Source organism: Pseudophryne corroboree, chromosome 11, assembly GCF_028390025.1.
Source record: "Pseudophryne corroboree isolate aPseCor3 chromosome 11, aPseCor3.hap2, whole genome shotgun sequence".
NCBI classification, from domain to species: domain Eukaryota; kingdom Metazoa; phylum Chordata; class Amphibia; order Anura; family Myobatrachidae; genus Pseudophryne; species Pseudophryne corroboree.
In genome coordinates, this window is record NC_086454.1 from 323,791,837 (window position 1) to 323,936,015 (window position 144,179).

At 48.5% G+C, this 144,179-nt stretch overlaps 1 protein-coding gene across 1 annotated transcript; it reads right to left on the reverse strand.

Moving 5' to 3' along the window:
• Positions 1-62,754: 62,754 nt before the first annotated feature.
• Positions 62,755-115,715, reverse strand: LOC134969623 (uncharacterized). The gene is made up of 11 exons (XM_063945692.1): positions 114,767-115,715; positions 112,424-112,558; positions 112,146-112,270; positions 110,301-110,369; positions 108,276-108,389; positions 81,039-81,154; positions 78,413-78,468; positions 69,382-69,434; positions 68,696-68,820; positions 65,973-66,129; positions 62,755-65,363 (listed from the first exon to the last, which is right to left on the reverse strand). Exons 1-11 carry the CDS (start codon positions 115,049-115,051, stop codon positions 65,357-65,359), a joined length of 1,242 nt encoding a protein of 413 aa, XP_063801762.1. The 5' UTR covers positions 115,052-115,715; the 3' UTR covers positions 62,755-65,356.
• Positions 115,716-144,179: the final 28,464 nt, after the last annotated feature.

Sequence of the window (144,179 nt, forward strand, 5' to 3'; positions counted from 1 at the left end):
CAGCTGGGTAGGCGAGCCGGGCGGGTGGAAAGCCAGCAGCAGGGGCAGCATGCCGGATATCAGCAGCCGAGGGTGGGGGCTGTAATGCACATGCGGAGCCCAAAGCCGGAGATCAGCAGCATGCTGACCGGCAATAAGCAGCTTCTGCTTCCGCGTTCAACATGCTGCTGATCTCCGGCTTTGGGCTACGCAGGGTTCGGGGGATGGGTGTCCTCTGCCGGTGTACTGCAGCTCCGGGGGTGCGGGCTCCGGAGGCTTTCAGCACTGTTGAATATCCAGCTGCCTCAAGTATGTACAGCCCGCACCCTCTGCTGCTGATATCCGGCATGCTGCTGGCTGTCCCCCCGCCCGGCTCGGCCACACAGCTGTATGGTGAGAAGGGCATCTCAGTTCCTGAGGTTTAACACATATGCCTCAGAAAATGGCCTCTGCGGTAAACGATACTAATGCTTACCGTGACAGTAACAGCGGGGAGGAAGGCGCACATCGGGATCCTGCAGCATGAAACAAGAACCCCTTCGGAGCGCAGCAGGCCACACTGAAAAGGGTGCATACCCGGTGCGGTGCTCTGCATCCCGGGTGGTGCCGAAGATGTGGAGTGTCGGAGGTGGCAGAAGCGCCGCAGCTTGGGGTGAGAAACCGCTGCAGCCCTTCCGCTGCTAAACTCTGCAATTAGTCTATTAAGGGGGTGGGCTCCCCTCATCATAGTGCCCCACAGGCCATGTTAATTCTGGGGGTAGGATCCCCTAACTCTATAATGGGAATTTTGGCTCATATCATGTGCTGTAACGTGAATTTTGGCTAATACCGTGTGCTATAATGTGAATTTCGGCTCATACTATGTGGGGTAATGTGAATTTTGGCTCATTCCGTGTGCTGTAATGTGAATTTCGGCTCATACCGTGTGCTGTAATGTGAATTTCTGCTCATACCATGTGGGGAAATGTGAATTTTGGCTCATACCATGTGGAGTAATGTGAATTTTGGCTCATACCGTGTGCTATAATGTGAATTTCGGCTCATACCGTGTGCTATAATGTGAATTTTGGCTCATACCATGTGGGGTAATGTGAATTTCGGCTCATACTGTGTGCTATAATGTGAATTTCGGCTCATGCCGTGTGGGGCAATGTGAATTTCGGCTCATACTGTGTGCTATAATGTGAATTTCGGCTCATACCGTGTGCTATAATGTGAAAGGGGCACCAGTACTAGATAGTATAAGGGGTCCTACTACACTGAAGGACACGCCCCTTTTGAGTGACCACACCCCTTTTCCGGAGCGCGCGCGCCTTCGGCGCGCGCATAATTGCTATCTGCACTCTTTCATTCCACCTTCAAAAATTCTACTTCGACCACCGCACCTACATACACATACATACACACACACACCCTGACATCTTTATATGCAGTGACGCCGGTGGTGTCTGCACATACTTTCCTTTTGTTATTTTTTTTTATTATCATTTTATTAATTTATTATTTTTATTAAGAAAAGAAAAAATTTTTTTTTGGGGGGGGGAGGTGGGGGGGGCGCCATTATTGATCTTGCCCTGGGCTCCAAAAACCCTAGTTATGCCTCTGAGTTACGGCCAGCATACAAACTATAGAAAATAATACAAATATGACAAATATGACTGTAACCTATATATGTACTAATGAATGTTGAAGTTTTATTTAGGAGGAGAAGGTGACCTGATCGTTTTCAGCCATTTCTCATGCACCCAGAGGAGTATCCAACCGGTAAAAGAAGAGCAGTAGCCTGTGGGGGAAGTGTCTGAGACCAGTGGAACAGGTAAGTATGGTATCATTTGTGTACATATATAGTAAAACCCAAAAATAAAACAAAAAAAATCAAGAAAGTAACGTCAGAAATGGAAAGAAAAAAACCTGTCCGCACATTAGTATTTACCAGTAGGAAAGCGGGCAGAGACAAGGTAACCCCAGAGTATTTCTTTCAGTTACCATATAAGAAGTATTCATTCCTAGTAATGCCCCTAGTAAAGATGAGCTTGGAAATGTTTGTTGGACCATGTACAGACCCTTAGTACGGGATGAGAAGGATTGAATGAAATACTTCGCATGACCTAGAAGCTTGTTAAACTTTTTTTGTTTTTGTCTCTTGCAGAAATAGAAAACTCTCCATCTGGATAAGATCACTGGTAAACACTAATTTGGCAAATGGGAGGTGTCTGTCTCTGTGCAAATGGATGGGCTCAATAAGGCATTGAGTGTCAGGGTGCAGACTTCTTTGCAAAATTGGAAAGAGGTCACAGTAGCTAATCTTAGATAGTGTGCTATTTTTTTTTGTATAATCTATTTTTATTGAAAAGAGTACAGACTTACATCAACGTATACACACGTATGAACATGTCAACAGTAAACGGCTAAACATAGTGGCGTACAGAAATTTGACGAAAGTGTGGCCGCATGGTCAATATTTCCAAAGTCTGCACTAACAATTTTAAAATAAAGAACATTAGAAGAAAACTGACACAGAACGAGGAAAAGAATATAACAGAGAGAAAGGTGAGCGAGCCGAGAATGCTAAGAAAAGGAGGGAAGGTTATGTGAAAGAACAGAGATATTCAAATATTCCAGCCCAGGGCCCCTGGCCATTAGGCTCCCATCTCAGTTCATGTCATAGAAGAGGTATAGGTCTTGTATGACTCGGAGGTCTTATACTCTATCCAGGGCAACCACGTAGCGACAAACTCAGATCGTCTATCCCCAGCGGTCAGTAATATATCTTCCATATTCATGTAATAGTCCAGTCTGGAGAACCAGGTACAACATGTAGGAGGGCTGGAGGACCTCCACAGAACGGGTATTACTGCCCGGGCGGCATTGCCAAGGTGTCTTAATAGTGATGACCCATAGGTAGAGAGAGGGGTAGTGGAGTGGTTCAGTAGCCAAAAAGCCGGGTCTGAGGGGACAGGAGCATGTATAATAATACCAGAAATGGAAATTACATCCCCCCAAAAAGATTTAATAAGGGGACAGGTCCACCAGATATGCAACAAAGAGCCTAGGTCTTTATGACATCTCCAACAGGCAGGTGAGATAGATGGGGAAATAGTGTGGAGGAGGGTAGGGTGCCTGTACCATCTCATCAGAATCTTATATTGTGTTTCTCTGACCTGTATGCATATAGAACTACTATGGGCTTTAAGAAAGATAGAGTCCCATTCCCTATCTGAGAGTGAGATGTTCAGGTCTCTTTCCCATTTCTGGGTGAAAGGGGGAGGGGCCAAGGAGTCAAATGCACTTAGGAGTCTATACAGGGTGGACACCGTGTGTACGGGGTTCAGGGGCGCAACACACATCTTTTCAAATGGGGTCAGCTCCCGGGATGCTTGCCGGTATATATTATCCGTATATAGGAAGTGCCGAACTTGCAAGAACTTCCAGAAGTCAGTCTGCGGAATCTCCCATTTTGCCCGAATATCCGAGAATTGCTTAACCCCTGATGGTTGAACTAGCTGACCTACTCTAAAAAGTCCCTTCAGCGCCCAGTTTCGATAATAACCCAGGGAGAGTCCAGGTGGGAAAGCCGGGTTGCTCAAAAAGGAAGTAAGGGGGCCAAATACCGAGGAAAGGGCCGGTCGTTGCCTCATCCCCCTCCAGAAGGAGAGCGTAGGGGAAACAGTCGGGTGAGGGAGCGGGAGTTTGGGTAAGGTCGGGAGCCAAGGGAAAATTTCGGGGTACATCTGGACACATAGGCCCTCTAAAACCACCCACTGTTTCACCTCCCGACTCCTGGTCCAGTCCAAGACCCTGTTCAGGAGGATTGCATGATAATAGGTTTTGATATCTGGGAGTAGAAACCCACCCTTTTTAGGCGGGCGAGTCAGAATGGTTCTACCGATTCTAGACCTCTTACGTCGCCAAATAAATTGTTGGATTAAGGATCTTATAGTCTGGAACCAGGAGTCTGGGATCTGAATCGGTAAGGTCTGGAGGAGATAGAGCAACTTGGGTAGTGTGTTCATTTTTACAACATTGATTCTGCCTAGCCATGAAAGATTGTGGTGTTGCCATCTGCAGTAGTCGTTTCTAATGACCTGGACAATAGGGAGGAAGTTTGGAGACATCAGACGCAATAGGTCGCTGGAAAGTTGGACTCCTAGATACGTGATGTGGGAATCTCTCCATATAAATGGGAAAGTGGATTTCAAGACAGTTAAAATCGGTGGAGGGATTGAAATATGGAGGGCCTAGGATTTGGACGTGTTGACTTTAAAACCTGAAAGTGAGCTGAAAATGTCCAGCTCACACATCAGGTGGGGGAGTGAGTGTGTGGGTTGTGTGACAACTGTCAGCAGATCATCTGCGAACAGAGCAAGTTTATATTCCATGTTGCCTACTTGAAGCCCCTTAATACAGTCATTCGCTCTAACAGCTCTGGCCAAGGCTTCGATACATAGAACGAAGATCAGGGGGGACAAAGGGCAGCCCTGTCTCGTTCCATTGCTTATAGAGAAATTATCAGAAAGGATCCCATTAACCTGCACTCTAGCCGATGGCTGTGTGTAGAGTGATAATATTCTATGGAGAGCTTGTGGACCCAACCCAATGTGCTCCAGCACCGCCCTCATGAATTCCCAATTGACTCTATCGAAGGCCTTTTCGGCATCTGTAGACAGCAGAACAGAAGATGTCCTGCTGCTAGAGGCCAGATGTATAAGGTTGAGGATCTTTGTCGTATTATCTTTTGCTTCTCGGCCCGGAACAAAGCCCACCTGGTCACTGTGAATGAGTGATGGGAGAAACTCGTTCAACCTCAGAGCCATCAATTTCGCAAAAAGTTTGAGATCCACATTGAGCAAATAAATGGGCCTGTAGCTGGAGCACACTGAGGGGTCCTTCCCCTGTTTAGGAATCACAGTGATCTGAGCCTCTAGAGCAGTGTTTCCCAACCGCGGTCCTCAAGGCACACTAACAGTCCTGGTTTTAGTGATATCCAAGCTTGAACACAGGTGACTTAATTAGTACCTCAGTTATTTTGATTTAACCATCTGTGCTGAAGCCTGGATATCACTAAAACCTGCACTGTTGGTGTGCCTTGAGGACCGCGGTTGGGAATGCCTGCTCTAGAGACTGACGTGTGAAGTGTGTATTTGCGGTGATGGAATTAAAGGCCTGTAACAATCTGGGGGCTAGAGTCTCCTTAAATGTCTTATAATAGGTGGCAGTAAAACCGTCCGGGCCTGGGCTTTTACGAAGGGGTGTGGAGGAGATAACCTGTTCTACTTCAGTTAGGGTGAAGGGAGCTTCTAGGGAGTCACGGGCGGAGAGTGGCAACTGCGGGAACGCCACCTTAGCTAAGTATTTCCTGGCTCTCAACGTATTAGAAAGGGAATCGTGGGCCGGAGAAGGGTCACCTAGGTTATATAAGGTAGTATAGTAGTTTTTAAAACTCTCTGCTATCTCCGGTGACTTAAAGCAAACGGAGCCCGCACTATTTTTCATAGAGGGAATAAAAGAGGCCATTCTCTGGGATCTAAGTGCCTGTGCTAGCAAGCGTCCTGGCTTATTTCCCCATTTATAGTATTTGCTGTTACATTTACGGAGAGAGGCTTGGGTTTTATTATTGAGGGTTGTCCGGAGGTGTATCCGGGCTTCGGACAGCTCCGCCAAATCGGCGGGAGACAGGGAGGATTTATGGCGGGCTTCCAGAGAGTGGATTTTATGTAACAAAGCGGTGATTAAGGCCAGTCTATTTTTCTTCACGAAGGAGCCCAACAGCATCAATTTACCTCTTATGGCACATTTGTGGGCCTCCCAGACAGTGATTTTGGATAGATCCCCCGTATCGTTAATAACAAAGTACTCTGATAACGCCTTGTCTAGTTCTGATTTGCAATACTCATCGTGTAAGAGGGATTCATTAAGGCGCCAGGTCCAAGGGCCGGGGGATCGGGAGGGGGCCGAGAGAGATAGGAATACCGGGGCATGGTCCGACCAAGTAATGGAGCCAATAGAGGCGTCCACTAGTAAGGGGAGGTGTCTATGGCTCAAAAACAAATAGTCTAGGCGTGAATAGACCTGATGTGGGTGTGAGAAGAATGAGAAATCTCTGTCAGCGGGATGTGTGACTCTCCAAGAGTCAGCTAATTGAAGTTCATGAAAGACCTTCCTAACCTGTCTATGTTTTTGTGCAGAGAATTTAGGGGCTGGCGGGGACGTGTCAATGGTGGGGTCCATGGACCAGTTTAAGTCACCTCGCAAAACAACAATACCCGTCATAAGGGTGTCTAGTCGGGGAATTTGGGACCGGAAGAAGGACAGTTGGCCCTGGTTTGGAGCATAGAGTGCTATGAGAGTGTACGCCTGAGAAAATATATTGCATTGGACCACCAGCAATCTCCCAGGAACTAATTTATGGACAGAGACATCAGTCACTTGTAGAGCTTTAGAGAAAAGTATAGCAACCCCTTTAGACTTACTTTCATGATTATTGGAGTAGAAAGCGAGGGGAAAGCTATGACTTATTAACGTAGGCCTGCGAGCAGAAATCTTAAAGTGCGTCTCCTGAATCAGGGCCACATCTACCCCGTCTGACCGCAGTGTCCGAAACAAATGGGACCTCTTTTCAGGGATGTTAAGACCTTTAGCATTAATTGAGGCAAATTTAAGTGTACCCGGGGCAGACATCAAATCGTTTCACAGCACAGGATAGCAAGAGACTCGGACCGGTCACCAAAAAAAAATAAAAAACAATACAGAAGAGAGAGAAAGGATGAAAAGTAGGACACAAAGAATAGGAACATCATAAACAAATAAACACCCGCAATGGGAGAGCAGGTAAGTATATATACCAGCTTCCCCATAGGGCACAGCGGTCGTGTGCGGGACTGGGGCAAGGGAGTCACCCCCACAGGCACTATATCTAGTATAACCATTTTAAAACCAAGCAAACATTAGTAAGAATCGGCAGCAACATCTAACTAATCACTAATATAGTCACAACCCTCTACTCCAGGTCTGTTGGCAAAACCAGGGGGGGGGGGGGGACAGTGAAGCAGAGCAGTAGTGGCGCGAGGCCATACAGAACGTGTCGCACCCGGCGTGCCACAGCCGGAACGTGCAAGCCTCCTGCATAAAGCAAGGAGGTCTGATTTACAGGGCAGTGACGAACAGTTTATTCAGGTACTGGAAGAGTCCTGGCACGCGGGCAGGGTTTTTGAAGCTTTCTTCTGAGAATTAGTTACAACTTGCCATGGTGCTCCATTCCCCGCAGGTTGGGGTGGGTGTAGATCCGGGAGAATGAAGTCCCAATCCGGGATCTTCAGAGGTGGGAGACCGAGGTCGGAGCAGAAAGTGGGGAGATTAGAGGGAGTAAACAGGGTGTGTATCTTCCCCGAAGCAAATACCTGTAGGCTGAAAGGGAAACCCCATCGGTACTTCAGTTGTCGCTTGCGGAGTTCCTCTGTAAGAGGACAGAGGATCTTTCTTTGTTGAAGCGTATGCCAGGAGAGATCCTGGAAGATGGAGATTGGGTTACCATTAAAGTCCAGGTCATCTATGCGGCGCACTTTGCTCATAATTTCCTCTTTCTGAGCGTAGTAATGCAATCGACATATAACATCCCGGGGCCGGTCAGAGGGGAGCCCCCTCAGTTTGAGTGCGCGGTGAGCCCTGTCAAAGACTATGGCGGGAGCCGGGTCTTTATCCAAAACTGCGTGGAATATTTTCGTATGGGCATCAACTAGGCCTGTCTGGGGGACGTCTTCTGGGATACCTCTCACCAGGACATTGTTCCTCCTACCTCTGTTGTCCAAATCCAACACACGCGTCCACAGCCACCGGATTTCCTCAGATTGAGCTTTAATGACATCCGTTAGGGACACTCTATCTGAAAGCTGCGAGATATCATGTTTGATAGATGCCAGCTCTCTACGCTTGGTGTCTTGGAGGTCCTGTTTAGTTGGAAGCGTTTTCATAAACTGCAGGATGTCTTGAAGAGCGGTGTCGCTGCGGACGCGTGGGGCAGGGTGCTCCATCGCTAATGGGGAGGCAGGAGAGACGGATTGACAGGAGGAAGGGCTTGAGGGGGAGAGATCTCCAGAAAGTGCAGCGGGAGTGGGTTGTAGGAACGATCTCATTTCTGGCTGGGACACGGTCTCCCTAGGTTGTGTCGTATTACTTTTCTTTCTCCCGGATCTGGCCATGCTTAAAGGAGGACAGGTGGTTAAATGATAGCATGTGATGGCGCGGCCATACGCTTAGTGCTGCTCAGTACGCTGCAAATTGCCTACAGCATGGTGACTCCCAGTGGAATGGCACTAGCACGCCATTAATTAATATCAGAGTAAGGTGCCTGTAGATTTGCACAGAACAATACACAGTGAGGCCACTGGTGGTGTAGGGAGAGCCTCCTATATCTGGCCAGCTGGCAGTAAAGGGCAATGAGGAGGGTGAATACTGGCAAGGGGGGTACACACATAGACGACCAGCTACCTTGAGTGGAAACCAGTCATGGGGTGAGAGAAGGGTATGGGTGCTGCAGCATACAATTCCAGCCGCCTATGGGGTGAGAGAAGGGTCTGCAGCAGCCTATATGCCAGCCCTGGCTTCTGTGCCTTTATAACATCTGCGGCGGGGGCGGCCGGGAGATCAGAGCCATGGTGTCAGCAGCAGCTGCGGGCCTCAAGCCGTACAGGTCTAGGCGCAGGGGGAGGTAGCGATCCGGCCGGCGGGAGGTAGGGGAGAGTTCCTCACCGCACTGTGGAGCGGCCGTCCGGTCAGTGCGGCTCCCGTCTCCCTCCGTCCCAAGCTCCGGGCCTCTGTCAGCAGTGGTGCAGTAAGATGGCCGCAGGTTGTTGTGGGCTGCAGGGGGGTGCAGAATGAAGCCCAATCCTCCGGGCTATGGAAGCAGGGCCTTCAGCTGTGAATCCTCCAGGGCCTCCTTCGGGTGGATATGATGCCGAGGCACTGAGCGGTAAGCAGTACAGGTCCGCCCTCAGCTCGCACGTAGGGTCCGGGTGGTCTGGCGGGCCAGCAACAGAAATTTAGGCCCCGACTTCAGACTGGCGAGTAGGCCTCGTCCCGCAGGAGCTTCCCCGGCGTCTCTGATGGAAGTGGGCAGTAGTAGGGGGTAGAGGAAGGAGTGGGGAGGATGAATCAGGCGTAGGGTAAGGTTGAAACAGGCCAGGAGGGTATATTAATTAGATGAAAAGCAGGAGCTGAAGGATGCTACAACTGCTCACCTCCGGTGCCAGGCCACGCCCCCGATAGTGTGCTATTAAACATCACAAGAATAGTGCTAGGCGCAGAGAACAACAGGTGGAGAGGTTGAGGACGGTAAGTATACTGGCACATACAGGAAAGACCCATCAGTCCAAACCCCAGATCCCTAATGGTCAATAATATGTTACACTTGTAGGAAGGAAGGGCATTTTGCCAGAGATTGTAGGAGTAGTAGGACACATAGTCAATATAGATCCCCTAGACAGAAAACACAAGCTACATTATTAAACGCATAGACGGGACCAAGGGACATATAGTAATCATAAGCCATATAGAAAACACAGATTCGGCTAATGGGAAGAACAAAATAAATGCAACATTACCCTTTGACAAAACTTGAAGACTAATGTCGCATTCTGCTGTTCATCACAGGTAGAGGAAATTATCTCACAGATACCGGGTTCCCTATGAACTTAGGATGGACAGGACACTGGATTGATGGCTGGGATAGTCCCAGTAGAGATAAGACACACAGAATTTTTTTTAAGGGGGTAGACCAAGTAGAGAATCACTTCCCCGTAGTGACCAATCCAGTTGTCAAATTTTTATAAAATCTTCTTCACCTCTACAAACTCATCTGTCACCAACCTCTATTCTGTTTCTCTACAGTTTTCCTCTTCATCTTTTGCATTCACACAGGGTGGTACAATACATGGACCCAAGTACAGTTCAAACTCCACATGCCTAGGTCCTTCAGAGTTCAGCCCAAATCCAGTATATCTCAACAGCACGATGACACCAGTATTACTGCAGTGTGCCTTGTCATGCACAAACTGTGGAGAATTGGAATACTGGTGAAGGGAAATTTTGTATAGACACTGATATGCCTGTTGGTGAATGGCAAACCTGACATTTTCTTTTTCATTTTCTTCTTCTTTCTCTCCTCTAGAGATATTTCTTTTTTTCTTTTGAGTTATGCTCATGGTACTCTACATTGCAAACACACGATAGCTAAATTAAGATACAGAAATTTGTGTTCCCTGCAGGAAGAGGCAGTCTGGAGGACAAAGGGGTATGGCCAGGAGTCCTCAGTACTGTGGGCAGGTGGACACGGTAAGCCAGTAGCCCCCAGAGCATGCTTTCCAAGTCTAGCTGAGGTGGCACACGGTCTAACTCATTAAGGCAAAGAGGGTAGGTGCAGGCTGATGAAAGTCTTCTGGTGTGCGCCAGGATTCTATTCTCATGCAGGTAAGAAAGCAATGAACTGTCTTACTTGTTTGAGAAAGAATATTGGTAAAGCAATTAGAGATGAGCGGGTTCGGTTCCTCTGAATCCGAACCCGCCCGAACTTCAGGTTTTTTACACGGGTCCGAGCAGGCTCGGATCTTCCCGCCTTGCTCGGCTAACCCGAGCGCGCCCGAACGTCATCATCACGCTGTCGGATTCTCGCGAGGCTCGGATTCTATCGCGAGACTCGGATTCTATATAAGGAGCCGCGCGTCGCCGCCATTTTCACACGTGCATTGAGAGTCATAGGGAGAGGACGTGGCTGGCGTCCTCTCCGTTTAGAGAAGAGAGAGACACAGTATTTTCGGGGAGCATTATTAGGAGGAGTACTACTGTATATACTACTATACTACTTGCTGAAGTGATATTTATAGATTAGATAGTGTGACTGTAAGTGTATTATCTGACTTGTGGGGGAGACACTGACAGTGGGGAGCAGTTAGAGTCTGAGAGCAGGACTCAGGAGTACATATAACGTACAGTGCACACTTTTGCTGCCAGAGTCAGTGCCACACTGCCATTGTTGTGACCACACTGACCACCAGTATAATAATATATTTTGTGATTGTCTGCTTAGGCCTCGGAGTACTAGTTGCAAGTTGCAACGTGACCTGTCCTGAAGTGACCACCAGTTTAATAATCAATCACCACCAGTTTAATATATATATATATATATATATATATAATTGTATATAATATATATATATATAATATTGTATACCACCTACCCGTGGTTTTTTTTTTTTCATTCTTCTTTATACATACTACTATAGTAGCTTACTGTAGCAGTCTGCGGTGCTGTGCTGACCTGACAGTGTCCAGCAGGTCCGTCATCAGTCATTACATAATAAATATATATAGTACCTGTCCGGCTGCAGTACTAGTGATATTATATTGATTTCATCTCATTATCAATAATTTATCATCCAGTCTAGACTCTATATTAGCAGCAGACACAGTACGTTAGTCCACGGCTGTAGCTACCTCTGTGTCGGCACTCGGCAGTCCATCCATAATTGTATACCACCTACCCGTGGTTTTTTTTTTTTCTTTCTTCTTTGTACATACTACTATAGAGTATAGTAGCTTACTGTAGCAGTCTGCGGTGCTGCTGAGCTGACAGTGTCCAGCAGGTCCGTCATCAGTCATCATTACCTAATAAATATATTATCTACCTGTCCGGCTGCAGTACTAGTGATATTATATATACATACATATATATATTGATTTCATCTCATTATCAATCATCCAGTCTATATTAGCAGCAGACACAGTACGTTAGTCCACGGCTGTAGCTACCTCTGTGTCGGCACTCAGCAGTCCATCCATAATTGTATACCACCTACCCGTGGTTTTTTTTTTTCTTTCTTCTTTGTACATACTACTATAGTATAGTAGCTTACTGTAGCAGTCTGCGGTGCTGCTGAGCTGACAGTGTCCAGCAGGTCCGTCATCAGTCATCATTACCTAATAAATATATTATCTACCTGTCCAGCTGCAGTACTAGTGATATTATATATACATACATATATATATTGATTTCATCTCATTATCAATCATCCAGTCTATATTAGCAGCAGACACAGTACGTTAGTCCACGGCTGTAGCTACCTCTGTGTCGGCACTCGGCAGTCCATCCATAATTGTATACCACCTACCCGTGGTTTTTTTTTTTCTTTCTTCTTTGTACATACTACTATAGAGTATAGTAGCTTACTGTAGCAGTCTGCGGTGCTGCTGAGCTGACAGTGTCCAGCAGGTCCGTCATCAGTCATCATTACCTAATAAATATATTATCTACCTGTCCGGCTGCAGTACTAGTGTCAAAGTCAGAAAAATATCTCTATGCACACTACCATATTTGCACCTCACACAGGTCCGTGCTGCGCATGCGTACGCTCTCCCGTACGTGCGCATACTCACAGTCGCGGGCACCTGCAGGCGCACGGTATGCGTATTTACGGTAGAGTTTATGTGATCGTAGCGTGCGACTCAATCGTTACATATTTTCACTATATAATGTATTTTGTAGATCATGGTCCCTTTGATAGATTCTGAAAGTTTGGTTAATATAGAATGTTCGTGAACAGAGAAATCCCTCTTTGTTTGATACGAAGGGTCAGACAGGAGTAATACAGTGGTGTTTAGTACCCATCGGAAGAGTATTTAATTAGCAATATTCCGGTGTTGGTTTGAAGCGGATTAATCGCTCGTGCGAATAGTTATGGACATAAGAAGTTTATGAACATTTACTGTATTTGCACTTACTTATCCATGCGGCGGGAAACCCAGTTTCCCTCCCACCTGAGCTGTTGGAAATAGTCACGGCCCACCTGTATGAATCAACCTATGACCTTTTGTTATAATGCGAGGAGGAATTCCTGTGTCCAATGAACAATGAGATTGTAGGGACCATTGAATTGCATTGTGTGTGGGGCATAAATAGACAGGCCGATCACATCCAGCTCTCACTCTTCAACGGTTATCATTGCTGAAAATCGGGAGCTGGATGTCCAGAGGCGCATGCGATCGTTTCCCCTTGTGCGTAAGTGTTTCTCCGCAACTATATTGATCTTCTTGTTATTGTGGGCCAATCTCTCTCTCTCTCTCTCTCTCTCTCTCTCTCTTCTCCTCTTTCTCTCTTATTTTCCTTTAAATAGTAATTGTATTATATTTCCTGTGTAGTTATCTGGTTAGGTAATCTATGTTATATTGTAGTGTATGATTTGTATTTGTATTAATTCTTTTGCAAGTATATCATTCATAATATATATATATATTAGGCGTTGGACCCTAAGCCCAGGTATCTGTGTATTTCTTATAGTGTTAAGTATTCTCAGAGCGTCGGTGACGCTCAAACAGCTTTTGAGTTAATAAGGTTACACTGTGTTGCATCTACACCCTATCTCTACACTAAGGTTTTACAGCATATTACATTGTTTATGGTTTAGATTAAAAGGTTTAACATTGTGAGCGTCAGCGCCGCTGGTGATCTCCTCGTGGTCCCGAGCGTCCGCTACGCTATAGCGAATCATTACGTTAGTCGGCAGCCAATAGCGTGCCTGCCTGTGATCTCTTGGCCGTGAGCGAACGTGACGCTTGAGCGTCTCGACCACGGCTAAGCGATCGTTACGCAACGAGCGTACCCTTACGGTACTCCATACGTAAATAGCGTAAAGTGTTCTTAGACCTCACAAAGGGTTTTATATACGATAAATATTCTGCTTCAGCAATTGGCGGCTCGCCCGTCCTTCACATATCTGCACTAGGTAATTTCAGCAGACATTATCCAGCAGCAAAGGGCGGGAGATCATATTCCTCGTAGTGCTGTTTGGATAAGCGTCTGCTTCGCTTAGTAAAGGGTGCTGAAGGAATCCGGGACCGGAGGTAAGAACAAAACGATAGTGTCCTTTTAAAACTGTTTATTTCTGTCTTGCGTACACACGCACGCATATCTGCATTTCTTTTCATTCGTGTATTTTCATATATCACTCTCCTGTTTGCCATTGTATAATTGATAAACGTACTAAGAGAGATTTGTCGCTATTTCATAGTTAAAGTGTAAAAGTAAAGGTAATACAGTTAAGGTATAGAAATACACGCAACTCTACCTAAAGGTATAAGGAGAGATTGGTGTGGTGCTTGGTAGATGATCGAGGATCATCTACATTGATAAAACGTGTTAGTTGTGTTACGGTAGACAAAGACTGGTGTACACGTGTCTCTAACAAAGGGAGAGACTCGTGTACGCAAAGGCCGACGCACGCAGCGTAAATTACGCAACGGAGCGTCTGGGTATGCCCACGTAACTCAAGTCACACGATAGTGTTGATTTTTAAGTAGCGCAACAGGCGATAAGTAGCGCATTAGGCGATAAATAGCGAAAATTTATTTTAACATTCAAAATTTAAATTAATAGATCCTTCTCCTAATTTGTAACGCATCTGGTCTAAACAGAAATTTCTGCGCAGAAATAGAAATAGAAACAAAAGTGTACATGTGGTGAGTGAGTGTTTTTACATACAATTTTGAGGTTGAACCAAAAGAAATCATCGAGTTCTCGTGAGGTACATACGTGTAAGTGACATGCACGGTGGCTAGGGAGGCATCCTTGGTTAAACATAAAATTTGAGCATTAGAGTATAGCAGACCAGGAGGTCATACTGTAACAGACCAGGAGGTCATAGCAGACCAGCAGGTTCAGGTACAGCAGACAAGGAAGTCCGCTATACAGTCCACAGGCACAACACCTAAAAGGGTTGGTGCAACACCCATATAGGCCATACAAGCTCTTGCTGAAGGAATTCGCAGCCGCAATTTTCGATTCCACTGGTCGCTCCGTACATAAGATTAGTTGCTTATGTGCTGAACGATTGTACCGCACGTAATTGTGTGCATTAGTAAACCTGACCGGTACTATTTGTGTACGAAGGTCATAAACGCTATTTGTACATTCTGACGTGATTTGTGTAATTTTTTATTTTTACAAAGGGAAGTTCGCTGGTCACTCAGGAATTGTCCAACAACCTCACCTTTACTGGAAAGAGTAAGTGTTCTGCGGATATCCCTCGCATGTTCCAGTAAACAAAGGTTAAATAGGTGCCCTGGGTCGAGTACGCCAGCACCATATCGGTGTGATCAGGTCGTATTGGTCGGCGTGGGCAGAGTGAGTAAGGTGCTCGGTAAACCTTACCGTCAACCTATCGTGAATATCTTGGTTTTTTGTAAGGGTCCGTAACACCTGCAAATTATGGGGGCCAGTTGTTCAGGAAGGGGGCGATCAACCTCGGTTCGGGTTGATTCCATAAACCGTCCAGTTGGGTCGGCAAGGTACGTAATGTGTGAAAAGTACGGAAGTCACACAGAAGCTTTATGTGATGAATGGGAGAGAATGACAGTACATGACGGGGAGAAATACCCAAGAGTAGGTAGCTTCAGCACAGAAGTGTTAACGAATTTAAGGAGAAGGATATGTCTCATTAAATCAGCAAAGAGATGAATCAAGCATTATGATTATTTGCAGTTGTGGCAACAGGAGGGTGACATACAGAGAGGATTGGCTCAGGCGGCGGGATCTGGCTCGATCAGAAAACTGATAGCCACGGCCCCACCACCACCATACATATCAGGAGAGAAATTGGTTGCGGAGAATGACGCACTAAGGTGTAACACACAAACACTTAGCAACTGTATTAATGTTAAAGATAATGTTAACCAATTAACCAATGCAAGTATTAACCCGTGCAAGTTGTACCCTGTTTTGAACTTTCCTCAGGAGTGTGATCAAGAGGACGAATCGGCAACAATTTCAGCGCTCTCTCTAGCAGCCACCATAGCAGAGACCACAGTAGGCACAGCTCCACCCCCGAGATTAGTAACAAAGGCCCCTAGCGGAGGGATAGGTGAGGTCGTATCAACGGGTAAGTACGGCACCATACACTATGCTGAAACTATTTCACCACAGCCTGTAGAATGTACACAGAATGAGGTTGTTAGAGTTAATCCTGTTAAGGTAATAGTAGTTCCAAATGGGAAAACAGACACTTCAGGAGTCACTCCTGTTAGGAACATTGCCATGTATAGCCCATTTTCCCGAATGGAATTAAGGACCATAGTGTCTGAATTCCCTGAACCTAGAAAAGACTTAGTTGCCAGCCAAAAATACATCAGAGACCTAGGTAACACGGTAGAGCCCAACAACAAAGACTGGCAGATATTGCTGAGAGCATGTTTACCCTCCAATGTTGACGCAACTCAATTTTTAGCTGACTGTGGATTAGATCAGGACGTACCTCTTACAGATGTGTACAACAAAGACAATGTAAAAAGAATAAGCTTACAGTTAAAAGAGTATTTACCAGCGGTAGTTAAATGGAACAAGATTTTCTCCATTAGACAGAAAGAGTCAGAAACTGCTGCAGAATATTTTCACAGAGCATTATTAGAAATGGCAAAATACACAGGCATAGAGGACATTAAAACAAACATAAACCATCGAGAAGTAGCAGTATCGGTACTGATGGATGGTTTAAAAGAATCATTAAAGACTAGGGTACAGACCACACAACCATGTTGGCGAGGTCTGTCTGTGGCTACTTTGAGAGAGGCTGCTATTGATCACGACCGGAATATCACCAGACACAGGGAACAACAAGGTGATAAGTTAATGGCAGTAAGTATACAGGCCTTGACCACAAAACAGCCTGTGTTAACATCACCAAACCCTGTGGGTAAGTCAAATGTGGTAACATGTTATTCTTGTCACAAACAGGGACACTTTGCACGAGACTGTAGATCGAGAAATATACAAACATCTTATCAACCCGCTAGACAACGACACGACACACGACGTTGGGATCAGGGTCCGCAGAAACGGAGTTATGAGCCACATGCAGGGGAAACAAAAAGATATCCCCCGAACAGAGACTGGCAAGCCTCTGGTAGCTCCCAATTAACTCCATCACAAGTAGTTGCTGCCAGCGGGATTCAGGGAGGTCACCATACCCAATAGGGGTGTGGCCATACCTGTAATCTGCAGCCAGTAAAATTGATTGCAAGTCTTGGAAGTGAACCAGAAATTGCAATCAATGTAGCTGGTAAATTATTAAACTTTCTTGTAGACACAGGGGCGGCCAAATCAGTGATAAATTCGACAGTGGGCATGAGAACCACTGGTAAGACAATTCCAGCCATAGGGGTAACGGGAGTAGTCCAGCACTACCCTGTTAGCAAACCAGTCGAGATTACAGTAGGGCCTTTACATACCAAGCATTCCTTTTTGCTGGCTGCATCGGCACCGACTAATCTCCTGGGAAGAGACTTACTGTGTAAAATGGGGTGCGTCATTTATTGTACTCCTGAAGGTGTATTCTTGGACATACCTGAGAATCACGCTCAGGAAGTGCGAGACATGTTAGACTCCCCATCAAAATTAATGACACATACCATTATGACAAATAGGACTCCCTCCCAAGTAGAAGAAATGACATCTCAGATACCAGAGTCACTTTGGACTAAAGATGGACAGGACACTGGATTAATGGCAAACGTAGCTCCGGTAGTTGTACAAGTAAAAGATGGTAGGATAGCTCCAAAAATCCCACAGTACCCTCTGAAGCCAGAGGTGGAGTTAGGAGTGTACCCAGTAATAGAGCGCTTGCTACAACAGGGCATTCTGGTAAGAACGTCCAGCACTGCCAATAGTCCCATCTTCCCTGTTAAAAAGAGTGGGGGGAGGGGTTACCGGCTAGTGCAGGATCTAAGGGGGATTAACAAAATAGTTGAGAGTCAGTTCCCCGTAGTGCCAAATCCAGCTGTCATCCTAATGCAAATCCCTCCCACTGCGAAATTTTTCACTGTTATTGACCTCTGCTCCGCTTTCTTTTCGGTACCTCTGCACCCTGACAGTCAATATTTGTTTGCATTTACATACAGAGGAGTCCAATACACATGGACTCGATTACCACAAGGATTCATAGACAGCCCAAGTATATTTTCCCAGGCTTTGCATGATTGTTTACAGTCTTTCCAACCAGTGAGTGGATCAGTATTAATACAGTACGTGGATGATCTACTACTGTGTTCTGATTCATTGGAAGCATCTCTGAAGGATACGAAACAGCTCCTGTTTCATCTTTCAGACACAGGACACAAGGTTTCCAAAGACAAGTTGCAATTATGCCAAACTAAGGTAAAATATTTGGGACACTGTCTAACACAAGGACTGAGACACCTGACCGCTGATAGAATTCAAGCAATTAGAGACATGACTCTGCCACAAACCCAGCAACAGATCAGAACATTTTTAGGAATGTGTGGGTATTGCCGTAACTGGATCCCAGGGTTTTCCATTCTAGCGTTACCCTTGCAGGAGATGGTCTCCTCAAACAAACCTGATCGGATTTCGCATACAGACGAGTCTGAGACAGCATTTGAGAGACTTAAACAGTGCCTAACGCAGGCACCAGCATTAGGTATGCCAGACTATGGGAAACCCTTTGAACTATACGGAACAGAAAGTGCTGGTTGCGCGGCAGGCGTACTAACCCAAAAGCACGGTGATGCCAGCAGGGCAGTAGCATATTACAGCGCTCAGCTAGATACGGTAGCGCGATCCCTCCCCACATGCTTGCGAAGCGTTGCTGCGATAGCATTGCTAGTAACGAAAAGCGAAGACGTCGTGCTAGGTCACAACCTCACAATTCACACACCACATGCAGTGTCAGCCTTGTTAAATTCTGCCCAAACCAGACACGTCTCATCAGCGCGGTTTACAAGATGGGAATTGGCACTAATGGCCCCCGTAAACATCACCATAAGGAGATGCAGTGCATTAAATCCTGCAACATATCTCCCAGGTGTGCCTGGACAGGCACAAAGGGTGGAGGATGAGAGTGGTGGGGAAGGAGAATTTAATACAAAGGAAGACACACATGATTGTATGGAATATTTGACCCAAAATTTTACCGCAAGGCCTGACATCAGTGACAACCCACTGGAAGATGTAGAACTTACGTTCTACACGGACGGTAGTTGTCATAGACAGTCAGACTCGGGAGACTTGTGTACTGGATACGCAGTCGTAGATGACCAAGGCACCATAGAAGCGGAACCGCTAGGCCCACCTCACTCAGCCCAGGTTGCTGAACTGGTCGCCCTAACCAGAGCATGTGAATTGGCTAAGGGCAAATCAGCCAATATCTACACCGATTCTAGATACGCATTCGGGGTAGTCCATGATTTCGGAGCCCTATGGCGCCTCAGAAATTTCATGACGGCAGCTGGTACACCGGTAGCGCATGCAGCTCACATAAAAAGGCTTCTAACAGCGATACAGGAACCCGACAGAGTGGCTGTTATCAAATGTAAAGCACACACATATAGCCAAGACCCAGTATCACTTGGTAACAGCCGAGCAGACGAAGCTGCTAAATTAGCAGCTGCTACCCCCAGACAGACAGACACCACACAACTGATGGTATTTAATACCATCAACACACAGAAGTTGTGTGAGATGCAAAATTTGTGTTCCACACAGGAAAAGGCAGTCTGGAAGGCAAAAGGATATGGCCAGGAGTCCTCAGGACTCTGGACGGATGGACACGGTAAACCAGTGGCCCCCAGAGCATACCTTCCATGTTTAGCTGAGGCAGCTCACGGGCTGACTCATCTGGGCAAGGAAGGGATGTGCAAGTTGGTAAGAGCATATTGGTGTGCCCCAGGATTTTCATCTCATGCGAGTAAAAGAGCAATGTCATGCCTTACCTGTCTGAGAAAGAACATCGGAAAGGCAATACCTACAGAACCATCTCATATCCCACCTGCCGGCGGCCCTTTCCAGGTAATACAGATTGACTTTATTCAATTACCCCCTTGTCGAAATTTGAAATATGTACTTGTTTGTATAGATGTTTTTTCAAATTGGGTCGAAGCATTTCCTGCGGCCACAAATACCGCTATGTTTACTGCTAAGAAAATTGTGCAGGAATTTGTATGTAGATATGGTATCCCTAGAATTATCGAAAGTGATAGGGGTACCCATTTTACAGGTGATGTCTTTCAAGGAATGTGTAAATTGATGGGAATTGATAGCAAGCTGCACACTCCATACCGTCCACAGGCGAGTGCGAAAGTGGAAAGAGTGAACAGCACTATTAAAAATAAACTGAGTAAAGTGATGGCAGAGACAGGATTGACATGGCCAGAAGCTTTACCCATTGTACTGTACAGCATCAGAACCACTCCCAGGTCCCCTCTTAATCTGTCTCCCTTTGAAATCTTGTTTGGTCGACAACTGCATGTTATGATTAACCCTCAGGATGATTTGAAGTGTAACAATGAAGTGACTGTAAAATACTTGATTAACATGAGTAAACAGTTAAGGAATCAAAATGATAATCTGAAGTTAGTGATTCCTGATTTACCAGATAGTAATTGTCATGACATTGAACCTGGGGATTATGTAATGATACGGAATTTTCTACGCTCAGGTTGCCTTATTGACAGATGGGAAGGACCATACCAGGTCTTATTGACTAGCACTACAGCATTGAAGGTTGCTGAGAGAGAGACTTGGGTTCATTCGTCCCACTGTAAAAAGGTTGCTGATCCAGAGAGGCCCCGTGATAAGGAACAGACGGTAGAGGTTGTATCACTGGAGTGTCTGTTCCAGGAGGATTGAGGCGGCGCCTGAGCATTGAAAATCACAAGACCAAAAGCAGTTGTCGATCCCCTGTTCCCTTTTATTGTTTTTCTCCAACTTCCCATCCCCTCTCCCTCAAATTATTTTTTCCCCCTTCTCATTCTTCTCCGTTTCCTCCTACAAGATGGACTTGCCCCAAGAGACTGTGATCCGGATTTTCCTGTTGACCATGATGTTGACCAGAGCAGTCTGTTCCGGCGAGAGTACCATGGAGGTCGAGAGAGGTTCTGGAATGGGTTCTGATGACAGAGATGGAGGCGTAGTTTTCCAAGAACAACTTAACCAACAAGTAAAGGCGAGTATCAGAAAACGATCCGATAGCATTGACCATAGAAGGAATTGTGAAGGATTGTTAGCTGAAGAAAACTGTATCTGTCGGCTCTGTAACAATGTCATTGAGGATGGGTGCATAAAGAAATGCCAATCCAGTTTTAATATCCATATGGACCGGCATCCATTGAGTGACTATCACTCCTTAGTGGGTAGTGTGTTAAATAAAACAGATTGTTGGGTATGCTCTCAAGTACCTCAAGGTCATAGCAAATCAGGGCTAGTACCATTTCCTTTAACGTTAGGGGAAGTACTTGAGTTAAGTGGTGGGAGACCGGTGGACAGGAGATTTAATATCTCCAGCCCTCCTAGTTTGAAGCTCCACCAATACCATGTGGATAGGTCCCTATTATGTTTTAACATCTCCAATCCCCGAAAGCCGGGAAATTGGGAAGTGTCATGGAGTAATCAAACCATGACCTTTTCGCATAGAGCAGATAGAATGCCTACAGATACAGAGCTTATACGCCACATAGCCAGTAGAGGAAAATCTTTCCGGTATAGGTATACCTTAGGAAATAGGATTACGAGAGTTGGAGAGGTATCACCAGGATACTGTGCACATATCGTACAACCTGATACGTGTACTAAGCAGATGGAAGAATTAGGGTTAGGAGATTTCACATGGAAGGTGTGTAATATGGTTATGTCCTACTCCGTCCCATATGTCCTCCCCGATGATGCATATTTCATATGCGGGAGAAAGGCGTATAAGTGGCTTGCCCCAAACTCTGAAGGATTGTGTTATATTGGAAAAGTACTGCCTGAAGTAATGACTGTATCACATGACAAAATGAAAGACATACACCGTGTTGCCCAAACTCCTTATACTCACACCCATTACGAGCACGTAGTTAAACGGCACCTGATAGAAAGAACAGAGCATCCGGCCTCTGACATGATCCATGAATCCACCGGGATTCAGTTTCTAATCGCGTTAGACATCACTCGCACCGCCAGAGGAGTGTTGAATTATAAATACATATCTGCGCTTGCAAATTTGTTAGATAATATCACTGAAATGTATGATGACACGTTTAGGTATACTGGAAGGGAACTTCAAGCTTATAAAACAGAACTGGTACAGCATAGAATGGTTCTTAATTACCTCACAGCAGTGACAGGCGGATATTGTGTCACACTGGCAACACAATACGGCGTGAAATGTTGCACATATATTACAAATAGCACCGAGGACCCGGTCGAGGTCATAGACCAAAAGATGGACGATATTCTCCAACTGAAGTGGGAATTTCGCAGGAGACACAATCTCACTCTTGCTGCTGTAGGTAATGAGCTGACTGGTTGGGTGTCATGGTTGAACCCACGAAATTGGTTCTCTGGTTTAGGAGACTGGGCTCAAGGAGTCATAATGGATGTTGGGAAGTTTCTCCTATGTATCTTAGGTGTTATCATAACGATTGGCTTGATATTTAGATGCGGTCAGGCTTTAATGAAGTGCAATCGTCGTACTAGGGTAATGAGTTTAAGGAGTGAGGAAACTGTAATTCCAATGGACTTGATTTATGACCCAAATGTAGAAACAATGATGTGATGAAAATGCGATTTCTACGGTCCGTTTCTTTCACCTGTTTTTCCGTTTTCTCCAAGGTAAAAAGACCCACTTGGACGAGGAATTTGATGAGCCGATATACAGACAACAGATGGATTAAAGAAGAAGTTTTGACAACCTGATACACAGATTTTTGATGAACTATGCCATGGATCCCCAGTTTCCCTAGAAATTTTAAAATTACGCTAGCCCAACACTTTTGTAAATCTATGGACATTGACAGCTTTTGCTCGCACCTTATGGGCAAAAGCACAAAGAAGACTGCATTCAACAGACACCAAACAAGACCTCAATCGACGAATGTACATTTACCTGACATAGAATACCACCGCATTTACCGTAATTATGTCTTTTCTTCATTTCTACAACCCTCAGGTAATGACACACATAGTCGATAGGGAATACAGGCACAGATATCAGCAATCACATATCTCCCCCATTCATGTATCATCAACTAAAATGTGCTCCCCCATTTTGTTACAACCAAAGCCGAAAAGAGCTCGGTAAAGTTTGACAGCCCATCCACAGACCCGTACCACGGGATAAGAAGGAATTCAAATGTATACTTCGCAATACCTCGAAGCTTGATTTAAAACACGTACGGCACGATGATACATGACCCCCAAGCACGGATTCATACACACATGCTTCTGCTATCTCACTAGGTCATACCCTTTTCCTACCTTCTCCTCTTCTCCCCTACCCAACCATGTAAATGTATTAACCCCTGACATATATTTTTCTCTTTTTGAAATGTTTTAGAAGGTGGCAGTTATTGTTGACTGCCAAAGGGTGGACTGTCAAAGTCAGAAAAATATCTTTATGCACACTACCATATTTGCACCTCACACAGGTCCGTGCTGCGCATGCGTACGCTCTCCCGTACGTGCGCATACTCACAGTCGCGGGCACCCGCAGGCGCACGGTATGCGTATTTACGGTAGAGTTTATGTGATCGTAGCGTGCGACTCAATCGTTACATATTTTCACTATATAATGTATTTTGTAGATCATGGTCCCTTTGATAGATTCTGAAAGTTTGGTTAATATAGAATGTTCGTGAACAGAGAAATCCCTCTTTGTTTGATACGAAGGGTCAGACAGGAGTAATACAGTGGTGTTTAGTACCCATCGGAAGAGTATTTAATTAGCAATATTTCGGTGTTGGTTTGAAGCGGATTAATCGCTTGTGCGAATAGTTATGGACATAAGAAGTTTATGAACATTTACTGTATTTGCACTTACTTATCCATGCGGCGGGAAACCCAGTTTCCCTCCCACCTGAGCTGTTGGAAATAGTCACGGCCCACCTGTATGAATCAACCTATGACCTTTTGTTATAATGCGAGGAGGAATTCCTGTGTCCAATGAACAATGAGATTGTAGGGACCATTGAATTGCATTGTGTGTGGGGCATAAATAGACAGGCCGATCACATCCAGCTCTCACTCTTCAACGGTTATCATTGCTGAAAATCGGGAGCTGGATGTCCAGAGGCGCATGCGATCGTTTCCCCTTGTGCGTAAGTGTTTCTCCGCAACTATATTGATCTTCTTGTTATTGTGGGCCAATCTCTCTCTCTCTCTCTCTCTCTCTCTTCTCCTCTTTCTCTCTTATTTTCCTTTAAATAGTAATTTTATTATATTTCCTGTGTAGTTATCTGGTTAGGTAGTCTATGTTATATTGTAGTGTATGATTTGTATTTGTATTAATTCTTTTGCAAGTATATCATTCATAATATATATATATTAGGCGTTGGACCCTAAGCCCAGGTATCTGTGTATTTCTTATAGTGTTAAGTATTCTCAGAGCGTCGGTGACGCTCAAACAGCTTTTGAGTTAATAAGGTTACACTGTGTTGCATCTACACCCTATCTCTACACTAAGGTTTTACAGCATATTACATTGTTTATGGTTTAGATTAAAAGGTTTAACATTGTGAGCGTCAGCGCCGCTGGTGATCTCCTCGTGGTCCCGAGCGTCCGCTACGCTATAGCGAATCATTACGTTAGTCGGCAGCCAATAGCGTGCCTGCCTGTGATCTCTTGGCCGTGAGCGAACGTGACGCTTGAGCGTCTCGACCACGGCTAAGCGATCGTTACGCAACGAGCGTACCCTTACGGTACTCCATACGTAAATAGCGTAAAGTGTTCTTAGACCTCACAAAGGGTTTTATATACGATAAATATTCTGCTTTATCACTAGTGATATTATATATACATACATATATATATTGATTTCATCTCATTATCAATCATCCAGTCTATATTAGCAGCAGACACAGTACGTTAGTCCACGGCTGTAGCTACCTCTGTGTCGGCACTCAGCAGTCCATCCATAATTGTATACCACCTACCCGTGGTTTTTTTTTTTCTTTCTTCTTTGTACATACTACTATAGTATAGTAGCTTACTGTAGCAGTCTGCGGTGCTGCTGAGCTGACAGTGTCCAGCAGGTCCGTCATCAGTCATCATTACCTAATAAATATATTATCTACCTGTCCGGCTGCAGTACTAGTGATATTATATATACATACATATATATATTGATTTCATCTCATTATCAATCATCCAGTCTATATTAGCAGCAGACACAGTACGTTAGTCCACGGCTGTAGCTACCTCTGTGTCGGCACTCGGCAGTCCATCCATAATTGTATACCACCTACCCGTGGTTTTTTTTTTCTTTCTTCTTTGTACATACTACTATAGTATAGTAGCTTACTGTAGCAGTCTGCGGTGCTGCTGAGCTGACAGTGTCCAGCAGGTCCGTCATCAGTCATCATTACCTAATAAATATATTATCTACCTGTCCGGCTGCAGTACTAGTGATATTATATATACATACATATATATATTGATTTCATCTCATTATCAATCATCCAGTCTATATTAGCAGCAGACACAGTACGTTAGTCCACGGCTGTAGCTACCTCTGTGTCGGCACTCGGCAGTCCATCTATAATTGTATACCACCTACCCGTGTTTTTTTTTTTTCTTTCTTCTTTGTACATACTACTATAGAGTATAGTAGCTTACTGTAGCAGTCTGCGGTGCTGCTGAGCTGACAGTGTCCAGCAGGTCCGTCATCAGTCATCATTACCTAATAAATATATTATCTACCTGTCCGGCTGCAGTACTAGTGATATTATATATACATACATATATATATTGATTTCATCTCATTATCAATCATCCAGTCTATATTAGCAGCAGACACAGTACGTTAGTCCACGGCTGTAGCTACCTCTGTGTCGGCACTCGGCAGTCCATCTATAATTGTATACCACCTACCCGTGGTTTTTTTTTTCTTTCTTCTTTGTACATACTACTATAGAGTATAGTAGCTTACTGTAGCAGTCTGCGGTGCTGCTGAGCTGACAGTGTCCAGCAGGTCCGTCATCAGTCATCATTACCTAATAAATATATTATCTACCTGTCCGGCTGCAGTACTAGTGATATTATATATACATACATATATATATTGATTTCATCTCATTATCAATCATCCAGTCTATATTAGCAGCAGACACAGTACGTTAGTCCACGGCTGTAGCTACCTCTGTGTCGGCACTCAGCAGTCCATCCATAATTGTATACCACCTACCCGTGGTTTTTTTTTTTCTTTCTTCTTTGTACATACTACTATAGTATAGCAGCTTACTGTAGCAGTCTGCGGTGCTGCTGAGCTGACAGTGTCCAGCAGGTCCGTCATCAGTCATCATTACCTAATAAATATATTATCTACCTGTCCGGCTGCAGTACTAGTGATATTATATATACATACATATATATATTGATTTCATCTCATTATCAATCATCCAGTCTATTTTAGCAGCAGACACAGTACGTTAGTCCACGGCTGTAGCTACCTCTGTGTCGGCACTCGGCAGTCCATCCATAAGTATACTAGTATCCATCCATCTCCATTGTTTACCTGAGGTGCCTTTTAGTTGTGCCTATTAAAATATGGAGAACAAAAATGTTGAGGTTCCAAAATTAGGGAAAGATCAAGATCCACTTCCACCTCGTGCTGAAGCTGCTGCCACTAGTCATGGCCGAGACGATGAAATGCCAGCAACGTCGTCTGCCAAGGCCGATGCCCAATGTCATAGTACAGAGCATGTCAAATCCAAAACACCAAATATCAGTAAAAAAAGGACTCCAAAACCTAAAATAAAATTGTCGGAGGAGAAGCGTAAACTTGCCAATATGCCATTTACCACACGGAGTGGCAAGGAACGGCTGAGGCCCTGGCCTATGTTTATGGCTAGTGGTTCAGCTTCACATGAGGATGGAAGCACTCAGCCTCTCGCTAGAAAACTGAAAAGACTCAAGCTGGCAAAAGCACCGCAAAGAACTGTGCATTCTTCGAAATCCCAAATCCACAAGGAGAGTCCAATTGTGTCGGTTGCGATGCCTGACCTTCCCAACACTGGACGTGAAGAGCATGCGCCTTCCACCATTTGCACGCCCCCTGCAAGTGCTGGAAGGAGCACCCGCAGTCCAGTTCCTGATAGTCAGATTGAAGATGTCAGTGTTGAAGTACACCAGGATGAGGAGGATATGGGTGTTGCTGGCGCTGGGGAGGAAATTGACCAGGAGGATTCTGATGGTGAGGTGGTTTGTTTAAGTCAGGCACCCGGGGAGACACCTGTTGTCCGTGGGAGGAATATGGCCGTTGACATGCCTGGTGAAAATACCAAAAAAATCAGCTCTTCAGTGTGGAGGTATTTCAACAGAAAAGCGGACAACAGGTGTCAAGCCGTGTGTTGCCTTTGTCAAGCTGTAATAAGTAGGGGTAAGGACGTTAACCACCTCGGAACATCCTCCCTTATACGTCACCTGCAGCGCATTCATAATAAGTCAGTGACAAGTTCAAAAACTTTGGGCGACAGCGGAAGCAGTCCACTGACCAGTAAATCCCTTCCTCTTGTAACCAAGCTCACGCAAACCACCCCACCAACTCCCTCAGTGTCAATTTCCTCCTTCCCCAGGAATGCCAATAGTCCTGCAGGCCATGTCACTGGCAATTCTGACGAGTCCTCTCCTGCCTGGGATTCCTCCGATGCATCCTTGCGTGTAACGCCTACTGCTGCTGGCGCTGCTGTTGTTGCTGCTGGGACTCGATGGTCATCCCAGAGGGGAAGTCGTAAGCCCACTTGTACTACTTCCAGTAAGCAATTGACTGTCCAACAGTCCTTTGCGAGGAAGATGAAATATCACAGCAGTCATCCTGCTGCAAAGCGGATAACTGAGGCCTTGACAACTATGTTGGTGTTAGACGTGCGTCCGGTATCCGCCGTTAGTTCACAGGGAACTAGACAATTTATTGAGGCAGTGTGCCCCCGTTACCAAATACCATCTAGGTTCCACTTCTCTAGGCAAGCGATACCGAGAATGTACACGGACGTCAGAAAAAGACTCACCAGTGTCCTAAGAAATGCAGTTGTACCCAATGTCCACTTAACCACGGACATGTGGACAAGTGGAGCAGGGCAGGGTCAGGACTATATGACTGTGACAGCCCACTGGGTAGATGTATGGACTCCCTCCGCAAGAACAGCAGCGGCGGCACCAGTAGCAGCATCTCGCAAACGTCAACTCTTTCCTAGGCAGGCTACGCTTTGTATCACCGCTTTCCAGAATACGCACACAGCTGAAAACCTCTTACGGCAACTGAGGAAGATCATCGCGGAATGGCTTACCCCAATTGGACTCTCCTGTGGATTTGTGGCATCGGACAACGCCAGCAATATTGTGTGTGCATTAAATATGGGCAAATTCCAGCACGTCCCATGTTTTGCACATACCTTGAATTTGGTGGTGCAGAATTTTTTAAAAAACGACAGGGGCATGCAAGAGATGCTGTCGGTGGCCAGAAGAATTGCGGGACACTTTCGGCGTACAGGCACCACGTACAGAAGACTGGAGCACCACCAAAAACTACTGAACCTGCCCTGCCATCATCTGAAGCAAGAAGTGGTAACGAGGTGGAATTCAACCCTCTATATGCTTCAGAGGTTGGAGGAGCAGCAAAAGGCCATTCAAGCCTATACAATTGAGCACGATATAGGAGGTGGAATGCACCTGTCTCAAGCGCAGTGGAGAATGATTTCAACGTTGTGCAAGGTTCTGATGCCCTTTGAACTTGCCACACGTGAAGTCAGTTCAGACACTGCCAGCCTGAGTCAGGTCATTCCCCTCATCAGGCTTTTGCAGAAGAAGCTGGAGACATTGAAGGAGGAGCTAACACGGAGCGATTCCGCTAGGCATGTGGGACTTGTGGATGGAGCCCTTAATTGGCTTAACAAGGATTCACGGGTGGTCAATCTGTTGAAATCAGAGCACTACATTTTGGCCACCGTGCTCGATCCTAGATTTAAAGCCTACCTTGGATCTCTCTTTCCGGCAGACACAAGTCTGCTGGGGTTGAAAGACCTGCTGGTGAGAAAATTGTCAAGTCAAGCGGAACGCGACCTGTCAACATCTCCTCCTTCACATTCTCCCGCAACTGGGGGTGCGAGGAAAAGGCTCAGAATTCCGAGCCCACCCGCTGGCGGTGATGCAGGGCAGTCTGGAGCGACTGCTGATGCTGACATCTGGTCCGGACTGAAGGACCTGACAACGATTACGGACATGTCGTCTACTGTCACTGCATATAATTCTCTCACCATTGAAAGAATGGTGGAGGATTATATGAGTGACCGCATCCAAGTAGGCACGTCACACAGTCCGTACTTATACTGGCAGGAAAAAGAGGCAATTTGGAGGCCCTTGCACAAACTGGCTTTATTCTACCTAAGTTGACCTCCCACAAGTGTGTACTCCGAAAGAGTGTTTAGTGCCGCCGCTCACCTTGTCAGCAATCGGCGTACGAGGTTACATCCAGAAAATGTGGAGAAAATGATGTTCATTAAAATGAATTATAATCAATTCCTCCGTGGAGACATTGACCAGCAGCAATTGCCTCCACAAAGTACACAGGGAGCTGAGATGGTGGATTCCAGTGGGGACGAATTGATAATCTGTGAGGAGGGGGATGTACACGGTGATATATCGGAGGATGATGATGAGGTGGACATCTTGCCTCTGTAGAGCCAGTTTGTGCAAGGAGAGATTAATTGCTTCTTTTTTGGTGGGGGTCCAAACCAACCCGTCATTTCAGTCACAGTCGTGTGGCAGACCCTGTCACTGAAATGATGGGTTGGTTAAAGTGTGCATGTCCTGTTTATACAACATAAGGGTGGGTGGGAGGGCCCAAGGACAATTCCATCTTGCACCTTTTTTTTCTTTAATTTTTCTTTGCGTCATGTGCTGTTTGGGGAGGGTTTTTTGGAAGGGACATCCTGCGTGACACTGCAGTGCCACTCCTAGATGGGCCCGGTGTTTGTGTCGGCCACTAGGGTCGCTTATCTTACTCACACAGCTACCTCATTGCGCCTCTTTTTTTCTTTGCGTCATGTGCTGTTTGGGGAGGGTTTTTTGGAAGGGACATCCTGCGTGACACTGCAGTGACACTCCTAGATGGGCCCGGTGTTTGTGTCGGCCACTAGGGTCGCTTATCTTACTCACACAGCTACCTCATTGCGCCTCTTTTTTTCTTTGCGTCATGTGCTGTTTGGGGAGGGTTTTTTGGAAGGGACATCCTGCGTGACACTGCAGTGACACTCCTAGATGGGCCCGGTGTTTGTGTCGGCCACTAGGGTCGCTTATCTTACTCACACAGCTACCTCATTGCGCCTCTTTTTTTCTTTGCGTCATGTGCTGTTTGGGGAGGGTTTTTTGGAAGGGACATCCTGCGTGACACTGCAGTGCCACTCCTAGATGGGCCCGGTGTTTGTGTCGGCCACTAGGGTCGCTTATCTTACTCACACAGCTACCTCATTGCGCCTCTTTTTTTCTTTGCGTCATGTGCTGTTTGGGGAGGGTTTTTTGGAAGGGACATCCTGCGTGACACTGCAGTGACACTCCTAGATGGGCCCGGTGTTTGTGTCGGCCACTAGGGTCGCTTATCTTACTCACACAGCTACCTCATTGCGCCTCTTTTTTTCTTTGCGTCATGTGCTGTTTGGGGAGGGTTTTTTGGAAGGGACATCCTGCGTGACACTGCAGTGACACTCCTAGATGGGCCCGGTGTTTGTGTCGGCCACTAGGGTCGCTTATCTTACTCACACAGCTACCTCATTGCGCCTCTTTTTTTCTTTGCGTCATGTGCTGTTTGGGGAGGGTTTTTTGGAAGGGACATCCTGCGTGACACTGCAGTGACACTCCTAGATGGGCCCGGTGTTTGTGTCGGCCACTAGGGTCGCTTAGCTTAGTCATCCAGCGACCTAGGTGCAAATTTTAGGACTAAAAATAATATTGTGAGGTGTGAGGTATTCAGAATAGACTGAAAATGAGTGTAAATTATGGTTTTTGAGGTTAATAATACTTTGGGATCAAAATGACCCCCAAATTCTATGATTTAAGCTGTTTTTTAGTGTTTTTTGAAAAAAACACCCGAATCCAAAACACACCCGAATCCGACAAAAAAAATTCGGTGAGGTTTTGCCAAAACGCGGTCGAACCCAAAACACGGCCGCGGAACCGAACCCAAAACCAAAACACAAAACCCGAAAAATTTCCGGCGCTCATCTCTAAAAGCAATACCAACAGAGCCATCCCATATCCCTCCTGCAGACGGATCTTTTCAGGAAATACAAATCGACTTTGTACAGTTAACACCCTTTAGGAATTATCTCCTATATAATAGCCCAGATCTGTGACTTTGTGATTCATTTGCTAACGCTGGGCGGAGTCACAACAGTGGGCGGAGTTAGTCAAATGACTCACAGATCTGGCCAAATCTACAGGAGACTAGGAGCAGAAGCAGATGGTATGGGCATGGCACAGGCAGGGGTGCACACCTCCCAGCTTTCTGCAGGAGCTTTCTTCAGGCAGAAGGAGGGACACACACTCTGCGAAAAGGGGGCGTGGCTTCACGGGAGGGCCCCATTTTCGTCAATGAGGGGGCATGCCCAGCGCTCTGTGAGCTGCTGGCATGCCCCCAGGGGCTGATTATGAGTCCGGGCACTTGAGACAGGGGAGCCCTATCTCATTGCTGTGCCTGCTGTGGGTTGGGGGCGTGGCCTAATCGTGGGACGCGAGGCCACGCCCCCTTACGCAAATTCCTTTTTTTTTTTTTATGGAATTTTGGCCCCTCAGCTAGGGGTAAATCCAGAGGAGGTGGTCGCTTCCACCTACACACCCACACAGGCAGAAGAAAGCAGGGAGACTGCTGCCTCCCTGCAACACCACAGACCTGCCAACACGCAGCAGCGTGTGCTGACAGTAGCACAATGCTGCCGTTGTTGCTGGCAGGACGGGGGGGGGGGGGGGGGCTTCTGAGCTGGGACAGAGCTACTCGAGCCGGGGGCCCCCCTAAAACTGTGGGGCCAACGGTACGTACCTCCTGCCCCCCCCTTAATCCGGCTCTGCTGCTGGAACCCCCCCTTAATCCATACCCCCTGATGCCCCCTCTCCCTCTGTCTCCACTATTCACCGCTGCTCTGCTAAGCAGAACAGCGAGTACAGGAGCTTTCCAACTGACCCCCCCCCCCCCGTTACCGCGGGACACTGCGACCCGCGGGTGGGACAGCGGGACAGACCCAAAAAAATGGGACTGTCCCGCGAAAATCGGGACATTTGGGAGGTATGGGGGTGTGTGAGGGGGTATGCCGTACAGACAGACGGGCACCGGCTCACTGTGTGCTTGACCCCCCCCCTCTCTGGCGCGGAGGAGCATCACTTTCTGGCACACTCCACGCTTCTTAGCTGCAGTTTTGTCGGGCACCTGCCGCTGTGCAGGTTCCGTACTGCCTCTGTTATCTCCAGCCCCGGCAACCCCACCGCTAGCTGCAGCGCTGCCACCCACAGTGAGGTGCGCCCAGCTCATTCACACACTTTAGCCGGCGGGTAACGCTGCAGAAGTCCGAGCTGCTTGCAGGCTCCTACCCCCTCCTCCCTCCAGCCGCAGCATCTCCTGGGGGCTAACCAGTCACTCCCAGTCTCCCCTTACCACAGTGCCCGGCAGCTGCGCGAGGTCTGCGGTGTGTGACTGAGGAGGGGGAGAGGGATGCGGACGGGCAGAGGAAGCAGGACTCCAGCCTGAGAGAGTCAGCCATGCTAAGTCTCCACCAGCAGCAGATCCCAACAGGTTGGAGTGGAACAGCAGCAGCCAGCAGCAGTGACTCCGGTAAGACACATCTGTCTGTCACCACTGTTTTGTCCCTAATACCAATCTCCCCCGTGCCCTGTGTTCTGTCATGTCCCTGTCACCCCTGGCCTTGCCCTGCCACCCTTATTTTGGCCCTTTCACCCTTATCCTGGCCCTGTCACCCTTATCCTGGCCCTGTCACCCTTATCCTGGCCCTTTCACCCTTATCCTGGCCCTTTCACCCTTATGCTGGCCCTGTCACCCTTATGCTGGCCCTGTTACCCTTATGCTGGCCCTGTTACCCCTATCCTGGCCCTGTTACCCCTGTGCTTGCCCTGTCAACCCTATACTGGCCCTGTCACCCCTGTCCTGTTCCTGCCACCCCTACCCTGGCCTGTCACCCCTATCCTGTCCCTGTCATTTCTGTCCTGGCCCCGTCGCCCCTGTCCTGGCCCCGTCACTCCTTTTCTGACCCTGTCACTCCTGTCCTGGCCCCGTCAACCCTGTTCTGACCCTGTCACCCCTGTCCTGGCCCTGTTACTGCATACCCTCCAACTACCTTTTTGGCAGGTACAGTACCCGCAGCGCCTCCAGACCTCTCCCCAATGCACCACACCTCCGCACCTTCCCCTCCACCCCTCCCCCACACGCTGTGCCTCCAGACCCCCTACACCACCCACGGCTCCCACTCCTCCGCCCCTTCACCACCCACAGCACCTCCAGGCCCCCTCCACCATCCACCCGCTTTATATGTCTCCCCCCACACCTGCCCCCCTCCACCCGCAGCATCTGCAGACACCCTCCTCCATCCACGGTCCCCCCCTCACCCACCCCTCCCCCACCAATGGCACCACCGCACCTGCCCCTCCACCACCAGCAGCACCTCCGGACCTCCTTCCCTATGCGCCGCACCACCCGTACCTGCCCCTCCCCTACCCATGGCGCCTGCGGTCCCCTACCCCACCCCCAGCACTCCCGCCCCTTCCCATCCCACAGCACCTCCGGAACCCTTCACCCATCCACAACATCCCCACACCTGCCCCTCTCCCACCCATGGCACCCCTGCCCCTCACCCACCTGCAGTGCCTCCGGACCCCTCCCCAATCTGCATCCCCCACTCCTCTGCCCCTCCCCCACCCGCAGCACCTCCCGACTCTTCCCCATCCGGGCCCCACCCCCACTTCTGCCCCCCCTCCACCTGCAGCATCTACAGACACCATCCGCAGTCCCCCCCGCACCCGCTACATTCTGTACATCGTGCCCTGCAGGTGCTGTTCACGCCGACGCAAGGGGCTGCACCTCCTTCACCATCGCACGCCCTTTCATTGTGCAATATTTAACCACTAACCAAGGAATGCAGGTAATACTTAATATAATACAAATATTGAACCCCAGAAAGGCATGCAAGGGTTAAGGGGGCGTAGCCCCTTGCAACGGTGTGAAGAGCGCCCGTAGGGCGCGATGAAGCACCTAGTTGTTATATATTGGTGTGCACTGATGTTTTCTCAAACTGGGTAGAGGCATTTCCTGCCGCCACGGATGCTGCTGTGTTTACCGCAAAGAAAAATTGTGCAGAAATTTGTGTGTAGATAATGGTACCCCTAGAAGTAGGAGCAAAGCTTGATATTGTACTATTGTGATCATAGATACTGCAACTAGTATTATGTAGCTTCGGAACCACTCCCAGATCTTTACTCAACGAATCACCCTCTTCGAAATTTTTGTTTTTTTTTGTTTTTGTTTTGGTATTTGTGGGGGGGTTTTGGGTTGTTTTTGGAAGACAACCTCATGTCATGATTGATCCGCACAATGATCAGAAATACACCAATGAGGTGACAGTACAGTACCTTGTTGAGATGAGCCAGCATTTGAGAACTTGACAAAAGAACTTGAAACTGTTGATTGCTGGTATGCCAAATGCTAACTGTCTTGATTATGAACCAAGAGACTGTGTGATTGTCCTTACGCTCAGGTTGCCTAATAGACAGGTGGGAAGGACCATACCAAGTTTTGTTGACAGCACTAAAGGTCGCCGAAAGAGAGATTTGGGTCCACTCGTCCCACTGCAAGAAGGTCGCTGACCCGGAGAGAACTCGTGACAAAGTTGTTGTTTATTGCTCACATTCATCGAGTTTGTGAACTGTGTGTTCGAAGTGAACTGTGTGTTCAAAGAGCAAGGTGGAGAGCAAAGTGAACTGTGTGTTCCAAGTGAACTGTGTATTCAAAGAGCAAGGCAAAGAGATCGCAAAAGTATCACCAGAGACTCTGTTCCGTGAAGACTGAGAGGAGGCACTGTTGAACACTACCTGAGCGTACTAAAGGACTGCAGAAAGACCAGTCATTGTAATTGATTTGTTATGAACAAGAGTTGTTTTGTTCTATTTCTCTTTTCTCTCTTTCCCACTGACAAACATTTTCTTTCAGGATATTCTATTTTTGCGAGGTTTTCTTTTATGAGGAGTCGAGTGTGGGACTGGAACTGGTTCTGTAGGAAGGAGTGATCTCCTTATAGGATCCCAGGATTAGCCGATCAGTTTGTTAAAATCAGAGAAAAAAATCAAAGGTCTAGTAGTTATGGAGTTCAGAGGTAATCAGGAAAAATCAGACAATGGCTATTCACACATTGCAGATAAAGAGCTCATTAATATATGTGGAAGAAAGGTTTATGAGTGGCTCTCCCCGAACTCCAAAGGTTTATGTTATTTAGGAAGGACACTACTTATAACCCTTGTTCAATGATTAAACAGACCTAGCATACGTTCCAGAAATGGAAACAATGTTCAGAAAATGATAGGAATATGTAGATCATGAAAATTTTATATGTCACTGTCACGATTTGTTTGTGTCTTTTTCATCTACCCAGCAGAACCTCAATCGAATCCAAACATCAGTGTACAAAGATGTAGGTACATGTATGTGTGAAATGTTCGTCGCAAATCAGACATTATAGGCCAAAACACTGTCCCAGCATACTCTATAGGTTGAATGTTGTCCCACACCCAACCAGTGGTCCTGTGACCGCCGAGTGCATATAGAGGATGTCTTGTCCTCCTCCCTGTCTTCCCCAAATATAGTCAAGTGTGTGATTTGCGAAATGCATACATACTTGTGTCTAGGTCACCGATTATGGTATGAAATATTTTTTTCTTATGTTAATAATTGATGGCAGTTATTGTTTACTGCCAAAGGGTGGACTGTCGAAGTAAAAAATATTACATAAATAGAACATACAAACTACACACATTATAAGTCGCTATACTTGCAAATACGCGCAGCAAGCACAGCAATATATGGTAACACACGCATTTACACGGACATGCGATAGAGACGGATTCAACACTTATCTCATACAGTACATAACTATAACTAGGTGCTTCATCGCGCCCTACGGGCGCTCTTCACACCGTTGCAAGGGGCTACGCCCCCTTAACCCTTGCATGCCTTTCTGGGGTTCAATATTTGTATTATATTAAGTATTACCTGCATTCCTTGGTTAGTGGTTAAATATTGCACAATGAAAGGGCGTGCGATGGTGAAGGAGGCGCAGCCCCTTGCGTCGGCGTGAACAGCACCTGCAGGGCACGATGTACAGAATGTAGCGGGTGCGGAGGGGACTGCGGATGGTGTCTGTAGATGCTGCAGGTGGAGGGGGGGCAGAAGTGGGGGTGGGGCCCGGATGGGGAAGAGTCGGGAGGTGCTGCGGGTGGGGGAGGGGCAGAGGAGTGGGGGATGCAGATTGGGGAGGGGTCCGGAGGCACTGCAGGTGGGTGAGGGGCAGGGGTGCCATGGGTGGGAGAGGGGCAGGTGTGGGGATGTTGTGGATGGGTGAAGGGTTCCGGAGGTGCTGTGGGATGGGAAGGGGCGGGAGTGCTGGGGGTGGGGTAGGGGACCGCAGGCGCCATGGGTAGGGGAGGGGCAGGTACGGGTGGTGCGGCGCATAGGGAAGGAGGTCCGGAGGTGCTGCTGGTGGTGGAGGGGCAGGTGCGGTGGTGCCATTGGTGGGGGAGGGGTGGGTGAGGGGGGGACCGCGGATGGAGGAGGGTGTCTGCAGATGCTGCGGGTGGAGGGGGGCAGGTGTGGGGGGAGATATATAAAGCGGGTGGATGGTGGAGGGGGCCTGGAGGTGCTGTGGGTGGTGAAGGGGCGGAGGAGTGGGAGCCGTGGGTGGTGTAGGGGGTCTGGAGGCACAGCGTGTGGGGGAGGGGTGGAGGGGAAGGTGCGGAGGTGTGGTGCATTGGGGAGAGGTCTGGAGGCGCTGCGGGTACTGTACCTGCCAAAAAGGTAGTTGGAGGGTATGCAGTAACAGGGCCAGGACAGGGGTGACAGGGTCAGAACAGGGTTGACGGGGCCAGGACAGGGGTGACAGGGTCAGAAAAGGGGTGACGGGGCCAGGACAGGGGCGACGGGGCCAGGACAGAAATGACAGGGACAGGATAGGGGTGACAGGCCAGGGTAGGGGTGGCAGGAACAGGACAGGGGTGACAGGGCCAGTATAGGGTTGACAGGGCAAGCACAGGGGTAACAGGGCCAGGATAGGGGTAACAGGGCCAGCATAAGGGTAACAGGGCCAGCATAAGGGTGACAGGGCCAGCATAAGGGTGAAAGGGCCAAGATAAGGGTGAAAGGGCCAGGATAAGGGTGACAGGGCCAGGATAAGGGTGACAGGGCCAGGATAAGGGTGAAAGGGCCAGGATAAGGGTGGCAGGGCAAGGCCAGGGGTGACAGGGACATGACAGAACACAGGGCACGGGGGAGATTGGTATTAGGGACAAAACAGTGGTGACAGACAGATGTGTCTTACCGGAGTCACTGCTGCTGGCTGCTGCTGTTCCACTCCAACCTGTTGGGATCTGCTGCTGGTGGAGACTTAGCATGGCTGACTCTCTCAGGCTGGAGTCCTGCTTCCTCTGCCCGTCCGCATCCCTCTCCCCCTCCTCAGTCACACACCGCAGACCTCGCGCAGCTGCCGGGCACTGTGGTAAGGGGAGACTGGGAGTGACTGGTTAGCCCCCAGGAGATGCTGCGGCTGGAGGGAGGAGGGGGTAGGAGCCTGCAAGCAGCTCGGACTTCTGCAGCGTTACCCGCCGGCTAAAGTGTGTGAATGAGCTGGGCGCACCTCACTGTGGGTGGCAGCGCTGCAGCTAGAGGTGGGGTTGCCGGGGCTGGAGATAACAGAGGCAGTACGGAACCTGCACAGCGGCAGGTGCCCGACAAAACTGCAGCTAAGAAGCGTGGAGTGTGCCAGAAAGTGATGCTCCTCTGCGCCAGAGAGGGGGGGGGGGTCAAGCACACAGTGAGCCGGTGCCCGTCTGTCTGTACGGCATACCCCCTCACACACCCCCATACCTCCCAAATGTCCCGATTTTCGCGGGACAGTCCCATTTTTTTGGGTCTGTCCCGCTGTCCCACCCGCGGGTCGCAGTGTCCCGCGGTAACGGGGGGGGGGGGGTCAGTTGGAAAGCTCCTGTACTCGCTGTTCTGCTTAGCAGAGCAGCGGTGAATAGTGGAGACAGAGGGAGAGGGGGCATCAGGGGGTATGGATTAAGGGGGGGTTCCAGCAGCAGAGCCGGATTAAGGGGGGGGCAGGGGGTACGTACCGTTGGCCCCACAGTTTTAGGGGGCCCCCCGGCTCGAGTAGCTCTGTCCCAGCTCAGAAGCCCCCCCCCCCCGTCCTGCCAGCAACAACGGCAGCATTGTGCTACTGTCAGCACACGCTGCTGCGTGTTGGCAGGTCTGTGGTGTTGCAGGGAGGCAGCAGTCTCCCTGCTTTCTTCTGCCTGTGTGGGTGTGTAGGTGGAAGCGACCACCTCCTCTGGATTTACCCCTAGCTGAGGGGCCAAAATTCCATAAAAAAAAACACGGAATTTGCGTAAGGGGGCGTGGCCTCGCGTCCCACGATTAGGCCACGCCCCCAACCCACAGCAGGCACAGCAATGAGATAGGGCTCCCCTGTCTCAAGTGCCCGGACTCATAATCAGCCCCTGGGGGCATGCCAGCAGCTCACAGAGCGCTGGGCATGCCCCCTCATTGACGAAAATGGGGCCCTCCCGTGAAGCCACGCCCCCTTTTCGCAGAGTGTGTGTCCCTCCTTCTGCCTGAAGAAAGCTCCTGCAGAAAGCTGGGAGGTGTGCACCCCTGCCTGTGCCATGCCCATACCATCTGCTTCTGCTCCTAGTCTCCTGTAGATTTGGCCAGATCTGTGAGTCATTTGACTAACTCCGCCCACTGTTGTGACTCCGCCCAGCGTTAGCAAATGAATCACAAAGTCACAGATCTGGGCTATTATATAGGAGATTGTGGTGGTATATCAAGCGCCAGACATCATGATGATTTAGAATTATAGATAATGAAGTAATGTCATGTATGTGTATTATTTGAACGAACCAGATAGACCGGTCATGTTTACCATTGAAGCAACCAGATTGATGTGTAGATTCATTTGATGCTTGTTGTGAAGTTGTGGGACATTGCAGCGGATAATTATGATTACATGTATAAAAGCTAAAATCACTTTTATTAGAACAATACATAGACCAAACAGGTAGTGGACAGGAAACTCAGGCCATCCCTTTTAGACGTCCCCAAGGCTGAACCTGTTCAGCATATACAAAGAAACTAGTGACTCATCATGAATGAGAGGGAGTCCCCTCCCCCAAACTAGATAACACATTGTTGATCACACTGGAGGTCAGTGGCTGTAAGGTCTGAGACGATGATGGACTTGCTGGCAGATCAGTTCCTGTATTTATTTACAGAGAGAGAGGGACATAAGATGCATTGGAGGGAATGGTAATTGTATCGCTGGCATGTAACTGTATGTAATTGTATGTTTTAACTGCTTACTGTGTGAGTTGTAATCATGTAACTATAGGTATACTGTACTTTGTAATATTGAATCCATATCCTTTTAATAACAAAATAAATACATCAATGAGCTTTGGAACTCAGATAATGTATGGGTGTATTGTTTTCTCTTATGGGATGCAGTGTTTTGCGATGTATAGCGCACATTCATGGGATATGGTAATAAGAGATGCAGGCATTTACAATATACTAGGTGCTTCATCGCGCCCTACGGGCGCTTTTCACACCGTCGCAAGGGGCTACGCCCCCTTAACCCTTGCATGCCTTTCTGGGGTTCAATATTTGTATTATATAAAGTATTACCTGCATTCCTTTGTTAGTGGTTAAATATTGCACAATGAAAGGGCGTGCGATGGTGAAGGAGGCGCAGCCCCTTGCGACGGCGTGAACAGCACCTGCAGGGCACGATGTACAGAATGTAGCGGGTGCGGGGGGGACTGCGGATGGTGTATGTAGATGCTGCAGGTGGAGGGGGGGCAGAAGTGGGGGTGGGGCCCGGATGGGGAAGAGTCGCGAGGTGCTGCGGGTGGGGGAGGGGCAGAGAAGTGGGGGATGCAGATTGGGGAGGGGTCCGGAGGCACTGCAGGTGGGTGAGGGGCAGGGGTGCCATGGGTGGGAGAGGGGCAGGTGTGGGGATGTTGTGGATGGGTGACGGGTTCCGGAGGTGCTGTGGGATGGGAAGGGGCGGGAGTGCTGGGGGCGGGGTAGGGGACCGCAGGCGCCATGGGTAGGGGAGGGGCAGGTACGGGTGGTGCGGCGCATAGGGAAGGAGGTCCGGAGGTGCTGCTGGTGGTGGAGGGGCAGGTGCGGTGGTGCCATTTTTGGGGGAGGAGTGGGTGAGGGGGGGACCGCGGATGGAGGGTGTCTGCAGATGCTGCGGGTGGAGGGGGGGCAGAAGTGGGGGTGGGGCCCGGATGGGGAAGAGTCGCGAGGTGCTGCGGGGGGGGGAGGGGCAGAGAAGTGGGGGATGCAGATTGGGGAGGGGTCCGGAGGCACTGCAGGTGGGTGAGGGGCAGGGGTGCCATGGGTGGGAGAGGGGCAGGTGTGGGGATGTTGTGGATGGGTGACGGGTTCCGGAGGTGCTGTGGGATGGGAAGGGGCGGGAGTGCTGGGGGCGGGGTAGGGGACCGCAGGCGCCATGGGTAGGGGAGGGGCAGGTACGGGTGGTGCGGCGCATAGGGAAGGAGGTCCGGAGGTGCTGCTGGTGGTGGAGGGGCAGGTGCGGTGGTGCCATTGGTGGGGGAGGGGTGGGTGAGGGGGGGACCGCGGATGGAGGAGGGTGTCTGCAGATGCTGCGGGTGGAGGGGGGCAGGTGTGGGGGGAGACATATTAAGTGGGTGGATGGTGGAGGGGGCCTGGAGGTGCTGTGGGTGGTGAAGGGGCGGAGGAGTGGGAGCCGCGGGTGGTGTAGGGGGTCTGGAGGCACAGCGTGTGGGGGAGGGGTGGAGGGGAAGGTGCGGAGGTGTGGTGCATTGGGGAGAGGTCTGGAGGCGCTGCGGGTACTGTACCTGCCAAAAAGGTAGTTGGAGGGTATGCAGTAACAGGGCCAGGACAGGGGTGACAGGGTCAGAACAGGGTTGACGGGGCCAGGACAGGGGTGACAGGGTCAGAAAAGGGGTGATGGGGCCAGGACAGGGGCGACGGGGCCAGGACAGAAATGACAGGGACAGGATAGGGGTGACAGGCCAGGGTAGGGGTGGCAGGAACAGGACAGGGGTGACAGGGCCAGTATAGGGTTGACAGGGCAAGCACAGGGGTAACAGGGCCAGGATAGGGGTAACAGGGCCAGCATAAGGGTAACAGGGCCAGCATAAGGGTGACAGGGCCAGCATAAGGGTGAAAGGGCCAGGATAAGGGTGACAGGGCCAGGACAAGAGTGACAGGGCCAGGATAAGGGTGACAGGGCCAGGATAAGGGTGAAAGGGCCAGGATAAGGGTGACAGGGCAAGGCCAGGGGTGACAGGGACATGACAGAACACAGGGCACGGGAGAGATTGGTATTAGGGACAAAACAGTGGTGACAGACAGATGTGTCTTACCGGAGTCACTGCTGCTGGCTGCTGCTGTTCCACTCCAACCTGTTGGGATCTGCTGCTGGTGGAGACTTAGCATGGCTGACTCTCTCAGGCTGGAGTCCTGCTTCCTCTGCCCGTCCGCATCCCTCCCCCCCTCCTCAGTCACACACCGCAGACCTCGCGCAGCTGCTGGGCACTGTGGTAAGGGGAGACTGGGAGTGACTGGTTAGCCCCCAGGAGATGCTGCGGCTGGAGGGAGGAGGGGGTCGGAGCCTGCAAGCAGCTCGGACTTCTGCAGCGTTACCCGCCGGCTAAAGTGTGTGAATGAGCTGGGCGCACCTCACTGTGGGTGGCAGCGCTGCAGCTAGCGGTGGGGTTGCCGGGGCTGGAGATAACAGAGGCAGTACGGAACCTGCACAGCGGCAGGTGCCCCACAAAACTGCAGCTAAGAAGCGTGGAGTATGCCAGAAAGTGACGCTCCTCCGCGCCACAGAGGGGGGGGGGTCAAGCACACAGTGAGCCGGTGCCCGTCTGTCTGTACGGCATACCCCCTCACACACCCCCATACCTCCCAAATGCCCCGATTTTCGCGGGACAGTACCATTTTTTTGGGCCTGTCCCACTGTCCCACCCGCGGGTCGCAGTGTCCCGCGGTAACGGGGGGGGGGGGTCAGTTGGAAAGCTCCTGTACAGAGCAGAGCCGGATTAAGGGGGGGGCAGGGGGTACGTACCGTTGGCCCCACAGTTTTAGGGGGCCCCCCGGCTCGAGTAGCTCTGTCCCAGCTCAGAAGCCCCCCCCCCCGTCCTGCCAGCAACAACGGCAGCATTGTGCTACAGTCAGCACACGCTGCTGCGTATTGGCAGGTCAGTGGTGTTGCAGGGAGGCAGCAGTCTCCCTGCTTTCTTCTGCCTGTGCGGGTGTGTAGGGGGGAGCGACCACCTCCTCTGGATTTACCCCTAGCTGAGGGGCCAAAATTCCATAAAAAAAAAAACAAAAAAAAAAAAAAAACGGAATTTGCGTAAGGGGGCGTGGCCTCGCGGCCCGCGATTAGGCCACGCCCCCAACCCACAGCAGGCACAGCAATGAGATAGGGCTCCCCTGTCTCAAGTGCCCTGTGCCCCCCGGACTCATAATCAGCCCCTGGGGGCATGCCAGCAGCTCACAGAGCGCTGGGCATGCCCCCTCATTGACGAAAACGGGGCCCTCCCGTGAAGCCACGCCCCCTTTTCGCAGAGTGTGTGTCCCTCCTTCTGCCTGAAGAAAGCTCCTGCAGAAAGCTGGGAGGTATGCACCCCTGCCTGTGCCATGCCCATACTATCTGCTTCTGCTCCTAGTCTCCTGTAGATTTGTCCAGATCTGTGACTCATTTGACTAACTCCGCCCAGTCTTGTGACTCCGCCCAGCGTTAGCAAATGAATCACAAAGTCACAGATCTGGGCTATTATATAGGAGATATTAGAGCGGGCATTTTAAATATTTGTGAGAAATCAATATGGCATTCTTAACCTGCAGGCTGTCCCGGCTTTCGAAATGAAAGCCGCGATGGTCGCGATGTTCCCATGGTCGCGATGTTTCCAATCGATGTTCCGATGTTTGAACAAATATTGTGAAAAAAATCTAAAAAATATATATTTTTTTCCATTTTTTTAATCTAAAATCATTTGGGATAGGGTTAAAGTCATGTTCTTCACCTAATTCACTCATAAAAAACCCGACAATTTTGGAGCGGTTTTCGGCAAAATAAATCATCAGTTAAGTGGTTAAGAAGGGAGTGGAGGCAGCAATAAGTGGGCGAGGAAACAAGTTGTATTACCTTGTATGAACACAATACTGTATAATGTAATGAAGCGTCCTGTACAGAAGACAGAATAGTCTATAACTACGTTATTGATAAATGCAGACATGTTTTCTATATAAAATGTAATTAAATACAAACACCCCCAGATCAATCATTTACCACCTTATAAATCAATGTGAGTCTTCTTGCCTACAGTGTCCAACTGGCCAATAGGATCTCAGAACAGGCGTCCGGCACTGACCACAGCAAATGTCTAACTGTTTATTACCGGTTATGGGCCGTTTCCCCTCCATGTCTATAAATAATCTATAACCGATACAGGGGCTGATTCTTAGACGGACGCAGGCGCGCGTCTGCACGCAGCAGCCACATCCATCTGGCCTGCACACGCGCTCTGGCTGCAGGGCGCATGCGTGACCTTACACATTGCGCCCGCAATGATTGACAGCGGCGGCATTCGCGGGGTGGCGCCGCTGCGTTGTGGTGGTGGTGCAGGCCGAAAGGGGGCGTACCGTCACACGCAGCCACTCCAATTAAAAAATGGTGACCGACCGCCTGACAGCGGAAAGTTGCAGGACCAGCAAAAGTGTGTTACCCACACGGAACAAGCATTATCCTACAACCTCCCCGGCCGCCTCAGCAAGCGCACCATCTTCGTGATACAGTGCCACTGTGTCCGTTTTGCTGTTGGCCAGCGCGGCTTTTTTGTGAAAGTCCGGGGAGCTAGGACGCAGCGCCTGATGTCTGTGACAGTGCGGATGGTCCGTATCAAAGATCTCCAGTGCTTGCCCCTCCAACCTCAGAAAGTAGCAGGGTGGTATTGGAGTCCCCTTAACGCGTTTCTCAGTTGTGGTATAATAACGGTTTCCTCAGGAGGTGCTGCCAGGGGTTAACCTTAGTTTGATGCGTCCGCAATCTGATTGCGGACGCATCACAAGACGGTCTGTCACACATGCTGGGCGGCCTTGCCCTGTGCTGGGCGGCCCCCAGCATGTGAGGAGATGGACGCAGATCTGGCTGTGTATGCATCAATCTGCGACCATCTCTGAATCCGGTCCATGATGCAGATTCTGCTTCCTGCATTTGCTGGGTAACATCCTGTGTCACAACATAAGAGTTTTATTATATACAGTATTGTGTCATGAAGTAAAATTTGAGGCTTATTTGCTAACAGTGAGGGTTTTTCGGATCCCATAGTAACTGCTACGGAATGCACAAAGTACTGATGATTGGTACTTTGCGCATGCGCAGAACGGGCAATGTAGGAAGCAGGACAGCAGCAGACTGTCAGTGATTGACAGTGTGCTGCCGTCTGGGGGGCGGGGAGGGGGCACATGTCGCTGCCATTTAGGTGGAGAGAAGAGGCCAGGGATCTCCATGGTTACACAAAGATTTCATGGCCCTCCATGGGTGCCGCAAGCCGCCCGATGGTGAGTGAGTGATCCGATGCTGCGTCGTAGGACGGAGCTTGGACCACTACTGCAGCAGGAGGCGTCTGCGTGTAATAGACGCCTCCTGCTGCGTTACTATACAGCGCCAGACAAGTAGCTCCCTGCCAGCGCAGCTCCTCTGCGCAGGCAGGTGGCTAACCGCCGCATCCCGGGTTGCAGCTGCTGCGTGTGATGTCACACAGCCACCGCGGCCCGCACCCCCAACGGTCTTGATACACCTCCGTTGTCCGGACCGCAGCCCACCAACGGCGTTCTAATGCCATTTGCACGCCTCATGCCCTGTGACCGCCTCTGCCTGTCAATCAGGCAGAGGTGATCGCAGCCCAGAGATGCTGATAGCATCTCACTGGGCTCCTGGGGTGCGCACGCACAGAGCGGCCGCTGCGCGTGTGCACTCCACAAAGTAATTCAGACTTTGATCGCTGCAGCGATGCAGTCTGATAATTACCTCCTAAGTCTCCATGTGTTGCGTCTGATGGTTGATTTGCAACTCTGGCTTTACCACTGGTGTATGTAATTATTGCTAAACGTAATTATTTGGTTCCAAAATTGTGCTGCAAGCCAGAACACTACAGCTACCAGCTCGTCCTCAGAGTACATTGACAAAGGGAGTATTATAGTAATAATTATTGTATGCGTCCAAGTGAGGACAAACCAGTGTAAATAATATATGGCATGATTCCCAAGATCAGTTTACAGCAGAATAGATTGTGCTACAAAGTTCTTTGCAATCAGCTCCAGGCAGATCTTTATCTAATTGGAATAGGCAAAGGGCCAGATTGAGAAGTGGGCGCAGAGGTGATGTCGGACGCAAGCGGCTGATGGTTTCAGTCTGCACATACATCTAATTACCACGCAACACAGATTGATGCAGTTTTGGTAGGGACTTCTGCCTAATAGTCGTGGGGAGGCTAGCCCATACCTCCCAACATGACCCTCTCCAGGAGGGACAGAATGCTCTGCTCCTGGACTTCCCTCTTACTGTATGATTGCCATCACCTGTAGTGAAACACCTTTCTTATCCATTACCTGTTCAACACAGGTGCCGGAAATCATAAATTAAGAGAAAAGTCCAGAAGCAGAGCATTGTGTCCCTCCTGGAGAGGGTCATGTTGGAAGGTATGGGCTAGCCAGACACAGGCATGTAGCGGTCTTGTCATGGTCAGCGACTGCATCGAAAAACACAGTTGCACTCACACTGGCGGCCATGTTCAGAGAAAAAGAATGTGCCCCTCCATAGACTGGTGCAACGTTTTTAATTATGGTGTGACAGATGGTGCGTCTTAAAACGCACAGTGACGGATATATACGCTGCGGTAAAAGATGCAGTAATGGCTGCAGCTGCGTCCACCTCTGATCAGGCCCAGTCTTGGCTCGGTGTTATTTCTCTCTAATCCACTAGATGGCGCCTCATGTCCTAAGTGAGAGCAAGATAGCAAATCACTTTGAGTACTGCAATTTTATAGTGCTTTATTTTAAACCGTTCCAATGTAACCAAATAGACAATTACATGGCACAAAACAGGAATGCAACAATACATTTACATAATAAATATTGGCTAATCGGCAAAGCACCATGGAGTGGAACTAGCCAGATGATATATAACTTAGGCTGAGGGATGGCTGCTTCTAATCCTCCTCTCCTATGAGTGCTTGTTTGTAGGGTGCTCAATCCAACGCTGCATAAGAAATGGATTTAAGATATTAATAGTGTTTTATTATTACAGGTTGAGTATCCCTTATCCAAAATGCTTGGGACCAGAGGTATTTTGGATATCGGATTTTTCCGTATTTTGGAATAATTGAATACCATAAGGAGATATCATGGTGATGGGACCTAAATCTAAGCACAGAAGGCTTTTATGTTTCATATACACCATATACACACAGCCTGAAGGTAGTTTTAGCCAATATTTTTTATAACTTTGTGCATTAAACAAAATGTGTGTACATTCACACAATTCATTTATGTTTCATATACACCTTATACACACAGCCTGAAGGTCATTTAATACAATATATTTAATAACTTTGTGTATTAAACAAAGTTTGTGTACATTGAGCCATCAAAAAACAAAGGTTTCACTATCTCACTCTCACTCAAAAAAGTCCATATTTCGGAATATTCCGTATTTCGGAATATTTGGATATGGGATACTCAACCTGTATATATACGGCAGCAGCTGCATCTTTTGGTGGTGGCCTGGCTGCAACTTTATGGAAAGCCCTTCCCTGGTGTATATCCGTGCGTGTGACTGTGCACTGAGATGCCCGCTGTGAGCGTCTGTACACCCACTGTAATACCCAGAGCCGTAACTAGGTGTGTGCCGATGGTGCCTTGCCCACAGCGCAAATGCACTGAGGGCGCAGCATCGGGCATCACACCTGCTAGCTCCAAGCCCAGACTGCTGAAGGCGGTGCCGCCTGTGTCCTGCTGATGGCGGCGCCGTCCCGCCCGTGTCCCTCTGAAGCCGCTGCCCGCCTGGACACAACCATGTCGCGCTGAAGCCACCGCCACCCGCCCACCTGTGTTCCGCAACTTCCTCTGAACTTGAAGCTGCCACCCGCCCGCCTGTGTCCAGCTGAAGCCGGCGGCTTCAGCTGGACACAGGCGGGCGGCTTCAAGTTCAGAGGAAGTTTTCAAGCCGCTGCGGGGTCTGTGTGACAGGTAGGCTTCTCAATGGCCCAGCGGAAGCCCGGCCCCCTTCTCCTGCAATTCGGAAGCCGCTGCCGCCCACAAGACTCCTGCTGCTGAAGCCGCCACCCGCCCGCACATGTCCTGGTGAAGCCGCCGCCGCCCGCCCGTCGGCAACAGCACGTAAGTGACTACACTTCACTACACTACACTACACTACACCCTAAGGGTAGGAGGGGGGGTGTAAGGGGGAATCTGCCAGCTGTACTGTGTTAAAGGGCGACTCTGCCTGCCATAATGTGTAAAAGGGGGACTCTGTCTGCTGTAATGTGTAAAAGGGGACGCTGTCTGCCGTAACATGTAAAAGGTGGATGCTCTCTGCCGTAATGTGTAAAAAAGGGGACGCTCTCTGCCGTAATGTGTAAAAAAGGAGACGCTGTCTGCCGTAATGTGTAAAAAGGGGGACACTGTCTGCCGTAATGTGTAAAAAAGGGTGAAGCTGTCTGCCGTAATGTGTAAAAAAGGGGACTCTGTCTGCCGTAATGTGTAAAAAGGGGGACACTGTCTGCCGTAATGTGTAAAAAAGGGGGAAGCTGTCTGCCGTAATGTGTAAAAAAGGGACACTGTCTGCCGTAATGTGTGAAAAAATGGGACTCTGTCTGCCATAATGTGTAAAAAAGGGTACATTCTGCCGTAATGTCTAAAAAAGGGGGACTCTGTCTGCCATAATGTGTAAAAAAGGGGACGCTGTCTGCCATAATGTGTAAAATGAGGACGCTGTCTGCCGTAATGTGTAAAATGAGGACACTGCCTCCTGTAACGTGTAAAAAAGGAGACGCTATTTGCCGTAATGTGTAAAAAAGGGGACGCTGTCTGCCGTAATGTGTAAAAAAGGGGACGCTGTCTGCTGTAATGTGTAAAAAAAAGGGGACTCTGTCTGTCGTAATGTGTAAAAAAAGGGGACGCTGTCTGCTGTAATGTGTAAAAAAGGGGACGCTGTCTGCCGTAATGTGTAAAAAAGGGGACTCTGTCTGCCGTAATGTGTAAAAAGGGGGACACTGTCTGCCGTAATGTGTAAAAAAGGGGGAAGCTGTCTGCCGTAATGTGTAAAAAAGGGACACTGTCTGCCGTAATGTGTGAAAAAATGGGACTCTGTCTGCCATAATGTGTAAAAAAGGGGACGCTGTCTGCCATAATGTGTAAAATGAGGACGCTGTCTGCCGTAATGTGTAAAAAGGGCATGCTGTCTGCCGTAATGTGTAAAAAAAGGGACTCTGTCTGCCGTAATGTGTAAAAAAGGGGACCCTGTCTGCCGTAATGTGTAAAAAGGACACGCTGTCTGCCGTAATGTGTAAAAAAAGGGGACTCTGTCTGCCGTAATGTGTAAAAAAGGGGACTCTGCCATAATGTGCAAAAAAGGGGACGCTGTCTGCCGTAATGTGTAAAAAGAGGACGCTGTCTGCCGTAATGTGTAAAAAGAGGACGCTGTCTGCCGTAATGTGTAAAAAGGGGACGCTGTCTGCCGTAAGGTGTAAAAGGGGCTCTACCTGGTGTAGTGGTGCTACTGTGCAGCGTAATTTGAATAATGGAGACTACTGTGCACCATTATATGAACTGGTATTATTTTGTGGCCACACCCCTTTCCCGTGAAGCTATGCCCCTATATTTTTGACGCGTGTCTATGGCGCGCACTGCCGCCGGTTTGCATTATCGTGTCTCACTACACATGTGTGTGCTCTCTCTGTGGGATTTTCGGACACGCAGAGTAGCATAAATTTGCAAAACTCCACCGACACCAGCAATACGTGCAGCTCAGAGTTAGCCCCTAATACTGTATTTCTTATTATTTAGCAGGATGTTTCTTTCCTATTCTCAGGTTTTTGCATGAGACCGTATAACCACGTACTGTCAGTGAGACAGAGGGCCTGCTTCTGAGTCCGACACAATTGGACGCGTGGATGGATCCGAGGATATCTGCACAGGGAGCATGTGCCATATAGAGACAACTCTGACTGCATATGCCGGATCACGTGCGGACGTCCATTGACAGATCACTGTTTTCATGAGATGGGCATTTCTAGCCAGCAGCTGGCCAGATACACAGAACTGATCCACCCTGCGCAGAGATGGGACGCCTCCAGGGCCGGCCCACCCGTTACGCGGGGTACGCGGCTGAGTAAGGTGCCCAGTGAAGAGGGTTCCGGCAGCTTGGAGTGGATTGACGCCTCCAGCCTACCCGAGAACCCATGCTGCAAACCGCCAGCTCCGGCAGTGCCCGCAGCCACAAGCAGATGGATGTTGCTATGGTGACTGGAGATGCGGTCTAGTTACGCGGGCCGGAACCTGCGCCTGCTGCCACTGGCGGATTCAGGTGGGGGTGGGTGGGCACCAAGGCGCTGCACATTACATCAGCCTGTCAGCTCACCCCTAGGCGTAGCTGAATGATTAGGCCAGCTCCGTCCTCCAGCTTCTGATTCGCGGTTGCTGCACTAGTCTCCTCCTCTTGGAACTCTCTTCTCATGCTGGGATGCACTGCTCTGTACCGCACCGAGAAAAAGTTCCCCAGTACAGGGATCTGGAGTCGCCCGTCCCCGTATCCTGCTGCAACCGCATGATGACAGGCAGAGCAGCAGTACAAAGGACCCTCTCTGCCTCCACCCTCGCTGCTGCTCCAGGGCCAGTTCTGCAGGATATACCACAATTCTACCACTTAACAGAGTGCGGACCCTCGTCTCTGGGTACCATCAGCAGCACACAGGCATTAAACACGAGGTCAGTGAAATGCTGTATGTGCTAGCTAATATACTATAAGGACTTGTGCGTGTGTCCTGCAAAGCAGACAGCTCCCCAACACTCATGTCCCCAAACAGAAACCCCCCCCCCTTAACCCACCCTCTTCCATACACTACCCCACCAACCTACTTTTCCCCTGCTTCCACATACCCTGCCTCCAGGCACTAGCCATCCCTCCACTACCTGGCTACAGACACCCCCTCCCCTCCCTCCCTGCCTCTAGAACAACCATCCTCATCCTCCTGTCGCCAGTACCACTGACAGTACCCCTCCCTGTTTCCAAACACACCTTTCCCTGCTGCCAGTCAGCTCCCATCTTGCTGCTAACCAAACTACTGCCATGCCACACTTCTCTCCCTTACTGACATACACCCTCCCCTTACTGCCATACTCCCCTCCCATCCTGCCATACTTCTCTCCCTTACTGACATACACCCTCCCCTTACTGCCATACTCCCCTCCCATCCTGCCATACTTCTCTCCATTACTGACATACACCCTCCCCTTACTGCCATACTTCTCTCCCTTACTGACATACACCCTCCCCTTACTGCCATACTTCTCTCCCTTACTGACATACACCCTCCCCTTACTGCCATACTTCTCTCCCTTACTGACATACACCCTCCCCTTACTGCCATACTCCCCTCCCCTCCATTGTGCCATACCTCGTACTGCCAGTCCCCACTATGCTGCCATACTGCTCTCCCTTTCTGTCATACTCTCCTCCATGGTGCCCTACTCCCCCCCCCCCACACACACACACACACTTATAATGTAAGAGTTAATTTGAAAAGCAGTGATTTTTGTATGACATTACCTGTGTGATTTAGCTGTCTATGAGTTGGTTATCTGGATGTTATTAAACCTGTGTTGCATAAAAAAATATTTAGTGGAGTGTACATGAGAAAATTGCATTGCCTAATCTGCATTTTCTTATATGAAGATCCCTATTTGTTTTTTTCTAAGGAAATGCTTCTTTCCAGACCAGTGCCCCCCTATAAATCACTGCCTCTCCCTGTCACCACTGCCTTTCACTCTCTACCTGGTGTCACCCACTGCCTCTCCCTCGCATTATCCACTGCCTCTCCCTGTAACCCTCTCCTGTCACACTCTGCCTCTCCCTGTCACCCACTGCCTCTGTCTTCACTATCTCTCCCCTTCACCCACTGACTCACCATCTACTCCCTTGCATCACTATCTCCCCATCATCCTCTTTTTCTTGTCATCCTCTGCCTCTCCCTCGCATTATCCACTGCCTCTCCCTGTAACCCTCTCCATTCACCCCCTGCCTCTCCCTGTCACCCACTGCCTCTCTGTCTTCCACTATCTCTCCCCTTCACCCACTGACTCACCATCTACTTCTCCCTTGCATCACTATCTCCCCATCATCCTCTTTTCCCTGTCATCCTCTGCCTCTCCCTCGCATTATCCACTGCCTCTCCCTGTAACCCTCTCCTGTCACCCCCTGCCTCTCCCTGTCACCCACTGCCTCTCCCTGTCATCCTCTGCCTCTCTAAAGCATCACCCTCTTTCTGTCACTTACTACTTCTCCCATCAGCACTTGCCTGTCACCCTCTCCCTGGTATCTTCCACTGCCTCTCCCTGTCACACTCTTCCCATTGAGGCTACTCCCTTTGTTACGAGGCCTCACCCACTTTTTGTGGAGCGCGTGCCAAAGGCACAGAAGATCTCTTGTCATGGTGCCCGCCCTGTCATTTTGTTCTGGATCCGCCCCTGTTACCAATAACATTTTGGAATCAGAGAACATGAGCCCAGAAAGGCTGCTCCAGTCCGGACGGGAGTATCTGGGTGAGGGCACGGGCTGCTGCATGGGAACCCGCTGTGTGGGTGTGCTGAGGCATGGCGATGGTCGTTGTGCCTGGTGTTACTGTGTAGCTGTCAGCCGGTGCAGCACGTATACTGCTCTGTACCTGCTGGATCATTGTTATCCAGTTTAGCATTACATTACCAGTGTTATGCAGGCTGTCAGCGGCGGATTGGGACGCCGGACCAGATTCCGTTTGGCTGGTCCCGACGTCCCTCAGTGGCCGCCGTCACTCCCCCTGTCACCCGGCTGCATAGCAGTGCAGCCAAATACAGTATGGACGAGATCGTCCATATATTGACCTGCATAAACAGTCGACGGGGCACCAGCAATGAACGAGCGCTCATCGCTGGTGCCTCCACACTCAAAGATATGAATGGTATCTCGTTCATTAATGAACGAGATCGTTCATATCTTTGAATATTATCGCCCTACGGGCGCTCTTCACACCGTCGCAAGGGGCTACGCCCCCTTAACCCTTGCATGCCTTTCTGGGGTTCAATATTTGTATTATATGGAGTATTACCTGCATTCCTTTGTTAGTGGTTAAATATTGCACAATGAAATGGCGTGCGATGGTGAAGGAGGCGCAGCCCCTTGCGACGGCGTGAACAGCACCTGCAGGGCATGATGTACAGAATGTAGCGGGTGCGGGGGGGACTGCTGATGGGGGAGGGTGTCTGTAGATGCTGCGGGTGGAGGAGGGGGCGGAAGCGGGGGAGGGTCCGGATGGGGAAGGGTCGGGAGGTGCTGCGGATGGGGGAGGGGCAGAGGAGTGGGGGCTGCAGATTGGGGAGGGGTCCAGAGGCACTGCAGGTGGGGGAGGGGCAGGGGTGCTACGGGTGGGAGAGGGGCAGGTGCGGGGATGTTGCGGATGGGTGAAGGGTTTTGAAGGTGCTGTGGGATGGGAAGGGGCGGGGGTGCCGGGGGTGGGATAGGGGGTCCGGAGGCACCATGGGTGGAAGAGCAGGTACAGGTGGTGTGGCGGATGGGGAAGGGGGCCTCGAAGCGCTGCAGGTGGTAGAGGGGCAGGTGTGGGGGTGCCGTGGGTGGGGGAGGGGGGGGCCACGGATTGAGGAGGGTGTCTGCAGATGCTGTGGGTGGAGGGGGGGCAGGTGTGGGGGGAGAGATATATGGGGGGGTGGATGGTGGAGGGGGCCTGGAGGTGCTGTGGGTGGTGGAGGGGCGGGGGAGTGGGAGCCGCGGGTAGTGTAGGGGGTCTGGAGGCACAGCATGGGGGGAGGGGTGCCGCATGTGGTGGAGGGGAAGCTACGGAGGTGTGGAGCATTGGGGAGGGGTCTGGAGGCACTGCGGGTACTGTACCTGCCAAAAAGGTAGTTGGAGGGTATGCAGTAACAGAGCCAGGACAGGGGTGACAGGGCCAGGACAGGGGTGACAGGGCCAGGACAGGGGTAATGGGGCCAGGACAGGGGCGATGGGGCCAGGACAGAAATGACAGAGACAGGATAGGGGTGACATGGCCAGGGTAGGGGCGGCAGGACCAGGACAGGGGTGACAGGGCCAGTATAGGGTTGACAGGGCAAGCACAGGGGTGACAGGGCCAGGCTAGGGGTAACAGGGCCAGCATAAGGGTGACAGGGCCAGGATAAGGGTGAAAGGGCAAGGATATGGGTAAAAGGGCCAGGATATGGGTAAAAGGGCCAGGATAAGGGTGACAGGGTAAGGCCAGGGGTGACAGGGACATGGCAGAACACAGGGCACGGGAGAGATTGGTATTAGGGACAAAACAGTGGTGACAGACAGATGTGTCTTACCGGAGTCACTGCTGCTGGCTGCTGCTGTTCCACTCCAACATGTTGGGATCTGCTGCTGGTGGAGACTTGGCATGGCTGACTATCTCAGGCTGGAGTCCTGCTTCCTCTGCCCGTCCGCATCCCTCCCCCCCTCCTCAGTCACACACCGCAGACCTCGCGCAGCTGCCGGGCACTGTGGTAAGGGTAGACTGGGAGTGACTGGTTAGCCCCCGGGAGACGCTGCTGCTGGAGGGAGGAGGGGTTCTGGCAGGTCCGGGTGTTTTTGTGAATCCGTTAACCCGGGACCAACCACAGGTGTAGGTGCTGGGGTATGAAGAAAGCAGGGAGGACGAAGAAAGTTCCATTCCATATATTTATTGAAATTAACAATTCCAGTAAAGAGTTAAATGACAAGTTGTTAATCATCATATCATACTGAAGTATTGCAGGAATGGCAGAAATAATATGCAGGATAAATCTCAAAGACAAATAAAAGAAATGTTCATGGTACTGTATATAAAACAAGCTGATGAATAAATGTTGAATTGTCCAAATATAAACAAGCTTTGATGCTGAACTGCAGAATGTGATTAACTGGATAATGCAGACATGAAGAAATAACTGTAAGGATTTGCAATGGAGTTTTGAGAGTTAACTGAGAGACTGTGAAGAATTATCCTTGTTATGACAACATAGCAAATATAAAGTACTGAATAGGGTTACTTGCGGGTTCCGGAGATCACTGTGAAACTGTAGTAGATGACAAGGTGATGAATGGGTTAAATGCAGAGTTGAACAAACGAACAGCTGAGGGGAATGGAATCCTCCAAACTTTGAATGGTAGGCCGACAAGGTAACCTCATGCAAGACTCTGGGAATTCAACTGTTCCCAGTAGGTGAGCAATTAACTGACAGCACAGCGGAGAGCCGGTGGATCTTTCAGCAGTGAAGGCTGCAGACGGACCTCTGGGAACGGAGGCGATATCTGGACCACGGGAATCACACAGGAATGCACGGAGAGAGCTCAGAGCTAGAGCACAGCGTTGATACAACAAAGCACTGGCCCAGAGTAACATAATCCCAGCCTACTTAAAGGCAGCACAAGCACGGGATTGGCTTACACCTGCCCACAGGTGTTTTCACAAGTGCTCTGTATTACCTATTTGGTCTCCAACATGGCCACCTACTATACAGCAGACACAACGCAGTGCCTTAGGCCATTTGGTCACCGCACTCACAGTTCCCAGATTCTGCATTACCTGTGCCACCGATCACGCCGCGTCCCCACACGGGCGCACAGCACCGCGAGCAACCGCACTGGCAACGGATGAACCCCAGAACCCGCAAAGGTAAGAGACCGGTTCGTGACAGGTTCATAGCATGCACGCTGCGCGGACCTCGCGGCTGCCGGGCACTGTGGAAAGGGGAGACTGGGAGTGACTGGTTAGCTCCCAGGAGACGCTGCGGCTGGAGAGAGGAGGGGGTCAGAGCCTGCAAGCAGCGCAGACTTCTGCAGCGCTACCCGCCGGCTAAAGTTTGTGAAGGAGCTGGGCGCACCTCACTGCGGATGGCAGCGCTGCAGCTAGCGGTGGGGTTGCCGGGGCTGGAGATAACAGAGGCAGTACGAAACCTGCACAGCGGCAGGTGCCCCACAAAACTGCAGCTAAGAAGCGTGGAGTGTGTCAGAAAGTGACGCTCCTCCACGCCAGAGAGACCATGCTGAGTTTTCTGATGTGGGGGGGGTCAAGCACCAAGTGAGCCGGTGCCCGTCTGTCTGTACGGCTTACCCCCTCACGCGCCCCCATACCTCCCCACTGTCCCGATTTTCGCGGGACAGTCCCATTTTTTTTGGTCTGTCCCGCTGTCCCACCCGTGGCCCGCAGTGTCCCCCGGCGCGGGGGGGGGGGGCAGTGGGGAAGATCCTGAACTCGCTGTTCTGCTTAGCAGAGCAGCGGTGAATAGATGCGCACAGCGTCTTTTTAGTGGAGACAGGAGGAGAGGGGGCATCAGGGGGTACGGATTAAGGGGGGTTCTGGCAGCAGAGTCGGATTAAGGGGGGAGGGCCTGGGGCTACGTACCATGGGCCCCACAGTTTTAGGGGACTCTCCGGCTGGAGTAGCTCTGTCCCAGCTCAGAAGCTCCCCCCCCCCCTGTCCTGCCAGCAACAACGGCAGCATTGTGCTACAGTCGGCACACGCTGCTGCGTATTATTGGCAGGTCTGTGGTGTTGCAGGGAGGCAGCAGTCTCCCTGCTTTCTTCTGCCTGTGCGGGTGTGTAGGGGGGAGCGACCACCCCCTCTGGATTTACCCCTAGCAGAGGGGCCAAAATCCCATGGGGGAAAAAAATACCCGGAATTTGCATAAGGGGGAGTGGCCACGCATCCCGTGATTAGGCCACGCCCCCCAACCCCACAGCAGGCACAGCAATGAGATAGGGCCCCTCTGTCTCAAGTGCCCTGGGCCCCCCGGACTCATAATCCGCCCCTGGGGGCATGCCAGCAGCTCACAGAGCACTGGGCATGCCCCCTCACTGACAAAAACGGGGGCCCTCCCATGAAGCCACGCCCCTTTTCGTTGGTCATGCCCCCTTTTCGCCGCGTGTGTGTCCCTCCTGTCTGAAGAAAGCTGGCAGGTATGCACCACTGCCTGTGCCATGCCCATACCATCTGCTTCTGCTAATAGTCTCCTATAGATTTGGCCAGATCTGTGACTCATTTGACTAACTCCGCCCAGTGTTGTGACTCCGCCCAGCGTTAGCAAATGAGTCACAAAGTCACAGAACTGGGCTATTATATAGGAGATTGTGACAAGAACACTGGGATAGTGTTTGAGAGCAGGTATGTTTGTCCCAGGCTCTTGTCTTACATGTTTTAGAAATGAAAACTTCTAGGAAAATGCTTTTGTTTTGTTAGAACCTTTTCAGTTTGCTGGAAAAGCTGGATAAGGGCTCTGAGAGAGAGATAGGGCGAGTTCCAGACATTGGGCCCAGTTCGGATCTTTGGCCTCACAGAGGGCTAATCAGGGCTTTCAGCTGTGCAAGAGTCTTATAGGGCTTCTAGCCTGATTAATGTGTGCAGACTGCCTGGGGAGACTGCAGGATCTCTGTGAGAGAAACGCGCTTCCTGATACAAGTGAGCTATACAGTGTTTACTGGAGAACTCTGTGTTTTTGTTTAGTGATAGTTAGGAACATCTTGTGTTTAGTTAGTGCCGGACAGGCAAGGTATTTTCTTTTGGTGTTTGTTTTATTTTCTGTATAATAAAACTGGCTGGGGCCAGTTGTACCAGAAACTGGACTTGTGTGGTTCCTCAGCTGCTGCGTGCTGCCATTTTACCCCAGGAAAGGGCACCTTGTACCATGACAGTATTACAACATATATATATATATATATATATATATATAAAAGTGTATAACGTGTTCTACCTGGTGCAAAGTGTATAACGTGCTCTACCTGGTGCAAAGTGTATAACGTTCTCTGCCTGGCGCAAAGTGTATGATGTGCTCTACCTGGTGCAATGTGTATAATGTGCTCTACCTGGTGCAAAGTGTATAACGTGCTCTACCTGGTGCAAAGTGTATAATGTGCTCTACCTGGTGCAAAGTGTATAATGTGCTCTACCTGGTGCAATGTTTATAATGTGCTTTACCTGGTGCAGTGTGTATAATGGGCTCTGCCGGGCGCAAAGTGTATAATGTGCTTTACCTGGTGCAATGTGTATAATGTGTTTTACCTGGTGCAATGTGTATAATGTGCTTTACCTGGTGCAGTGTGTATAATGGGCTCTGCCTGGCGCAAAGTGTATAATGTGCTTTACCTGGTGCAAAGTGTATAACGTGCTCTACCTGGTGCAATGTGTATAATGTGCTCTACCTGGTGCAATGTGTATAATGTGCTCTACCTGGTGCAATGTGTAAGTGTATAACGTGCTCTACCTGGTGCAATGTGTATAATGTGCTCTACCTGGTGCAATGTGTATAATGTGCTTTACCTGGTGCAATGTGTATAATGTGCTTTACCTGGTGCAAAGTGTATAACGTGCTCTACCTGGTGCAATGTGTATAATGTGCTTTACCTGGTGCAATGTGTATGATGTGCTCTGCCTGGCGCAGTGTATACCGTGCTCTACCTGGCGCAAAGTGTAGAATGTGCTCTATGTGGCAGAATATGTATAACGTGCTCAAACTGGCACAGTGTGTATAGGAGGTTCTACCTGGTGCAAGGTGTATAAGTGGCAATACTGTGTGGTGTAATGTTGCCACTATTATGTGGTCACGCCCCTTTTCCACTAAGCCACGCCCCTAAAATTTTGTGGCGCGCATTTTACATGCATTCATGTGTGTTGGCTTTCTGAGCGGTAATCCCTCCCACCTGACAGACTCCACCACCTCAACAGTCTGCCACTCCTATTAGGGCTGCTTCAATAAATTTCCCGGGCTGGTTTTTGATCCCAATCCGCCCCTGCAGGCTGTTGTTATCCTCTGTTCTCCATGTGTAATGCCTACAGTATATGTAGTGTGTATAGTAATATTCCTGCAATCAGTGATGTCATTACACATGACGTATCAGCAATGTCGAGGAGCTATTACAGCTGTACAACAGAGGATAGCAACACAGCCTGTTTAACACTGGTAATGTGATTCTACTGGAAAATAAATAAAATATTATATTACAGGTGAACTTCAGAGCTTACTGTATATTTTGTAATTAATAGTGTGTACACCACTGTGCTGTCTAAAGTGAATAGCGCATACCACTCTGAGATGTAATGTGAATTGGTGCTATTATGTGGCCACGCCCATTCTTCATGAAGCCACACCCCTATACATTACACTAAGGGGCGCCAAAATATATATTCACATACCAAAAAAATTAGGCTGGGGCCGGCCCTGGACGCCTCACATCATGTACACCTCACTATACATGCCTAACAGCATGTACACCTCACCATACATACCTCACATCATGTACACCTCACCATCTATACCTCACATCACGTACACCTCACCATACATGCCCCACATCGTGTGCACCTCACACCATACATGCCTCACATTGTGTGCACCTCACCATACATACCTCATATCAGAGCCGGCCCTAACCAATATGATGCCCTAGGCAAAATTTTGGCTGGTGCCCCCTAGCACCACCGCTGGTTCCACCTCTGACCTTGCACCTCTTTCCCAGCACCATCACCCCTCACCCATAGCAGTCCTTATTTTGGTGTTTGTACCCCCTATACTTTAAATAGGAATAGCTCGCACATTTGGCGCACAGCCCAAAAAGGGGTGTGTTTTTGCTGGCAAGGGGCATGGCCACACAATAGTAACCCCAATTCTAATTACGCCACACAGTACTGCAACTTTATTCACATTTGATCATGCGATAGTGTCCATAATTCATATTAAATCCCACAGTAGTATCACTTTACCTTATAAACATTACTCCTCACAGTAGAGCCCCTTATTCACATTACATCACACTGAATTGCTCCTTATTCACATTACACCACACCCTATTGCTCTTTATTCACATCAGACGACACAGTAGTGCCCTTTCTATATGCAAAGCCACATAGTAGAGCACCTTATACACATAATGCCACACATTAGTAATGCATTTATACACAATTCCACACAGTAATGCCCCTTACACATATGAGACACCTTATAAACATAATGCACATTACACATTATGACAACCTTTATTAATGCCCTTTTTCACATAATGTACCTTACACATATGCCGCACATTATTAATGCCCTTATACACATAATGACACACATAGTGCCACCTACACATTTTCTGCACATTATTAGTGCCCCTATACACATAATGACACACATACAGTAGTACCCTGTTAAACATATGCCGCACATTATTAATGCCCTTATAGACATAATGACACACATAGCTAGCGCCCCTTACTCATATGTTGCACATTATTAATGCATTTTTACATGACACACATAATGCTCCTTACACATATTCTGAACACTACTGCACAACCAACCCACTCACATGCACACAGCACTCACACTGCCGCTAACACTGTGATCTCTGCCTGGATACAGATGTGTCCTCATAAATATTGCCTCAATGCTAACGTCGGGCACCTTTTTTTATGAAAATGCATCTTATTTGCATTGCTATGTGGCTAGGATGCACAAGCAGCTTCTGCTGATTAAAATGATATGCAGCATGCCTATATACTGTGTGAGACTGTGTCTGTATCTGCATATGAAATGCTACACACAGAATATAGGCATGCCGCATATCATTTTAATCAGCAGAAGCTGCTGATGCCCCTAGGCATATCAAATGCCCTAGGCAATTGCCTAGTTTGCCTATGCTTATGGCCGGCTTTGCCTCATATCATGTACACCTCACCATACATGCTCATATCATGTACACCTCACCATACACACCTCATATCATATACACCTCAGTATACATGCCTCACATTATGCGTACCACACCATACATGCCTCACATCATGTATACCTCATCATAAATGCCTCACATTGTGTGCACCTCACCATACATGCCTCACATCATTACACCTCACCATACATGCCTCACATCATGTGCATGAGAGATGGGTATAGAAGATACACTGGCAAAAACTGGATTGCAGTCTTGTCCACAATTTAGTCCAGATTATCTCCCAAAACCGAGCCTTCTCTTGACCATAAAGGGAAGGAGAGGAGGGAGTTTTGCAGGGATGAGTCCACTAGACGCTTATACAGGGCATCCGGAAAGTATTCACAGCGCTTCACTTTTTCCACATTTTGTTGTGTTACAGCCTTATTCCAAACTGGAATAAATTAATTTTTTCCCTCGAAATTCTACACACAATACCCCATAATGACAACGTGAAAAAAGTATTTTTGAGATTTTTGCAAATTTATTAAAAATAAAAAACTAAGAAATCACAGGTACATAAGTATTCACAGCCTTTACTCAATACTTTGTTGATGCACCTTTGACAGCAATTACAGCCTCGAGTCTTTTTGAATATGATGCCACAAGCTTGGCACACCTATCTTTGGGCAGTTTCGCCAATTCCTCTTTGCAGCACCTCTCAAGATCCATCAGGTTGGATGGGAAGCGTCAGTGCACAGCAATTTTCAGATCTCTCTAGAGATGTTCAATCGGATTCAAGTCTGGGCTCTGGCTGGGCCACTCAAGGACAGTCACAGAGTTATCCTGAAGCCACGCCTTTGATATCTTGGATGTGTGCTTAGGGTTGTTGTCCTGCTGAAACATGAACCGTCGCCCCAGTCTGAGGTCAAGAGTGCTCTGGAACAGGTTTTCATCCAGGATGTCTCTGTACATTGCCGCATTCATCTTTCACTCTATCCTGACTAGTCTCCCAGTTCCTGCCGCTGAAAAACATCCCCACAGCATGATGCTGCCACCACCATGCTTCACTGTAGGGATGGTATTGGCCTGGTGATGAGCGGTGCCTGGTTTCCTCCAAACATGACGCCTGGCATTCACGTCATAGAGTTCCATATTTGTCTTATCAAACCAAAGAATTTTGTTTCTCATGGTCTGAGTGTCCTTCAGGTGCATTTTGGCAAACTCCAGGTGGGCTGCCATGTGCTTTTTACTAAGGAGTGGCTTCCGTGTGGCCACTCTACCATACAGGCCTGATTGGTGGATTGCTGCAGAGATGGTTGTCCTTCTGGAAGGTTCTCCTCTCTCCACAGAGCAATGCTGACAGAGTGACCATCGGGTTCTTGATCACCTCCCTGACTAGGGCCCTTCTCCCCCGATCACTCAGTTTAGATGGCCAGCTCTAGGAAGAATTATTATTTATTTATTATTTATTGTCAGTTATTTATATAGCGCACACATATTCCACAGCGCTTTACAGAGAATATTTGGCCATTCACATCAGGCCCTGCCCCAGTGGAGCTTACAATCTATATTCCCTATCACATGTACACGCACACACATTCACACTAGTGTTAATTTTTGTTGGATGCCTACCAGTATATTTTTGGATTGTGGGAGGAAACCGGAGCACCCGGAGGAAACCCACGCAAGTACGGTGAGAATATACAAACTCCGCACAGTTAGGGCCATGGAATCCTGGTGGTTCCGAACTTCTTCCATTTACAGATGAGAGGCCACTGTGCTCATTGGGACCTTAAAAGCAGCAGATATTTTTCTGTACCCATCCCCAGATTTGTGCCTCGACACAATAATATCTCAGAGGTCTACAGACAATTCCTTTGACTTCATGCTTGGTTTGTGCTCAGACATACACTGTCAAGTGTGGGACCTTTATAAAGACAGATGTGTTCCTTTCCAAATCATGTCCAATCAACCAAATTTACGACAGGTGGACTCCAATGAAGCTGTAGGAACATCTCAAGGATGATCAGTGGAAACAGGATGCACCTGAGCTCAATTCTGAGCTTCGTGGCAAAGGCTGTGAATACTTACAGTATGTACATGTGATTTCTTAGTTTTTTATTTTAAATAGAGATGAGCGGGTTCGAATGTAATGCCAGAATTAACGCCAGTTCGGTTTTATCCAGATGTTTCTTATTGGCTATCCAAAACACATGACGTCCTTGAGCCAATAAGATGCCGTTTTGAGAACCGAGTAAATCCGAGTAAAACCGAGTAAAACTGAGTAAAACCGAACCCGCTCATCTCTAATTTTAAATACCTTTTAAAATAATCTAAAAAAAAACATTTTTCACGTCATTATGGGGTATTTGTTGAATTTTGAGGGAAAAAAATAATTTATTTCATTTTGGAATAAGGCTGTAACATAACAAAACGTGGAAAAAGTGAAGCTCTGTGAATACTTTCTGGATGCACTGTAGAATACAGTTAATCTGTCACCTACTCTATATAAGTGTAACACCCCCGGGGTTGGCAAGGTATGTCTATGTGGTTGAGAGAGGTTTCACAGGTGTTGGGTGGCTATGTGACTGGCCTTTCCCCTTTACGTGTTGTTTCCCGTATCCTGGGCCTTTTTCAGGTTGGATTGCAAAATTTGAGAATCGCAATCCGGCCGATTATCAAATGACTGCGCTTGCCCAGCACTTGCATTGCACACACACGAGGGGAAATAGCGACAGAAATTACGCACAGATCGTAAATTGCAATGCAGCCGCTGTTTGACTGATAGGAAGCTGGCGTTTCTGGGCAAAAACTTGCCGTTTTCTGGGATTGTCTGAAAAAAAGCAGGCGTGCCCAGGCGTTTTTAAGGAGGGCCTCTGACATCAGCGATGACCACTTCCAAAATTGTGAATGAGCTTGCCTAGCGCAAGTGGGAAAAATCTTCGATGTTCCGGTAATTGCGTATTGTTTTGGAATCAGAACGCACATGGTGATGCATTCGCAGTTTCTGCAATGGGTATTTTTTTCTCTATTTCTGGGCGGCAACTATTTGATCGCAGCAACTGCTATAGATCTACACTAAAAAGGTCTACAGTCAATAAGTCTACTACTAATGGTTGACATGCATTAGGTCGACAGGGTCAAATGGTCGACAGCCGAAACAAAATCAGGGTCAAAAGGTCAACAAGGTCAAAAGGTCGACACATGGAAAACATTTGTGTGTTGGCCTTTTGACTCTGATCTTTTTGACTATCGACCATTTGACTGTCAACTTTTTGACTGTTGACCTTTTGACTGTCTATCTTATGACTAGCTTCTTTATCAGAACCCTGTAATCCTTGCTGAATGAGGTCCCTTGTCTCCCCATTGCTCAGAGTGGTAGGAGAGATTGATACAAATCAGAAGTGAGTCGGCAATTCCCACAGGAAATCTTTTTGTTAATCTGCAATGAAATCAGGATTTCGGATGAATGATGAATTTAGGAAAGTTACTTGGGTGAAGACTTACAAGAAGAAGACCTTCATATAAGAAAAGCAGGATTGTGCAAATGTTTTTACAGTTACACCACAAAAACTCATCCAATTTGCAAAAGACAAGTTATTAGAATCACAATGAAGAATTATTAGAAGCAATATGGGAAGCAATTTAAATCACCAAAATTAACATAACCTGACGGTGTCTGGTCCTCCGGCTGCGGTGTCTCAACACCTGCCCCCGGCAACACTCCGCAGCTCTCTCAAGCTGTGCTGCTCTTACCACCCAGCGTCTTGTGGCTCTCTCCAGCGTACAGCTCCCGCTCTGCTCCGCGTTCCTCCTTCAGTCAGCACACACACCACGCTCTCCATACTTCTTCCCAGCATTCTCCTCTTCTCCCAGCAGCCTCCTACCACAGACCCAGGGCTCAGTTAACTCCTCCTGCACCAGCATTTCTCCTCCTGCTGCGGAGCTACAGCAAAGTGCTCTTAAAGGGGTACACACACACATTGTTCCGGAATGCCACACTAGCACATACAGCAGATTGTGTGTAATTTGGGGGTTTGTAAACGGCTTATGTGTTGTTATGACATAGGGGGCAATTCAGACTGGATTGCTGCAGCGGCAGCGATCACAGTTTGAACCCCTTTGTGTAGTGCGCACCCCAGGAGGCCCAGTCAGATGCTAACAGCATCTTAGGGCGGTTGCGGGCGTGCCAACGGCGTTAGAACGCCATTGGCGTGGCGCAGTCTGGACAACGCAGGCATATCCAGACTGTTTCGGGGGTGGGCCGGAGTGGCTGCGTGACATCACACGCAGCCGCTGCAACCCGGGACATGACAGGTAGCCACCTGCCAGCGCAGCTAGGCTGTGCAGGAGCTGCGCTGGCAAAAGTATCGCTGCTGTGCGATGCTTTTGCACCCTTGCAGGGGGAGGGCCTGACACGCGGGGCGGACCAGCCCTGTGCTGGGCGTCCCCCCCGCATGTCTGAGAATCTGATCGTAGATGTGCTAAATTTAGCACATCTACGATCAGCTCTGAATTACCCCCATAGTCTTCTAGTGAGGGGCAAGAAAACCAGAATAAGGCAATAGAAACGAAGGAGATCTGCCAACATCAACAAGACCCAGAGGTAGTGTATATATTTGGGTAACGTGACCACAATCGTTACCATTTACTAGCAATATGATGTTGGTTATTGGTGGTCTGGGTATCAGTGGTTGGAAATCGGTGGTCTGTGCTATTTCTATAAGCTCTGATTTCTATTTCTTTTATTCCTTTCTCCAATCCATTACAGAGCAGGAGGGTCTTTAGCTCCTGGTCTTGTTGATGTTGGCAGATTTCCATTGCCAGGATCTACAGTATAATGCCAGCATGTAACTCCTCTAGGACACTGCAACATCTTTTTGACCTCTTGCATCATGATGATTCTTCATGTATGTAGCGGGTGGGTTCTCTACCTCCATGGGTACATGAGGGCTTGGTGAGTCCTAAAATATTTTGTCCTCCATGAGTAAATCGGACACCAGTGCATTTCTTTGGTAAGCAGAGCTTGGAGGAGTGCGTCTTGTGGTCTCAGCCACAGCCCCTGGCGCAGATTTTAATTCCTGCAGAGTACATGGGAATAAAAATAATCTTTTGTTTCTTAAAAGTACAGAAATGGAAAGTAAAAAACATCATCATAAGTGAAAGATGAAAATACAAGTGATTCCTCATCGCAGGTGAGAGGCGGAACATACGTATTACTGTAAACCCTGTATTTATTGGCTGCTGCAGGGTCACATGGTCACATGCTGTCAAATGACTTAAAACCGCCTTATTAAATTATAAGGCTCAGGTGCTGGTTTGTAGGTGGGATACAAATTATCTTATTTGCTTGATTGACTGATAGTTGGGGTTGGATATGTCTAATAATGACCATATGTGCTACAGTTTATGGCGTTCTCATTGGTGCATTCTCATCCCTTTTCCACTTAAATAGTAACAGCAGTGGGTTTGGATGAGGTGTTATCTCCCCACCCAGGAGTGAAATGGGACTTTATTTAACCCAGCAATGAGAGCCTACAAGTTACTGTGGGCAGAGATATGCAGATTGTTCTTTACACGCCATTTCAGGTAACCATACATTCATACTTAGCTGGCTTATTAGGTTTCGGCTTAGTAAATTACATTTGTGGGCTTACATTGACCTAGGTGACAACGTGACATTTACGTACCTGTAGTAAAATTCCACTAAACCCCATCCCCTGCAATCTAGGCCCAGCGTGAAGGTAGCGATACACTCATGGGTGTCTCCAACAGACGGATTACCATTGTACACCAGCGGGCTGCTCCGAGAATCCAGCGTAGCTGAAACCTCATACGATTTACCCCCTAGAAGAGAGAGGCCGGATCAGACAGAGGACATGCAGCTGTCTCCTGATGGCAGCTAAGAACTGGATACGTGACCTATCTGCATTATACATGACAGAAGCCTACGTAAGCTTCCCATTTTCATGAAGCATGCAGTCATAGCATTACGTAGTTTTCTCCATCTAGAACAGGGGTGGGGAACCTCCGGCCCGCGGGCCGTATACGGTCTCAGCTGTCAGAACAGGGAGGAGAGCGCGGCTGTCGGGTGGGAGCGGCGGCGTGTAGTACTTCAAACCAGCCGCCGGTCCGTGAGCCAATCAGAGCTCGCGGACCGGCAGCCAATCAGGAGCCGCGGCTGCCGGTCCGCGAGCTCTGATTGGCTCTCGAACCGGCGGCTGGTTTGAAGTACTAAACGCCGCCGCTCCCACCCGACAGCCGCGCTCTCCTCCGTGTCCCACGGTAAGCAGCACGGAGGGGAGGGGGGAGGGCATCTGTATACCTGGCACTGTGGGGGCATTTGTATACCTGGCACTGTGGGGGCATTTGTATACCTGGCACTGTGGGGGCATCTGTATAACTGGCACTGTGAGGGGCATTTGTATACCTGGCACTGTGGGGGCATCTGTATACCTGGCACTGTGGGGACATCTGTATACCTGGCACTGTGAGGGGCATTTGTATACCTGGCACTGTGAGGGGCATTTGTATACCTGGCACTGTGAGGGGCATTTGTATACCTGGCACTGTGGGGGCAATTGTGGATCTGGCACCGCACTATTGGGGGCATATGTGTATCACATCCCATTTTAACTGGCCACACCCATTTTTTGGGCGCGCACACACAGTACCTCTAAGGGGCAGACCTACTGGGGGGCAGGGTAATTTTTTAAGTTGAGAATTTTTGTATGGCCCCCGAAGGATTTTATAAATATCCAAATGGCCCTCGTTAGAAAAAAGGTTCCCCACCCCTGATCTAGAAGAACCTTAATTCTAAGAAAGTGTGGGTGGCAGGGGCGTTTTAAGAAACTGTGTTCAGCCTCCTCCGTTCGGGCCCCCTCCTCTCTGCCCAGAGCGCTGTAGAGTCTGAGCACTAGAGGGCTCAGACTCTACTGCGCATGCGCAGATCTCCGGGAAAATGGTGCGGCGGACATTTTCCCTGAGATTCCTCTACTGCGCATGCGCAGAACTCTGTGAAAATTAAAATTTTCACTGTGTTCTAACAGTGCTGCGGATGCCGGCGCTGGACTTCGGGGGGGGGGGGGGGGGGTTTGGTGAGTATTTTAAAAATGGGTGCAGTGTGTGCAGTGGGGGCCCCCTCTGGACTCAGGGGCCCGTGTGCACCGCACACACTGCACCCATTATAGAAACGCCAGTGGTGGGTGGATTATTAGGGCTGTTGGGGAAAGCGTTGCCGTTGGTGAAACAATTAAGCATACAGTATATTGTAACTGGAAAGAAATAAGATTGCGACCAGCTAAACCATAGAAACAATAGGAATGATGGCGCTGACGCTGAACTGCATCCATGTGAATCAGTTGTAACTACATGTAGATAATTATCATCGTCTTTACAATGCAGTACAATATAGATCCATACCTCTCAATTGTCCCATTTTTCTGGGACTATCCCATCCATAGGCAACAGTGTCCTATTGTGGGGGGAGGGGTATGTTGGAGGGATAGCATTCTTATTGCGCATGGCATCTATTCACAGTGCAGGAAGAGCCTGGGGCAGCCCTTTCCCTCGTGAGGTGGCAGTTACAGTTTCTTCATATATAATTCGTATTCCAAAGTTAAAACATAAATATTGATAACAATCAGCACCATCAGTGAAGAAAAAATCCTATATATGCGATTGGGTTGGGGTTAAAATGCCGGCGTTCGGGATGCCGGCGGTCAGAATACTGACGCGGCATCGTGATGGTTAGAATGCAAACAGGGTTCGGGTAAGTATGATAACCCTTCCCCCCTACACCTCCCTTACCACAACCTAAACCTAACCCTCCCCGGTGCAGCCTAAACCTAACCTCCCAATGTAGGGATGACCACTGATGGTGCTATCAGTAATCTACATCAATGGCAGAAAACCATTGATGGCAGAAAACCATTGATGGTTTGAACCACAGATGGACACCACTACTGTGGGTCAGGTGAATGCAGTGGGCCAATCAGGGAAGACGTAAGGGTTAAGGTCATAACAGGAGTGGTGCTAAGTGCCATGTGCTGAAATAAAAATAAAAATTGGCGCACCTCTACCCTCGATGATGGGGAAACATCAGACCTCAATCATTGATAGCAAAACTATCAACAATCAGTGGCAAACGATTGATGGTTGCTAACTACTAATGGGTGAAGGCCATCTCTACGTCAGTGACATCAATAGTAGTAATCACTGTCACTCTGCACAGAGGTCTATCCGGCAGAAACCAGCAGCGGCATGAGGGGCTGTGAGTTATGCTATAGTGCGGCTCATATGTGACATGGATAGCGTGTGCCCAGGGCCCCAAAACATTGTAATCCATCACTGTCACTCCCTCTATTACGCCTGATGACACAACTAGTAGAGCTTCAAGTCTGGCCCAACTCACCTGCAGTAAAACTGATCTGGTAATTGTCATTAATGATCCGATCGTCCGCTATATGGAAGAGGTGAGCGTTGGACCAATCTATGCCAACCTTGTAGCCATTCTGGATCACATAACCTACAATTAAACTGAAGAGAGTGCATCCGCTCTAATAATCCAAGAACACTGCGGCATAATTAAAGATTTAGCGCTGTTGCAGAGTAAGTACTAAGCCAGCGTGAATTGCGTCTATTGTGAAATAATGCTCTGCACATGCTCAGATAGCCAGTGCATGGAAATGCACTTCTGCAGATCTGCATGTATCAAATCATATGAGCAGAGACGTGTAACGTGGGTGGTAAGGTGCATGCTCACACAGAGTTCAATAAGGGCGTGTTCATGCAAATGCAGCTCATTAATTATGTGCATGTACTCCTGTTAGGAGGTGTGTCTTCTGCACCTAGTGTAGAGCAGGGAGAAGCAAACGCTGCAGATGAGTTGTCGGGAGCTAGGCGCTCGTGCTGCCTGTGCGGAGGAGTACGCATCTCCAGATGAGCATGGCTCTGCATACTGTATGTGAACAAACGCGCAATTTTTGCAGGCACTTATATTTGGACTGATTTGAACCCATTTTGTGACCAACTCTGCGTCAGCTGCAACACTCAGATGCGTTTATAAAGTCCACACTCCATTGGTATATTCTTACTCACTGGTTGGTGGAGTTCGGAAGGCTGACAATGTTTAAATGCACAAACGTTCCATTCTAGGGTGAGTAAAGAGATATAAAAGATAAATGAAGTTTGAGACAAGAACATCAGATTAATCACGATTTCTGATCTTGTCCATATGCATATACTGTAGTAAATATTGCATCTGCAACAGTGACATAATGACACTGGGCCTAATTTATGGATACACACAAAGTGGCCACACTGCAGTTTTGAAAACAGTGGCAGATTTCTGCCTATGAGCACTGCCCCTAACCATCTACTTGTAGGAGCAGCTGTCACCACTATCAGCAGGGATGTCCATCAGCCCTATCCTGCGTGTAGAAGTTCTGTCCGGATACCGACAAACAGGAACACAGGCTTCCAGGGACAGAGGCACGCAGTATCACAGGAACATAGGCTTACAGGGACAGAGGCACGCAGTATCACAGGAACACAGGCTTACAGGGACAGAGGCACGCAGTATCACAGGAACACAGGCTTACAGGGACAGAGGCACACAGTATTACAGGAACACAGGCTTACAGAGACAGAGGCACGCAGTATCACAGGAACACAGGCTTACAGGGACAGAGGCACACAGTATCACAGGAACACAGGCTTACAGGGACAGAGGCACGCAGTATCACAGGAACACAGGCTTACAGGGACAGAGGCACACAGTATCACAGGAACACAGGCTTACAGGGACAGAGGCACGCAGTATCACAGGAACACAGGCTTACAGGGACAGAGGTACACAGTATCACAGGAACACAGGCTTACAGGGACAGAGGCACGCAGTATCACAGGCTTACAGGGACAGAGGCACACAGTATCACAGTAACACAGGCTTACAGAGACAGAGGCACACAGTATCACAGGAACACAGGCTTACAGGGACAGAGGCACACAGTATCACAGGAACACAGGCTTACAGGGACAGAGGCACACAGTATCACAGGAACACAGGCTTACAGGGACAGAGACACGCAGTATCACAGGAACACAGGCTTACAGGGACAAAGGCACACAGGAACACAGGCTTACAGGGACAGAGGCACACAGTATCACAGGAACACATGCTTACAGGGACAGAGGCACACAGTATCACAGGAACACAGGCTTACAGGGACAGAGGCACACAGTATCACAGGAATACAGGCTTACAGGGACAGAGGCACGCAGTATCACAGGAACACAGGCTTACAGGGACAGAGGCACGCAGTATCACAGGAACACAGGCTTACAGGGACAAAGGCATGCAGTATCACAGGAACACAGGCTTACAGGGACAGAGACACGCAGTATCACAGGAACACAGGCTTACAGGGACAGAGGCACGCAGTATCACAGGAACACAGGCTTACAGGGACAGAGGCACGCAGTATCACAGGCTTACAGGGACAGAGGCACGCAGTATCACAGGAACACAGGCTTACAGGGACAGAGGTACACAGTATCACAGGAACACAGGCTTACAGGGACAGAGGTACACAGTATCACAGGAACACAGGCTTACAGGGACAGAGGTACACAGTATCACAGGAACACAGGCTTACAGGGACAGAGGCACGCAGTATCACAGGAACACAGGCTTACAGGGACAGAGGCACGCAGTATCACAGGAACACAGGCTTACAGGGACAGAGGCACGCAGTATCACAGGAACACAAGCTTACAGGGACAGAGGCACGCAGTATCACAGGAACACAGGCTTACAGGGACAGAGGTACACAGTATCACAGGAACACAGGCTTACAGGGACAGAGGCACACAGTATCACAGGAACACAGGCTTACAGGGACAGAGGCACACAGTATCACAGGAACACAGGCTTACAGGGACAGAGACACGCAGTATCACAGGAACACAGGCTTACAGGGACAGAGGTACACAGTATCACAGGAACACAGGCTTACAGGGACAGAGGCACACAGTATCACAGGAACACAGGCTTACAGGGACAGAGGCACACAGTATCACAGGAACACAGGCTTACAGGGACAGAGACACGCAGTATCACAGGAACACAGGCTTACAGGGACAGAGGTACACAGTATCACAGGAACACAGGCTTACAGGGACAGAGGCACACAGTATCACAGGAACACAGGCTTACAGGGACAGAGGCACACAGTATCACAGGAACACAGGCTTACAGGGACAGAGGCACGCAGTATCACAGGCTTACAGGGACAGAGGCACACAGTATCACAGGAACACAGGCTTACAGGGACAGAGGCACACAGTATCACAGGAACACAGGCTTACAGGGACAGAGGCACACAGTATCACAGGAACACAGGCTTACAGGGACAGAGGCACACAGTATCACAGGAACACAGGCTTACAGAGACAGAGGCACGCAGTATCACAGGAATACAGGCTTACAGGGACAGAGGCACGCAGTATCACAGGAATACAGGCTTACAGGGACAGAGGCACGCAGTATCACAGGAATACAGGCTTACAGGGACAGAGGCACGCAGTATCACAGGAACACAGGCTTACAGGGACAGAGGCACGCAGTATCACAGGAACACAGGCTTACAGGGACAGAGGCACGCAGTATCACAGGAACACAAGCTTACAGGGACAGAGGCACGCAGTATCACAGGAACACAGGCTTACAGGGACAGAGGTACACAGTATCACAGGAACACAGGCTTACAGGGACAGAGGCACACAGTATCACAGGAACACAGGCTTACAGGGACAGAGGCACACAGTATCACAGGAACACAGGCTTACAGGGACAGAGGCACACAGTATCACAGGAACACAAGCTTACAGGGACAGAGGCACACAGTATCACAGGAACACAGGCCTACAGGGACAGAGGCACACAGTATCACAGGAACACAGGCTTACAGGGACAGAGGCACGCAGTATCACAGGAACACAGGCTTACAGGGACAGAGGCACGCAGTATCACAGGAACACAGGCTTACAGGGACAGAGACACGCAGTATCACAGGAACACAGGCTTACAGGGACAGAGACACGCAGTATCACAGGAACACAGGCTTACAGGGACAGAGGCACGCAGTATCACAGGAGCACAGGCTTACAGGGACAGAGGCACGCAGTATCACAGGAACACAGGCTTACAGGGACAGAGGCACACAGTATCACAGGAACACAGGCTTACAGGGACAGAGGCACACAGTATCACAGGAACACAGGCTTACAGGGACAGAGGCACACAGTATCACAGGAACACAGGTTTACAGAGACAGAGGCACGCAGTATCACAGGAATACAGGCTTACAGGGACAGAGGCACGCAGTATCACAGGAATACAGGCTTACAGGGACAGAGGCACGCAGTATCACAGGAATACAGGCTTACAGGGACAGAGGCACGCAGTATCACAGGAACACAGGCTTACATGGACAGAGGCACGCAGTATCACAGGAACACAGGCTTACAGGGACAGAGGTACACAGTATCACAGGAACACAGGCTTACAGGGACAGAGGCACGCAGTATCACAGGAATACAGGCTTACAGGGACAGAGGCACGCAGTATCACAGGAACACAGGCTTACAGGGACAAAGGCACGCAGTATCACAGGAACACAGGCTTACAGGGACAGAGACACGCAGTATCACAGGAACACAGGCTTACAGGGACAGAGGCACGCAGTATCACAGGAACACATGCTTACAGGGACAGAGGCACGCAGTATCACAGGAACACAGAGATACAAACAGGCTAACAGGAAAACAGGTTTACAGGGACAGAAGCACACAGTGTCACAGGCACACAGAGATACAGACAAACCGGGACACAAAACCGGGACACAGGCACAAGGAAACATACTGTAGTCACACAGAGTTACAGACAGGCTCACAGGTTATACTCACATTTGTGCTGCAACATAAGATCAAACCAGCAGCAGAGAGAAACAAAATCACTAATAGTTGCATATAAAAGTGACCATACTACAGTATCATATGCTTGGAGAGAGAGGGGCTACAGTCACGGCCTATGGCAGGTGCAGTGTCTCCACCTGAGTGTAGTCTCCTATGTGAGCCCTATGGCAGGTGCAGTGTCTCGTCTGAGTGTGGCCTCCTGTGTGCTCCTATGGCAGGTGCAGTGTCTCATCTGAGTGTGGCCTCCTATGTGCTCCTATGGCAGGTGCAGTATCTCTGTCTGAGTGTGGCCTCCTATGTGCTCCTATGGCAGGTGCAGTGTCTCTGTCTGAGTGTGGCCTCCTATGTGCTCCTATGGCAGGTGCAGTGTCTCGTCTGAGTGTGGCCTCCTATGTGTTCCTATGGCAGCTGCAGTGTCTCCACCTGAGTGTAGCCTCCTATGTGAGTCCTATGGCAGGTGCAGTGTCTCCGCCTGAGTGTGGTCTTCTATGTGAGTCCTATGGTAGGTGCAGTGTCTCTGCCTGAGCGTAGCCTCCTATGTGTTCTGATGGCAGGTGCAGTGTCTTCATCTGAGTGTAGCGTCCTGTGTAGCCCTATGGCAGGTGCAGTGTCTCCACCTGAGTGTAGCCTCCTATGTGTTTTCCGATGGCAGGTGCAGTGTCTCCACCTGAGTGTAGCGTCCTGTGTGAGCCCTATGGCTGGTGCAGTGTTTCTGTTTGAGTGTAGCGTCCTGTTTGAGCCCTATGGCAGGTGCAGTGTCTCCGCCTGAGTGTAGCCTCCTATGTGAGCCCTATGGCTGGTGCAGTGCCTCCACCTGAGTGTAGCCTCCTATGTGTTCCGATGGCAGGTGCAGTGTCTCCATCTGAGTGTAGCCTCCTATGTGAGCCCTATGGCAAGTGCAGTGTCTCTGCCGGAGTGTAGCGCCCTGTGTGAGCCCTATGGCAGGTGCAGTGTCTCTGTCTGAGTGTAGCATCCTGTGTGCGCCCTATGGCTGGTGCAGTGTCTCCACCTGAGTGTAGCGTCCTGTGTGAGCCCTATGACTGGTGCAGTGTCTCCGCCTGAGTGTAGCATCCTGTGTGAGCCCTATGGCAGGTGCAGTGTCTCCACCTGAGTGTAGCGTCCTGTGTGAGCCCTATGGCTGGTGCAGTGTCTCCGCCTGAGTTTAGCGTCCTGTGTGAGCCCTGTGGCTGGTGCAGTGTCTCCGTCTGAGTTTAGCGTCCTGTGTGAGCCCTATGGCTGGTGCAGTGTCTCCGCCTGAGTGTAGCGTCCTGTGTGAGCCCTATGGCAGGTGCAGTGTCTCCGCCTGAGTGTAACGTCGTGTGTGAGCCCTATGGCTGGTGCAGTGTCTCCGCCTGAGCTTAGCGTCCTGTGTGAGCCCTATGGCTGGTGCAGTGTCTCCGCCTGAGTGTAGCGTCCTGTGTGAGCCCTATGGTAGGTGCAGTGTCTCCGCCTGAGTGTGGCCACCTAGGTGATCAATTGAGCGTCTGTGTAGGCATCTGCTTTCAGTGGCACTCCCAACAGATGGACCATTTCTGAGCGTTTGCTAACCCACGTACCTGTCACTGCCCAATACAATTTCAAGACATATCTGACACTTGGCATCTCCCATATGCATCAATCGCACCTCTGTGTATGTGCGCACGATGGGGGTCATTCCGAGTTGATCGCTCACTGGCTAGTTTTAGCAGCCTTGCAAACGCTATGCCCACTGGGGAGTGTATTTTAGCTTAGCAGAAGTGCGAACGCTTATGCAGCCGAGCTCTGCAAAAACAATATGTGCAGTTACAGAGTAGCTCTGAACCTACTCAGCGCTTGCGATCACTTCAGCCTATTCGTGTCCGGATTTTTTACGTCATACACCCGCCCAGCGAACGCTCGGCCACGCCTGCGTTTTTGCAAACACTCCCTGAAAACGGTCAGTTGACACCCAGTAATGCCCCCTTGCTGTCAATCTTCTAGCGGTTGCCACTGCAAAGAAAAACTTTGCTAGAACCTGAGCACAACGACAAAGAGCTTTGTACCCGTACGTCGCGTGTGCGCATTGCGGGTCATACGCATGTGCAGAAATGCCATTTTTTTCACCTGATCGCTGCGCTGTGAAAATTGGCAGCGAGTGATCAACTCTGAATGACCCCCGATATCCGGACGCATACGTAGTGTGACTTAGACGCATGCACAGATGAAAATAATTTCTCCACTGCATCCGACAGGGATCAGGCCCAGAGTCTCATAATCTTTTAACGATATGGATGGATCAGGATCCACTATACTGTGTCTGACTGACAGCAGAAAGCTTTGCACATGTGAATAATAAGAAAAATAATTTTATTTACAGTATGTAGCGCTTTTCTCCAGTATGACCCAAGTTGCTTTGTTTGTCTTACTCGGATCTCAGTAGATTGCATCCATATCGAACTTAATTACTCTCCCGGTTTTTTGGGTAATCTCTTGCAGCCACAGAAGAGTGCCCCCCTACCCCCATACCGCATTGTGCCCACTTTCTAGTGAAGTGGGCAGGATGGGGAAATAAATACATTGACACTGCAGTCCCGGGGGGAGGGGGGGGGGCTACGTGACGTGCGGTGGGGTGAGGCAGGTGAGGCAGAGCCTTTCCTGCCATACTTACGTTTAAACCAGAGTTTTGACTTAATAAAATATATGAAAAATACTGATAATTTGTTTGAAATATCTTCTTTGCATTATTCTAATAATTTTTATAGCCCAAACTCTGGAGTAAAAGGTCAATGGCAGGTGAGGCAGTGCCCCCCCCCCCCCCCCCTGTGTATCCTTTCCACACATCTGTAATCAAAACTCACCAGATTTCAAGGAGTTTATACTGCTGCACCTGTGTATAATGCCCAGATGTACTCTTTGGCTCATATATTGCATGTAAATCTGGCTCTGGGGTTAGCCAGTGCCTCCTGAGCCATTTAGCTCACCGCACGTCTAAGGGCAGGGCCTTAAGATGCAATTAGCTGCCCACCTGCCTCTCCTCTCCGGGCATCTCACGGGGAGGTATTCATTAAGGTGGGAAAGTATTATCCATATACTGTATATTTTATTTATTTTTCTTTACGGCAGCTTGAGATACGTAGTTTTAGGGGGTAATTCAGAGTTGATCGTAGCAGCAAATTTGTTAGCAGTTGGGTAAATCCATGCTGCACTGCAGGGGGGGGGGGGGGGGAGGGGGCAGAGGTTACATGTGCAGTGAGAGTGGATTTGGGTGGGGTTTGTTCAAACTGAAATCTAAATTAAAATAAAAAGTAAAAATGAAGCAGCCGGTGTTTACCCTGCACAGAAACAATGTAACCCACCCAAATCTAACTCTCTCTGGACATGTTCTATCTGCCCCACATGCAGTGTACATGGGCCCTGATTCAGAGTTGATCACTAGCTGCCGTTGTTCACAGCGCAGCGATCAGGCTAAAAATCGGCATTTCTGCGCATGCATATGCCCTGCAATGCGCACGCGCCACGTACGGGTACAAAGCCCTTTGTGGTTTTGCACAGGTTCTAGCGAAGTTTTCAGTCACACTGGCAGCCGCAAGAAGATTGACAGGGAGGGGGCGTTTCTCGGTGTCAACTGACCGTTTTCAGGGAGTGTTTGCAAAAATGCAGGCGTGTCTGAAAAAACGCAGGCGTGGCTGGGCGGGTGTATGACGTCAAATCCGGACACAAATAGGCTGAAGCAGAGGTTCCCAAACTGTGTGCCGTGGCTCCCTGGGGTGCCTCGGGACACTTGCAGAGATGCCCTGGGTTGGTGGTCAAGGACCAATTATAATTATTCATGGTCAATATAATAGGCAAAACCAGTGCTGGTGGCTGCCAGTCATAATATATGTGGCCAAACAGAAGCAAATCTTGTCCCTCACCACACAACTGACCCTAAGGACGACATATAAACGCCATCTACTTAATGTAATATTTCTTTCTAAATTTTTCAATAAGAAATTTTTGGCCTAGGGGTGCCGTGAAAAAAATTCTGATATTCTAGGGCGCCGTGATTCAAAAAAGTTTGGAAAACACTGGGCTGAAGTGATCGCAAGCGCTGAGTAGGTTCAGAGCTACTCAGAAATTGCACAAACTATTTTTGCAGAGCGCAGCTGCACAGGCGTTCGCACTTTTGCTAAGCTAAAATACACTCCCAGTGGGCAGCGGCATAGCGTTTGCACGGCTGCTAAAACTAGCTAGCGAGCGATCAACTCGCCATGGTTTTGCCCAACTGCTAACAAATTTACTGCTACGATCAGGTCTGAATTACCCCTTTAGTTATGTAACCTCTATATTTTTCTCCTCTCTAGCACATTTTAATGAAGATAGATAGATAGATAGATAGATAGATAGATAGATAGATAGATAGATAGATAGATAGATAGATAGATCGTTTTTGGGAATATACTAAGCCTGGTGCTGTTATATTTTTTTTTCTACTTTTCTTATCAATGTGCAATTTCCACAATGAACTGCAAAATATGGACCTAATTCAGACCTGATCGTAGATGTGCAAGAAATCGCACATCTACGATCAATTTCTTTGACATGCGGGGGACACACCCCCAGGGTAAGTCCATCCCGCATGTCGGATCCAGCCATCCCCTGCAGACATGCGAGAGCCTTGTATGGCGACGATGCTTTCGCATGTTTAGGGTAGCCCTCTGCCTACGCAGCCTAGCTGCGAAGGCAGACTGCTTTCCGCCATGTTAAGGGTTGCAAGGGCTGCGTGTGACATCACACGGCCACCGCGGCCTGCCCCGCAAATGGTCCGGACACGCCTAAGTTGTCCGGACTGCGTCTCTAAAACGAAGCATCGGCACCCATAAAACTCTGCATCCACACCCCATTCCCACCCCACTCCAGGTCCTAAACTGTGTTCTAAAAATAACACAATTTAGGACCTTGCGCAGATGTGCAGAAATAGCTTCATAGCGATTTTAGCACATCAGCGACAGGGTCTGAATCGGCCCCTAAGTCTTTATATATAAATAAATGAAAGATGGCAGAAACATGCTCATTATATAATTCCGCCAGTAATTCTCATTTTGCCACCATATGATACTTATGATTATTCTTTATTTATATGGCACCACAAGGGTTCCGTGGCGCCTTGAAGAGCACATAAACACATCAGCAAAACAAGAATACAGTGACTTACCTCAAAATGCATTAAGAACATAACGTATCGATGAAATTTTGCCCAGTCTCTGATACCTTTAAAGAAAGAAAATTATATTATAAAATCTGCTGCCTCCCATAATATACCGCAATAGCTGGCATCGTCTATGGGCCCGATTTATGTTTGTATGGAATTGCGCAGCCGCAAGGAAGGAGCTGTGCAATTCCGTCTAATTAAAATTCTAATGCAGCAGGAGGTGACTGTAAGAGATAGACGTCTCCTGTCAGCAATATCGAGGATCCGAGTGCTGAGCCCTCGGATGCCGCCTCGGATCACCATGGCGACCATCAGTCATGATTCGCGTTGGTTACAGTCACCGGCCACCCTGTGTGAGCTGAAGCTTACTCCAGCTGGCTGTAGGATCCGGACACCCGGGTCCAGGAGGTCCAGACGACGCAGACCTTGGACCTGTTATGCCTTCAAAACGCGGCAACACGCCCCCCATTTTGAAGAACGGTACTAGATGCCACCCCCACTCCGGCCCCCAAACGTCGGAGCATGTCAATCTTATTGCGGCTGACGAGGGCAATGAGCGACATCCCAAAACCTGTTCTACACATGCGGAGAAGGCGCAAGACCTCCAAACATCATATTTGTACGCAAACCATCGGGTTTGCATACAAATATGAATCAGGCCCTAGAGTTGTTAGCTCGCTAGCTGCTTTTAGCAGCAGTGCACACGCTAGGCCGCCGCCCTCTGGTAGTGTATCTTAGCTTAGCAGAAGTGAGAACGAAAGGTTATCAGAACAGTGCTGACATTTTTTCATGCAGTTTCTGAGCAGCTCCAGACCTACTCCTACCTTGCGATCACTTCAGTCTATTTAGTTCCTGTTTTGACGTCACAAACACGCCCTGCGTTCGGCCAGCCACTCCCCCATTTCCCCAGGCACGCCTGCGTTTTTACCTGACACGCCTGCGTTTTTTAGCACACTCCCGGAAAACGGTCAGTTACCACCCAGAAACACCCACTTCCTGTCAGTCACTCACCGATCAACAGAGCGACTGAAAAGAGTCGCTCACCCTTGTGTAAAACTGCATAGTTTTGTGTGAAAGTACTTGGCGCGTGCGCACTGCGGCCTGCGCGCATGCGCAGAAATGTTGATTTTTAGCCTGATCGCTGTGCTACGAACAACGGCAGCTAGCGATCAACTCGGAATGACCCCCTATGTGCAGCTGTCAGTGTACTTTGAATATTAGACTGGACAACAGCAAGTTTTGCATTTTTCCTTACATGTTATTCTTAAGGGGGAATTCAATTAGCCCTGCTAATTTTTCTGAAGAAAAAATAGGGTTTTATCGTAATTTTTTAACCGATATTTCGCTATTCAGTTAAACCCCATTTTTTTTCTCCCAAACAATGATCTATTTTTAAAAGAAATCACAAAGAATCCGTGATGAATTCAGGGACCTATGTGTTTTTGTGGCCGCAATCGTGAAAATGAGGCTGTTTAGCAGGGATTTTTTTCTGCCTGCCTCAAACAGGTGAAAAAAACCCCCAGATAAGTGCCAGCGTCGGGCTGACTGCAGAGTTTATGGGATACCCCCGCCCGGGGGATCAATTAGCCCGCGGTAAGCAATTGAATTCCCCCTTAGTATATGAAAATGAGGGTACATTGGGGTTCACTTTATTTCATATCTCACATTTGCAAAATTGTAGCTCCCAACATTTATAAAGAAAAACGGGGACATAATAAGTCCCACTCCTTATCCTCCCCATTTTAGCCAGTCACACCCACTTTCCACCCAATCATGACCACTTTGAAACTCCCTTCAGTTCAGTGCAAGCTCCACCCCTTGTGGCATCTGCGAATGAGAGCAGTTGCAGGGAATGCAATCTCCGCCTCCTCCAAGTGCACATAAAACTCAGGTGGCTTTGCGGGACTATAGAGACACTCAGTAAAGTGAGATTATACTGTAGCACAATGGGCAATCTCTGGATGTGGCTGCGGAATGAGCCATTTTCCTACAATCACCAAGCCCACAATTACATATTGGGTTCCACTCCAACACCACCATCTTGTCGCATTAGGCGTGCCATTAGGAAAGCCATTAAGTAAATGTTTCGAAATCAGGGGAAAAATAATTCTGCAACATTTTAAAGACCAGAAATACTATAAGAAAAGAAAACTCAGATCAGTGTTATAGTTGTATCATAGTTGTATCTGGGAATTTTTTTTTTTTTATAATATGGTAATAATTAAGGACAGTGTTTCCCAAACTCTGTTCTCCAAGCCCCATAGCAATCCTGTTATTAAGGAATCCCTGCTAGAGCACAGGTGACTTAGGGGAACATTTACTAGGCAGTGGTAAGAGCGGAGAAGTGAGCCAGTGGAGAAATGTCCCCATCAACCAATCAGCAGCTCTGTATCATTTTATAGTATGCAAATTATAGATGTTACTTCAGTGCTGATTGGTTGCCATAGGCAACTTCTCCACTGGCTCACTTCTCCACTCTTATCACTGTTTAGTAAATGTACCCCTTAATTGGTACCTTAGTCAATTCGATTTTATCATGTGTGCTGGACTGTACGAGGGGTTTGAAGATCGAGTTTGGGAATTTAATATACAGTGATAAGACAAAATAAATCTATAGGCTGCTACGTACCATATGAATGGCTGCGTATGCCTTTCATACACATCGCTATCTCTTCATGGCCGTCAATTGTCAGCTCTGCTGCATAACTTCCCCATTGCTCATAACGGCAATGTTCCTCATTAGATCTGCAATGAGGAGAAATGTATATAATATGGGAAACCATTATACTTAGATATGAGATTGAGATCACACAAGCTCGGTGGTTTTAGAACCTAGAGGACAAAGTAGAGATGAGCGCCTGAAATTTTTCGGGTTTTGTGTTTTGGTTTTGGGTTCGGTTCCGCGGCCGTGTTTTGGGTTCGACCGCGTTTTGGCAAAACCTCACCGAATTTTTTTTGTCGGATTCGGGTGTGTTTTGGATTCGGGTGTTTTTTTCAAAAAACCCTAAAAAACAGCTTAAATCATAGAATTTGGGGGTCATTTTGATCCCATATTATTATTAACCTCAAAAACCATAATTTCCACTCATTTTCAGTCTATTCTGAATACCTCACACCTCACAATATTATTTTTAGTCCTAAAATTTGCACCGAGGTCGCTGGATGACTAAGCTAAGCGACCCTAGTGGCCGACACAAACACCTGGCCCATCTAGGAGTGGCACTGCAGTGTCACGCAGGATGGCCCTTCCAAAAAACACTCCCCAAACAGCACATGACGCAATGAAAAAAAGAGGTGCAATGAGGTAGCTGTGTGACTAAGCTCAGCGACCCAAGTGCCCGACACAAACACCTGGCCCATCTAGGAGTGGCACTGCAGTGTCACGCGGGATGTCCCTTCCAAAAAACCCTCCCCAAACAGCACATGACGCAAAGAAAAAAAGAGGCGCAATGAGGTAGCTGTGTGAGTAAGATTAGCGACCCTAGTGGCCGACACAAACACCGGGCCCATCTAGGAGTGGCACTGCAGTGTCACGCAGGATGTCCCTTCCAAAAAACCCTCCCCAAACAGCACATGACGCAAAGAAAAATAAAAGAAAAAAGAGGTGCAAGATGGAATTGTCCTTGGGCCCTCCCACCCACCCTTATGTTGTATAAACAGGACATGCACACTTTAACCAACCCATCATTTCAGTGACAGGGTCTGCCACACGACTGTGACTGATATGACGGGTTGGTTTGGACCCCCACCAAAAAAGAAGCAATTAATCTCTCCTTGCACAAACTGGCTCTACAGAGGCAAGATGTCCACCTCATCATCATCCTCCGATATATCACCGTGTACATCCCCCTCCTCACAGATTATCAATTCGTCCCCACTGGAATCCACCATCTCAGCTCCCTGTGTACTTTGTGGAGGCAATTGCTGCTGGTCAATGTCTCCGCGGAGGAATTGATTATAATTCATTTTAATGAACATCATCTTCTCCACATTTTCTGGATGTAACCTCGTACGCCGATTGCTGACAAGGTGAGCGGCGGCACTAAACACTCTTTCGGAGTACACACTTGTGGGAGGGCAACTTAGGTAGAATAAAGCCAGTTTGTGCAAGGGCCTCCAAATTGCCTCTTTTTCCTGCCAGTATAAGTACGGACTGTGTGACGTGCCTACTTGGATGCGGTCACTCATATAATCCTCCACCATTCTTTCAATGTTGAGAGAATCATATGCAGTGACAGTAGACGACATGTCCGTAATCGTTGTCAGGTCCTTCAGTCCGGACCAGATGTTAGCATCAGCAGTCGCTCCAGACTGCCCTGCATCACCGCCAGCGGGTGGGCTCGGAATTCTGAGCCTTTTCCTCGCACCCCCAGTTGCGGGAGAATGTGAAGGAGGAGATGTTGACAGGTCGCGTTCCGCTTGACTTGACAATTTTGTCACCAGCAGGTCTTTGCACCCCAGCAGACTTGTGTCTGCCGGAAAGAGAGATCCAAGGTAGGTTTTAAATCTAGGATCGAGCACGGTGGCCAAAATGTAGTGCTCTGATTTCAACAGATTGACCACCCGTGAATCCTTGTTAAGCGAATTAAGGGCTGCATCCACAAGTCCCACATGCCTAGCGGAATCGCTCCCTTTTAGCTCCTTCTTCAATGCCTCCAGCTTCTTCTGCAAAAGCCTGATGAGGGGAATGACCTGACTCAGGCTGGCAGTGTCTGAACTGACTTCACGTGTGGCAAGTTCAAAGGGCATCAGAACCTTGCACAACGTTGAAATCATTCTCCACTGCACTTGAGACAGGTGCATTCCACCTCCTATATCGTGCTCAATTGTATAGGCTTGAATGGCCTTTTGCTGCTCCTCCAACCTCTGAAGCATATAGAGGGTTGAATTCCACCTCGTTACCACTTCTTGCTTCAGATGATGGCAGGGCAGGTTCAGTAGTTTTTGGTGGTGCTCCAGTCTTCTGTACGTGGTGCCTGTACGCCGAAAGTGTCCCGCAATTCTTCTGGCCACCGACAGCATCTCTTGCACGCCCCTGTCGTTTTTTTAAAAATTCTGCACCACCAAATTCAAGGTATGTGCAAAACATGGGACGTGCTGGAATTTGCCCATATTTAATGCACACACAATATTGCTGGCGTTGTCCGATGCCACAAATCCACAGGAGAGTCCAATTGGGGTAAGCCATTCTGCGATGATCTTCCTCAGTTGCCGTAAGAGGTTTTCAGCTGTGTGCGTATTCTGGAAAGCGGTGATACAAAGCGTAGCCTGCCTAGGAAAGAGTTGGCGTTTGCGAGATGCTGCTACTGGTGCCGCCGCTGCTGTTCTTGCGACGGGAGTCCATACATCTACCCAGTGGGCTGTCACAGTCATATAGTCCTGACCCTGCCCTGCTCCACTTGTCCACATGTCCGTGGTTAAGTGGACATTGGGTACAACTGCATTTTTTAGGACACTGGTGAGTCTTTTTCTGACGTCCGTGTACATTCTCGGTATCGCCTGCCTACAGAAGTGGAACCTAGATGGTATTTGGTAACGGGGGCACACTGCCTCAATAAATTGTCTAGTTCCCTGTGAACTAACGGCGGATACCGGACGCACGTCTAACACCAACATAGTTGTCAAGGACTCAGTTATCCGCTTTGCAACAGGATGACTGCTGTGATATTTCATCTTCCTCGCAAAGGACTGTTGGACAGTCAATTGCTTACTGGAAGTAGTACAAGTGGGCTTACGACTTCCCCTCTGGGATGACCATCGACTCCCAGCAGCAACAACAGCAGCGCCAGCAGCAGTAGGCGTTACACGCAAGGATGCATCGGAGGAATCCCAGGCAGGAGAGGACTCGTCAGAATTGCCAGTGACATGGCCTGCAGGACTATTGGCATTCCTGGGGAAGGAGGAAATTGACACTGAGGGAGTTGGTGGGGTGGTTTGCGTGAGCTTGGTTACAAGAGGAAGGGATTTACTGGTCAGTGGACTGCTTCCGCTGTCGGCCCAAGTTTTTGAACTTGTCACTGACTTATTATGAATGCGCTGCAGGTGACGTATAAGGGAGGATGTTCCGAGGTGGTTAACGTCCTTACCCCTACTTATTACAGCTTGACAAAGGGAACACACGGCTTGACACCTGTTGTCCGCATTTCTGGTGAAATACTTCCACACCGAAGAGCTGATTTTTTTGGTATTTTCACCAGGCATGTCAACGGCCCTATTCCTCCCACGGACAACAGGTGTCTCCCCGGGTGCCTGACTTAAACAAACCACCTCACCATCAGAATCCTCCTGGTCAATTTCCTCCCCAGCGCCAGCAACACCCATATCCTCCTCATCCTGGTGTACTTCAACACTGACATCTTCAATCTGACTATCAGGAACTGGACTGCGGGTGCTCCTTCCAGCACTTGCAGGGGGCGTGCAAATGGTGGAAGGCGCATGCTCTTCACGTCCAGTGTTGGGAAGGTCAGGCATCGCAACCGACACAATTGGACTCTCCTTGTGGATTTGGGATTTCGAAGAACGCACAGTTCTTTGCGGTGCTACTGCTTTTGCCAGCTTGAGTCTTTTCATTTTTCTAGCGAGAGGCTGAGTGCCTCCATCCTCATGTGAAGCTGAACCACTAGCCATGAACATAGGCCAGGGCCTCAGCCGTTCCTTGCCACTCCGTGTGGTAAATGGCATATTGGCAAGTTTACGCTTCTCCTCCGACAATTTTATTTTAGGTTTTGGAGTCCTTTTTTTACTGATATTTGGTGTTTTGGATTTTACATGCTCTGTACTATGACATTGGGCATCGGCCTTGGCAGACGACGTTGCTGGCATTTCATCGTCTCGGCCATGACTAGTGGCAGCAGCTTCAGCACGAGGTGGAAGTGGATCTTGATCTTTCCCTAATTTTGGAACCTCAACATTTTTGTTCTCCATATTTTAATAGGCACAACTAAAAGGCACCTCAGGTAAACAATGGAGATGGATGGATACTAGTATACAATTATGGATGGACTGCCGAGTGCCGACACAGAGGTAGCTACAGCCGTGGACTACCGTACTGTACTGTGTCTGCTGCTAATATAGACTGGTTGATAAAGAGATGTAGTAGTAGTATGTATGTATAAAGAAGAAAGAAAAAAAAACCACGGGTAGGTGGTATACAATTATGGACGGACTGCCCAGTGCCGACACAGAGGTAGCTACAGCCGTGGACTACCGTACTGTACTGTGTCTGCTGCTAATATAGACTGGTTGATAAAGAGATGTAGTAGTAGTATGTATGTATAAAGAAGAAAGAAAAAAAAACCACGGGTAGGTGGTATACAATTATGGACGGACTGCCGAGTGCCGACACAGAGGTAGCTACAGCCGTGGACTACCGTACTGTACTGTGTCTGCTGCTAATATAGACTGGTTGATAAAGAGATGTAGTAGTAGTATGTATGTATAAAGAAGAAAGAAAAAAAAACCACGGGTAGGTGGTATACAATTATGGACGGACTGCCCAGTGCCGACACAGAGGTAGCTACAGCCGTGGACTACCGTACTGTAGTGTGTCTGCTGCTAATATAGACTGGTTGATAAAGAGATGTAGTAGTAGTAGTATGTATGTATAAAGAAGAAAGAAAAAAAAACCACGGGTAGGTGGTATACAATTATGGACGGACTGCCGAGTGCCGACACAGAGGTAGCTACAGCCGTGGACTACCGTACTGTACTGTGTCTGCTGCTAATATAGACTGGTTGATAAAGAGATGTAGTAGTAGTATGTATGTATAAAGAAGAAAGAAAAAAAAACCACGGGTAGGTGGTATACAATTATGGACGGACTGCCGAGTGCCGACACAGAGGTAGCTACAGCCGTGAACTACCATACTGTGTCTGCTGCGACTGGATGATAAATAATGATATAAAATATATATATATATCACTACTGCAGCCGGACAGGTATATATTATATAATGACGGACCTGCTGGACACTGTCTGTCAGCAGAATGAGTTTTTTATAGAATAAAAAAAAAAACACCACACAAGTGAAGTCACACGACGAGTGTTTAACTTTTTCAGGCAATCACAATATAGTATACTATACTACTAACTATACTGGTGGTCAGTGTGGTCAGGTGGTCACTGGTCAGTCACACTGGCAGTGGCACTCCTGCAGCAAAAGTGTGCACTGTTTAATTTTAATAATAATATGTACTCCTGGCTCCTGCTATAACCTATAACTGGCACTGCAGTGCTCCCCAGTCTCCCCCACAATTATAAGATGTGTGAGCTGAGCACAGTCAGATACGAGTGTTTAACTTTTTCAGGCAATCACAATATAGTATACTATACTACTAACTATACTGGTGGTCAGTGTGGTCAGGTCACTGGTCAGTCACACTGGCAGTGGCACTCCTGCAGCAAAAGTGTGCACTGTTTAATTTTAATAATAATATGTACTCCTGGCTCCTGCTATAACCTATAACTGGCACTGCAGTGCTCCCCAGTCTCCCCCACAATTATAAGATGTGTGAGCTGAGCACAGTCAGATATATACATAGATGATGCAGCACACTGGGCTGAGCAGTGCACACAGATATGGTATGTGACTGAGTCACTGTGTATCGTTTTTTTCAGGCAGAGAACGGATATATTAAATAAAACTGCACTGTCTGGTGGTCACTGTGGTCAGTCACTAGTAAACTCTGCACTCTCTACAGTTCTACAGTACTCCTAAGCTCCAGTAAATCAGGTCAATCTCTCTCTCTCTCTCTTCTAATCTAAATGGAGAGGACGCCAGCCACGTCCTCTCCCTATCAATCTCAATGCACGTGTGAAAATGGCGGCGACGCGCGGCTCCTTATATAGAATCCGAGTCTCGCGAGAATCCGACAGCGTCATGATGACGTTCGGGCGCGCTCGGGTTAACCGAGCAAGGCGGGAAGATCCGAGTCGCTCGGACCCGTGAAAAAAAACATGAAGTTCGTGCGGGTTCGGATTCAGAGAAACCGAACCCGCTCATCTCTAGGACAAAGGGGTAGATGTATTAACCTGGAGAAGGCATAAGGAACTAGTGATAAGTGCAACCAGCCAATCAGCTCCAATATGTAAATTAACAGTTAGGAGCTGATTGGCTGGTTCCTTTATCACCTTACACTTATCACTGGTTTATGCTTATGCCTTCTCCAGGTTAATACATCTGCCCCAAAATTCTGTCTCTGATATTCCTTGCGTTGGATGTTCTCTTGCAGCCTCCTATGCGATGCAGAATGTTCCCATTTTTAATCTGAATACAATTCTATAGACTGTCCTTGAACGTAAAACTGGTTTTCATGGTAACAGCTTATCTACCTAAATGTTAGGGTTAGCGTTAGTGTTAGTTGTTGATATTTTGTGCATGTCGGCTTTTTGTCAGCGTCAACATGTTCCAAGTCAGCATTGTGAACATGTCAGCATGTAAGCTGTCGACACTGAGTACCTGTCGACATAACGTAATCTACATTTATGTCTGCCACATTCTGAAAGTCAACAATCCGGATGAAAGATCGAAAGTGTATATAGGTCGATGTCAATAGGTCAGACAGTGCTTAAGGTCGACATGAAAATGGTCAACAGAAAAAAAATGGTCAACACTTTTTTTTTTCATGCTTTTTCAACATTTTTAGGGTTAGGTCAGTGATTTTCAACCTTTTTTTACTCGTGGCACACCGAACAATATTTTAAAATCGCCAAGGCACACCATCAGTTCCCCACAGAAAAACACACATTGGCCCTCATAGTAAAATATATCCACACATACATTGGCCTACACAGGAAAAACAATCACATTGCTCCCTACATAAATCCTATTGCTCCCCACATGAATTATTCACATTGTTCCCCCCATAAATCCATATTCTCCCCTCATACTGTAAATCCTATTGTTCCCCACAGGAGAAAAAAAATAACAAATATTAGCCCCTACCGGTCAGCTGCCGTCCTCCCTGTCCCTCAGTGGCGGGGGTTGTTCATAGTGGAGTGCTGCGAATACTGAGCAGCGGGCGGTCGGGCAGGTGTGGATGTGGGTGGGCAAAGAAAGCTGTGTATGCAGGCAGGAACTTGAAGATGTATGTGCAGGCAGGTGGGCTGGCTGGGTGGTGAGACACGGTGGCTGTGACCTATGATATCACACCGCCGCGTCTTCAAGGCATACGTCACGGCCGGAGCACGACTGATCCTCTAAGAAGAGCCTGGGCCAACAGTTCACTGTGAAGGTGCAGGAAGCTGCTCTGGCTCCGCGGCACACCTTGTAACTGGTCGCGGCACACTAGTGTGCCATGGCACACTGGTTGAAAATGCCTGGGTTAGGTACTAGGTCAGAGGTTCCCAAACTGTGTGCCGTGGCTCCCTGGGGTGCCTCGGGACACTTGCAGGGGTTCCCTGGGTTGGTGGTCCAGGACCAATTCAAATTATTCATGGTCAATATAATAGGCAAAACCAGTGCTGGTGGCTGCCAGTCATACAATATGTGGCCAAACAGAAGCAAATCTTGTCCCTCACCACACAACTGACCCTAAGAATGACGGGATCAGTACTAAATTCCGGTGGACGGGTTCCCGGTGGTCGAAATACCGACACCGGAATCCCGACCACACAATCCCAACAGAGGTGGTGAGCGGAACGCGGCCCCTTGCGGGCTCGCTTCGCTCGCCACGCTGTGGGCACGGTGCCTCGCTACGCTCGGCACACTGTTATATTCTCCCTCTATGGGTGTCGTGGACACCCACGGAGGGAGAATACGTCGGGATTGTGCTGGTCGGGATTCCGGCGTCGGATTTCGACCGCCGGGATCCCGTCCAGCGGGATCTTGACCGCCTCCCAGAATGACATATAAACGCGATCTACTTAATGTAATATTTCTTTCGAAATTTCTCAATAAGACATTTTTGGCCTAGAAGTGCCGTGAAAAAAATTCTGATATTCTAGGGCGCCGTGATTCAAAAAAGTTTGGAAACCACTGTACTAGGTCAAAGGTTAGGCTGCCAGAGGGAATCGTTAGGGTTAGACACCAAGGGGGACAGTTAGGGTTAGGCTACAGGAGGGGACAGTTAGGGTTAGGCACTAGGGGGATGGTTAGGGTTAGGCACTAATAATAATATAATAATAATGATAATTTTATTTATATAACGCTCTTTCTCCAATAGAACTCAAGGCGCTTAACAGATAGTATGAACATAATGCAGTACAGAAACAATGAACACAAAAAAGCTTTTCATAAAATACAGAGAGCATGGAGATACTAAAGAGACATTAGCGAAATGCGTGAGTAAACAGGAAAGTCTTGAGTCTGTTTTGGATTCTGTAGTTAGGGCCTCTCGCACTGTGCGGGGAAGTGAGTTCCATAGAGTCGAAGCCGCATGACTAAAATCTTGACCCCCAGAAGAATTACGGGAGATTCTAGGTACTGCTAATAGTCCTTTATCTACAGATCGCAGTAATGAAGTGGGACAGTGAGAGATCAGAAGCTGCTTCAGGTACCTTGGGCCCTGGTCATGTAATGCTTTGCGACTCAGTAAGTCAATCTTGAAGATGATTCACCATCTTACAGGCAGCCAGTGGAGGAAGTAGAGAATGGGTGGTAAGCACTAGGTGGATGGTTAGGGTTAGGCACTAAGGGTTTGGGTTAGATTTTGGTTAAAATAACAAAAAAACGTGTTGAACATTTTGTGTCGACCATATTCATGTCGACCTCTTGAAACTGGCAACCGTTTGTACAGTACCTGTCGACCTTAAACAGTGTCGACCATTTATCCCTGTTGACCTAATGAATATTGAACATATGGGGTAGACCTATGTACTGTACATTGTCGATCTATTTATTTATCCACACCCACCATACTGGGGCCTCTGTCTAGTATCCAGTATGTAGTTCTTCATGAGCAGCAATAGCAACAGTGACACCTAGGGGAACTTAGGTTTAGTGCACAGTTATACGATAAATACCTGACATTGCGTAAGGGATGTTATTAAGTAACAAATGAAACAAACATCTATCTATCTATATAATAGTCTCTGGGAATGTCCACACTCACATCTGTCTATTCAATAATCACTGGGTGCTCCTCAAGATAGCCTCAAAGACTTCATATATAGCAGGTGTGTTGTGGGATCAGATAATTCCCACAAGAGGGCACTCACCAATCCAAGTAGAGATAAAAAGACTTTTATTAATACATCCAAGTCACCAAAATAATGTTGACGTTTCAGCCCCTAAGGCCTTTTTAAAGACAATCACAAGGGATATCCAGTCATCAAGGGGTATGATGAAGTCAGACCAGACGAAACGCGTTGGTTGAAACCTGATACTACTACTAAATCCTCAGATAAGCTATCTCCTATATATTTGCCTTAATCTGTGACTCTGTGCTCGTAACGCTGGGCGGAGTCACAGAGCTGGGCGGAGTCAACTGCATCTGCTGCAGGGAGCTACTCCATACCCAGCGCCAGCAGCAGTCAGGTGCAACACCCTACCTTACAGTATGGGAGGTGAGGATGGCCACTAGCTGCCGGCTGCTGTGCCTGTCCTCCCCTTCCCCCCCCCCAATCACCTGTGACAGCGGGCTGTGTGCTGTGCAGTGTGGATCCCGAAAAGGGGGCGGAGCTACGGCGTCATGAAGGGGAGGAGCTACACGGAATAGATGGGCGGAACTACACGGGACCAGACAGCTGAACAGTGGTCGAATCAGCATTGCAGTGACGGCCAGCCAGACTTGGTAAGTGGAGGGTGAGAGAGAAATGTGTGTGCGTGTGTGTATATAGTGGGTGTGTGTGTGTGTGTGTGTATATATGGTGGGGTGTGTGTGTTTGTATATATGTGTGAATTGTGTGTGTGTGAGGTATTTCTGTGTGTGCGCACTTTATGGACGCCACTGCTGGGGGGGCCATTACATGCAAGGACGCTACTAATATAGGGGGGGCATTACGTATAAGGACGCTACTACTATAGGGGGGGCATTACGTATAAGGACGCTACTACTATAGGGGGGCATTAGTATAAGGACGCTACTACTATGGGGGGGCATTACGTATAAGGACGCTACTACTATAGGGGGGGCATTACGTATAAGGACGCTACTACTATGGGGGGGCATTACGTATAAGGACGCTACTACTATAGGGGGACATTACGTATAAGGAGGCTACTAATACTGGGGGGCATTACATATAAGGACGCTACTACTGGGGGGGGCATTATGTATAAGGACTCTATTACTTCTGGGGGGCATTATGTATAAGGACGGTGCTACTACTACTGGGAGGGCATTACATGTAAGGATGCTACTACTACTGGGGGGGCATTATGTATAAGGACGGTACTACTACTGGGGGCACATTATGTATAAGGATGCTACTACTACAGGGGTGGCATTACGTATAAGGACGCTACTATTACTGTTGGGGGGCATTACATATAACTGCTACTACTACTGGGGGGCATTACGTATAAGGACGCTACTACTACGGGTGGGGCATTACGTATAAGGATGCTACTATTACTGTTGTGGGGCATTACATATAACTGCTACTACTACTGGGGGGGCATTATGTATAAGGACACTACTACTATTGGGGGGGCATTATGTATTAGGACGCTACTACTACTGGGGGGGCATTATGTATAAGGATGCTACTACTACTGGGGGGGCATTATGTATAAGGATGCTACTATTACTGGGGGGGCATTATGTATAAGGATGCTACTACTACTGGGGGGGCATTATGTATAAGGATGCTACTACTACTGGGGGGGCATTATGTATAAGGACGCTACTATTACTGTTGGGGAGCATTACATATAACTGCTACTACTACTGGGGGGGCATTATGTATAAGGACACTACTACTATTGGGGGGGCATTACGTATATGGACGCTACTACTACGGGTGGGGCATTACGTATAAGGACGCTACTACTACGGGTGGGGCATTACGTATAAGATGAATAAGATTGTGCTACATTGTGGCGTAATTTTAAATGGGGGTATTATTGTGTGGCCATGCCCCTGTTAGGGTCTCCTGCCCTGTGCTGCCACGTCGTCATGGCAACCGGGAGACAAGTGCTAGTGGAGTAACCTGAGCGCAGCTGATACTCCGGTTCGGGTCTTTTGCTGTGCAGTGGTTATAGGCTCTGTGCACGGCAGGGGATCCGGTGCTGGTTTTTGTGCTCACAGTCTGTGAGGTCTGAGTGGGGCGTGGACAGCACCTGCTTTATAAGGCCTCTTTTCAGAGTAAGCAGATGCTGCTGAATCTTTGTGGTTAGTCAGTTCATGAAAGTTAGCCAGTACTGTGTAGCTTTGTATTTGTTTGTTGCTTACTGCAAATAGGCCTGGGGATTTGGTATTACACTCTGCCAATCCAGACCTAGCAGTAAGACTGGAGTCAGTCGTTTAGCTTGCTGGGGTTCTGTTACTACTCTGTGAACTTAGCAAGTTTGCGGCTGTATTCTAAGACTTGCCTGTCTAATCCTGTCTCACTGTGCTAGGTGTCAGGGGTCAGTTTAGTGGCAGTAAGCTAAAACCTGTGCACTGCAAGTGAGAAATAGGATTGTGGAGACTCTCCTTGTGTCTATCATTCCATCCCTGACCAAGGAGTTTACTGCCACACCCGTTGGTAACCCTTTAGGGTTTTGCTGTTGCCCTTAGCAACAGCATTTCGGGTTCTCTACGTATTAAAACACAACATCTTGCTTTTTCTATCTGAGCAGTTCTAATACAAGGGAGATACCCAGTTGCTTAGCCTCTGGGCTTCTCTGTTCACTTTGTGTGTATTTTGTTACCCTATCACCTTCTGTGTACGTTATGTCATATTCCCCAGTTTGTCTGTGAGTCCATTTGTTTTGCATAACAGTTCAAACACCAGTACATTCCTGCAGACACTGGAGTGCATAACAGTTCTGACACCAGTACTTTCCTGCAGGCACTGGTGTGCATAACATATTCAGCAGCCCAATACTCCTGTTGAAATTTTGTGGGAATATGGAGCATACCCCTCAAAATACGTTGCAACAGGTGGTCGATCAGGTGCAGGTCCTGACTCGACAATTTAATGATTTGTCCATTAAAATGCACACCTCCCAGGCTGCTGGCGGAGCTCCCGCAGCAGCAGCACCTGCAGGGGTTAAGGAGCCGAAGGTAAATCTCCCGGATCGTTTTTCTGGAGATCGCTCGCAGTTCTTTTGTTTCAAGGAGAGCTGCAAGCTATACTTCCGGCTTAGGCCTCAGTCTTCTGGGTTGGAGATTCAGCGGGTGGGCATAGTGATTTCCTTGCTACAAGGAGACCCACAGGTCTGGGCATATGGGTTGCAGCCTGACTGTCCGTCGCTTAAAAGTGTTGATGCTTTTTTTACGGCACTGGGCATGTTGTATGATGACCCTGACAAGACGGCCTCAGCCGAGGCTCAGATTTCGATCCTTAAGCAAGGGCGAAGGCCAGTTGAGGTTTACTGTACGGAGTTTCGGAGGTTGGCCCATGATACCCAGTGGAATGACCCAGCCCTGAGACACCAGTACCGAAGAGGTCTTTCTAACCAGATAAAGGACCAACTGGTACAATATCCCTTGCCTGATAGCTTGGATCAGCTCATGCAGTTATCCATCCGGGTGGATAGACGGCTGAGAGAGCGTAGGCTTGAAAGGGAGACTGAGATTTCCTTCCTTCCCAAGGGAACCTCAGACTCTGAGGAATTTTCTGAGGAGCCTATGCAGATTGGGGCTACCCGCCTCTCCTCGCGTGAGAAGACGCGGAGGAGACAGCAGGGGTTGTGTTTGTACTGTGGGAATAAAGGTCATGGGGTAGTATCATGCCCAGAAAAGCCGGAAAACTTCAGGGCCTGAGGGTGATGGGAAATATCCTGTCAGGCCAGAAGTCAGAATTTCCCAAGAAGACTTTTATCATTCCGGTGACCTTGAAGATCCTCGGTCAAACTGTCAAGACTGAGGCCTTTGTGGACAGTGGGACCGACGGGGTTTTTATGGACCGCCAATTCGCCCTGAAACACTCTGTTCCCTTAGTACCCTTGGCATCGGAAATTGAGATTTGTGGGTTAAACGGGGAACCATTATCCCAAGGTAAAATTACCTCTTGCACTAGCCAGATTTCTTTGTTTATTGGAGCCACACACTCTGAAAAATTGTCCTTTTATGTGACTGTCTGTACTTTTGCCCCATTGGTGTTGGGGTTACCCTGGTTAAGAGCCCACAATCCTCAATTTGACTGGGTCTCTGGGGAGATTCTTAGTTGGGGTACTGATTGTTTCAGGAGTTGCTTGAGCCTTCCAGTCAGGCTCTCGCAGCTAAGTTTGCCAGGATTGCCAGGGTGTTATGCAGATTTTGCGGACGTGTTCTCCAAAAAAGTTGCAGAGGTACTACCTCCCCATCGCCCCTATGACTGTGCCATTGATTTGTTGCCAAATGCTAAGCTTCCCAAGAGCAGGTTGTACTCCCTGTCACGTCCTGAGACTCAGGCTATGGCAGAGTACATTCAGGAGAACTTGGCTAAGGGATATATCAGACCTTCACAGTCTCCAGTTGGGTCGGGGTTCTTCTTCGTGGGTAAAAAGGACGGTTCGTTGCGACCCTGCATCGACTTCAGGGAATTGAACCGTATCACGATTAAAAACTCATACCCACTGCCTCTCATTTCGGTCTTGTTTGACCAGCTTCGTACTGCCACCATTTTTTCTAAGATTGACCTACGCGGTGCGTACAATCTAATCCGAATAAGAGAGGGGGATGAATGGAAGACTGCCTTTAATACCCACTCAGGGCATTATGAATATTTGGTGATGCCTTTTGGGCTCTGTAATGCCCCGGCAGTCTTCCAGGATTTCATGAATGATGTGCTCAGGGAATATTTGGATAGATTCTTAGTTGTATACTTAGATGACATCCTAATCTTCTCCCATTCCCTGGAGGAACATCGGAAGCATGTACGCTTAGTCCTCCAGAAACTCAGAGACCACCGGCTTGGGGCGAAGCTGGAGAAGTGCGAATTTGAAGTTCAGCAAATCGCATTTCTAGGATATATTATCTCCCCAGAAGGTTTCCAAATGGAGGGTTCCAAGGTACAGGCAGTCCTGGATTGGGTGCAGCCCACTAGTTTGAAGGCGCTTCAGCGTTTCCTGGGCTTTGCGAATTTTTATAGACGATTTATCGCTGGATTTTCGTCTATAGTGGCGCCCTTGGTGGCACTCACTAAGAAAGGGGCGGATGTTGCTCACTGGTCTTGTGAGGCTAAAGCGGCTTTAGCCCGTCTCAAAAGGGCATTTGTTTCGGCCAAGGTGCTGCGACACCCAGATCCAGAGCGTCCTTTTGTGGTGGAGGTGGATGCCTCTGAGATGGGTATTGGGGCAGTGCTTTCTCAGATGGGAGTGTCTGATAATCGCCTTCATCCCTGTGCTTACTTTTCCCGTAAATTTTCGCCTGCCGAGATGAATTATGACGTGGGTAACCGGGAATTGTTGGCTATTAAGGATGCACTCGAGGAGTGGAGACACTGGCTTGAGGGGGCTAAGTTTGTGGTCTCAATTCTCACTGACCATAAGAATCTGGCATATTTAGAGTCAGCGAAGCGTCTCAATGCCAGGCAGGCACGATGGGCTTTGTTTTTTGCTCGCTTTAATTTTTTGATAACATATCGCCCTGGGTCAAAAAACATCAAGGCTGATGCGCTCTCGCGGAGTTTTGCTCCAATCCAGGAGACCACCGAGGAGCCGTTGCCCATTGTTTCCCCATCATGTATTAAAGTGGGCATTACCCAGGACCTCTTATCATTAGTCCTTAGAGCACAGGAGCAGGCTCCTCCAGACCTTCCGGTAGGTCTTTTGTTTGTACCTCCTAGGTTAAGACAGCGAGTGTTCCTGGAATTCCATGCCAAGAAGTCGGCAGGTCACCCGGGTATTGCCAGAACTCGGGAGTTGCTATCTAGGGCGGTGTGGTGGCCCTCGGTGGCTAAGGATGTGGATCAGTGGGTTCGGGCATGTGACATCTGTGCCCGAAATAAGACTCCTAGAGGGGTTCCTGTTGGCCCATTACATCCACTCTCTATCCCATCTAAGCCATGGACCCACATTTCAATGGATTTTGTGGTGGACTTGCCCAAATCCTCGGGGATGACAGCCATCTGGGTTGTCGTTGACAGGTTTTCGAAGATGGCACACTTCGTTCCACTGGTTGGGCTGCCATCAGCCAGACGCCTGTCTGAATTATTTATGCTGCATGTTGTGCGTCTCCACGGGTTGCCACTTGATGTGGTCTCTGACCGCGGATCCCAGTTTGTGGCCAAATTCTGGAGGGCATTTTGTTCCGATCTCCAGATTTCTGTCAGCTTGTCGTCAGGCTACCATCCGCAGTCTAATGGGCAGACTGAAAGGGTGAACCAGTCCTTGGAGCAGTTCCTCAGGTGTTATGTCTCCAAGTGTCAGACTGACTGGGTTGCTCATCTGTCCATGGCGGAGTTTGCCTATAACAACGCGGCTCACTCTGCTACAGGGATCTCTCCCTTCCTTTGTGTGTATGGGCATCATCCTAAGGCCAATTCTTTTGACCCCCTGGACTCCACGCCTGGTGGTTCCTCTGTGGTTTCGGTCCTTAGAGGTATTTGGCGGAAAGTGAAGAAAGCCCTTGTGTCTGTGTCATTAGTGACCAAAAGGGTTTTTGATAAGCGGAAAAGACCCTGCAGCTTCAAATTAGGAGACTTCGTCTGGTTGTCTACTAAGAATTTGAAGTTGAGACAGCCATCTCATAAGTTAGGGCCCCGGTTCATCGGCCCTCATAAGATCACAAGAGTTATCAATCCGGTGGCATTTCAGTTAGATCTGCCCCGTTCTTTGGGTATCAATAAAACATTTCATTGTTCCCTTTTAAAACGGGCAATTAGTAATCCTTCTTCCAGTGGAAGACCTTCCCCTCTTCTGATACGTGGCCAGAGGGAGTTTGTTGTTGAAAGGATTCTTGACTCCAAGATGGTTCGGGGTCGGCTGTCATTTTTGGTGCACTGGAAGGGGTATGGCCCGGAGGAGCGGTCGTGGGTGCGCAGTTGTGATCTTCATGCCCCCAGACTGATACGCTCTTTCTTCTCGCAGTTCCCCGATAAACCCGGTGGTAGGGGTTCTTTGACCCCTCGTCAGAGGGGGGGTACTGTTAGGGTCTCCTGCCCTGTGCTGCCACGTCGTCATGGCAACCGGGAGACAAGTGCTAGTGGAGTAACCTGAGCGCAGCTGATACTCCGGTTCGGGTCTTTTGCTGTGCAGTGGTTATAGGCTCTGTGCACGGCAGGGGATCCGGTGCTGGTTTTTGTGCTCACAGTCTGTGAGGTCTGAGTGGGGCGTGGACAGCACCTGCTTTATAAGGCCTCTTTTCAGAGTAAGCAGATGCTGCTGAATCTTTGTGGTTAGTCAGTTCATGAAAGTTAGCCAGTACTGTGTAGCTTTGTATTTGTTTGTTGCTTACTGCAAATAGGCCTGGGGATTTGGTATTACACTCTGCCAATCCAGACCTAGCAGTAAGACTGGAGTCAGTCGTTTAGCTTGCTGGGGTTCTGTTACTACTCTGTGAACTTAGCAAGTTTGCGGCTGTATTCTAAGACTTGCCTGTCTAATCCTGTCTCACTGTGCTAGGTGTCAGGGGTCAGTTTAGTGGCAGTAAGCTAAAACCTGTGCACTGCAAGTGAGAAATAGGATTGTGGAGACTCTCCTTGTGTCTATCATTCCATCCCTGACCAAGGAGTTTACTGCCACACCCGTTGGTAACCCTTTAGGGTTTTGCTGTTGCCCTTAGCAACAGCATTTCGGGTTCTCTACGTATTAAAACACAACATCTTGCTTTTTCTATCTGAGCAGTTCTAATACAAGGGAGATACCCAGTTGCTTAGCCTCTGGGCTTCTCTGTTCACTTTGTGTGTATTTTGTTACCCTATCACCTTCTGTGTACGTTATGTCATATTCCCCAGTTTGTCTGTGAGTCCATTTGTTTTGCATAACAGTTCAAACACCAGTACATTCCTGCAGACACTGGAGTGCATAACAGTTCTGACACCAGTACTTTCCTGCAGGCACTGGTGTGCATAACAGCCCCTTAGTTGTGAGACCACACCACTTTTCCCGATGCACAACAAAGGAATATGGGAGGGCGCAAAATTCATAGTTTGCAGGGGGGCGCCGAACACCCTAGCACCGGCCCTGGCCACCAGTAGCAAAAGTACACCACGGCCACTGACACTATCTGCAGGGAGGGGAACAGCGCTGATATGGAGGGTACTTGCAGGCAGCGAGTCGCCGCCCGCAGCTCCTCTCCCACCTACACACCATACCTGCCGCCTGACACCCACACCCCAGGGAGAGGGCGCTAGCTCAGGCACCGCTAGATCAGCATCTGCAGCATACAGACAAGGGCTGCCATGCTCAGCGGCAAGCGGTGCGGAGCATGTGCAGCGGGACAGCGCCAGGACGGGACACGCACTAATCAACATTGCTGCTGGGCCGGAGCTCCCTCCGTCTGCAGCCTAAGGACGCGCGCCGCACCTCTCCAGGGAAACACCATGCCTGCCCGCCCACAGGGCTCCGGACGCTTACCTATGCTCCGCGATCACAGCAGCTGACGCTGCCATGCAGGATGGAGGAATGACGCCCGTCAGACGGGGCGGACAGTGTGCGGTGGAACGGGGCCAGGAAGGAATGCTGACCACGACCCATTGCTGCTGGGTCTGAGCTCCCTCCCTCTGCAGTCACCATCTCACAGCAGCAGCCTGGAGGTTAGTGGCCACCACGACCCGCACATCCTTACCTCACACATACCTCACACATACCTCACACATACCTCACATATACCTCACATATACCTCACACATGAGAGCAAAGGTACAAACACTGTGACATCACACCTGTAGCCCACCCCTATATCTGCTAAGTACTCCCCGTCACTATGCCCTGTCACCCTCATCCTGCTCTCTAACTGCCTGTCTGTGTACTGGCCATCACCCCTCTCACACCATCACCAACCCTCACTAACTACCACAGAGACTATGTGCACTGATATCTGCCCCTCCATCACCTGCAGCGCCCCTGGACCCCTCCCCATCCCCCGCAAACCTCCGCACCTGCCCCTCCACCACCCGTGGCACCCCCACCCACTGCGCCTTCGGACCCCCTACCCCACCCGCAGTGTCTTCCAAACCCCTCCCCCATCTGCAGCAGCCCCTCCCCCATCCGCCACACCCCGCATCTGGCTCTCCCCCGCCCGCTGCACCTTTGGATCCCCTACCCCACCCACGCAGCAGGCCCTTCCCAATCCGCATCGCCTACATCATTCGCAACAGCACCGCACCCGCCACTCCCCCACCCACGTTACCCCCGCATCCACCCCTCCCCCACCCACCGCGTCCCCTGGACACCTCCCCCATCCACTGCACACCCGCACCCACCCCTTCCCCATCTGCAGCGCCTTCGGAACCCCTCCTCCATCCGCAACAGCCCTGCAGCTGCCATCCCCCACCTGCGACACCCCTGCTCCTACCCCACCCACAGCGCCTTCATACCCCCTCCCCCATCCGCGGTCCCCACTCCCCAAACCCCTTCCTGTTGCAAGGGACTACGCCCCCTTCACCATCGGACGCCCTATCATTGTGCAATATTCAAACACTAACAAAACTAGGAATGCAGGTAATACTCCATATATTGAACCCCAGAAAGGCGTGCAGGGGTTAAGGGGGCGTAGCCCCCTCCGACCTGTGTGAAGAGCGCCCGTAGGGCGCGATGAAGCACCTAGTTTTAATATATCTTCCTATCCTTGATACGTACAGCTAATAGATATTTTTATCATATATATATTTATATATTTTTTTAAATATCCATTTTTTACATCCCCCTTTTTATATGTCTCCTAGATTGTGTCTTTTTTATAAAAAAAACACAGATACATATATCAATTTGCTTTGTTATTATTAATTCTGTGTTTTGCACTTTCTATGCATATTTGTTTGTTTTTTAAGCGTTATTACTGAAATAAACCCTGTACATATCTTTTTATAAATACGTAGGCTATATATATTTACGCCACCAATGGTCGCTTAGAAGTACCTTATCCGCTTTTTCCATTCACTATCTTTAACCTGGCACACGTACTAGTGCGGGATATACTTAAGATACAGCAGACGTCCATTATATACCAGGGAGTGGCATATAGAGACTGCACCTTAGGGGTACAAACTTGCTGACACATTGTGATAAAATAGACTACAGCTTTTTTGGTGCTGTTAGTTCTCCCCTTACATTATATATATATATATATATATATATAAATTAGAGATGAGCGGGTTCGGTTCCTCGGAATCCGAACCCGCCCGAACTTCATGTTTTTTTTCACGGGTCCGAGCGACTCGGATCTTCCCGCCTTGCTCGGTTAACCCGAGCGCGCCCGAACGTCATCATGACGCTGTCGGATTCTCGCGAGGCTCGGATTCTATCGCGAGACTCGGATTCTATATAAGGAGCCGCGCGTCGCCGCCATTTTCACTCGTGCATTGAGATTGATAGGGAGAGGACGTGTCTGGCGTCCTCTCCATTAGAATAGAGATAGATTAGATAGAGAGAGAGAGATTGTGCAGAGTCGCAGACAGAGTTAGTTTACCACAGTCAGTGACCAGTGCAGTTGCTAGTTAACTTTTATTTAATATAATATATCCGTTCACTTCTCTCTGCTATATCCGTTCTCTGCCTGAAAAAAAAAACGATACACAGCACAGTCAGTCACACAGTGTGACTCAGTCTGTGTGCACTCAGCTCAGCCCAGTGTGCTGCACAGTCATCAATGTATAAATTAAAAGCTTATAATTAATTGTGGGGGAGACTGGGGAGCACTGCAGGTTGTTAGCAGGAGCCAGGAGTACAATTATATTAATTAACAGTGCACACTTTTGCTGCAGGAGTGGTGACCAGTGCCTGACCACCAGTATAGTATTGTTGTATACTACTAATATCTCTTTAAATATCAACCAGTCTATATTAGCAGCAGACACAGTACAGTGCGGTAGTTCACGGCTGTGGCTACCTCTGTGTCGGCACACGGCAGGCAGTCCGTCCGACCAGAATTGTATTATTTATTATTATATACCTACCACCTAACCGTGGTTTTTTTTTCATTCTTTATACCGTCATAGTGTCATCCTAATTGTTACGAGTATACTACTATCTCTTTATCAACCAGTGTACAGTGCGGTAGTTCACGGCTGTGGCTACCTCTGTGTCGGCACACGGCAGGCAGTCCGTCCGACCAGAATTGTATTATTTATTATTATATACCTACCACCTAACCGTGGTTTTTTTTTCATTCTTTATACCGTCATAGTGTCATCCTAATTGTTACGAGTATACTACTATCTCTTTATCAACCAGTGTACAGTGCGGTAGTTCACGGCTGTGGCTACCTCTGTGTCGGCACACGGCAGGCAGTCCGTCCGACCAGAATTGTATTATTTATTATTATATACCTACCACCTAACCGTGGTTTTTTTTTTCATTCTTTATACCGTCATAGTGTCATCCTAATTGTTACGAGTATACTACTATCTCTTTATCAACCAGTGTACAGTGCGGTAGTTCACGGCTGTGGCTACCTCTGTGTCGGCACACGGCAGGCAGTCCGTCCGACCAGAATTGTATTATTTATTATTATATACCTACCACCTAACCGTGGTTTTTTTTTTCATTCTTTATACCGTCATAGTGTCATCCTAATTGTTACGAGTATACTACTATCTCTTTATCAACCAGTGTACAGTGCGGTAGTTCACGGCTGTGGCTACCTCTGTGTCGGCACACGGCAGGCAGTCCGTCCGACCAGAATTGTATTATTTATTATTATATACCTACCACCTAACCGTGGTTTTTTTTTCATTCTTTATACCGTCATAGTGTCATCCTAATTGTTACGAGTATACTACTATCTCTTTATCAACCAGTGTACAGTGCGGTAGTTCACGGCTGTGGCTACCTCTGTGTCGGCACACGGCAGGCAGTCCGTCCGACCAGAATTGTATTATTTATTATTATATACCTACCACCTAACCGTGGTTTTTTTTTCATTCTTTATACCGTCATAGTGTCATCCTAATTGTTACGAGTATACTACTATCTCTTTATCAACCAGTGTACAGTGCGGTAGTTCACGGCTGTGGCTACCTCTGTGTCGGCACACGGCAGGCAGTCCGTCCGACCAGAATTGTATTATTTATTATTATATACCTACCACCTAACCGTGGTTTTTTTTTCATTCTTTATACCGTCATAGTGTCATCCTAATTGTTACGAGTATACTACTATCTCTTTATCAACCAGTGTACAGTGCGGTAGTTCACGGCTGTGGCTACCTCTGTGTCGGCACACGGCAGGCAGTCCGTCCGACCAGAATTGTATTATTTATTATTATATACCTACCACCTAACCGTGGTTTTTTTTTTCATTCTTTATACCGTCATAGTGTCATCCTAATTGTTACGAGTATACTACTATCTCTTTATCAACCAGTGTACAGTGCGGTAGTTCACGGCTGTGGCTACCTCTGTGTCGGCACACGGCAGGCAGTCCGTCCGACCAGAATTGTATTATTTATTATTATATACCTACCACCTAACCGTGGTTTTTTTTTCATTCTTTATACCGTCATAGTGTCATCCTAATTGTTACGAGTATACTACTATCTCTTTATCAACCAGTGTACAGTGCGGTAGTTCACGGCTGTGGCTACCTCTGTGTCGGCAGTCGGCAGGCAGTCCGTCCATCCATAATTGTATTATTATTATAATATATACCACCTAACCGTGGTTTTTTTATACCACCTAACCGTGGCAGTCCGTCCATAATTGTATACTAGTATCCAATCCATCCATCTCCATTGTTTACCTGAGGTGCCTTTTAGTTCTGCCTATAAAATATGGAGAACAAAAAAGTTGAGGTTCCAAAATTAGGGAAAGATCAAGATCCACTTCCACCTCGTGCTGAAGCTGCTGCCACTAGTCATGGCCGAGACGATGAAATGCCAGCAACGTCGTCTGCCAAGGCCGATGCCCAATGTCATAGTACAGAGCATGTCAAATCCAAAACACCAAATATCAGAAAAAAAAGGACTCCAAAACCTAAAATAAAATTGTCGGAGGAGAAGCGTAAACTTGCCAATATGCCATTTACCACACGGAGTGGCAAGGAATGGCTGAGGCCCTGGCCTATGTTCATGGCTAGTGGTTCAGCTTCACATGAGGATGGAAGCACTCAGCCTCTCGCTAGAAAACTGAAAAGACTCAAGCTGGCAAAAGCACCGCAAAGAACTGTGCGTTCTTTGAAATCCCAAATCCACAAGGAGAGTCCAATTGTGTCGTTTGCGATGCCTGACCTTCCCAACACTGGACGTGAAGAGCATGCGCCTTCCACTATTTGCATACCCCCTGCAAGTGCTGGAAGGAGCACCCGCAGTCCAGTTCCTGATAGTCAGATTGAAGATGTCAGTGTTGAAGTACACCAGGATGAGGAGGATATGGGTGTTGCTGGCGCTGGGGAGGAAATTGACCAGGAGGATTCTGATGGTGAGGTGGTTTGTTTAAGTCAGGCACCCGGGGAGACACCTGTTGTCCGTGGGAGGAATATGGCCGTTGACATGCCAGGTGAAAATACCAAAAAAATCAGCTCTTCGGTGTGGAGGTATTTCACCACAAATGCGGACAACAGGTGTCAAGCCGTGTGTTCCCTTTGTCAAGCTGTAATAAGTAGGGGTAAGGACGTTAACCACCTCGGAACATCCTCCCTTATACGTCACCTGCAGCGCATTCATAATAAGTCAGTGACAAGTTCAAAAACTTTGGGTGACAGCGGAAGCAGTCCACTGACCAGTAAATCCCTTCCTCTTGTAACCAAGCTCACGCAAACCACCCCACCAACTCCCTCAGTGTCAATTTCCTCCTTCCCCAGGAATGCCAATAGTCCTGCAGGCCATGTCACTGGCAAGTCTGACGAGTCCTCTCCTGCCTGGGATTCCTCCGATGCATCCTTGCGTGTAACGCCTACTGCTGCTGGCGCTGCTGTTGTTGCCGCTGGGAGTCGATGGTCATCCCAGAGGGGAAGTCGTAAGCCCACTTGTACTACTTCCAGTAAGCAATTGACTGTTCAACAGTCCTTTGCGAGGAAGATGAAATATCACAGCAGTCATCCTACTGCAAAGCGGATAACTGAGGCCTTGGCATCCTGGGTGGTGAGAAACGTGGTTCCGGTATCCATCATTACTGCAGAGCCAACTAGAGACTTGTTGGAGGTACTGTGTCCCCGGTACCAAATACCATCTAGGTTCCATTTCTCTAGGCAGGCGATACCGAAAATGTACACAGACCTCAGAAAAAGAGTCACCAGTGTCCTAAAAAATGCAGCTGTACCCAATGTCCACTTAACCACGGACATGTGGACAAGTGGAGCAGGGCAGGGTCAGGACTATATGACTGTGACAGCCCACTGGGTAGATGTATGGACTCCCGCCGCAAGAACAGCAGCGGCGGCACCAGTAGCAGCATCTCGCAAACGCCAACTCTTTCCTAGGCAGGCTACGCTTTGTATCACCGCTTTCCAGAATACGCACACAGCTGAAAACCTCTTACGGCAACTGAGGAAGATCATCGCGGAATGGCTTACCCCAATTGGACTCTCCTGTGGATTTGTGGCATCGGACAACGCCAGCAATATTGTGTGTGCATTAAATCTGGGCCAATTCCAGCACGTCCCATGTTTTGCACATACCTTGAATTTGGTGGTGCAGAATTTTTTAAAAAACGACAGGGCCGTGCAAGAGATGCTGTCGGTGGCCAGAAGAATTGCGGGACACTTTCGGCGTACAGGCACCACGTACAGAAAACTGGAGCACCACCAAAAACTACTGAACCTGCCCTGCCATCATCTGAAGCAAGAAGTGGTAACGAGGTGGAATTCAACCCTCTATATGCTTCAGAGGTTGGAGGAGCAGCAAAAGGCCATTCAAGCCTATACAATTGAGCACGATATAGTAGGTGGAATGCACCTGTCTCAAGTGCAGTGGAGAATGATTTCAACGTTGTGCAAGGTTCTGATGCCCTTTGAACTTGCCACACGTGAAGTCAGTTCAGACACTGCCAGCCTGAGTCAGGTCATTCCCCTCATCAGGCTTTTGCAGAAGAAGCTGGAGGCATTGAAGGAGGAGCTAACACGGAGCGATTCCGCTAGGCATGTGGGACTTGTGGATGCAGCCCTTAATTCGCTTAACAAGGATTCACGGGTGGTCAATCTGTTGAAATCAGAGCACTACATTTTGGCCACCGTGCTCGATCCTAGATTTAAAGCCTACCTTGGATCTCTCTTTCCGGCAGACACAGGTCTGCTGGGGTTGAAAGACCTGCTGGTGACAAAATTGTCAAGTCAAGCGGAACGCGACCTGTCAACATCTCCTCCTTCACATTCTCCCGCAACTGGGGGTGCGAGGAAAAGGCTCAGAATTCCGAGCCCACCCGCTGGCGGTGATGCAGGGCAGTCTGGAGCGACTGCTGATGCTGACATCTGGTCCGGACTGAAGGACCTGACAACGATTACGGACATGTCGTCTACTGTCACTGCATATGATTCTCTCAACATTGATAGAATGGTGGAGGATTATATGAGTGACCGCATCCAAGTAGGCACGTCACACAGTCCGTACTTATACTGGCAGGAAAAAGAGGCAATTTGGAGGCCCTTGCACAAACTGGCTTTATTCTACCTAAGTTGCCCTCCCACAAGTGTGTACTCCGAAAGAGTGTTTAGTGCCGCCGCTCACCTTGTCAGCAATCGGCGTACGAGGTTACATCCAGAAAATGTGGAGAAGATGATGTTCATTAAAATGAATTATAATCAATTCCTCCGCGGAGACATTGACCAGCAGCAATTGCCTCCACAAAGTACACAGGGAGCTGAGATGGTGGATTCCAGTGGGGACGAATTGATAATCTGTGAGGAGGGGGATGTACACGGTGATATGTCGGAGGGTGAAGATGAGGTGGACATCTTGCCTCTGTAGAGCCAGTTTGTGCAAGGAGAGATTAATTGCTTCTTTTTTGGGGGGGGTCCAAACCAACCCGTCATATCAGTCACAGTCGTGTGGCAGACCCTGTCACTGAAATGATGGGTTGGTTAAAGTGTGCATGTCCTGTTTTGTTTATACAACATAAGGGTGGGTGGGAGGGCCCAAGGATAATTCCATCTTGCACCTCTTTTTTCTTTTCTTTTTCTTTGCATCATGTGCTGATTGGGGTGGGTTTTTTGGAAGGGACACCCTGCGTGACACTGCAGTGCCACTCCTAGATGGGCCCGGTGTTTGTGTCGGCCACTAGGGTCGCTAATCTTACTCACACAGCTACCTCATTGCGCCTCTTTTTTTCTTTGCGTCATGTGCTGTTTGGGGAGGGTTTTTTGGAAGGGACATCCTGCGTGACACTGCAGTGCCACTCCTAGATGTGCCCGGTGTTTGTGTCGGCCACTAGGGTCGCTAATCTTACTCACACAGTCAGCTACCTCATTGCGCCTCTTTTTTTCTTTGCGTCATGTGCTGTTTGGGGAGGGTTTTTTGGAAGGGCCATCCTGCGTGACACTGCAGTGCCACTCCTAGATGGGCCCGGTGTTTGTGTCGGCCACTAGGGTCGCTAATCTTACTCACACAGCTACCTCATTGCGCCTCTTTTTTTCTTTGCGTCATGTGCTGTTTGGGGAGGGTTTTTTGGAAGGGACATCCTGCGTGACACTGCAGTGCCACTCCTAGATGGGCCCGGTGTTTGTGTCGGCCACTAGGGTCGCTTATCTTACTCACACAGCGACCTCGGTGCAAATTTTAGGACTAAAAATAATATTGTGAGGTGTGAGGTATTCAGAATAGACTGAAAATGAGTGTAAATTATGGTTTTTGAGGTTAATAATACTTTGGGATCAAAATGACCCCCAAATTCTATGATTTAAGCTGTTTTTTAGTGTTTTTTGAAAAAAACACCCGAATCCAAAACACACCCGAATCCGACAAAAAAAATTCGGTGAGGTTTTGCCAAAACGCGTTCGAACCCAAAACACGGCCGCGGAACCGAACCCAAAACCAAAACACAAAACCCGAAAAATTTCAGGCGCTCATCTCTAATATAAATGCAAAAGCCCTTTACTCACTGACCGACTGACTGATCACTAATTCTCTTACTCCCCGATGGGGAGGCCAATCCCAGGCCATTTTTGGGCCTAAATCCCGGGATCCCACCGATCCCGATCCTGGGATTGGCCACCCTACTTCCCGATATGTTAGTAAGATGAAATTTCACATACAGTAGGTATTCTTCAGGTGGGAAATAGGAAAACTAAGTAATCAGAATTTTAATAAACCTCCCCTAAGGGGATGAACAGGGGATTGATATAAAGACATCATTACTGATGGTGGCTTGCGTTGCGTGAACAATAACGCCGAAACGGACAATCGGTTAAAAATTGGATGTCACCTCCAGTGGGTAGAATTGAATAAACTACAAAAATGGTCCTGTCACTTTTTACCGTATCTGTTACGGGTGCTCCTCGGGTAATGCCAAGAACCATGGATTTATATTTACTTACATTAACACGTCTCAAATTTACTTCTATCGATTTACCAAATTTTTAACACTCATTTAAATGTACAACCGTGAAAATCAGAAACTCCCGTGCAAAGAATGGGTAGAAATTATAGTATTAAATAAAGCTACTGACCAGGCAAATTTTGCACTTATCGTTGTCCATTTGTTGCACTACACTGCTATATATGTTGGCGATAGGACGTCTTCTTTCGTCTAAAATATTATTCTTACTTTTTTATCACTTTCAGGAATTCCGAGCTCATTTTCTCCAGGGCCAGGGCATCTGCGACTATGCCGGGGTTTAAGTCCCAATCAAAGTCGAACACATCGGTGATGGCCGTCCAGCTGTATGTGGGAAGATAGGCAGGTACTATAATTCACTGCGCAAAATACAGAGTTCTCCTTAATTGTCTACTGCAGACATAAGCAGCCATGTTCTCTCTCCCAGCATGTCCTGCCAGCTGCCAGTGGACCTGCTGGGACTTGTAGTACTACAGCTGCTGGAGGTTGCCTGCCTTTTGTCTAAAGAAATACTAATTATAATTAATGCAACAATGGATTCATTTGGATAAATCAGATGTTGGGATGAGTTGAATTACCTTTTCCATAATGTTGCATTTTTCCTGTCACCGTTCTCTTACATGGGCATTCCGGACATTTATAGGAGAATGGACATGGGCAGTGGCGGAATTCCCGCCAGTGCAAGCAGTGCCTTGCACTGGGGCCCACCTCTGTCAAGGGGCCCAAAGCATAGGCGCCGATTCCGTACAGTTGCAGCCGCAGCCGCCCCCGCAGTGAGTGAATTGAGATGCGCTGGGGGCTGCAGTAGCGCTTGCGTACATTTCTATGTAAACCCCCCCCCACCAAAAATGGCCACCGCGAAGGCAGACAGGCGTCACATTTGACCTCTAGCACCTGTCTCCCCGGCGGCGGGCCTTTTAAGGGTTTTTTTCACACTGTAATGTACGGCAGCGCTTCCGCAGACCCCAGCGCATCTCAATCCACTGCGGGGGCTGCAGGGGCTAGAATTATACATTCTGAAGCCTCCACACTCCCTCCCATACTTTACTGGAACAGGGGCCGGGAGACCCCTGGCAACTCGCAGGGAACCCCCCTGGCAACATGCAGGAAACCCCTGGCAACGCGGAGGAGACCTTTGGGAACTCGGAGGAGACCCAAGGCAATGCGCAGGAAACCCCTGGCAATGCACAGGAAATCCATAGCAACATGCTGGAGATCCCTGGCGACGCGCATGAAACCCATAGCAACGTGCTGGAGACCCCTGGCAACGCGCATGAAACCCCGGGCAACGCACAGGTAAAAATATCTAAACTTGCACTGTGGAGACATATCTGACACCGTGGGGGCATGTGTATCTGGCAATGTGGGGGCATATCTAGCAACATGGGGGAATATGTGTATCTGGCACTGTGGGGGCATATCTAGCACTGTGGGTGGCATGTGTATTTTGCAATGCGGGGGCATATCTGCAACGTGGCAGAATATGTGTATCTAGCACTGTGGGGGCATGTGTATTTGGCAATGCGGGGGCATATCTGGCACTGAGGGGGCATATGTGTATTTGGCAATGCGGGGGCATATCTGGCACTGAGGGGGCATATGTGTATCTGGCACTGTGTGGGCATATCTGGCACTGAGGGGGCATATGTGTATCTGGCACTGTGTGGGCATATCTAGCACTGTGGGGGCATATCTGGCACTGTGAAGGCATATGTGTATCTTGCACTATGGGGGCATGTTTGTATCTGGCACTGTGCAGGCATATCTGGCACTGTGGAGGCATATGTGTATCTGGCACTGCACTATTTGGGTCACATGTGTATTACGCCCCCAATTTCAATGGCCACGCCCCATGTTTGCCATGCGCGCGCAAACTAACGATTTTTTTCTACTTGCACCACTGTGTGTATATGTGTGTGTATATATATATATATATATATATATATATATATATATATATATATATACACACACACATATATATAAAAGAGGAGCATGCAAAGAATCACTAATTTGGAGTTGGGGGTGGACTTGGATGGGATGAGGGGGGGGGGGGGGGGCAAACTCCTGTCCCCATGTAAGCTTGTACTGACTGTATAATCACATGTACATGCCGGTTCCGTCTGCACAAAGACGTGTGGAAATGTTTCTAACTAGGTTACCCTATTTTTCCTAGGAACAACAAATCTGTAATAACATTTCCCCATAGAAATGACAGTAAATGCATTATCTCACAGCAGAGTAAATTTCACGTGAACAGTTTCTCCATCGTCTTCGCTGTCATGGTGTCGGAACGGTCCCTTTCTGAAAGATAGGGCGGAAATAAATGTACAAGTGATTTAAAGTGCACAAAAGCCATGGCTGTACACTCATTTACTGTGGGTGAGAAGTATCAAACCTTGGAGAAAGATAAAGCACCAACCAATCAGCTCCTAACTGCCATTTTACAGGACGTGTTTGAAAAATGACAGTTAGAAGCTGATATGTTGATACTTTATATCTCTCCAAGGTTTGATACATATTGCCCACTTCCATAATTGATACAATTGAAAGATCAGCACCTAACAGAGTGCATTGTGAGCTCCCACAGTGCCATGTATTATACTGAAAGAGGGTATTTTCCTATATGTACTTATTGAGATGGAGAATCTCTAACGTTCATCAGTCAAGGGTAGTATAGAAGTGAAGGTCTGTGGTGCAGTCTCCTAGGTAACGGAAATGTTCTGTATCGAAAAACAGTATCAATGTTGCTAAAGTGGAGAAGAACATCTAAAAAATGAATGTCATTGCTGTGTCACATCTGGCTTGTGAGTTTTGTAATGATTTCATATTTACTAAAGTGTGGGTTTTTAGAAGTATAGATGTTGCCAAATGCCAAAAGCAAACAATCAGATCCTACTTAACATTTATTCAGCACCTTTTAAAAGATAACAGCTAGAATCTGATTGGTTACTACATCTCCATTTCTAAAAACCCGCCTTTAGTAAATATACCCCTATGCATACGGGATCAGTATGAAATACCTACAATCGAAATCCCAACGGTCGAAATCCCGTCAGCAATTGACCGACGGTCAATATCCCGACAAGGTCAAAATCCCGACATGGACAAAACACCGACATTTAAAATACAGACAAGGTCAAAATACCGACATGTAAAATGTCGACAGGTCAAAATGCCGACCTGAGGTTTTCCTGTTGTGTGTGTATGTCGACACACGTCGACATGGACACCATATAAGTGTACCGCGTCCCCTCGCATGGCTCGCGCTTCGGGCACGGTGCCTCGCTGCACTCGGCACACTATTATATTCCCCCTCCAGGTCCACTGGGATGGAAAAGTATGAACAAGTCGGTTTCAATTAAAAAATCACGAAAAACTCATGTTGGTATTTTTGACCTTGTCTGTATTTTAAATGTCGGTATTTTGACCATGTCGGCATTTTGACCGTGTCGAGATTTTGACAGTCGGTCAATTGCTGTCAGTATTTTGACTGTCGGGATTTTGATTGTCGATAAATTGACTGCATCCCATGCATACTTGCCTACTCTCCTGGAAAGGCCGGGAGGCTCCCAAAAATCGTGTGGCACTCCCCCTGAAGAAGTGGGCAAGTCTCCCGCGTTCACCGCGGCAACCCGTCACACAGCAGAGGGCGGGGCAATGACGCAATTTGTGCTAAAATGCATCATCGTAGCCCCGCCCTCGCTTTACAATGCTGGTAATGTGGGCATTGTAAAGCGGGGGCAGGGCTACAAAGACGTGATCGCGTCACCATGCTTCTGTACCGCCTCCTCCACGCCCCCCCCCCCCCCATGTGATCTGGCTGCTCCCTCAGCCAAAATATAGGCAAGTATGCCCCAATGTATACAGAAGAGCTTGCAATCAGCAGCAATCAATCTTAAGTAAAAACCTACAAATGAAACTGACATGAACCTAAAGAAAGCATATATCATGTGCTTATGTCATATATCAACTGACAGCACACGCAGACAGCTAGATATAACGTTATAAATCACACAGGATCCCCTCTCTGAGACACATCACGCGTGACACACACAGGAAGATGTATGTAGTATGTACCTCAATAAACCATTAAATGAAATCGCCCATGTAGCATACGGCTCCTTGCATTCCACGGTGAGCCCCCCACCGCTCCAGCACATGTCGGAGTCAGCACGCAGGATGGTGGTGGGGTGCGCGGGATGCTGTAGAAAGAAGCAGAGAGTAGATGGTCAGCAGACTGCGCTATGGTCACTGTGAGGACTCTAAGTGCTGTACATATGTCCATGTTCTGCTTGCATTGTCCTGGATTGCACACACAATGTCACTGTCCCTTTAAATTTTTAATTCAAACTTACTTGGAAATCCCCAACTCGGTCCAGCCTCATGAAGAGCCACACTTCACACTGATTCCCCGGCCTCCTGGCAATACGAGTAATGATAAAGCTTGTGCCCTCCTCTGTGAATGCGGTGAAATACACGGAGTCTATAGCCTGAAATGAAAAGCCGGGAAATATATTAACATTGATTTCTTTTATTTGCTCTATTGCGCCAATCTCTAAGACGCAGAAATAGCAGCTAATATCGCCCCAATGGGGGGTCATTCCGAGTTGTTCACTCGCAAGTTGCTTTTAGCAGCTTTGCACACGCTAAGCCGCCGCCCTCTGGGAGTGTATCTTAGCTTATCAAAATTGCGAACGAAAGATTAGCAGAATTGCGAATAGACACTTCTTAGCAGTTTCTGAGTAGCTCCAGACTTACTCGGCATCTGCGATCAGTTCAGTCAGTTTCGTTCCTCGTTTGACGTCACAAACACACCCAGCGTTCGCCCAGACACTCCTCCGTTTCTCCAGCCACTCCCACGTTTTTCCCAGAAATGGTAGCATTTTTTCACACACTCCCATAAAACGGGCAGTTTCCGCCCAGAAACACCCACTTCCTGTCAATCACATTACGATCACCAGAACGAAGAAAAAACCTCGTAATGCCGTGAGTAAAATACCTAATTGCATAGCAAATTTACTTGGCGCAGTCGCACTGCGGACATTGCGCATGCGCATTAGCGACTAATCGCTCCATTGCGAGAAAAAAATAACGAGCAAACAACTCGGAATGACCCCCAATATCTCTTGTGCTTGACCCAAAAGGTTAACGTACAACACTGATGGCGGGATGACTGTGCATGTGCAGAATGGGTCCTGCGCCGTCGGTTTGCAGTGCCCCCAAGTGGGGGCAGCACTGGGGCCTGTTCTACAATACAGCACTGTGTCGCCCCTGTTTTCTTGGGAAACTGAGGCCGTGGTCTGTGCCTTACGATGCAAATATCCTAGACCCGGCAGAGTAGTAATCAGATGGGCAGTGCTTTTGCAAATGACCCGATGCTTACATTTCTGGATGCAGCAGCGGATCACAGAAGTGGAAGACTTGTTCTAGGAGCTGTATTGTCTTTACAGTGACCGCAAGGTGCGACTCCATGTAACACCATACAGACTCTGAGACGTCCCCAGAGGCAGAACTCTGGGAGGCAACGGAGTCATCTGCCGCCGGGCTCCTGCTCTGAAGGGGGCACCTCTCCTCCCATTCTGTGACACCATTGAATTAAGTTAATTGATAGCTGTCGCTGTCTTTTCAGTGGCCAACTTCTTCACTGGTCCCTGCACCTTACAGATCACACCCTATTTATTATACTGAATATACACATTTTACAAGTATCACACCGAGGATTAGAAACCACAACCTATAACACTGGAAGCAGACACCTTACTGATGACGCTATATGCTCCTGTATAGGAAATATGAGAATTATAATTATATGAAGATACTTCTCTGACAATTACACGTAACTTCATATAGTTAGAATTCTCATGCTTCCTGCACAGGAGCAAATAACTCCATCAGTAAAGCATACCTCCCAACTTTGTTTTCTTGTGGCGTGGGACACTCGCGCTGCGAAGCTGCGCGCGCTCCCGAAAAGGGGGCGTGACCTATGAAAAGGGGGCGTGGCTTCACGGAGGACCCGCGATCGCGAGCCACGTCCCCGTTTCGTCACTGAGGGGGCATGCCCAGCGCTCTGTGAGGCGCTGGCATGCTCCCTCTCCCTGTGACTCCACTGAATAGACGCTGTGCGCATGCGCACAGCGTCTATTAGAGCAGCGATTGACAGAGCCACCCAACTGACCCCTCCACCGCGGGGACACTGTGGCCCGCGGGTGGGACAGCGGGACAGTCCCCAAAAAACGGGACTGTCCCGCAAAAATCGGGACAGTTGGGAGGTATGAGTAAAGTGTCTGCTGTCAGTGTAATGGGTTCTAATCCTGGGTATGACTGCTAAGAAATGTGTGATTTAAAATAAAAGACAATTAAATGTATAAATACAGTAATATATAAAAAAAATTCAGAACACTCCATATATACACACACACACACACACACACACACACACACACACACACACACACACACACATATATTTATCTTAATATAGGAAATAGGGGGGCACCAATATTTATCTTGCCTCCGGGCAACTGTGACGAACTTACGCCACTGGACGTCCCTGTTGTGCGACATAAACACTGTGCACCGCAGCGCCCTAGTAGCTCTTTCAGAACTGGCTGCCTGAGTAGCAGGACATGCTGGCACTTGTAGTCCCCCGTAGCTGGTGTGTCTGCCATGAGCACTTCTACATGAGACAGAAGACTTACGTGTGGATGATCGGCCAGTGCTTGCACATTCTCCAGGTCCCGAGGAGACCGCAGCCCAGCGTATTCTTTTCCTTTGCACTGAGATTGTGTTTTGCACAGTCCCCAATATGAGGTCGCTTTCTTAGGAGACCAGTGCATCAGCCCCAGGTACAGGAGCCTCTTCAGGCGATACCAACGTCCTGGCACAGGGTACCTGCCCTTACTGTCAGGCGGCACCCAGCATATGTACCATCTCATCAAAAACATACAGATCAAGGTAATGAAGATCCACAAATACCCAGACATCTCTCCTCGGCCCTGGTCTGACAGCTGGGAGCTCAGGCACCTTACGTAGGTTATGCAGGATCCTGCTGTATATGGCTGCTCTGCCTGGTCTGACAGCTGGGAGCTCAGGCACCTTACGTAGGTTATGCTGGATTCTGCTGTATATGGCTGCTCTGCCTGGTCTGACAGCTGGGAGCTCAGGCACCTTACGTAGGTTATGCTGGATTCTGCTGTATAGGGCTGCACAGTCCTGGTCTGACAGCTGGGAGCTCAGGCACCTTACGTAGGTTATGCTGGATTCTGCTGTATAGGGCTGCACAGTCCTGGTCTGACAGCTGGGAGCTCAGGCACCTTACGTAGGCTATGCTGGATTCTGCTGTATAGGGCTGCACAGTCCTGGTCTGACAGGTGGGAGCTCAGGCACCTTACGTAGGTTATGCAGGATCCTGCTGTATATGGCTGCTCTGCCTGGTCTGACAGCTGGGAGCTCAGGCACCTTACGTAGGTTATGCAGGATCCTGCTGTATAGGGCTGCACAGTCCTGGTCTGACAGCTGGGAGCTCAGGCACCTTACGTAGGTTATGCTGGATTCTGCTGTATAGGGCTGCACAGTCCTGGTCTGACAGGTGGGAGCTCAGGCACCTTACGTAGGTTATGCTGGATTCTGCTGTATAGGGCTGCACAGTCCTGGTCTGACAGCTGGGAGCTCAGGCACCTTACGTAGGTTATGCTGGATTCTGCTGTATAGGGCTGCACAGTCCTGGTCTGACAGCTGGGAGCTCAGGCACCTTACGTAGGTTATGCTGGATTCTGCTGTATAGGGCTGCACAGTCCTGGTCTGACAGCTGGGAGCTCTGGAACATTCATTAGGTTATGCTGGATTCTGCTGTATAGGGCTGCACAGTCCTGGTCTGACAGGTTAGAGCTCAGGCACCTTACGTAGGTTATGCTGGATTCTGCTGTATAGGGCTGCACAGTCCTGGTCTGACAGCTGGGAGCTCTGGAACATTCATTAGGTTATGCTGGATTCTGGTGTATATGGCTGCACAGTCCTGGTCTGACAGCTGGGAGCTCAGGCACCTTCCTTAGGTTATGCTGGATTCTGCTGTATAGGGCTGCACAGTCCTGGTCTGACAGCTGGGCGCTCAGGCACCTTCCTTAGGTTATGCTGGATTCTGCTGTATAGGGCTGCACAGTCCTGGTCTGACAGCTGGGAGCTCTGGAACATTCATTAGGTTATGCTGGATTCTGCTGTATAGGGCTGCACAGTCCTGGTCTGACAGGTGGGAGCTCAGGCACCTTACGTAGGTTATGCTGGATTCTGCTGTATAGGGCTGCACAGTCCTGGTCTGACAGCTGGGAGCTCTGGAACATTCATTAGGTTATGCTGGATTCTGCTGTATAGGGCTGCACAGTCCTGGTCTGACAGCTGGGAGCTCTGGAACATTCATTATGTTGTGCTGGATTCTGCTGTATAGGGCTGCACAGTCCTGGTCTGACAGCTGGGAGCTCTGGAACATTCATTAGGTTATGCTGGATTCTGGTGTATATGGCTGCACAGTCCTGGTCTGACAGCTGGGCGCTCAGGCACCTTCCTTAGGTTATGCTGGATTCTGCTGTATAGGGCTGCACAGTCCTGGTCTGACAGCTGGGAGCTCTGGAACATTCATTAGGTTATGCTGGATTCTGGTGTATATGGCTGCACAGTCCTGGTCTGACAGCTGGGCACTCAGGCACCTTCCTTAGGTTATGCTGGATTCTGCTGTATAGGGCTGCACAGTCCTGGTCTGACAGCTGGGAGCTCAGGCACCTTACGTAGGTTATGCTGGATTCTGCTGTATAGGGCTGCACAGTCCTGGTCTGACAGCTGGGAGCTCAGGCACCTTACGTAGGTTATGCTGGATTCTGCTGTATAGGGCTGCACAGTCCTGGTCTGACAGCTGGGAGCTCTGGAACATTCATTAGGTTATGCTGGATTCTGCTGTATAGGGCTGCACAGTCCTGGTCTGACAGGTGGGAGCTCAGGCACCTTACGTAGGTTATGCTGGATTCTGCTGTATAGGGCTGCACAGTCCTGGTCTGACAGCTGGGAGCTCTGGAACATTCATTAGGTTATGCTGGATTCTGGTGTATATGGCTGCACAGTCCTGGTCTGACAGCTGGGAGCTCAGGCACCTTCCTTAGGTTATGCTGGATTCTGCTGTATAGGGCTGCACAGTCCTGGTCTGACAGCTGGGCGCTCAGGCACCTTCCTTAGGTTATGCTGGATTCTGCTGTATAGGGCTGCACAGTCCTGGTCTGACAGCTGGGAGCTCTGGAACATTCATTAGGTTATGCTGGATTCTGCTGTATAGGGCTGCACAGTCCTGGTCTGACAGGTGGGAGCTCAGGCACCTTACGTAGGTTATGCTGGATTCTGCTGTATAGGGCTGCACAGTCCTGGTCTGACAGCTGGGAGCTCTGGAACATTCATTAGGTTATGCTGGATTCTGGTGTATATGGCTGCACAGTCCTGGTCTGACAGCTGGGCGCTCAGGCACCTTCCTTAGGTTATGCTGGATTCTGCTGTATAGGGCTGCACAGTCCTGGTCTGACAGCTGGGAGCTCTGGAACATTCATTAGGTTATGCTGGATTCTGGTGTATATGGCTGCACAGTCCTGGTCTGACAGCTGGGCACTCAGGCACCTTCCTTAGGTTATGCTGGATTCTGCTGTATAGGGCTGCACAGTCCTGGTCTGACAGCTGGGAGCTCAGGAACATTCATTAGGTTATGCTGGATTCTGCTGTATAGGGCTGCACAGTCCTGGTCTGACAGCTGGGAGCTCTGGAACATTCATTAGGTTATGCTGGATTCTGCTGTATAGGGCTGCACAGTCCTGGTCTGACAGCTGGGCGCTCAGGCACCTTCCTTAGGTTATGCTGGATTCTGCTGTATAGGGCTGCACAGTCCTGGTCTGACAGCTGGGAGCTCTGGAACATTCATTAGGTTATGCTGGATTCTGCTGTATAGGGCTGCACAGTCCTGGTCTGACAGCTGGGAGCTCTGGAACATTCATTAGGTTATGCTGGATTCTGCTATATAGGGCTGCACAGTCCTGGTCTGACAGCTGGGAGCTCTGGAACATTCATTAGGTTATGCTGGATTCTGCTATATAGGGCTGCACAGTCCTGGTCTGACAGCTGGGAGCTCTGGAACATTCATTAGGTTATGCTGGATTCTGCTGTATAGGGCTGCACAGTCCTGGTCTGACAGCTGGGAGCTCTGGAACATTCATTATGTTGTGCTGGATTCTGCTGTATAGGGCTGCACAGTCCTGGTCTGACAGCTGGGAGCTCTGGAACATTCATTAGGTTATGCTGGATTCTGGTGTATATGGCTGCACAGTCCTGGTCTGACAGCTGGGCGCTCAGGCACCTTCCTTAGGTTATGCTGGATTCTGCTGTATAGGGCTGCACAGTCCTGGTCTGACAGCTGGGAGCTCTGGAACATTCATTAGGTTATGCTGGATTCTGGTGTATATGGCTGCACAGTCCTGGTCTGACAGCTGGGCACTCAGGCACCTTCCTTAGGTTATGCTGGATTCTGCTGTATAGGGCTGCACAGTCCTGGTCTGACAGCTGGGAGCTCAGGCACCTTACGTAGGTTATGCTGGATTCTGCTGTATAGGGCTGCACAGTCCTGGTCTGACAGCTGGGAGCTCAGGCACCTTACGTAGGTTATGCTGGATTCTGCTGTATAGGGCTGCACAGTCCTGGTCTGACAGCTGGGAGCTCTGGAACATTCATTAGGTTATGCTGGATTCTGCTGTATAGGGCTGCACAGTCCTGGTCTGACAGGTGGGAGCTCAGGCACCTTACGTAGGTTATGCTGGATTCTGCTGTATAGGGCTGCACAGTCCTGGTCTGACAGCTGGGAGCTCTGGAACATTCATTAGGTTATGCTGGATTCTGGTGTATATGGCTGCACAGTCCTGGTCTGACAGCTGGGAGCTCAGGCACCTTCCTTAGGTTATGCTGGATTCTGCTGTATAGGGCTGCACAGTCCTGGTCTGACAGCTGGGCGCTCAGGCACCTTCCTTAGGTTATGCTGGATTCTGCTGTATAGGGCTGCACAGTCCTGGTCTGACAGCTGGGAGCTCTGGAACATTCATTAGGTTATGCTGGATTCTGCTGTATAGGGCTGCACAGTCCTGGTCTGACAGGTGGGAGCTCAGGCACCTTACGTAGGTTATGCTGGATTCTGCTGTATAGGGCTGCACAGTCCTGGTCTGACAGCTGGGAGCTCTGGAACATTCATTAGGTTATGCTGGATTCTGGTGTATATGGCTGCACAGTCCTGGTCTGACAGCTGGGCGCTCAGGCACCTTCCTTAGGTTATGCTGGATTCTGCTGTATAGGGCTGCACAGTCCTGGTCTGACAGCTGGGAGCTCTGGAACATTCATTAGGTTATGCTGGATTCTGGTGTATATGGCTGCACAGTCCTGGTCTGACAGCTGGGCACTCAGGCACCTTCCTTAGGTTATGCTGGATTCTGCTGTATAGGGCTGCACAGTCCTGGTCTGACAGCTGGGAGCTCTGGAACATTCATTAGGTTATGCTGGATTCTGCTGTATAGGGCTGCACAGTCCTGGTCTGACAGCTGGGAGCTCTGGAACATTCATTAGGTTATGCTGGATTCTGCTGTATAGGGCTGCACAGTCCTGGTCTGACAGCTGGGCGCTCAGGCACCTTCCTTAGGTTATGCTGGATTCTGCTGTATAGGGCTGCACAGTCCTGGTCTGACAGCTGGGAGCTCTGGAACATTCATTAGGTTATGCTGGATTCTGCTGTATAGGGCTGCACAGTCCTGGTCAGACAGCTGGGAGCTCTGGAACATTCATTAGGTTATGCTGGATTCTGCTATATAGGGCTGCACAGTCCTGGTCTGACAGCTGGGAGCTCTGGAACATTCATTAGGTTATGCTGGATTCTGCTATATAGGGCTGCACAGTCCTGGTCTGACAGCTGGGAGCTCTGGAACATTCATTAGGTTATGCTGGATTCTGCTGTATAGGGCTGCACAGTCCTGGTCTGACAGCTGGGCGCTCAGGCACCTTCCTTAGGTTATGCTGGATTCTGCTGTATAGGGCTGCACAGTCTTGGTCTGACAGCTGGGAGCTCTGGAACATTCATTAGGTTATGCTGTATAGGGCTGCTCTGCCTGGTCTGACAGCTGGGAGCTCTGGAACATTCATTAGGTTATGCTGGATTCTGCTGTATAGGGCTGCTCTGCCTGGTCTGACAGCTGGGAACTCAGGCACCTTCCTTAGGTTATGCTGGATTCTGCTGTATAGGGCTGCACAGTCCTGGTCTGACAGCTGGGAGCTCAGGAACATTCATTAGGTTATGCTGGATTCTGCTGTATAGGGCTGCACAGTCCTGGTCTGACAGCTGGGAGCTCTGGAACATTCATTAGGTTATGCTGGATTCTGCTGTATAGGGCTGCACAGTCCTGGTCTGACAGCTGGGAGCTCTGGAACATTCATTAGGTTATGCTGGATTCTGCTGTATAGGGCTGCACAGTCCTGGTCTGACAGCTGGGCGCTCAGGCACCTTCCTTAGGTTATGCTGGATTCTGCTGTATAGGGCTGCACAGTCTTGGTCTGACAGCTGGGAGCTCTGGAACATTCATTAGGTTATGCTGTATAGGGCTGCTCTGCCTGGTCTGACAGCTGGGAGCTCTGGAACATTCATTAGGTTATGCTGGATTCTGCTGTATAGGGCTGCACAGTCCTGGTCTGACAGCTGGGAGCTCTGGAACATTCATTAGGTTATGCTGGATTCTGCTGTATAGGGCTGCTCTGCCTGGTCTGACAGCTGGGCGCTCAGGCACCTTCCTTAGGTTATGCTGGATTCTGCTGTATAGGGCTGCTCTGCCTGGTCTGACAGCTGGGAGCTCTGGAACATTCATTAGGTTATGCTGGGTCCTACTATATACGGCTGCTCAGATCTCCTCCCGTGCAGCAGAGAGTTTGCACAATAACCTGGCAGTCAGTGTAAAAATCATAGATCTAATTTCTTGGAAACGTTGAGTAATTCCTACAAAATATGTGGGACGTCTAACAAATATTTTGTATCTAAAAATAACAGTTACTGTGACAATGCATTTACTGTCTGAACTCCAATTAGCCGGAAGCAGCAGGGTGTTCCCAGAATGGTCTTTCCTATGTATCCTTATCTCCCAAACAAAGGGCCTAGGTTGTCATTCCGAGTTGTTCGCTCAATAGCAGTTTTTAGCAGCCGTGCAAGCGCTATGCCGCCGCCCACTGGGAGTGTATTTTAGCTTAGCAGAAGTGCGAACGAAAGGATCGCAGAGCGGCTACAAAGTTTTTTTGTGCAGTGCCAGAGTAGCTCTAAACATACTCAGCGCTTGCGATCACTTCAGACTGTTCAGTTCCTGTTTTGACGTCACAAACACGCCCTGTGTTCGCCCAGCCACGCCTGCGTTTTTCCTGGCACGCCTGCGTTTTTTCGAACACTCCCTGAAAACGGTCAGTTGCCACCCAGAAACGCCCACTTCATGTCAATCACTCTGCGGCCAGCAGTGCGACTGAAAAACTTTGCTAGACCCTGTGTGAAACTACATAGTCCGTTGTAATAGTATGTCGCGCGTGCGCATTGCGCCGCATACGCATGCGCAGAAGTGCAGTTTTTTTGCCTCATCGCTGCACAGCGAACGAAGGCAGCTAGCGATCAACTCGGAATGACCACCCTAATTCAGTAAAGATTGTGTTTGCATAGCTGCTCGTGTAACACCCTGGGGTTGGCGCGTATGTCCAAGTGGTTGAGAGAGGTATCACAGGTGTTTGGTGTCTATGTGATGGACCTTTCCCCTAAAATGTTCCTCCCTGTACCTTGTCCGATAGTACCGTGTTCAGAGAGGTAGAATAGATTGATATGAAACAGGAGTGAGTCAGTGAGTCAGGATATCTTTTTATAGAGCTGCAGTAATCTCTGGATTTACTGTAAAATTATGATTGATTAATTGGCATTAAATTTTAATAATCACAAAAGAGAAATTTGGACATAAAAGATGAGCAAAGAGAAGACAACTGGCAGCAGTTCACACCACAAAGGAACATTCAATATGCAAAAGACAATTAATTGTAATCACAAAAGCATGGCAGAATATAATTGGAATCATAGTTGAACATATTAATTAGAATCACGAATATTGGCATAAGATAACTGGAATCACAGTTTATGATGTGGTTATGAGAAGAGTGATGAAAAACCCAATTAGCAATAGCAAACACTAACTTTCTAGCTTTCCATAGCCAAGGTATGACAATTTTCACCGGCAATAAACGTTGGAGCTCTGGTGGAAATTTGCATGGCCACAATATGTCAATGAGGAATTGGCAATCAAATGTAAGTGGAAAATCCTGGGTGTTAATGGAGACAAATGTTCACAGTTCTTATCCAAAAATGATGTAGCTAGCAACGGGATGGTAGTGTCTCTTAACAGATTCAACTCACTTAACAATGAGGGTCTTTTTAGTGAAACAAACTATGGGGGTCATTCAGATAAGATCGCTGCTGTGCGTTTTAGCACTGCAGGCAATCAGATCCGAACTGCGCATTCCTAAGCACCGCACTGCGCTGACGCATCATCAGCGACATGTTGGTGCAAAGGATCCATTCGCACGGGAATTCACAAGGAGATTGACAGGAAGAGGCCATTTGTGGGTGGCAACTGACCATTTTCATGGAGTGTCCGGAAAAACGCAGGCGGGCTCAGGCGTTTTCAGGGAGGGCGTCTGACGTCAGCTCCGGCCCCAATCATCAGGATTCTATCGCACAGGAAGAGTAGGTCCTGGGCTGGGCAGAGACTGAACAAAATTAGTTTGTGCAGCTCTGCTACACATGCGATCGCACACTTGCACGGCGGAAATACACTCCCCCTGTAGGCGGCGACTATCTGATCGCAGGACTGCAAAAATTGCTGCCTAGCGATCAGATCTGAATGACCTCCTACAGTATGTCTCTTTCCTGTTTACAGGGCTGTATTTAAACTTGCCACAAACCCAGTCAACATGAATGTCTGCTTTGTGCTTGTAACACAACCCAGTCTTAAATATTCTCAGGGTCTCAATGTGGAAGGGAAAGAGGGTTGCCTTAATAACCTCTTTGCACGGTCAGCTTGTGGAATGTGGCGTTGCGGTGTTTAACTTATGGAATGTGGCGATATGCCACCTGCGCCCTTTAGCTAGTGATAGTGGTTGCTTAAACTGGTTACTTAGTCACTGATGTACTTACTCAGACCCTTTTAAGTCAAGGTTTCACTTACTAAGCCAGTCCTTAATGGTTTCTCACAGTCACAAGATGGCCGTAGCATCCGCGCCTCTCCTCAGGCCAGGTGGTGTCCGGACTCCAGCTGCAGCGTCTCAACGCCCACTCACCCGGCACTTGGCTCTCCCGCAGCACCCTGCTGCTTGCACTTCTGCAGCGCTGCTCTCACTGCCCAGCATCCCGCAGCTGTCACTTGTCTTCAGCTCCACCTCTGCCCCGCATGCAGCATGCGTCCCCGCAGCTCCTGTCTTCACACAACTCCTCCTTTCCGCTCCCCACAAGACTGTAGTCCCCAAGCTGTCCAATCAGCGGTCCACATCCAGACCATGTGATTGAACCAGGGTCCCTGCTTTAACACCTGCTGTGCTGCTCTCTCCCCTTGTGCTGCTGCAGACCTGTAAGTAATTTCTTAAAGGGGCATGCACCCCATTTTCCGGGTACCACACGCGCAGCAGCTTTACAAATGAAATCCTTATCAGTGCATAGCACCTCCTTCCTGCAATTGCGATCTGTACACTGCGATGCGATCATAGTTCATCTGTGACGGCAGGCTGAGTAAGCACGAGATTACTCAGGCTTGCCGTTGCAGAGCAGCTTGCGAGGCCAAGGAAACTGCATCTCGTGACGCAGTCCTTGGCATCGTTACTGGCCTCCGTTTCCAGCAACGCTGGCTGCTCCTGTCCCTCCCCCCGAACTAATCTGCCTGTCAGTCAGGCAGAGGCGTTCGCATTTCTACAATGCGATCGCAGGACCCTTTCTGCCAATGAGCAGAACAGGTCCAGTTTCCCAACCATCGGGAAACTGCGGGTTGGATTGCATAAGCGATCCAACCTAAACAAGGCCCAAAGATTACTCACTTCATTCAGGTGTGCTAAAGCCTTGGAGAGTGATAAAGTGGATGGAGATAAAGTTACAATCAGCTCCTAACTGTCATTTTTTACTCTCCAAGACTTAGTACATCTACTCTCAATAATATAATAATAATAATAATAATAAAACTAATATATAATATATTAGAATGATCTGTCGACTGTCGAGACAAGTTAGACTAACGTTGGTTATTATGATGCAGCAATAGCACCCCTGATATCACCCCAATATTTCTTGTGTTTGACCCAAAAATGGGCGCTTCGCAAAATAATAATCCAATGAAATTGTACTCGATCCATTTTCAAGCTGCCCCACGTGTCCTGGTGTTATCAGCCTCTCCCAACCCATCAATGGTACCGAGATCGGTGCTTTGCGGCAGACGCCACTACTCCGTCCACATCAGTGTTAGGCCCCATTGGCGGTTCAGGGTGGAAAGCTGATTATGGGCGTGTCGGGGGCATGTCTCAGCATGTGGCTGTGATCTCATTGGCTGCACTGCAGCCACAGTGGCCATATCTTAAGAAAGTTACAATTGAGACTCTGGGGGGTATTCAGTTGTTTGAAAAGTCAGTTGGGTGTCTGTTTTTCTTATCTAATAGGAAAAAACAGACACCCAACCGACTTTTCAAACATTTGAATTCCCCCCTCTGTGTCATGCAGAGGCTGCTTAAGGAGTCGATGTTGCAACCAATGGTGCATCGATGGTGAAGTCATGGGATCCACCACTTGAACATTTCTCATATATGCAAAGTGGGCGTTGAAGGGTTTACGAAGTCCGTTGCAAGGGAAATACTTAAACTTCCATTTGCATATTTTCGCACTTGAGAATACGTGAGTATCCTGCGCATAATCTGTGTCCACGACTGAGTCAGACCCATTCTGGGGCAGTTAGCTGTCTTTCTACAGGCCCGATTCAGAAGTACACACTGCTGCAACAGCTCTAGCATCTTTTGCTGTACTTGCACCTGCGAGTATAAACTAACGCTAGAATCAGCCCTTCCCCCAGTGTACAAGCGTGCATCTAACTGTGCAAGGACTGGGATGCCCCATTTGTGCGTCTTATCAAAGTCACAAATATTACACACACACACACACACACACACACGTGCAAACTCCAAATAGAGTGGCGTCTGTTCATGCGCGTTGCCGCCGTGCGTACACATACACACATGCTACGTACCCAGGCCTTGCGTATTAACACATGGCAAGAGTATATACGGTAGCAAACGCATTCGCACAGAAAAGCCACAAAGACATGTTTATTACTTTATTCACATAGGGGGTAATTCCAAGTTGATCGCAGCAGGAAATTTTTTAGCAGTTGGGCAAAACCATGTGAACTGCAGGGGAGGCAGATATAACATGTGCAGAGAGAGTTAGATTTGGGTGGGTTATTTTGTTTCTGTGCAGGGTAAATACTGGCTGCTTTATTTTTACACTGCAATTTAGATTGCAGATTGAACACACCACACCCAAATCTAACTCTCTCTGCGCATGTTATATCTGCCCCCCCTGCAGTGCACATGGTTTTGCCCAACTGCTAACAAAATTCCTGCTGCGATCAACTTGGAATTAAGCCCATAGTGTATAATTTACACATAGTCTCCAATCATACTTGCCTACCCTCCCGGAATGGCCGGGAGGCTCACGAAAATCGGGTGACCCTCCCGGCCCCCCGGAAAGGTGGGCAAGCCTCCCGCTTTCCCCCTCGGCCGCCCGCAGCAGAGAACAAGTGGGCGGCCCGAGGGGGGTCCGATGACGCGATTCGCGCTGAATCGCGTCATCGTAGCTCCGCCCCCGCTATGCAGCGCCTCGTTTCTCGGCACAGCACAGCGGGGGGTGGAGTCACGATGATGCGACCCTGATGCCACGCCCCCAGACCGCCCATCCTGCTGCTGACCACGCCCCCGGACAGCCCATCCTGCTGCCGGCCACGCCCCCATGCACCTACAACGCAAAGTAGGTAAGTATGTCTCCATACACATTGTCAGCAACTTACATACACTTAAAAGGTAAAACAACAGAGATATTCAGCTTTACATGATGTGAGGGGATGGAGTAATGTTAGGACTTAGTGTTTGGTATCCAGATGTGCAGTATTTTGAGATCTATACTCCGGTTGCTATTTGCAGTTTATGTCATATCCGCCCACAGTCATCCCCTGGTTACATGGTGGCGGCGGGTTAGTTCTTCCGCCCTCCTTGTATCCCAAAGTGTCATATCCGCCCCAAGTTGATTGCTGGAACATCCTAGTTTCTTAGCAGGCTTTATCATGGCAGCATCCATGACTATTTAGGTAGTCCTTTATATACAACATAGTGTCTCTCACAGCATCTCGAGATGCCGCCACCATGTAACCAGGGGATGACTGTGGGCGGATATGACATATTCGCCACAACCAAGTAAGGGCGGAAGTGTCAGCCCGCTGCCTTTATGTGGATGAACTACACCAGAGGATGGCTGTGGGCGGATACGACGTATTCGCCGCAACTGAGTAAGGGCGGAAGTGCCAGCCCGCTGCCGCTACATGGATGGAACCACATTAGAATTATACATGACTGGCCGCTTTAGAGGGGAAGTACTCAGCGGACAGATAGGGTTTTTAAAACAGCATTTGTGATTGATGGTTATTTTTTATTTTAAGGGGGCGGATGTGACGTCGGTTGAGGGCGGAAATGCCCACCCAGCAGGTACTAGTATTGGGATAATGTGTTTTTATGGGAGTATGGAGGTCACATGATATAATGTCATGTGATTAGAGATGTGGCATCGTATGATAGTTGGATAGAGAAGGTTACCAGGGTTACAAGAATAAACCTCATGGAAGTTGCCATTTTTATTAACAGGTGTTACCTTTTAGAAATTTGTATGTTATTTTTTGATTGGGGGATGTTCATATAAAAGGCAGGTTACTTGATGCTGACACACTTACCTTGAAAAAGGGTCTGGAATAGACCTGAAACGCGTTGGTGTTGTGCGAGGGATTACCCAGACGATTGTGGGCGAAAGTGACTACCGGTTCCAGGGAGCTGTAAACCCGGGTGGCTGCCTGAGATTGCTGTAACTTCTATGCGAGTTTGAGAACTTGTTCAGGTTCACTTACCATCCGGTAATTACATCACCTCTTTTTTCTGGGATTTTCCCCTTGTCACCTGTGTCAATTTTTATCCTATCATTGGATTGAAGTTATTTGTTCTGTTTGTCAAAAATAAAAACGGTGTTATACTATTGTCTGCCCATTCCCTCTGTTTTATGGGTATTCGGAGAGGAAACGGAACAAAAGAAGGAACACTGTGTGGAATACGGGGAGACTGATCTATTACATGCTGATGATGCAAGCTGCCCACAGGAATGTATATTGCTGATTTATTCTCTTATATTTTTTGAGATTCTATTTACTTGTATGTGGATTTAGAAGGGCGCCATTGTCCGACTCGCTTACTTTTTGCTTTGAGACATTTCTTTGGGGGTGAAGGGAACACCCCTATTGTGTTTTGGATATAGGCTGCTCCTTGTTTTTTGCGCACTTACCTGGGAGTCAGGCTCTTTGCTTAGTATTGTATACATCTGTTGGTATGTATAACAAGGGCACCAGTAAATGAGAATCACCCTACATTTAAAAGAGACTTGTCTCCTCCGCCTCCTCTTGTCCCCCCTGTGACATCAAGGAGATCAAAATTGCGGAGGGGACGGTGGATGTGTGGCTGGCTTGGGAAGTGTAGCTGGTTTTGGGAGGAGATTGGATAGTGGGGGAAGGGTGGGTGAATGGGGGTGGGGGTTGACGATAACGGGAAGAGTGGCTGGTTTGATGAGGAGGGGTTTGAGGAGGATGGAAAGTGGAGGAGGGGTAGGTAGATGGGGTCTGCGGTTGCGGATAACCGGAATGGTAGCTGGGATGCGGAGGAGGATGGGTACTGGAGGAAGAGCAGGTGGGTGGTGAACTGAAGGTCAATGGGAGATGAGGAGCAGGTGCTTGAGGTTCTGGCCCATGAATGTTCCACTCTGGTGTCAGTTGTCCTGTGAGTGTTTTGTACAAAACCTGTGACACCAGGCGCTGGCACTCTACTTCCTGCTGCTCGGAAACCTTACGTATGGTTTTGCTAACATATGACGCAAAGTCATCAAATTCATCAGGTTTCCGGTAGTGATGAGCGGGTTCGGTTCCTCGGAAACCGAACCCCCCGAACTTCACCCATTTTACACGGGTCCGAGGCATACTCGGATTCTACCGTATGGCTCGGTTAATCCAAGCGCGCCCGAACGTCATCATCCCGCTGTCGGATTCTCGCGAGATTCGGATTCTATATAAGGAGCCGCGCGTCGCCGCCATTTTCACTCGTGCATTGGAAATGTTAGGGAGAGGACGTGGCTGGCGTCCTCTCCGTTTATTATTGTTGCTGCAAATATTTGTGCTTATTGCTTAATTGTGGGGACTGGGGAGCAGCTGTATTATATAGGAGGAGTACAGTGCAGAGTTTTGCTGATCAGTGACCACCAGTTTTATCCGTTCTCTGCCTGAAAAACGCTCCACATCTGTGCTCAGTGTGCTGCATATATCTGTGCTCACACTGCTTTATTGTGGGGACTGGGGACCAGCAGTATTATATAGGAGGAGTACAGTGCAGAGTTTTGCTGACCAGTGACCACCAGTATTATACGTTGTCTGCCTGAATTACGCTCCATATCTGTGCTCAGTGTGCTGCATATATCTGTGCTCACACTGCTTTATTGTGGGGACTGGGGACCAGCAGTATTATATAGGAGGAGTACAGTGCAGAGTTTTGCTGATAGTGACCACCAGTATATATAGCAGTACGGTACGGAAGGCCACTGCTCTACCTACCTCTGTGTCGTCAAGTATACTATCCATCTAGATTCTATACCTGTGGTGCATTTTAGTTTTGCAGTTTGCTGACAGTGACCACCAGTATATATAGCAGTACGGTACGGAAGGCCACTACTCTACCTACCTCTGTGTTGTCAAGTATACTATCCATCTAGATTCTATACCTGTGGTGCATTTTAGTTTTGCAGTTTGCTGACAGTGACCACCAGTATATATAGCAGTACGGTACGGAAGGCCACTGGTCTACCTACCTCTGTGTCGTCAAGTATACTATCCATCTAGATTCTATACCTGTGGTGCATTTTAGTTTTGCAGTTTGCTGACAGTGACCACCAGTATATATAGCGGTACGGTACGGAAGGCCACTGCTCTACCTACCTCTGTGTCGTCAATTATACTATCCATCTAGATTCTATACCTGTGGTGCATTTTAGTTTTGCAGTTTGCTGACAGTGACCACCAGTATATATAGCAGTATGGTACGGAAGGCCACTGCTCTACCTACCTCTGTGTCGTCAAGTATACTATCCATCTAGATTCTATACCTGTGGTGCATTTTAGTTTTGCAGTTTGCTGACAGTGACCACCAGTATATATAGCAGTACGGTACGGAAGGCCACTGCTCTACCCACCTCTGTGTCATCAAGTATACTATCCATCCATACCTGTGGTGCATTTCAGTTGTGCAAAGTATATATAGTAGTAGGCCATTGCTATTGATACTGGCATATAATTCCACACATTAAAAAATGGAGAACAAAAATGTGGAGGTTAAAATAGGGAAAGATCAAGATCCACTTCCACCTCGTGCTGAAGCTGCTGCCACTAGTCATGGCCGAGACGATGAAATGCCATCCACGTCGTCTGCCAAGGCCGATGCCCAATGTTATAGTAGAGAGCATGTAAAATTCAAAAAACAAAAGTTCAGTAAAATGACCCAAAAATCAAAATTGAAAGCGTCTGATGAGAAGCGTAAACTTGCCAATATGCCATTTACGACACGGAGTGGCAAGGAACGGCTGAGGCCCTGGCCTATGTTCATGGCTAGTGGTTCAGCTTCACATGAGGATGGAAGCACTCATCCTCTCGCTAGAAAACTGCAGTGCCACTCCTAGATGGGCCAGGTGTTTGTGTCGGCCACTTGGGTCGCTTAGCTTAGTCACACAGCTACCTCATTGCGCCTCTTTTTTTCTTTGCATCATGTGCTGTATGGGGACTATTTTTTTGAAGTGCCATCCTGTCTGACACTGCAGTGCCACTCCTAGATGGGCCAGGTGTTTGTGTCGGCCACTTGGGTCACTTAGCTTAGTCACACAGCTACCTCATTGCGCCTCTTTTTTTCTTTGCATCATGTGCTGTATGGGGACTATTTTTTTGAAGTGCCATCTTGTCTGACACTGCAGTGCCACTCCTAGATGTGCCAGGTGTTTGTGTTGGCCACTTGGGTCGCTTAGCTTAGTCACACAGCTACCTCATTGCGCCTCTTTTTTTCTCTGCATCATGTGCTGTTTGGGGACTATTTTGTTGAAGTGCCATCCTGTCTGACACTGCAGTGCCACTCCTAGATGGGCCAGGTGTTTGTGTCGGCCACTTGTGTCGCTTAGCTTAGCCATCCAGCGACCTCGGTGCAAATTTTAGGACTAAAAATAATATTGTGAGGTGTGAGGTGTTCAGAATAGACTGAAAATGAGTGTAAATTATAGTTATTGAGGTTAATAATACTATGGGATCAAAATGACCCCAAAATTCTATGATTTAAGCTGTTTTTGAGGGTTTTTTGTAAAAAAACAACCGAATCCAAAACACACCCGAATCCGACAAAAAATTTTCAGGGAGGTTTTGGCAAAACGCGTCCGAATCCAAAACACGGCCGCGGAACCGAATCCAAAACCAAAACACAAAACCCGAAAAATTTCCGGTGCACATCTCTAGTTTCCGGAGCAGCTGTGATAGTAGCGGGTCTTCCACAAATGTTGTTTTCCATGGCTTCCTCCTGGAACCCTGTAGCTGTGGAGATTTCAGTTCCTCTGGTGATGTGTTGTTGAGGTCAGGGGTACGGCTGAGGTCTTCAGGTGTCTGTAGGGTAAAAAAAAACATATTTAGTAAAAAGCGTGGGAGAATGGAAAGCTATCACAGAGGACTTTGACAGGCGCTGGAATTTCCCAAACTGGAGTGGTGCGATAGACGGGAAACATGTGCGCATCACCAAACCCACCAACAGCGGGTCGGACTTGTCACGATCCGGGTATCTGGACGCCATTTCTTACCCATCAGATGCCTCCTAGGGCTGGCTCAGCGCTCCAGGACCGGATCCCATCTGTTGTCCTGATGTGTACATTCCTGTATCCTCTCCTGTCACTCTGGGACGCTGTCACAGTGAACGCCGTGTTACGCCTGGCATGGCGTCTCCCGCGGCCTCCGCCGCCGTCCCTGGGCTTCTGCATGCGGAGTGTCTGAGTGGCGATTGCGTCGGCCGCGGCCTCCGCTGTGTCCGCGTGGTTGGATGTGCACCTGTCAGCTTGGCGTCTCCTGTCTCCGGTGGCCGGCGCCGCCATTACTGTTTTCATTACCACATGGATTACAAACCAAACTTCCCTCCAAGTGTCTGCATGGGCGCAGCCATCTTGGATTTTGTCAGCTGATCATTTCCACCAATCTGTTCTCAGTATTGATAATCTGCATAATTGCCTAGCCAATCCCTTCCTTGCTGCAGGTATAAATACACTGTGCCTGAGCAAGGAAGGCGTCAGTGCTTTGGTTGTCAAACCTAGTTCCTGTTTGTCTCTCTCCTGTGATTGTCTTCCAGGTTCCAGCTCCTGTCTCAAGACTTCCACCATAGAGACCCGCACCAGCATTCCACCTGCGGTGTAGCCTGACTCTCCGATCCATTGTGGATTCATCTGTTTCCAGCTACAACATTACCTGCTTCCAGCCCAGCTTCCAGCAGAGTACAGCTTCTCTTAAAGGGCCGGTGTCCTTTCTACACTTTACCACTCTCCACCGGTATTATTATTTCTCCGCTCTCAAGTTCTACATTTCATTCATATTGCATCGCTCTCAAGCTTCATTTATTATTTAACTGGTTCCAGCCAGTATCCACTCCGTGCTAACAACAGTCTGGTTCCAGCCAGTATCCACAGCAGCCGTTTTATCTTCAGCAACCCAGCTTTTCCTGGAACACCAGCTGGTACAATCCTGGGTTATCTCCATTGCTACAGTCGGGCCTGGTAAGGACTTTCCATCTAGAAGATTATAAGAACTATCTCACACTACCAGTGCCCTGTGGCTCCTGCCACCCTGTAGTACCCAGGAACTATATTTATTCTTTGCTGACTTTTATGTTTTCTTTTACTGCTGCTGTGTTGCGGAGTTGTCATAATAAACATCATTGACTTTTATCCAAGTTGTCGTGGTCACGCCTTCGGGCAGTTATTATTCATGTTACTTACATGTCCAGGGGTCTGATACAACCTCCCAGGTTCCGGTACATCTCAGCCCCTACAACTGAGGCTGCCTCCCGTCAGCTCAGGCCCTCAGTTGTGACAGGACTACTTTAATTATAAAGGCTACTTTAGCATTGTTCTCATGGCGGTGGTCAATGCAAACTATGAATTTATTTTCCTGGATGTTGGGAAAAATGGTCTTTGCTCAGATGGTGGATCCTTGAAAAATACGCGCTTCTATGATAGGCTCACCACCAACTCCATTCATCTGCCGCCTGTTGAGCAAACAAAGAATGGCCTGGGATTTGTGTTTGTGGCAGATGAGGCCTTCGCACTGCATGAACACATAATGAAGCCCTACCCGCAAAGAGTCCTGAACCACGATAGGCGCATTTTCAACTACCGCCTTTCTAGGGCCCGTCGGGTTGTTGAGAATGCATTTGGCATTCTCAGCAACCGGTTCAGGATCTTCCACAAACCCATTAACATGAGGCTGGACAAAATTGACTGTGTAGTAATAGTAACAGCATGCTGTATACTGCATAACATGCTCCGACGTAAGGCCACGAGGCAAATGCCTTTGCTCCCAGCAGGACCGGAAGACCCCAACCAGCCAGTGGTGACAGTGCCGATTTCCTCGCTGGGACCACCTGCAGTAACTTTACGCGGCACTGCAAGGGCAAAAGAGGTCCGGGAAAAATATAATTCCTTTTTCAATGGGGAAGGAGCTGTGGCATGGCAGTAGGAATATATTAGGTAATAACAATTAAAAAGCAACTTACCCCTTCGGCCTCCTCCACATCCAGACTTCCCTCCTCGGACTCTGCCATCACCACTAGGGACTCCTTAGCTGACCGTTTCTCCAGGAGGAAGTGTAGTTCTTTGTAGTACCACAGCTGTGGCCAGAGCCGGATTATCAATGGGGCAGATGGAGCTGCAGCTCCAAGCCTTTCATGAAAATAGGCCCACGGCATCCCCTGCAGTGTAGCCAGTGATAACAAGATTTTTTTTTTTTCCTGTCACCACTGTGACCAACAGCCCAGCACACTATACTCCTGGCTGCTCCAAGCACCAACACCGCCGGCTGCCGATTACCTCTACGGAGCCGTCAGAAGCTCTGCCCCCTGGTCGCACTAAGCTCCGCCCCGGCCAACAGAAGCAGTGTTATGTCACCAGTGCGGAACGTCCTCCTGGTTTCTATAAGCTCCGCCTCCTGGTCACGGTAAACTCCGCCCCCTGCCAACGCTAAGCTCTACCCTTGGACATCAGAAGAAGTGAGCAGTGTTGAACTCCCTGGTTGCTCTAAGCTTCGCCCCTAGTCGCACTAAGCTCTGCCCCCTACTTGCACTAAGCTCTGCCCCCAGCCACCAGAAGCAATGACGCCAGTGTGGAAGTCCCTGGTTTCTTTAACCCCCTGGTCGCGTTTAGTTCCACCCCCAATCACTCTAAACTCTACCCCTGCACACCTGAAAATGTGACACCAGTGTGGTAGCCCCCTGGTTGCTCTAAAGCTCCTAAAGTGCTACTATACAGACGATTTTTCCCTACTTGGTTATATTCACTGAAGCGGTCTGCAAAGCAGCATATGGTTGTGCAGTGTAGTGTAACCCTGTGTGCGCTGGTGCAGTGTGGTGTAACCCTGTGTGCGCTGGTGCTGTGTCGTGTAACCCTGTTTGCGCTGGTGCAGTGTGGTGTAACCCTGTGTGCGCTGGTGCAGTGTGGTGTAACCCTGTGTGCGCTGGTGCAGAGCGGTGTAACCCTGTGTGCGCTGGTGCTGTGTGGTGTAACCCTGTGTGCGCTGGTGTAGTGTTGTGTTACCCTGTGTGCACTGGTGCAGTGTGGTGTAACCCTGTGTGCGCTGGTGCAGTGTGGTGTAACCCTGTGTGCGCTGGTGCTGTGTGGTGTAACCCTGTGTGCGCTGGTGTAGTGTTGTGTTACCCTGTGTGCACTGGTGCAGTGTGGTGTAACCCTGGGTGCGCTGGTGCAGTGTGGTGTAACCCGGTGAGTGCGGGTGCAGTGTGGTGTAACCCTGTGTGTGTTGGTGCAGTGTGGTCTAACCCTGTGTGCGCTGGTGCAGTGTGGTGTAACCCTGTGTGTGCTGGTGCAGTGTGGTGTAACCCTGGGTGCGCTGGTGCAGTGTGGTGTAACCCGGTGAGTGCGGGTGCAGTGTGGTGTAACCCTGTGTGTGTTGGTGCAGTGTGGTGTAACCCTGTGTGCGCTGGTGCAGTGTGGTGTAACCCTGTGTGCGCTGGTGCAGTGTGGTGTAACCCTGTGTGTGCTGGTGCAGTGTAACCCTGTGAGTGCGGGTGCCGTATGGTGTAACCCTGTGTGCACTGGTGCAGTGTGGTGTAACCCTGTGTGCGCTGGTGCAGTGTGGTGTAACCCTGTGTGTGTTGGTGTAGTGTGGTGTAACCCTGTGTGCACTGGTGCAGTGTGGTGTAACCCTGTATGCGCTGGTGCAGTGTGGTGTAACCCTGTATGTGCTGGTGCAGTGTGGTGTAACCCAGTGAGTGTGGGTGCAGTGTGGTGTAACCTTATGTGTGTTGGTGTAGTGTGGTGTAACCCTGTGTGCACTGGTGCAATGTGGTGTAACCCTGTATGCGCTGGTGCAGTGTGGTGTAACCCTGTATGTGCTGGTGCAGTGTGGTGTAACCCTGTGAGTGCAGGTGCAGTGTGGTGTAACCCTATGTGTGTTGGTGCAGTGTGGTGTAACCCTGTGTGCACTGGTGCAGTGTGGTGGAACCCTGTGTGCACTGGTGCAGTGTGGTGTAACCCTGTGTGCACTGGTGCAGTGTGGTGGAACCCTGGCCCTCATTCCGAGTTGTTCGCTCGTTATTTTTCTTTGCATCGCAGCGATTTTCCGCAAACTGCGCATGCGCAATGTTCGCACCGCGCCTGCGCCAAGTAAATTTGCTAAGAAGTTTGGTATTTTACTCACGGCTTAACGAAGAAATTTCTTCGTTCTGGTGATCGGAGTGTGATTGACAGGAAGTGGGTGTTTCTGGGCGGAAACTGGCCGTTTTATGGGTGTGTGTGAAAAAACACTGCCGTTTCTGAGAAAAACGTGGGCGTGGCTGGAGAAACGGGGGAGTGTCTGGACGAACGCTGGGTGTGTTTGTGACGTCAAACCAGGAACGAAACTGACTGAACTGATCGCAGTGGCAGAGTAAGTGTCGAGCTACTCAGAAACTGCTAAGAAATTTCTGATCGCTATTCTATTCGCTATTTTGCAAATCTTTCGTTCGCTATTCTGCAAAGCTAAGATTCACTCCCAGTAGGCGGCGGCTTAGCGTGTGCAAAGCTGGTAAAAGCAGCTAGCGAGCGAACAACTCGGAATGAGGGCCCCTGTGTGCACTGGTGCAGTGTGGTGTAACCCTATGAATTCGGGTGTAGTGTGGTGTAACCCTGTGTGCGCTGGTGCAGTGTGGTGTAACCCTGTAAGTGCGGGTGTAGTGTGGTGTAACCCTGTGTGCGCTGGTGCAGTGTGGTGTAACCCTGTGTGCACTGGTGCAGTGTGGTGTAACCCTGTGCGCACTGGTGCAGTGTGGTGGAACCCTGTGTGCACTGGTGCAGTGTGGTGGAACCCTGTGTCCTGGAGCAGTGTGGTGCAAAATACTGTATATGACATGAATATGTATAGGAGGGGTGTATATTATTACAGTATATTGGGTTTATGTGTATATATAGGAGGGTGTATATATGTTTAGTGGCGAGTATGTGTATAAGCAGGGTTTTTGTATATATGTACAGGACAATGGATGTATGTGCATGTACAGGAGGGTGTCTTTATGTATATTAAGGAGCTGTATGTGTATATACATGAGGGAGGTATATACAGTATGTATATTATGAGGAATGTGTATATACAGAGGGATTTATGCATTATGGCCCTCATTCCGAGTTGTTCGCTCGGTATTTTTCATCGCATCGCAGTGAAAATCCGCTTAGTACGCATGCGCAATGTTCGCACTGCGACTGCGCCAAGTAACTTTACTATGAAGAAAGTAATTTTACTCACGGCTTTTTCTTCGCTCCGGCGATCGTAATGTGATTGACAGGAAATGGGTGTTACTGGGCGGAAACACGGCGTTTCAGGGGCGTGTGGCTGAAAACGCTACCGTTTCCGGAAAAAACGCAGGAGTGGCCGGGGAAACGGTGGGAGTGCCTGGGCGAACGCTGGGTGTGTTTGTGACGTCAACCAGGAACGACAAGCACTGAAATGATCGCACAGGCAGAGTAAGTCTGGAGCTACTCAGAAACTGCTAAGTAGTTAGTAATCGCAATATTGCGAATACATCGGTCGCAATTTTAAGAAGCTAAGATTCACTCCCAGTAGGCGGCGGCTTAGCGTGTGTAACTCTGCTAAATTCGCAATGCGACCGATCAACTCGGAATGAGGGCCTATGTACAGTAGGACTACATTGTAGACAATAATGACACTTCGTCCATGATATTGGCTAGTGTGTATGTACTATGTCGCTGTGCACGCATGTCTGACGGGTGATATCACCTGCGAGGGCCATGCTGCTGAATGCAGCCTGGCCCCCACCGTCATTCCTCGCTGACGGCAGCTGCAAGTGTGTATGCACAGATATCGACGGGTACACGCATTGTCTAGTGTGTACCCAGCATAAGGAGCAAGGGCTCTGGTACCTATACTGAGGGCTGGAGAAACCGATCCCCTCTGATCCCAGATAGCTGATGTCGGTGGCAGAAGGGACATGGCTGGGCTAGTAAAGGTAATGGTTCCGGCTTTGTTAGGATTAGAGATGAGCGCCTGAAATTTTTCGGGTTTTGTGTTTTGGTTTTGGGTTCGGTTCCGCGGCCGTGTTTTGGGTTCGAACGCGTTTTGGCAAAACCTCACCGAATTTTTTTTGTCGGATTCGGGTGTGTTTTGGATTCGGGTGTTTTTTTCAAAAAACACTAAAAAACAGCTTAAATCATAGAATTTGGGGGTCATTTTGATCCCAAAGTATTATTAACCTCAAAAACCATAATTTACACTCATTTTCAGTCTATTCTGAATACCTCACACCTCACAATATTTTTTTTAGTCCTAAAATTTGCACCTAAGTCGCTGGATGACTAAGCTAAGCGACCCTAGTGGCCGACACAAACACCGTGCCCATCTAGGAGTGGCACTGCAGTGTCACGCAGGATGGCCCTTCCAAAAAACACTCCCCAAACAGCACATGACGCAAAGAAAAAAAGAGGCGCAATGAGGTAGCTGTGTGAGTAAGATAAGCGACCCTAGTGGCCGACACAAACACCGGGCCCATCTAGGAGTGGCACTGCAGTGTCACGCAGGATGGCCCTTCCAAAAAACCCTCCCCAAACAGCACATGACGCAAAGAAAAAAAGAGGCGCAATGAGGTAGCTGTGTGAGTAAGATAAGCGACCCTAGTGGCCGACACAAACACCGGGCCCATCTAGGAGTGGCACTGCAGTGTCACGCAGGATGGCCCTTCCAAAAAACACTCCCCAAACAGCAGCACATGACGCAAAGAAGAAAAAAAAGAGGCGCAATGAGGTAGCTGTGTGAGTAAGCTAAGCGACCCTAGTGGCCGACACAAACACCTGGCCCATCTAGGAGTGGCACTGCAGTGTCAGGCCGGATGGCCCTTCCAAAATGGTGGAAGGCGCATGCTCTTCACGTCCAGTGTTGGGAAGGTCAGGCATCGCAACCGACACAATTGGACTCTCCTTGTGGATTTGGGATTTCGAAGAATGCACAGTTCTTTGCTGTGCTGCTTTTGCCAGCTTGAGTCTTTTCATTTTTCTAGCGAGAGGCTGAGTGCTTCCATCCTCATGTGAAGCTGAACCACTAGCCATGAACATAGGCCAGGGCCTCAGCCGTTCCTTGCCACTCCGTGTGGTAAATGGCATATTGGCAAGTTTACGCTTCTCCTCCGACAATTTTATTTTAGGTTTTGGAGTCCTTTTTTTTCTGATATTTGGTGTTTTGGATTTGACATGCTCTGTACTATGACATTGGGCATCGGCCTTGGCAGACGACGTTGCTGGCATTTCATCGTCTCGGCCATGACTAGTGGCAGCAGCTTCAGCACGAGGTGGAAGTGGATCTTGATCTTTCCCTAATTTTGGAACCTCAACATTTTTGTTCTCCATATTTTAATAGGCACAACTAAAAGGCACCTCAGGTAAACAATGGAGATGGATACTAGTATACAATTATGGACTGCCTGCCGACTGCAGACACAGAGGTAGCCACAGCCGTGAACTACCGTACTGTACTGTGTCTGCAGCTAATATAGACTGGTTGATAAAGAGAAGATGTCTATGTAACTATGTATGTATAAAGAAGAATGAAAAAATTCCACGGTTAGGTGGTATTACAATTATGGACGGACTGCCTGCCGAGTGCAGAGACACAGAGGTAGCCACAGCCGTGAACTACCGTACTGTGTCTGCTGCGACTGGATGATAAATGATATAAAAAATATATATATATCACTACTGCAGCCGGACAGGTATATATTATATATTATATAATGACGGACCTGCTGGACACTGTCTGTCAGCAGAATGAGTTTTATTTTTATAGAATAAAAAAAAAAAAACACACAAGTGAAGTCACACGACGAGTGTTTAACTTTTTCAGGCAATCACAATATAAGTATACTACTAACTATACTGGTGGTCAGTGTGGTCAGGTCACTGGTCAGTCACACTGGCAGTGGCACTCCTGCAGCAAAAGTGTGCACTGTTTAATTTTAATATAATATGTACTCCTGGCTCCTGCTATAACCTATAACTGGCACTGCAGTAGTGCTCCCCAGTCTCCCCCACAATTATAAGCTGTGTGAGCTGAGCAGTCAGACAGATATATAATATATATAGATGATGCAGCACACTGGCCTGAGCCTGAGCAGTGCACACAGATATGGTATGTGACTGACTGAGTCACTGTGTGTATCGCTTTTTTCAGGCAGAGAACGGATATATTAAATAAACTGCACTGTGTGTCTGGTGGTCACTCACTATATAATATATTATGTACTCCTGGCTCCTGCTATAACCTATAACTGGCACTGCAGTAGTGCTCCCCAGTCTCCCCCACAATTATAAGCTGTGTGAGCTGAGCAGTCAGACAGATATATATAATATTATATATAGATAATAGATGATGCAGCACACTGGCCTGAGCCTGAGCAGTGCACACAGATATGGTATGTGACTGACTGAGTCACTGTGTGTATCGCTTTTTTCAGGCAGAGAACGGATATATTAAATAAACTGCACTGTGTGTCTGGTGGTCACTCACTATATAATATATTATGTACTCCTGGCTCCTGCTATAACCTATAACTGGCACTGCAGTAGTGCTCCCCAGTCTCCCCCACAATTATAAGCTGTGTGAGCTGAGCAGTCAGACAGATATATATAATATTATATATAGATAATAGATGATGCAGCACACTGGCCTGAGCCTGAGCAGTGCACACAGATATGGTATGTGACTGAGTCACTGTGTGCTGTGTATCGCTTTTTTCAGGCAGAGAACGGATTATAAAGTAAACTGCACTGTCCTCACTAGTAAACTCTCTCCACTCAGTCTCTACACTTCTACAGTAACAGTACTCCTCCTAGTCAGCTCCAGTAAATCTCTCTCAGTCTCTTATAATCTAAATGGAGAGGACGCCAGCCACGTCCTCTCCCTATCAATCTCAATGCACGTGTGAAAATGGCGGCGACGCGCGGCTCCTTATATAGAATCCGAGTCTCGCGATAGAATCCGAGCCTCGCGAGAATCCGACAGCGTCATGATGACGTTCGGGCGCGCTCGGGTTAACCGAGCAAGGCGGGAAGATCCGAGTCGCTCGGACCCGTGAAAAAAAACATGAAGTTCTGGCGGGTTCGGATTCAGAGAAACCGAACCCGCTCATCTCTAGTTAGGATACAGAGATCTGGGGGCAGCAGCCGGGGACAGGGTTGGACTGGCCCACAGGGGTACAGGGGAAACTACTGCCTGGGGCCCCACCTCCTGCTCTAAGGATCAGGTTCCAGACTGTGCTGTTACTAATCCAGTACATTATCATGCATGCACTATAGTATTTACTGTATATATTTATCTAGGGGACAAACACTTGAAAAATGATTAGGCAAACCAATGTGGAGGCTGGGCACCCCCCCTCTAGGGACTGGCCACACCCCTAAACATGGGCCCCTACCACTGTATCCCCCCCTCCCCCCGGTGGGCCCTACATGCCCCAGTCCGTCACTGGTCGGGAATCATCTGTATGCTGCGAGTCAGTGGGAGCTGCTGTCCTAAGAGATGATGAGGGATGTTTGGTCACGGGGGGTGGCAGGCCTTGGACTACATGCAAGCACACATGTTGGTGTGTGTGTAATACAGTTGGCTTATTGAATTTTTTTGGTGCTTCTTAAGTGCAGGTTGTTGTGTTTAAGTTAGTTACAGAAAACAATGCGGGAAAGTCAATTAACATTGCAGGGATGTAGCTTCTCGGTTAAGTGCCTGGGCTATTCATTCGCTCACATGGTAAACCTGATACTAGTGGATTTCTACTCACAGTCCCAAGAGGGCGAGCAGAAATCTGCATCAAGTATTTACTCAAAAGATACAAGTAAAGATACAACAGTAATACAGAGAAGAGCTACAACCAATAGTACATACGTTTGATCGCCAGCACTCCCGAATCCAGGTCTCAGTCAGTCTTAGCAAGATGACCTTCAGAGAATAGACTGAGCCCGGCCAGGAGGACTCTCTTCTATACAATGGGTCCAAATTCAATACAATAGGAAATGTAAGCTCTTCTTCCATAGGTCAAGGGGCAGGTCATTTACAGTACATGAGGGGTCATAGGTTGGTTTGAATGAATGGGCGACGCTTGGTCCAGGTGTGCTTGCAGGTCTCCGCCAACGGGTTCCCGCCGAATATCAAGAGTACAGTATTTACAGTATTTGTGAATATTACAATTCTCCGCATATCTATCTAAAATACTGCACATCTGGATACCAAACACTAAGTCCTAACCTTGCTCTGTCCCCTCACATCCTGTAAAGCTGGATATCTCTATTATTCTGCCCTTTGAGTAAATGTAACTTGCTCACAATGTGTGTGGAGACTATTGGGTAAATTTACTAAGATGGGAGATCCATTTAAGATGGGATGTTGCTCATAGCAACCAATCGGATTCCAGGTATTATCTCCTAGAAGGTTCTAGATAAATGAGAAGTAGAATCTGATTGGTTGCTATAGGCAACATCCCATCTTAAATAGAACTCCCATCTTAGTAAATTTACCACGATGTGTAAATTGTGCACTATATGAATTTAATATTGAATATGTCTTTGTAGCTTTTCTGTGCGAATGTGTATGTTACCGTATTTACTCATACCACGCGCCAATACGCAAGGTTCGTGAACCTATGTACGTAACGTACGTGTATGCGTACGCATGGCGAGAACACGCCCGCACAGAGGCCAGTCTGTGTGGTGTTTGCACGTGGTGTGTGTGAGTGTAATATTTTCAACTTCGACAGTAGCATTGCGCCAGTAATACATGCAACACTGCAGCGGCAGCACTCTATGGAGAATAATTACCACAACAATTATTGACGGTGACCAGTGTTCAGTGTTATTGCAGCATTTGGTCAGGGTACACTGTATGTGCACACAGAGGTGCAGCTGTGACTGTACTGCACTGTATCAGAAATGTCTGGTAAATGTGCTGGGCGTTTCTGGTAGAGATGAGCGGGTTCGGTTCCTCGGAATCCGAACTTCAGCCTTTTTACACGGGTCCGAGGCACACTCGGATCTTCCCGCCTTGCTCGGCTAACCCGAGCGCGCCGAACGTCATCATCCCGCTGTCGGATTCTCGCGAGGCTCGTATTCTATCGCGAGACTCGGATTCTATATAAGGAGCCGCGCGTCGCCGCCATTTTCACACGTGCATTGAGATTGATAGGGAGAGGACGTGGCTGGCGTCCTCTCCGTTAGAATAGATAGAGACACTTGAGTTGATTACTTAGTAATTTTGGGGAGCATTAGGAGTACTCAGAGTGCAGAGTTTTGCTGATAGTTACTAGTGACTGACCACCACCAGTTTTATTTATTATTTAATATAATCCGTTCTCTGCCTGAAAAAAAAACGATACACAGTCACATACCATATCTGTGCTCAGCCTCAGTGTGCTGCATGATAATATCATCTATGTATATCTGACTGTGCTGAGTGCTCACGGCTCACACAGCTGAATTGTGGGGGAGACTGGGGAGCAGTTATAGCAGGAGTACAGTGCACACTTTTGCTGCCAGTGTGACTGACCAGTGACCACCAGTATATTGTCTGCCTGAAAAAGTTAAACACTCCTGTGGTGTTTTTTTTTTTTATTCTATAAACGCATTCTGCTGACAGTGTCCAGCAGGTCCGTCATTCATTATATTATATAAATATTTACCTGCAGTAGTGTTATATTTTTTTGTTCATCTCTATCATCTTTATCATCTCTATATTAGCAGACGCAGTACGGTAGTCCACGGCTGTGGCTACCTCTGTGTCGTCAGTGCTCGTCCATAATTGTATACCTACCTGTGGTGGGTTTTTTTTTTCTATCTTCTTCATACTAGTAGTTTAGGAGTCTGCTGACAGTGTCCAGCAGGTCCGTCATTATATTATATATACCTGCAGTAGTGATATATATATATATTTTATATCATTATCATCTCTATACTAGCAGACGCAGTACGGTAGTCCACGGCTGTAGCTACCTCTGTGTCGTCAGTGCTCGTCCATAATTGTATACCTACCTGTGGTGGGGTTTTTTTCCTATCTTCTTCATACTAGTAGTTTAGGAGTCTGCTGACAGTGTCCAGCATGTCCGTCATTATATTATATATACCTGCAGTAGTGATATATATATATTTTTTATATCATTATCATCTCTATACTAGCAGACGCAGTACGGTAGTCCACGGCTGTGGCTACCTCTGTGTCGTCAGTGCTCGTCCATAATTGTATACCTACCTGTGGTGGGGGTTTTTTTTCTATCTTCTTCATACTAGTAGTTTAGGAGTCTGTTGACAGTGTCCAGCAGGTCCGTCATTATATTATATATACCTGCAGTAGTGATATATATATATTTTTTTATATCATTAGCATCTCTATACTAGCAGACGCAGTACGGTAGTCCACGGCTGTAGCTACCTCTGTGTCGTCAGTGCTCGTCCATAATTGTATACCTACCTGTGGTGGGGTTTTTTTTTCTATCTTCTTCATACTAGTAGTTTAGGAGTCTGCTGACAGTGTCCAGCAGGTCCGTCATTATATTATATATACCTGCAGTAGTGATATATATATATTTTTTTATATCATTATCATCTCTATACTAGCAGACGCAGTACGGTAGTCCACGGCTGTGGCTACCTCTGTGTCGTCAGTGCTCGTCCATAATTGTATACCTACCTGTGGTGGGTTTTTTTTTCTATCTTCTTCATACTAGTAGTTTAGGAGTCTGCTGACAGTGTCCAGCAGGTCCGTCATTATATTATATTTACCTGCAGTAGTGATATATATATATTTTTTATATCATTATCATCTCTATACTAGCAGACACAGTACGGTAGTCCACGGCTGTAGCTACCTCTGTGTCGTCAGTGCTCGTCCATAATTGTAT

Coding starts and splice junctions, on each gene's coding strand:
- LOC134969623 (XM_063945692.1), bottom strand. CDS start 115,051: ATGTCTGGGTATTTGTGGATCTTCATTACCTTGATCTGTATGTTTTTG. Junction 81,155..108,275: donor TTCCTGAAAGTGATAAAAAA/GTAAGAATAATA, acceptor TCCTCATTGCAG/ATCTAATGAGGAACATTGCC. Junction 69,435..78,412: donor TGTTCTTAATGCATTTTGAG/GTAAGTCACTGT, acceptor TACTCACCCTAG/AATGGAACGTTTGTGCATTT.